This window comes from Haliotis cracherodii, unplaced genomic scaffold (assembly GCF_022045235.1).
Source record: "Haliotis cracherodii isolate W230 unplaced genomic scaffold, xgHalCrac1.p SCAF_47, whole genome shotgun sequence".
NCBI lineage: Eukaryota > Metazoa > Mollusca > Gastropoda > Lepetellida > Haliotidae > Haliotis > Haliotis cracherodii.
In genome coordinates this window covers 95,718-210,000 of record NW_027266305.1, presented here as the reverse complement: position 1 = coordinate 210,000, position 114,283 = coordinate 95,718, and the positions used below count along the sequence as shown (strand labels likewise).

The following is a 114,283-nucleotide window of genomic DNA, read 5'->3' as shown; positions in this document are numbered from 1 at the left end:
TTACAACTGAGGAAATCAAGACAATCCAGTCATTTTCAGGACTTTACCCATCACCAGTTAGTTTGCCATGCATTATGCGCTTTACAGCATTGAGAGCGATCCCATTTCCAGCCTTCTCGTTATTTGAAAACTCCCCATGCAAGCATAGCTATCTCTAAAAAAAAATCATACACGTCGTTAATCATGTTCATAAGACCCGTGAAGATCCGGGGTGGAATAGGTCTTCGGCAACCCATGCTTGCCGTAAAAGGCGAGTAACACAAGCAAACAAACAAAATGCAACAATAAATTAAATTTGAAACAATGTTCCAAAACATCTCGCGGAGAGGGGCGATATACATTCAGAACACACCAGGGAGGAGGACGACATATATCTCGGATATTTTGGATTGTTAAGTTCATTATGGAAACCGGGACTTCCTCTGCTCTGATAATCGAAGGTCTGATTCCCGTAGCATGCTTAGTTTTTGGGTGCCATTGTACCCATCTTACAAACTAAGTTCACCATGCTTTTTAGCTTGCTTAAACCATTACCTAACATTATTTCTTGGTGTGCTCGTAAAAATTTACTGCGGTCATCCCGAAATCCAAAATGGCGTCCAAGATGGCCGCCCAAGTGGGAAAATTTCTCAAAGCACTCATCAAAACAATAACAAGTCAGCTTTTTCAAAGTCAGAAATGCATATATAGGTGCACATATACATTTTTAATGCAAAATAATTCAGAATTCTGCAAAAATAGTACTTTCATAAATAATATATTTTGTAGAAAAAATGCAACATATTTACATATCTGAGATTAGACTCCAACTCAAAGGAAAATTGTTTTAAATCAAAGTCCATTTTCATGATGTCAAAATGTTTCTCACTAACCATTACTGTATTTGATTCAGTAAATGATGTTTGAAGAGCTTTAATGAATTCAGATGCATCATTTTCATTGGACAAAGTTGATTCAGATATCACTGTCTGTGTCTGAAGATGAGTTTGACTCCTTGTCTGAATCATGGATATCGCCATCAGGTATTTCAACTGAAGAATCTTCCGAAGGAAGTATGTTCACTACAGCACCACTGTTTCTTGACTTGTTCTGGCATCCTGAGACACAAGAACACACTCCTGTACATTTCAGACTGCTCTTCACCCATCCACACCTCTTTGTTCGGCAATCAGTTTTGCAGCTGCAGCAGGTCATTGCTAGGACTGATGACGGTGCTGGTTGTACATCCATTCATTCAATTTCCAACTTTTTATCTGCCACAAACCATCCATGTCCATTTGGAGAAGGTGGTTGCTGGTCCTGTTTCTGACAATTTCTGGAGAGGGATGCTTGGTAATAAGCACACTGTACTTTCTTTCTCAGAACATGCTGACATGGAGGCAGTTTCTCTGGATCTGATGTACCTGATCCAAACATGATTGTCCGCAGTGTATTTACACTGTATGACAAAACCGGATTCAGATTTTTGGTTCTGGAATTGAAGCTGTAGAAGATGCAAGTTGCTGCTTCACACGATTTCAATAGATCGTCAGTTACTTCTGAGCTTTTTCCGAGTGAAGCCATTGCATTGCAGAAGATTGCATCATTTTGAAGAAGCCAGAGTATGCCCATTTTTCCTCTCCCTTGAAGGCACTAGTACTGTCGCAACCAGTGAAAGGATGAGCTCCTATAAGACCTTCACATACATCTTCTCCAAGAGTCCTTCCAATTCTTTAAAGATCCAGATAACGTGATTTGGATCCAGAACCAGTGAAGAAAAGGCACTTCGTTTTGATCCATTCCAGTCCACATGCAGCTGTTGCTAACACCATGACATCTGTGTCCGGTGAGTGAATGATAACAACATCAGGTTCGGGAGTTTGATGTGATGCATAGTGTGCATGTGCTCGCACATGCCGCAAGAGTATCCCAACAGTTTCGAGATACATTGACCAGAACTTTCCATTTGGTCCAAGGGATTTGATGTATGAGTTGTAGAGTGACAACACAAATCTGAAGGTGTCTGAGGTTGTTAGAGTGGCAGGTCTCTCAGGTGACATATCATGACGAATACAATAAATTTCAGACTTCAAGATTCCAAGACATCTTCCATGATCAAGGTGGTTGACAAACGCTGCAAAACGAAGTCTCTCACAAGCTTCAGCAACAAGCGTGTGGGCATAGAACCCACGCTCCCAATGCTCTCCTTGAAGGACCTTGTCAACTGATCCTTCTGCCAAAATTCCTGCCTCTATGAAGACGTCACGCAGTCCAGCACTACCAAAGAGGAAACTAGCACATGCCTTGAACCGTGTACTGGTATGAATAGCCCCTGATGCAACACAATTCGGTTCATTTCAGGATCAGAATCCCGTTTGCTGAGGATAACTTCTATGGCTTTGGTCCATATTCCCACATCAACTACCACTTGGACAGAACAAGAACCTCTGCCTTGATCATCATTCATTGTTTTTTCAGTGAGCTCGTCAGAAATGTATAGATCACACTATGATCAGGGGCTTTGTGGATGGTTTGGCAGTATCCAATTCTGTGAGGCTCCATTGGTGTAGAGGGCTGGGTGGCGCTGTTAAATCCCTTCCATCCTGGGACATCTAGCTCTGATGGTTCCACGTTTTCGCCTAAGTTGGAATCCATTCGGGACAGCTGCCATACCAAATCGACCTCCTTAGCCTTTTTTGCACTTTTTGAATCCAGTGTAGTCAGCAGTTGAGCAGCATTATTACATCAAGGAGGTTCGGGTCTTTTGCTGATGATGCATGGTAGAAGATTATCTCCAGAGACAGATATGGATTTGCATCCAGTTCAGGGGTAACTCTCTGATTGACCTGTAGGAGGTTCTCGATTAACATCATGTCCAGGTAATTTTGCTTGAGCCATGTATCCAGTTGTATCATGGACCTGTATTGATCCTGAGAAATGACCTCTGTTTTTGTAGTCATTGTTGTCCCAACCAAACAAAGAAAGTACATTTGGAGCCATTCACTGTGGCATATGGTAGCCAAGATCGTTCTGAGATGTCAGAATATCTGCATTTGCAGTATCCATCTCTTGCAGAAGTGATTTATTTATGCAGTGCTGATGTTTGTTCAACCGAGTCACCAAAGACAAGCTTCCTGTTTTTTGTTGGATTGCTTTTGCAAGCAGCACATGCTTTACTGTGAGCACACGACTGTTTGTTGCTGCATGGACAATATCCTGACCGATCGAAAGGAATTTTCTATGAAGTTCTGGTCGTACTTTTTTTGGTTTGCTCATCCAGTGTACGTCACAGGAGCCATCAACAGAACCAACTTTTCCCTGAGACCTGTTTTTTGGAAAAGTTGATGACTGGGTTGTATGTTCCGCTTCATGGATATAGTTTTCATTGAAATAATCATCGCCTAGTATCCACGCAAGAGCATTATACAAACTATTTGGAAGCTTGATGTTGTCTTCAGTCATGTCTTCTGGACGTGGTGGCCATGGAAGTTGTGGTACAGTTTGGATATCATTGTAAATTATAAGGCAAGTAGTGAAGGCAGAGCATAGTTCTTTGGAACTATGACTGGATGCTCTGTCATCAAATTCAGCTTCGTGACTAGTTTCAAGCAATTCCTCATCTAACTGTACTACTTGCAAGACAACTGTTTATAGTAGTGATTATAAGCATAACCACTTTAAATGTTTTTGTGTTTTATATTTTTATTTTTTAACTGTTCAATGATGCTATCCATTGAATATACTGAATGCATGTATTGGTTTACAGTGCATATTTTATTTTTATGATGCTATGCTTTTTGATTTCTCATCCTTATTGACAGATGAATTACATATTTTTGGTCATTATTTGTAGTTTTATGAAACCTAATATACCTTTAATGAATATTTACTGAGCCAAAAGTGGTTAATTTGTATTATCCTATTCCAAAATGAAGTTCTGATTGGTTTATCCATACAAAAATACCCCGTTTTCAATTAAAGAATATCATTAATTTGAACTTGGCATCCATTTTGAACTAGTAATTCCGTTCTAAAATGTTAAATTTTGTGCCCAAACAAAATAGATATACATTACACATCAGCTATTGATGGTCAGTAGTGATTTATGAATAATATTTGATAAACAAATATGATATATAGTGAAGTTAATAGGTTAGGTAGAAAAGTGGCGGCCATATTGGCGGCCATCTTGGATTTCAGGGTGACCGCAGTGAAAAAAATTGAGCACACCAAAAAATTATTCTTTCTCATCACATAATCTATCAATCTAAATAGGTGAACTTATTTTGTAAAGCGGGTACAATGGGCATGTCAGATATGAGAAACAGACCTTCACTTATGACGTCAAATGTGCCGCGTCATCACATTGCCATGTCGATGAGAGAGCCTGTCAGGACAGCCGTCAGCTGTGCGAGGAACAGGTGCATACCTTTATTGCAATCACCCATACTTGTTGCCGGTAAGCGCTATTCACACAGCTGACCCTGGTTCAATTCACCACGCCGACATACACGTACAATTACTGACGCTTAGAGTTTTATTTTAATCCTGTATCAATGTATCTTAAAGGGCAGAGACCATATACCGTAAAGGGGTATTATATATCCTAAATGAAGTTGTTTTTGGGAGGTTTTTTTAACGCCGCACTTAGCAATATTCCACCTATCGTGACGGCAGTCTGTACCAGACACCATAAGCATCGACCCACGCAATTGGGATACGATGACATGCACCAACCAAGTAAGAGAGCCTTCTAAATGAAGGTTCTATAAAACTCACGTTGTGAGCGATGATGTATTGAAGCCGTCGTAAAATGCTCTAAGCGCTTGTTACAATATTCCAGCTGTATGACGGCGGTCTGTAAATAATCGAGTACGGTCCAGACAATACAGTGATTGACATCATGAGCATCGACCCCGATAGTCGCCTCTTACGACAAGCATAGTCGCCTCTTAAGACAAGCATGGGTTGCTGAAGACCAGTTCTAACCCCGTATCTTCATTGGTAGACCATCTGTGTCTAAATACCGCTGTTGTTACATACGTTTTATTCTAGTACCTGAAGACAGATCAGGTGAATACCGAATAAACGTATTGAGTTAATATGTATACATCCTGTTCACACACCTACAAGAATAGGATCCTGGCCCGGTTAGGGGACGCAACTCGCCACATCGAACTGCTACTGGCAAACTCTTGTTTGGTACCTCTGATAAAAACTGGAACACTATATAAAGAAAATAAACATATCCATGGAAGTGTTCTCTTTATTTGATTATTTTTTATTGTCAGTAAAATTTATTTTAATGCTTCACATCAAAACATGGTCTATAATATTGGTCATGCCTCACCTGATTCCACCCTTGAGATTTCGGGTAAGAATAGGACCCAGCAACCTTTGGTGGTCGTAATGGGTGACTAAACACATTGGGTGGTCTGGCTCATCTTCACAGGGCAAGGGAGTTAACTCTTATCGTCAGTTACCGCCCTTGCCTAGGGAAGATGGGCCTGACTGCATGAGTGGTTGATTTGCGTCTTGTCTTATCCCATTTCGTCGATCGATGTTGATAATGTCAGTCACTGGATTGTCTGGTCAGATGATTATTTACCAACCGCCGCCATATAGCTGCATTGACCTATGACCTGCATCTCTTGCACCATGCTGCAAGCATACATGAAGTCTAGGACCAACTAAGTGTCGTTAAACAAAACTCACTTTTTATCATCATCCATCTATGTTCGTACAGATTAAAAAAAACACATCTTTTTTATGATACTGTTTGCGTTGATTACAAACGTACAGTGAAATAAGTATACTTCTTATCGACAAAACGCTCCAAGTCAACTCAAAGTATGCATATTGCAGGATTATGCAGCACTTGTAATTAGGGCTGGTACCTGATATATATATATATATACACAGACTTTCATCATGACGTCAGACCGCCTCCGTGGACTAGTGGTAGAGCGTCCGCCCGGAGAGCGGAAGGCCGGCGGTTCGATTCGATGGTATTTGTTGTTACCCTGTCTGACGCTCGGCATTGAGGAGCTAAAACAAGAACTGGTCGCCTCGGAGTCAGTATACTGTGTCTGAGTAGGGTATTCATGTTAAAACTGCGGTATGGTATTTCAGTGAGCTTATTCTGTAAATCGGCATTAGTCCGGACACACACACGCACGCACGCACGCACGCACGCACGTACACACACACACACACACACACACACGTGCATGTACGTCGGTATGTAAGTGTAACAATCTTGAACGCGACGTTAAACCCCATTTCACCTCACCACCCCATAATGATGATGCGGCAAAACATCTGCTTGTAAACAAATAGTCAACACAAGTAACACTGTTATCATGGAAACATGCCTCGGGGTATTCGATGACATTTGCCAGCTGTCATGTATTGGCAGTCCAGAGTTACATAACGCTCTCCCGTGCATGGATGTGATAGCGAGGTATACCACAGCTGTGTGTCAGATAAGTCGCACCGACTGTAGATGTAGAGATGTAGAGATGCTTATATGCATGTATGGAAATATATGTGAATATAAAGCATGCACGCAGAAAGGGGATGGAATCGAAACTTCAAATGTGTAAACACAAGCACCTCTCCGGTGTAATGTGATGAAATTCTTTCCGCAACATGTTGAAATATGTCAGTTTGACTTGTGCTCTTCAGCGGTAGGGCCTCCGTAGTAATGTACCACCTCCGTAACTCATACTTGTATGCCTTACGGATCCTCGGTTATCCAGTGTATGGACATATAATATAAGAGAGCGGAAGGTCCGGGGTTCGATCCCCAGCCGCGTCATACCAAAAGACGTTAAAAGATGGTACTTGATGTTACCCTGTCTGGGCTAAAACAAGGACTGGTCGGCTCGGCGTCAGTATACTGTGTCTGAGTGGGGTATTCATGTTAAACTGCGGCATGGTATCTCAGTGAGCTAGCACTATAAATCGGCATCAGTCCGGACTAGTACAAGCACACACACACGTACATGCACGTCGCTATATAAGCGCAATAATCTTGGACGCGACGTTAAATCCATTTCACCTCACCTATTAACTATGATATTCCCAAAGCTGCTTTCTGCTTTGTTACCTAGTGGTAATTGCTTTCGTTTAGCAGCCGAGATCGATCGGTACGTTTTCCAGAGCACACTATTCTCGCTCACGGCAGATACATTGCTTCAAACCATCTTAAAGCGTAGTTTAGTCATTTTTTCTTCAACGAGACAATTCTGTTCAATACCATCATCGATTCTCGAGGACACAGAAGTTCGCTATTGAATTACAAAGAAAAAATCATAATGGAAATTCTACAATTGGATATAAAAGAGTCATGTCATGTCATGCTTGATACTGGATAGTCTGCTACGTGTCATGCTTGATACTAGATACCCTGCTACGTGTCATGCTTGATACTGGATAGTCTGCTACGTGTCATGCTTGATACTGGATAGTCTGCTACGTGTCATGCTGGATATTGGATGGTCTGCTATGTGTCATGCTTGATACTGGATGGTCTGCTATGTGTCGTGCTTAATACTGGATGGTCTGCTACGTGTCATGCTGGATACTGGATGGTCTGCTACGTGTCATGCTGGATACTGTATAGTCTGCTACGTGTCATGCTTGATACTGGATGGTCTGATACGTGTCATGCTTGATACTGGATGGTCTGCTACATGTCATGCTGGATGGTCTGCTACGTGTCATGCTGGATACTGGATGGTCTGCTACGTGTCATGCTGGATACTGGATGGTCTGCTAAGTGTCATGCTTAATACTGGATAGTCTGCTACGTGGCATGCTGGATATTGGATGATCTATGTGTCGTGCTTAATACTGGATGGTCTGCTACGTGTCATGCTGGATACTGGATGGTCTGCTACGTGTCATGCTGGATAATGTATAGTCTGCTACGTGTCATGCTTGATACTGGATGGTCTGATAGTGTCATGCTTGATACTGGATCGTCTGCAACATGCCATGCTGAATACTGGATAGTCTGCTACGTGTCATGCTTAATACTGGATAGTCTGCTACGTGTCATGCTGGATTTTGGATGGTCTGCTACGTTTCATGCTGGATACTGGATGGTCTGCTATGTGTCGTGCTTAATACTGGATGGGATGCTATGTGTCATGCTGGATACTGGATGGTCTGCTACGTGTCATGCTGGATACTGGATGGTCTGCTATGTGTGGTGCTTAATACTGGATGGGATGCTACGTGTCATGCTGGATATTGGATGGTCCGCTATGGGACTAGTAATTGTGATAAAGGGACCAGTATGAGTGATAAAGGGACTAGTATGAGCCATAAAAAGACTAGTATGAGCCATAAAGGGACGAGTGTGGGTGATAAAGGCACTAGTATTGGTAACAAAGGAACTAGTATGGTTGGTTGGTTGGTTTGTTGTTTAATGCCGCACTCAGCAATATTTCAACTATATGACGGCGGTCTGTAAATAATCCAGTGATTAATATCATGAGCATCGATCCACCAATTTGTATCGTTAACATGCATCAACCAAGTCAGCGAGCTTGACCATCTGATCAAGTTAGTCGCCTCTTACAAGCATAGTCGCCTTTTACAGAAAGCATGGGTTGCTGCAGACGTCTAGTAAGAGTGATTAAGGGACTAGTATGGGTGATAAAGGAGGTGATGTGAAATGGGGTTTAACGTCGCGTCCAAGATTATTGCACTTATATAGCAACGTGCCGGCCAATCCTTGTTTTAGCCCCTTAATGCCGAGCGCCAGACAGGGTAACAACAAGTACCATCTTTTAACGTCTTTTGGTATGACGCGGCCAGGGATCGAACCCCGGACCTTCCGCTCTCCAGGCGGATGCTCTATCACTAGAGCACAGAGGCGGTCGGGTGATAAAGGAACTTGTATGAGTGATAAAGGGACTAGTATGAGTGATTAAGGGACTAGTATTGGTTATAAATGGACTAGTATAGGTGATAAAGGGAATGGTGTGTGATACAGGGACCAGTAAGGGTGATAAAGGGACTACTATTGGTAATAAGTGGACTAGTATAGGTGACAAAGGGACTAGTATGAGTGATAAAGGGACTAGTATTGGTTGGTTGGTTTGTTTGTTTGTAGTTTTATGCCGCACTCAGCAATATTCAAGCTATATGACGGCGGTCTGTAAATAATCGAGTCTGGACCAGACAATCCAGTGATTTACATCATGAACATCGATCCACGCAATTGGGATTGATGGACTAGTATTGGTGATAAAGGGACTAGTATTGGTGATAGGTGGACTAGTATTGGTGATAAGTGGACTAGTATAGGTGATAAAGGGACTAGTATGAGTGATAAAGGGACTAGTAAGTGATAAAGTGTGATAAATGGACTAGTATGGATGATAAGTGGACTGGTATGAGTGATAAAGGGACTAGTATTGGTGATAAAGGGACTAGTGTGAGTGATAAAGGGACTAGAGTGAGTGATAAAGGGACTAGTAACGGTGATAAAGGGACTAGCATTGGTGATAAGTGGACTAATATAGGTTATAAAGGGACTAGTACGAGTGATAAAGGGACTAGTAAGGGTGATAAATGGACTAGTATGGATGATAAGTGGACTGGTATGAGTGATAAAGGGACTAGTATTGGTGATAAAGGGACTAGTGTGAGTGATAAAGGGACTAGTGTGAGTGATAAAGGGACTAGTATTGGTGATAAGTGGACTAGTATTGGTGATAAGTGGACTAGTATAGGTGATAAAGGGACTAGTATGAGTGATAAAGGGACTAGTATGAGTGATAAAGGGACTAGTATGGGTGATAAGTGGACTACTATAGGTGATAAAGGGACTAGAATTGGTGATAAGTGGACTAGTATTGGTGATAAGTGACTGGTATGAGTGATAAAGGGACTAGTATTGGTGAAAAGTGGACTAGTATTGGTGATAAGTGACTGTTATGAGTGATAAAGGGACTAGTATTGGTGATAAGTTCATGAAAATATACTTTGATGAATGCCAAGGAAAGTCTAATTTGTTGTAGTTCCTTGATATGTTATGTAATAGATAACGAGTCAGTCCATTCCCACACAGACAACAGCCCTGTGTAGTGGACCATTACTAGTGCCAGCTTAAGCTGCAGTTCTCATGTACTGGAGTTCTCAAGGGAGAACCCCTTGACAATCATAAAAATTTAAAAAATACTTGGACATGACTTGACAAGACAACATGCACAGCAAGCACATACAGCACATTCAACTTGAATAATTCAGGCACATAATGGCATAAAAACAACAAACTGATGGATCTTGCTAAAAATGTTTATTCTGGCACACAAATCCTTCCACACGACAAACTGATGACACACTACTGACACACATCACACAGCGCTGCAGTCAGTCAACCAGCGTCAGGCACACACATACTGGGTGGCCAGCGTACTCCACGAATACCTGCGGTCTACTCCACGAATAGCTGTAGTTTACTCCATGAATACCTGTGGTTTACTCCACAAATACCTGTGGTTTACTCCACAAATGACTGGGGTGTACTCCACAAATACCTGTGGTTTACACCACTGATACCTGTGGTGTACTCCACAAATACCTGTGGTCTACACCACTGATACCTGTGGTTTACTCCATGAATACCTGTGGTTAACTCCACAAAAACCTGTGGTTTACTCCACAAATACCTGTGGTTTACTCCACAAATACCTGGGGTGTACTCCATGATTACCTGTGGTTTACTCCACAAATACCTGTGGTTTACTCCACGAATACCTGGGGTTTACTCTACGAATACCTGGGGTGTACTCCACAAATACCTGGGGTGTACTCCACGAATACCTGTGGTCTACACCACTGATACCTGTAGTATACCATCTCTTTACGGTAGGTCTTAGCATTAATAATAGCAATGATTCACCGTGCCCTGCTTTCAACAAACTCAATACATAAGCAGGTAACCATGCTGTCATATCTTAGCCATAAAAGTCAGTAAGAGTGATTAATCATCCATTATGAAGCCATATCAGCTGTTGCAGCAAAAACTGTCTCACGACAAGCATTATCAACTTAATGGCCCAACTAACTGATGTTAATGTTATGAAAGCAATGTGGTCTGGAAAGTGTCACGGATTGGTACTGCAGCTACTTAATAGCCCAACTAACTGATGTTAATGTTATTAAAACAATGTGGTCTGGAAAGTGTCACGAAATGGTACTGCAGCTACTTAATAGCCCCACTAACTGATGTTAATGTTATTAAAGCAGTGTGGTCTGGAGAGTGTCACGGACTGGTACTGCAGCTACTGGTTGACACACAAGTTAATGACCAGCGCAGAAGTTGCAAATCTGACAATACGCCACGCCCTGATATTGTTAGTTGATGTGACAGTGCATGTAGACTGTAAATGAACGAGGTTGTTGCATCACACAGTGACACTAACATCACTGGCGTACACGTCGAGCTGCCGATTCATTTTCAAACAGCACGCCTATGAAATACTGGACTGTTCAACGCATTTATATTCTGAGGGGTCAACTGTGAGATCTGTGATTTCTTATCTGTGTCTACAAAAGGTGAAAAGAGAAAACAAATACCTTATTTGATCTAATAAGCGCCCTGCTCTAATAAGCGCCCACGGAGATATTTGCTAATATATTGGCTAGTGAACAATCCCAATTAGCACCCCTTCCGGTTGATCAATGTACACAAGACTTATTTATTTGTGTATAATATGCACCCCTAATTATGGACAATTAAATTCTGGAAAGATATATCTGTCGTGTATAAACATTTCAGGCTGTTAGCATAAACCACAAAGTTTCCAATCTTTCAACTCTGTTTTTCCCCACCAAAATAATGTTCAAATAAGAGCCCCCATTTCAAATATTTGAAAGCGCCCTAGGCGCTTATTACGTTGAATACTGTAGTTCTGTGCCACTATTCCTGGCATTAAAACATTGCTGGATCATGTACATGACTCTCTAAACTGGACCTCATTCCACAAGCGACTGTAGTGTGACTGTAGTGTGACTGTAGTGCGACTGTCGTGTGACTAGTGTGACTGTAGTGTGACTGTAGTGCAACTGTAGTGTGACTGTAGTGTGACTGTAGTAAGTCCATGTTAAATGATGAGAGTAACAACAGTCTCAGCACCAAGATCACTTTGTGGAGAAGGGCCCTGATAAATAGCCCATTTTCTTTCAAATTTTCTGAGAAACAATCATTTTCCTTTTCAACCTAACAAAGTGATATTAAGACTACAACATGTTATGACGAACAGTGCCAGCTGTTTGTTGTCCTGAGATCACAATGACATAACATGATCAGAAGCCAACACAGTACAACTCAAGTGGAGAGGTTCACGCAAACAAACTGCTGAGGTATGCAGTTCTGTGTCAGCCATGATGGGTATATGTTCACACACGCAAACACTCTAAAATACAACCTTCAAAAGACTGATTATCACAGACAAGGACTGGCTCATCTCCTAACATTCTACATGTTCCATGTACATGAAACAATATTGACCAGACAAATAAGTTACCATGTGGCACTACAACTGTCATGTATATACAAATGTCGCTAAAATTCCATATGATAAACTGAATATTCCATATGATAAACTGAATATTCCATGCAAGACAAAAACTGCAATTCATGCCTTTGATTCTCTTATTGGCACGATAAAGTACAAAGGCACAAAAAACCCTCTGATTGTCAAAAGCACATATTCGTTGTACCTGATCATGATGTGAGTGAATTTTTCATTTATATCATCGTGTGGGAGGAGAGATAAAGATGACGTCTTGGACGTCTACCACTTTGGTGAAGTCCAGGAGCATGGGGATGGTGCTGACAAACCCGGAAACACAATAGGGGCGAACTGGGATTTGAACCCACTTTAACACGTTGCTACGGGATGCAACTCTGCACAGCGAATAGTCGCACCATTGACGATTGGGCCATCTGTGATTCACGATTGAGTGAGTGAATTGGGTTTAATATTGGTTTGAAAAAGTATTTCAGATGTAGCATGGCCTGGTAGCCTTTTGTGCGAGGAAAGCTTTGGCTAAATCTAAAAGAGCAGCAACTGTTAGGGGTTTGTCAGACCAAGGGTCATAATGGATTCTTTGACTTGAACTATTGACCAACAGGTTCTGGCTGTAGGAGGTGGCATATTTAGGGCTGAGACTACTTATTACACTAAGAATAACGTTATAATCCTCACAGAGTGTATTGCAGATTGAAGGTTGGACAGTAAGTAACAAAAGTCTGCAACTACAGTCAAACCTTGTGTTGACCTTGTGGGGACCTGGAAAAATGTTTGAGTTATCTGAGATTCGGACAACAAATTATAGAATCATGAACATAATATTAATTTGTTTGACTCAATTCTCGATTTTCTCACCACATACTGGTACTGATGCAAGAACACTTCAGTGTCTTGGTGCTGATGTGTGTACAGTAATCAGCTTGCCCCGTTGATGTAAGGTGTGCTTGTTAATTGGGCTCGATTGGATGTTGTCCTCAGTTATTTAGAAAGCATCCTGCCTTTGATGTAGTTGCAGCAATTGTGCCGAGATCAGTCAACGTGTGGGAAGTTAGCTGAATGCTTGGCGAGTATGGGTGAGTGGACATTATGTTTTCATTTTGATCTGTTTGAGTCATCAGGGAACTTTTTCGGTTCATTTGGATACATTAGACTCCCTATTGAGTCCGAAATGACTGGGAATTTGACAAATCTAGTTAGACAGATCAGTGTATAAATGATGCTAAATATAGACGATATTTGAAGGGAGCGGAAGGTGACTTCGAGACAACCAGGAATTTGACACATCCGGGTTCGACTGTATATTTCGCAAGGTTTGACTGTATATTTCACAAAGAAAATATTCAGACAGTGCTAAATATGCCGTGTTGTGCATGTTGGGATTTCATGAAAATGCAATGACAATCATAAAATATGCACCTGAAAATACGTTTGGTCCGGCATGTGATTCAAAACTTGTCTTCCCAGCATGCATCACGCTCAGCTGTCCCAGCCAAGGAAGCAGCCATTGAAGGAGAATAAATGTGATAAACACAGAAGACAGCAATGATAATACTTGTCAGTATTGTACTAAGTACACAGGTTCAATACTGTAAAGATGTCATGATCAACACAAGCCACTAAGGCCCCATCCCACAAAGCACACACAGTATTATGACTAGCATAATTTGAGATGAACTTTATCCAAGAGCTGTGTCAGTGGCTCTAGCATTTGAAAACATGCTCCCCGAAAATAACACACACACAGCACAGGGGCCCAAAACAAAGTGATTGTAGAGCTACAACCATAGTAAAGCCTGCACTAACAGAGGCATACAACAGTCGCAGCGCTAAGACCATTGTGTGAATCAGGCCACGTTTGTTTTGTAATTCATGAAGTTTTTGTGGCAAGCATTTTAGCTTTGTGAGGTTGACATAAACATGAGAATAAATATTTGTTTGGCATTTGGTCGGTCAGTTTCAAAGGAGAAAAACAAGTTAAATGTTTATCATTAATGATCAAATGTCAACCAATTTACTTCAAGCAGAGAAGGTTTTGATCTCTCTACTTGGTGTTTGCAGTGGCCAGAGACTATATTTTAAGAATTTGATGAAATATTATTTGGAATGTTACCTACAATAGTTGTGAACAAATTTTAATTCAATTTCAAGATAGAGGCTTCTGTCTCCCTTCAGTCTCATATTTAAACCAAAACCATATAAAAAGTGTCGTCTTAACCATAACTTAAGCTTATAGTGGCAATGGCTTCAGACAAGTAGCTGAGAGACATATTGAAGTTCACTTTACAGCTACAATGTCTTGAACAATCAATTCATCAACCATGTTTAGTTTGGTCCTAGACTAATTATTTACAAGGTTCAATACCTTACAGACATATTTGTATTGATATTTCAAGTTATTGTGTTCAGTGTTGCATGACCGACCAATATAAACCAGATTCAGTATTTTTGCTGAAAATTCAGAATACAACCTTGCCCTGGACTATCAGAAAACATACTTGATACTGCCATTTTGTGTTTCAAGATGTTTTAGAACAAGTTTAGTACACATTTTGAGCACTGATACACTGGTACATAAACTATCAGACCTTCTACTCTGCTATGATACCTCTGTGTGCAGAGCTGACATACCCTCACTGCAGTCAGTGTTAGAAACTGGCACTAGTCCAGTAGTCCTTGCCAAACTGCCCAATAGTTAAGGACCATAATTTTATTATTATAAGAACAAGTGGACAAAAAATATTAGTTTCTACCTCTGTACAGATGAACCTACCGATACTGCCTGTCAATATGAAGGATGTGTTGTTTTTTAGCTAATTGAATGTCAGCTTTCTAAAACTATTCAGCTAAATTTCCTTACCACCTTGATACATCTTTTTTATCTTTTAAAAGAAAATCAATACAGAACACACATATTCCCTCTAAGACTACCGCTTAGTCTCTGGAAATATATGACTTTAAAAGGGACAGATAACTCAATTTACATTGAAAAGGAGCCCAATGAAATGGAAGTTTCAGAACTTGAGGAAAATCTAGCCTTGCTTCATTTAGGACTTTTGAACAACAGAAAGTGCTCTGTGGAAGGGAAATAATATGGTTCAGAGACTGTGAGACAGTCTAATTCCCTTGATTCGACCATGTGTATAAAATACCTACAACACATACTGTACTGTACGGCATCTAAAACATTGATTACTTTCCATTTGGAACTCGTATTTGTATGTTTATTTACAACCTACAGAAAAATGATATGCTGCACCAAATGTCTTGCTCACTTGGAAAACTTAGCAATCTGGATGCTGATTGATGCAAACTCTTATGAAAGTTTGTCAAACCTTTAGGCAGGAAGAGGTACTATATCAGAGTAGGGATCTGATTATATTTAGATTGACCCCTAATTCACAGGTCTGACGATGTCAGGGACAAAAAAAAATGTCCTACTTCTATGTACAATGTATATGTTTTCCTGATTACGATGTGACTGTGACCAATAAAGTCATAAAATGTTCAGTAAAACCCAGCTGTCGGAACCATCCTGCGAGGTAGACAATCAACACACATACACTCTCACACATGTGTCCGGTGACTGTCAGCTAGACACACATGTTGTTAACTGTAGTATTTGGCTATCTGGCGGTTAAATCCATCAATTATTGCTTTCCTGAAAAAAAAGAAAAAAGACATGACAGAACAAGTTACCTCATTCAATGACTAACAGCGAATGCAGTCTGCAATTCAGAAAGTGATATGACTGCCTTCCTGTAGCAGGCTGTGGTGTAATCAAGTCTGACTGTACAGACAAACAAGGGTTTCATAGTGTCAGGATGGTGATGTCACAGCTGAGAGTGAGTGACTTTTGTATTTTATGTCGCTTTGAACTTTATTTCAATTATATCATGGCTTTTCAAATTGATGAGGGGGAAATGCCCAAAGTGATGCTGGTCTTAGACGTTTATCACTCTGAATATTTTACTGGTAGGTCTGTGCTTCTATCATATTCCTTATGTATTCACTAAACAGAGTAACCATGGTAACATTTTGTTTTCTAATCAATGTTCTGAAAAGGATCACAAATTCAATTGCTACAAACAAAAAGAACTGTCATGAATTTGTGATAAATAAAGTTGTCCATTTGAAAATATTAGGCAAGTTTAACCCCTGCAACCTAAACACAGTGCCTACCTGAAGACAAACTGATTGAGGAGGAAGGCAGTGACATGACCTCTGTCCAGATACCGCACCTCCGAGCCGGGCCATAGCTGGTCCAGTCTCAGAACATCATCTCGGGGGATATATGCATCTTGCATGGCTGCGACGATGATGATAAGTTCGGGGTCCATGGGTACAGAGAAGTTCCCTAGATGCGTGCACTCATCCATCACTCCTACCATAAACTGTAGGGCCTCCTTCTTCAAGGTCTTAGGGTAGCTAGCCGTTTCCGACTTGCCATTAAAAGGCACACGAAATAGTTTTGATTTGGCACTAGCATGCTGTAATGTCAAAGGCTCTGTTCTCCAGTTAGCAACTTTCTGTCCAGCAGCTTGATTGGTCTTGACCGTGGCGCCGTCAGGTGGTAGACTGACCGCTGAGCTGAAGCCCCTTGCTCCAATGTCAACACTGGGAGTTCCGGGACTAGGGGACCGTATGTTGCCGGGTTTCATGTCCATGTTGACGTCTGGGTCAGGGTGCCGGGATGAGAAGGAAGACACAAACTTCTTCCCCATACCATAAGCTCCACGCAGTGCCTGTGGACAGAGACAGACTGACAGATGTCATTGTGAGTGACATTAGTGACAGAGATTATTATGACTGACATTATTGTTTCATTTTTTGTTGTTTAATGCCGCACGCAGCAATATTCCAGCTATATGATGGCGATCTGTAAATAATCGAGTCTGGACCAGACAATCCAGTGACTGAGATCATGTGCATCAATCCAAGCAATTGGGATACGATGACATGCATCAACCAAGTCAACGTGTCTGACCATCTGATCCTGGTTAGCCACCTTTTACGACAAGCAAAGGCACCTTTCAGGGCAAGCATGGGTTGCTGAAGACCTATTTTACCCAGGACATTGACAGAGGTCATTGTTACTGACAGATCTTGTGACTGAGAAGATCAGTGTGACTTACAGTCATTGTTACCGACAGATCTTGTGATTGAGAAGATCAGTGTGACTTACAGTGATTGTTACCGACAGATCTTGTGATTGAGAAGATCAGTGTGACTTACAGTCATTGTTACCGACAGATCTTGTGATTGAGAAGATCAGTGTGACTTACAGTCATTGTTACCGACAGATCTTGTGATTGAGAAGATCAGTGTGACTTACAGTCATTGTTACCGACAGATCTTGTGATTGAGAAGATTAGTGTGACTTACAGTGATTGTTACCGACAGATCTTGTGATTGAGAAGATCAGTGTGACTTACAGTGATTGTTACCGACAGATCTTGTGATTGAGAAGATCAGTGTGACTAACAGTGATTGTTACCGACAGATCTTGTGACTGAAGAAGATCAGTGTGACTTACAGTGATTGTTACCGACAGATCTTGTGACTGAGAAGATCAGTGTGACTTACAGTGATTGTTACCGACAGATCTTGTGATTGAGAAGATCAGTGTGACTTACAGTGATTGTTACCGACAGATCTTGTGACTGAGAAGATCAGTGTGACTTACAGTCATTGTTACCGACAGATCTTGTGATTGAGAAGATTAGTGTGACTTACAGTGATTGTTACCGACAGATCTTGTGACTGAGAAGATCAGTGAGACTTACAGTGATTGTTACCAACAGATCTTGTGATTGACAGATCACTGTGACTGACGATGTCAACTTATGTCAAGGAATGGATTGTCTGGTGCAGACCTTATTTTGTATATACCGCAATATTGTATTACAATATATTGTCATACTTTAACCTGTATTTGCGATACGTATTGCAATATATTGTGAATTTACATTTACAGCCTTGGCTCGCTTATTTGGGACGGTGTCGAAATCATCTGCCATTTTGTATCCCAGCAATGATCAAGGGATTGGTTTGGTTGGTTTGTTGTTTAACGTTGCACTCAGCAATATTCCAGCTGTATGACAGCGGTCTGTAAATAATCGAGTCTGGACCAGACAATCCAGTGATTGATATCATGAGCATCGATCCATGCAATTGGGATCGATGACATGTATCAACCAAGTTAGCGAGCCTGACCACCCGATCCCGTTAGTCGCCTTTTACGACAAGCATAGTCACCTTTTACAGCAAGCATGGGTTGCTGAAGACCTATTCTACCCTGGAATCTTCACGGGTCACGATCAAGGGAGATAATATGGTCACATGGTAATGCAAGCTCCTTCCTAGCACGTGGCACCTTCGTAATAATCTCGGTATAGAGAGCTCTGCCAATGGGCTATCGCTGTGAGGAGCTTGAAAGCAGTGATGCGTACACGCTAATTAATATAAAGATCCGTCAGGCAAGTTGTATCAGAAAGACACTATTTTCCATCTCCATATCGATTAGGAACACATAAATATACATATTTATTTTTGTCCCAATATATTGCTATATTTACAAGTGTATCGCAGTTTGTATTGCTGAAGATTTGTACCACAATATACTGGTGAACCCGTAATACCGCGCACCGTCAGTAAACTACATTTATAACGCACTGATGGATATAACAAACATTTTTTTGGGTCCTGTCCATTTGCTGTATAACTGCTCATAACAAAGTATGGTTTAAACAAACTAAAATTAGTCGTCCCAGTGTTCCTGCTGGCTTTTAAAGGGGTACAAGGGTGTCGACAATGCAGCGAAGTTGTGCATACCTCCTCCGGTGAGTGGATCAGCTTCTTGATCTCCTGTTCGTACACATGGTCCTCGAAATACTGAGACTCCAGCACCTGCCAGGGAATAGCTGCGCTCATGACGCCCTGCAACACACATCACAGTAAAAAAAAACGGCACACGCACGCACACACGCACGAACGAAGGCACTTAAGTCACTAAAATCAAAGAGGCTAGATTGTCCTCACGCCCTGCAAAACCTACTCCTGTACTACCCTTCTCACACAGAGGGCCATCTCTGAACAGGAAACACAAAAGCATTTAAGAAAGAAGAGTAATTTCATGACTTTGTTATTATTTGCAATGATTTAATTCCTGATAACACTGAAGTTTAAGTAGTGAGTGACTCTTGGCTCCACATTGTGTTCAGTGGTGTCCCAGTACATCACAGCGTGTCAGTGTACTCAGGGAGACATGCCCACGGGGAGACACGCCCACGGGAGACACGCCCACGGGGATACACGCCCACGGGAGACACACCGACGGGAGACACGCCCACAGGGAGACACGCACACGGGAGACACGCCCACGGGGAGACACGCCCACGGGGACACACGCCCACGGGGACACCAACACAGATGCTGAACACCTTGGTGAAACCCACAAGCACTGTTGTAGGGCCAACAGACCAAGCTTGAAGTGAAAGTGAGGGGGAATGGGGTTTAACATTGGGTCAAAGATTATTGCACTTATATAGCGGCGTGCATGCACGAGGGTCTGTGGCTGCTTGTACTAGTTGGACTGATGCCGATTTATAGTGCTAGCCCATAGAGATACCATGCTGCAGTTTAACATGAATACCCCAGTCAGACACAGGATACTGATTCAGAGCAGACCAGTCCTTGTTTTCTCCCCTGAATGCAGAGCGTCAGACAGGGTAACAACAAGTACCATCTTTTAACATATTTTGGTATGATGTGGCCAGGGATTGAACCCACGGCTCTCTGGGTGGATGCTCTACCACTGGACCACGGAGTGGACGCTCCACCACTGGACCACGGAGTGGACGCTCTACCATTGGACCACGGAGTGGACGCTCCGCCACTGGACCATGGAGTGGACGCTCTACCACTGGACCACGGAGCGGATGTTCCACCACTGGACCACAGAGCGGAAGCTCCACCACTGGACAACGGAGTGGACGCTCCACCACTGGACATCGGAGTGGACGCTCTACCACTGGACCACGGAGTGGACGCTCAGCCACTGGACATCGGAGTGGACGCTCTACCACTGGACCACGGAGTGGACGCTCAGCCACTGGATCACGGAGCGGACGCTCCACCACTGGACGGAGGTGGTCACCAAGATAGAAGCAGATCTCGTATTTGACGTAGGCCTGTCACTATTACTCAATTAACCAGTCACTGTATCATTAGAATCTTCATCAAGGTAAAAAATGTGCAAACTGGTAGGGTATTTGTTATCCTAGTTTAATATTATTAATAGTCATATGTAGCTTATCAATATTGATATTGCTACAGTCTGACTCTCATTAAACAGTGTGCAACAATCTATCGCTGACAATCTCTTCACTGTCAAACAGAGCGGTACGTACATAGCTAAGCATTACCATATATATTCTTATTTTTAATACAACTAGTTAATGTGACTTCTTTCAGTGGCATTTAGAAGTTGGAGTGATGAAGAAAGACAAGTTCTATGGATGAACAACTTCTTTATTACAATTAGTGAGAAAACGAAACGTCGCACTAATTGTAACAAGCGTATAGTTGACAAAGTCATCTATATCCCCCGCCCATTTTAACACGTTATGGTCCCAAACCAGGTAACTGACCCAACATTTCTCTTAGCCCATGTCAAAATAGCTGCAATGGAAATTCTAAAATAAACATTTCCAAAACTCCTTAATATCAAATGGCACTAGTTCAGTATGCGCTTTAAATATAGACATGCAATGTTTGGCAAGGAAATATTTAACAGTTTATTTGTTATACTACTTAAGTAAACCAATCCTATATTAAAACTTAAATCCAACTTGTTGTCACGGAAACATAAACAACAAAAATTTCTAAAACTGCTATATATCAAAAGCAACCAGTTCAGTATGTGCCTGGTAGACATGCAAAGTTTTGTAAGAAAGTATTTAACGTTTTTTGAGTTACACTCTGGAAACAAACACCACCCCTGTAGAACCTAAGTCCAACTTATTGCCATGGAAACGTAAAAAATAAAAATTTATAAAATTCCTAAATAGCAAGAGGCACCAGTTCAGTATGTGTCTGGTAAACATGCACAGTTTTTGTTGGAAAGTATTGAATGGGTTTTGAGTTATGCTCCGGAAACCTATAGAACCTAAGTCCAACTTGTTGCAATGGAAACGTAAAAAATAAAAATTTATAAAATTCCTAAATAGCAAAAGGCATCAGTTCAGTATGTGTCTGGTAAACATGCAAAGTTTTGTAAGAAAGTATTTAACATTTTTTGAGTTACGCTCTGGAAACGAACAGCACCCTTATTGAACCTAAGTCCAAATTGTTGCAATGGAAACGTAAAAAATAAAAATTTATAAAATTCCTAAATAGCAAAAGGCATCAGTTCAGTATGTGTCTGGTAAACATGCAAAGTTTTGTAAGAAAGTATTTAACATTTTTTGAGTTACGCTCTGGAAACGAACAGCACCCTTATTGAACCTAAGTCCAAATTGTTGCAATGGAAACGTAAAAAATAAAAATTTATAAAATTCCTAAATAGCAAAAGGCACCAGTTCAGTATGTGCCTAGTAGACATGCAAAGTTTCGTAGAGAAATATTTAACGTTTTTTGAGTTACGCTCCGGAAACGATTTCGGGACGCACACACGCACACGCACACACACACACGCACACACACACATGCACACACACACGCACACACACACACACACATGGACGGAACCCATTTCTATATCCCCTCCAACTTCGTTGGGGCGGGGGATAATAAAGAAGTTGTTCATCCATAGAACTTGTCTTTCTTCTTAAGTTAATGTGATAAGATTTATTGCAAAACACTGCTCACCCATGAACTGAAAATGCCTTCAATATTTTTCATAGGAATCAGGAACTTATTACAATATTCATAATGCATACAGGCATGTCTTGGACCTGTAACGAGTTTTAACACAATATAGCCAACCTGTTGAAATAATAATTGTCAAGCTCAAACACACAAAAAAACATGTTAACTCTCTAAAGAGGACACAATACTAAACAAGCAAACACGTTGTAAACACCATCACCAGTAGAAATTACACCTTTAATCACTGTGTTAATCCTATTACCAGCTGTCAAACCCAGTTGTAACTGAATACGTGCAGCCTGTACGGTGATATACTACTTGATTAAATATGTATTGCACTGAACCAACATATCACAACATCCCTACAAAAGTACTACATGTGGATCTGAATAGATTTCAACAGATGGCCTCTGAATCCCAGGAAAATGATATCTATCATATTGTCATTAACACTAACAGACATGAACTTTGGTACACCTTGAGTATAGTAGTGTACAGCACGAGTATACCGTGTGTATAGCAGGAGTATAGCAGTGTACAGCACGAGTATAGCAGTGTACAGCACGAGTATAGCAGTGTACAGCACGAGTATAGCAGCGTACAGCACGAGTATAGCAGCGTACAGCAGGAGTATACCGTTTGTATAGCAGGAGTATAGCAGTGTACAGCACGAGTATAGCAGTGTACAGCACGAGTATAGCAGTGTACAGCACGAGTATAGCAGCGTACAGCAGGAGTATACCGTGTGTACAGCAGGAGTATAGCAGTGTACAGCACGAGTATAGCAGTGTACAGCACGAGTATACCGTGTGTATAGCAGGAGTATACCGTGTGTATAGCAGGAGTATACAGTGTACAGCACGAGTATAGCAGTGTACAGCACGAGTATAGCAGTGTACAGCACGAGTATAGCAGTGTACAGCACGAGTATACCATGTGTACAGCAGGAGTATAGCAGTGTACAGCACGAGTATAGCAGTGTACAGCACGAGTATACCGTGTGTATAGCAGGAGTATACCGTGTGTATAGCAGGAGTATACAGTGTACAGCACGAGTATAGCAGTGTACAGCACGAGTATAGCAGTGTACAGCACGAGTATACCGTGTGTACAGCAGGAGTATAGCAGTGTACAGCACGAGTATAGCAGTGTACAGCACGAGTATACCGTGTGTACAGCAGGAGTATAGCAGTGTACAGCATGAGTATAGCAGTGTACAGCACGAGTATACCGTGTGTATAGCAGGAGTATAGCAGTGTACAGCACGAGTATAGCAGTGTACAGCACGAGTATAGCAGTGTACAGCACGAATATAGCAGTGTACAGCACGAGTATAGCAGTGTACAGCACGAGTATAGCAGCGTACAGCACAAGTATAGCAGTGTACAGCAGCGTACAGCAGGAGTATAGCAGTGTACAGCAGGAGTATAGCAGTGTACAGCACGAGTATAGCAGTGTACAGCATGAGTATAGCAGTGTACAGCACGAGTATAGCATGAGTATAGCAGTGTACAGCATGAGTATAGCAGTGTACAGCACGAGTATAGCAGTGTACAGCAGGAGTATAGCAGTGTACAGCACGAGTATAGCAGTGTACAGCACGAGTATAGCAGTGTACAGCACGAGTATACTGTGTGTATAGCAGTGTACAGCATGAGTATACTGTGTACAGCAGGAGTATAGCAGTGTACAGCATGAGTATAGCAGTGTACAGCAGGAGTATACCGTGTGTATAGCAGGAGTATACCGTGTGTATAGCAGGAGTATAGCAGTGTACAGCACGAGTATAGCAGTGTACAGCAGGAGTATAGCAGTGTACAGCACGAGTATAGCAGTGTACAGCACCAGTATAGCAGTGTACAGCACGAGTATAGCAGTGTACAGCATGAGTATACTGTGTACAGCAGGAGTATAGCAGTGTACAGCATGAGTATAGCAGTGTACAGCAGGAGTATACCGTGTGTATAGCAGGAGTATACCGTGTGTATAGCACGAGTATAGCAGTGTACAGCAGGAGTATAGCAGTGTACAGCACGAGTATAGCAGTGTACAGCACGAGTATACCGTGTGTACAGCAGGAGTATAGCAGTGTACAGCAGGAGTATAGCAGTGTACAGCACGAGTATACCGTGTGTATAGCAGGAGTATAGCAGTGTACAGCAGGAGTATAGCAGTGTTCAGCACGAGTATACCGTGTGTATAGCAGTGTACTGCACGAGTATAGCAGTGTACAGCAGGAGTATACCGTGTGTATAGCAGGAGTATACCGTGTGTATAGCAGGAGTATGACAGGGAATATTCAGTCAGTCGAGAATTGAGCAATACTTCGAAGGCCTTCTAATTTGTATTATTACAGTGACATATGTACTTCTATTAGAGAAGGCTTTGTTCTCTCAGTTAGGTTTTAGCAGTGGCTACAGACAACATGCAATTAATTTATTCAAGTATTATATAAAATGTGAACAGTTACTTATTGTAGTTATATTTTTTTTTATAGAAAAAAAGAGTGGAAATACAAATAAAAATAACTTTTTATTTTATTAAAAGAAAAAACACATAAAAGATTATTTTTATTTTATTTTCTAATTATATCAATTGCATTAAATTGCTGAGTCCATACATAGATTAACTAAATCCTTGGCATCCCAGCAACAGGAGAGGTCAGTGGACCGTGACAACGCCCATCATGGAACTAGTAGTAACAGGTGTTGTGGGGAGATCTCCGGCTCCGCTCGCTGATGTACAAGACAACATCTGCACACAGCTATCAGCTGATCGGTGACTGGCACATTATCACCAGCAATCATTCAGAGTTCTCTGTTCTGTGAAGTACTTTCATGTTACACAGGGACGTCAGCTGTCATTAAGCTGAGTGACATAGTGAACATAGTGAACATAGTGAACGGCATGTGACGCTGAGACAGCTACATCAGGACAGACAGACAGACTTGTGCCATTAGGCCAGGAACAGATGAACCGGTGTTTTACGCCACACTCGGCAATATTCCAGCTATATGACAGCGGTCTGTAAATAATCGAGTCTGGACCAGACAATCCTGTGATTGACAACATGAGCATCGATCCACGCAATTGGGACCGATGACATGTATCAACCAAGTCAGCGAGCCTGACCACCCGATCCCGTTTGTCGCCTTTTACGACAAGCATAGTCGCCTTTTACGGCAAGCATGGGTTGCTGAAGACCTATTCTACCCCAGATCTTCAAGCAAACAGTGTAACTCACCTGTGTGAAGACCACAGAAGCAGTGTAACTCACCTGTGTGCAGACCACGGAAGCAGTGTAACTCACCTGTGTGAAAACCACGGAAGCAGTGTAACTCACCTGTGTGCAGACCACGGAAGCAGTGTAACTCACCTGTGTGAAGACCACGGAAGCAGTGTAACTCACCTGTGTGAAGACCACGGAAGCAGTGTAACTCACCTGTGTGAAGACCACGGAAGCAGTGTAACTCACCTGTGTGAAGACCACGGAAGCAGTGTAACTCACCTGTGTGAAGACCACAGAAGCAGTACTCCAGGAAAGGCATGGTACCAGCGTCAGCGGCTTGCACCAGTTGGAGGCTGCCAGGGAGGCCATCTAGGAGAGCGTCAACAAGGTGTCTACATTTATCATCCAAAACTTGCTCCCACAGGAGATATCTCTTGGATGAGATCAAGCGATATCTACATTGTAGATATCGCTGCAATGAAATTGCATCACGATGCTTTGCAGACCATTGTGATGTCATTGGTTAACATGACATCACAATCAAATGACATCACTAATGGCTCTGCTACAGAAGCTGTTAGCAGTACTTTTTAAACTGAACATACTGCATATTTACTTTCTACAAACTGAAAGAGTTGGAAGAAGAATGATAAATAAAATCTCATCCTCGCGTCTTTTAATATAAAAAATATAACAACACTCATTGATAAAAGTGGAAATACTCCTCGGCCTTGTAGTTTTCCCACTTTTATCAACAAGTGTTGATATATTTGATATCAAAAGGCACTCGGGTGAGATTCTCTATATCTAAATACATCCACCTGCCCCTGGAGATTTACATACATCACCTTCCCACGGAGATTAACAAACATCACCTTCCCCTGGAGATTTACATACATCACCTTCCCCTGGAGATTTACATACAACCACCTTCCCCTGGTGATTTACATACATCCACCTTCCCCTGGAGATTTACATACAACCACCTTCCCCTGGTGATTTACATACATCCACCTTCCCCTGGATATTTACATACAACCACATGCCCCAGGAGATTTACATACATCATCTTCCCCTTGAGATTTACATACATCACCTTCCCTTCCCCAGGAGATTTACATACAACACCTTCCCCTTGAGATTTACATACATCACCTTCCCCTTGAGATTTACATACATCCACCTGCCCCTTGAAATTTACATACATCACCTTCCCCTGGAGATATAAATACATCCACCTTCCCCTGGAGATTTACATACATCACCTTCCCCTTGAGATTTACATACATCACCTTCCCCTTGAGATTTACATACATCGACCTTGACCTGGAGATTTACATACAACCACCTTCCCCTTGAGATTTACATACATCACCTTCCCCTTGAGATTTACATACAACCACCTTCCCCTTGAGATTTACATACATCCACCTTCCCCTGGAGATTTACATACATCACCTTCCCCAGGAGATTTACATACATCCACCTTCCCCAGGAGATTTACATACATCACCTTCCCCTTGAGATTTACATACATCACCTTCCCCTGGAGATTTACATACATCACCTTCCCCTTGAGATTTACATACATCCACCTTCCCCTGGAGATTTACATACATCACCTTCCCCAGGAGATTTACATACATCCACCTTCCACAGGAGATTAACATACAACCACCTTCCCCTGGAGATTTACATACAACCATCTGCCCCAGGAGATTTACATACATCCACCTTCCCCAGGAGATTTACATACAACCACCTTCCCCTGGAGATTTATGTACATCCACCTTCCCCTGGAGATTTACATACAACCACCTTCCCCTGGAGATTTACATACATCCACCTTCCCCTGGAGATATACATACATCCACCTCTCCCAGGAGATTTACATACATCCACCTTCCCCAGGAGATTTACATACAACCACCTTCCCCTGGAGATATACATACATCCACCTCTCCCAGGAGATTTACATACATCCACCTTCCCCTGGAGATTTACATACATCCACCTTCCCCTGGAGATTTACATACAACCACCTTCCACTGGAGATTTACATACATCACCTTCCCCTTGAGATTTACATACATCCACCTTCCCCTGGAGATTTACATACAACCACCTTCCCCTGGAGATTTACATACATCCACCTTCCCCTGGAGATTTACATACATCCACCTTCCCCAGGAGATTTACATACATCCACCTTCCCCAGGAGATTTACATACATCACCTTCCCCTTGAGATTTACATACAACCACCTGCCCCAGGAGATATACATACATCCACCTTCCACAGGAGATTAACATACAACCACCTTCCCCTGGAGATTTACATACAACCATCTGCCCCAGGAGATTTACATACATCCACCTTCCCCAGGAGATTTACATACAACCACCTTCCCCTGGAGATTTATGTACATCCACCTTCCCCTGGAGATTTACATACAACCACCTTCCCCTGGAGATTTACATACATCCACCTTCCCCTGGAGATTTACATACAACCACCTTCCACTGGAGATTTACATACATCACCTTCCCCTTGAGATTTACATACATCGACCTTGACCTGGAGATTTACATACAACCACCTTCCCCTGGAGATTTACATACATCACCTTCTCCTTGAGATTTACATACATCCACCTTGACCTGGAGATTTACATACAACCACCTTCCCCTGGAGATTTACATACATCACCTTCCCCTTGAGATTTACATACATCCACCTTGACCTGGAGATTTACATACAACAACCTTCCCCTGGAGATTTACATACATCCACCTTCCCCTGGAGATTTACATACATCCACCTTGACCTAGAGATATACATACATCCACCTCTCTCAGGAGATTTACATACATCCACCTTCCCCAGGAGATTTACATACAACCACCTTCCCCTGGTGATTAACATACATCCACCTTCCCCTGGAGATATACATACATCCACCTTCCCCAGAAGATTTACATACAACCACCTTCCCCTGGAGATATACATACATCCACCTCTCCCAGGAGATTTACATACATCCACCTTCCCCTGGAGATTTACATACATCCACCTTCCCCTGGAGATTTACATACAACCACCTTCCACTGGAGATTTACATACATCACCTTCCCCTTGAGATTTACATACATCGACCTTGACCTGGAGATTTACATACAACCACCTTCCCCTGGAGATTTACATACATCACCTTCCCCTTGAGATTTACATACATCCACCTTGACCTGGAGATTTACATACAACCACCTTCCCCAGGAGATTTACATACAACCACCTTCCCCTGGTGATTAACATACATCCACCTTCCCCTGGAGATAAACATACATCCACCTTCCCCTGGAGATTTACATACATCCACCTTCCCCAGGAGATTAACATACAACCACCTTCCCCTGGAGATATACACACATCCACCTTCCCTTGGAGATGTTGAGGCATCTCCAAGCCTGGCCAGCCCAATCCCAGCCTGTGTGAGTCTTGGTCAGTACTTACATGTCCCCCCATGGAGATGCCAGTGATCCCTAGGGGCCCCCAGCCCTGATTTTCACACCAGTGCAGGAGCACCTGGGACTCCAGTATCAGGGCAGCTCCCATCACAAACAAGTCACTCACGTTATGGAGGCTCGATCGTCTGTAACAAATCAAACTGCCCTCAATTCTGATCCCGCTAAGGGGCACACATGATATGTAAACCACATCAGTGGTGTATCAGTCATATATACATGGGAACAGTGTGACAGATTACTCTGGGAGAAAAGACCCGAGTAAGACTGGGAATGGCGTGGACTGAGCATGGATCATCATCCGCATGATCAGTATGATCAGTATGACCAGTGTCATCAGTATGATCAGTATGATCAGTGTCATCAGTATGATCAGTATGATCAGTGTCATCAGTATGATCAGTGTCATCAGTATGATCAGTGTCATCAGTGTCATCAGTGTCATCAGTATGATCAGTGTCATCAGTATGATCAGTGTCATCAGTATGATCAGTGTCATCAGTGTCATCAGTATGATCAGTGTCATCAGTATCATCAGTGTCATTAGTATGATCAGTGTCATCAGTATGATCAGTGTCATTAGTGTCATCAGTATCATCAGTGTCATTAGTATGATCAGTGTCATCAGTATGATCAGTGTCATCAGTATGATCAGTATCATCAGTGTCATCAGTATCATCAGTGTCATCAGTATCATAAGTGTCATCAGTATCATCAGTATGATCAGTGTCATCAGTATGATCAGTGTCATCAGTATGATCAGTGTCATCAGTATCATCAGTGTCATCAGTATGATCAGTATGATCAGTGTCATCAGTGTCATCAGTATCATCAGTGTCATCAGTTTCATCAGTATCATCAGTGTCATCAGTATCATCAGTATGATCAGTGTCATCAGTATCACCAGTGTCATCAGTATCATCAGTGTCATCAGTATCATCAGTGTCATCAGTATCATCAGTATGATCAGTGTCATCAGTATCATCAGTGTCATCAGTATCATCAGTGTCATCAGTATCATCAGTGTCATCAGTATGATCAGTGTCATCAGTATCATCAGTGTCATCAGTATGATCAGTATGATCAGTGTCATCAGTATGATCAGTGTCATCAGTATGATCAGTATGATCAGTGTCATCAGTATGATCAGTGTGATCAGTGTCATCAGTATCATCAGTGTCATCAGTATCATCAGTATCATCAGTATCATCAGTGTCATCAGTATCATCAGTATGATCAGTGTCATCAGTGTCATCAGTATGATCAGTGTCATCAGTATCATAAGTGTCATCAGTATGATCAGTGTCATCAGTGTCATCAGTATGATCAGTGTCATCAGTATGATCAGTATCATCAGTGTCATCAGTATGATCAGTGTCATCAGTATCATCAGTGTCATCAGTATCAGTATCATCAGTGTCATCAGTATCATCAGTGTCATCAGTATCATCAGTGTCATCAGTGTCATCATTATCATCAGTGTCATCAGTGTCATCAGTATCATCAGTATGATCAGTGTCATCAGTGTCACCAGTGTCATCAGTATCATCAGTGTCATCAGTATCATCAGTGTCATCAGTATCATCAGTATGATCAGTGTCATCAGTATCATCAGTGTCATCAGTATCATCAGTGTCATCAGTGTCATCATTATCATCAGTGTCATCAGTGTCATCAGTATCATCAGTATGATCAGTGTCATCAGTGTCACCAGTGTCATCAGTATCATCAGTGTCATCAGTATCATCAGTGTCATCAGTATCATCAGTATGATCAGTGTCATCAGTATCATCAGTGTCATCAGTATCATCAGTGTCATCAGTATCATCAGTGTCATCAGTATCATCAGTATGATCAGTGTCATCAGTATCATCAGTGTCATCAGTATCATCAGTGTCATCAGTATCATCAGTGTCATCAGTGTCATCAGTATCATCAGTGTCATCAGTATCATCAGTATGATCAGTGTCATCAGTGTCATTTGGCTTGTGCAGGATTAAAGCGTAAAATTTGGAAATCACATACAGCATATTGTGACAAGAATCAAGTCACTCTGTAATAACACTTGACTGATTGCTAGTGTTGTCATTAATTGGTACACATTTGAAACATCTCAAGTACCTGTGAGACCCTGTCTCTATTTGTGATCAAGTACCTGTGACCCTGTCTCTATTTGTGATCAAGTACCTGTGAGACCCTGTCTTTATTTGTGATCAAGTACCTGTGAGACTCTGTCTCTATTTGTGATCAAGTACCTGTGACCCCGTCTCTATTTGTGATCAAGTACCTGTGAGACCCTGTCTTTATTTGTGATCAAGTACCTGTGAGACCCTGTCTCTATTTGTGATCAAGTACCTGTGAGACTCTGTCTTTATTTGTGATCAAGTACCTGTGACCCCGTCTCTATTTGTGATCAAGTACCTGTGAGACCCTGTCTCTATTTGTGATCAAGTACATGCATAGTGTTCCGACTGGGTACTTACAACTGGTACTTTGGTTTCCTCTCCCCATCTGATGCTTCATAAGGAAAACACATGGCAACATTCACCATACGAAAACCCTACAATTCAAGGGAGATAAGTCAGGAGTGAATACGGACAATGCTTATAGTTTTAGATGGTAACCAACCACTAGGGTATCAAATCTCCCTTCTGTTGATGATGAACACCTTGGACCTTCTCACCAGCACTGCTTCGTTTCGAAAGTTTCTCTTATCACAAAAGTTCTCTGACGCATGAGCTTGAGATCAACAACCATGGTTCAACATGCCGCTTCTGACGGTGAGTGCACCATAGATCTATCTTCTCTCAAACTCTCCACCTTGTATGGGCAAGCCATTGACATATTTAATCAAATCAGAAGACTATTTTAAATGAACTTTTAGCAGTAGTTTTTACACTTAAGACACTGCTTATTACTGTCTACAAACTGAAAAATTTGGAAGAAATATGTTGGATGATAAATAAAATCTCACCCTCATGTCTTTTGATATCAAATATATCAACACTTGTTGATAAAAGTCGAAAAACTCCTCAGCAAGCCTTTGCCACTTTTATCAACACTGACATTAATCATGTTAATAGAATGACACAGTTCTGTGTTCCTATATTGGAGTTTATTGTCATGCAGGTTCACATGGGTAGAAACAATGACATACATAACACAGCTCACCATAAACGATGGAATCGAACGGAAGATTTAGTGCTTCTCATCAAGTGAGTGTGGAGCGTGGTTAGTTTGTATACACCAGTTCATCAAGGTGTGAAGGTGTGACGACAGTCGTCAACCGTGTATGACAGAGTCATTGTGCTTAGCAACCTGTCAAATATTCGTAAAATTATAAGCCAATCACTGCAAACCCACACAGTGAAAATGTACAGTACAGCAAATCACACAACACTGCTCATATACGTTCAAAGAAAAGCTCTTTCACGTCTAAACACTAACACAGTGACCTGATCCATCTCATTTGGAATTTCCTGCTTTTGACAAATTTCATGGAAGTTAGATCATGTATTTAATCGAACAGCTATCACCCCATAAGTCAACAGTCTTAATGTTAACGTTTTCTTATTAGTTTCTTAATTCAATCGTAGAGCTACTTGTATTAATTTCATGATATATTTTAGGCCAGGGGTCGACACTTGCATTAAATTGGTGATGCATTAATTTCCCCATTTTCAGTACGAAACCATGGAATGGAAATATGATACACTGCAAAACGAGGGATACCACTGATGCTGACGTCACATTATGACCCAGATGAGCACGAAAAGGGAAAAAGCAAAAGTAAATATATTTCTTTAGAAGTACCATCTTCCTGAGGCAAGGGAGTTAACTGACTATAAAAGTTCAGTTTCCACGCATGCTGAACAATGCTGAAATTTCTTGGCTCGTTCTTAGCGCCACCAGTGATTCTTATGGGTTATGTCCGTTCTATATCCCCACTACTGATCAATCAGATTCCACCTCTCATATCACTTTCATTTGCTTCAAACAAAATAAATGTAGGAATTGTTTGCTGGAGATCTATTCTAACACTGAATCCCCACAGGGCATGAGTGATATCTTCCTCCAGAACAACATATTTGTTGCCTGGCAACACAGACAAGGATACAGTAAGGGTTTTCCAGCAGTATGGATGCGATGCCGGCTTCCTTCAGGAGCGGCCGCGCCATCAAGGTTCTCCTCCGCCAGAAGAACTGTGGACATGAACAGTGAGAAGTGGAAGGTGACATCCTGATGTGACAAGCAATAAGGTGGTCAGAGAACAGTAATGGACATCTCTATCAGTGTGGCAATCAAACTATGACACCTGTCTGACAATCAACCCGAGTAATTCATGGCTACTTGCTGGAGATTCAATGTCCATTAACACCCAGATTTAAGAAAGAAAGGGGGTTGAGCTTTAATACTTTGTCCTGAGCGGAAACACCAGTGTCGTTCTACGCTGCAGTCAACAATATTCCAGCTATATGATGGCGGTCTGTAAATAATCGAGTCCAGTGATTGATATCATGAGTATCGATCCACACAATTGGGATCCATGACATGCATCAACCAAGTCAGCGAGTCTGACCACCCGATCCCGTTAGTCGCCTTTTACGACAAGCATAGTCGCCTTTTACGGCAAGCATGGATTGCTGAAGACCTATTCTACCCTGGAATCTTCACGGGTCTCCAGCTTGAGAGCTCAGTCCTGGACGAACAGATGTTTGTCATTTGGCTCACATACAGTCCTGTTCTGAGAATGTATGTATGTATTATACATGGTTCAGGAGTACTTGGCTATGCTCTAAGAGTAAGACACATAGGACTTGTGCATGTACTTTATTGGGACAAACCTGCACCTTGACGTTTATTCTTGCAAATGTACATTTTTATCCCCAAAAAGTCACTCATCCTGCATCAATGACAAGGCTAGATTGTAATTAATGGATCCACAGCTCGTCTATTAAAAAAAATATATTGTTTTGATTGTTTGTTGACACACTCTACAATACACCATGCACATGACAGTGGTCTGTAAACAATAGAAGGGAACAGACAATCCAGTAATTGACATGACCTTTGATCCAACCAATATGAACACGATTTCATGAAGTCAACCCAGTCACTGAGCCGGACCACCCGATCCACTGACTCGCCTCTTACGACAAACATGGGGTTACTTGGGAGCTATATCCTTACCCGGAATCTCTATGGGTATTGCTCTTATAACAATCATGGGATACAGGGTACCTATTCTACTGGAGATTGCAACACAATACCTGAGAGAGTATGGTACTACATTACCTCAAACACATAGCAACATTGTTACACACTTGTAAATTAAAACTGTCCCAATTGTTGTAGGTTAAACTCACATGGTCTCCGGTGCCAGCCAGATGAAGACAGACAGGTTTTAACTTGCCATGTTTCCAATTCTTTGGCAAAATAATCTGAAAACTGTTAAGGAAAAATAATAGAAGCAACATCTTTCCAAGTCTCATGTAACATACTGTGTAATATATTTTAACTTACTTAGCTTTCAAGTTCGGGTTGAAAGATGTATTGAATTATCAAAACATCGAAGTTGTCCATTGACTGAAGCAATCCACTGTTGACAAGCTCAAATGTCATCAGTAAACATCAATGCTGTGCCACACAATCCACTGATGACAGGATCAAATGTCATCAGTAAACATCAATGCTGTTACACACAATCCACTGATGACAGGATCAAATGTCATCAGTAAACATCAATGCTGTGCCACACAATCCACTGATGACAGGCTCAAATGTCATCAGTAAACATCAATGCTGTGCCACACAATCCACTGTTGACAGGCTCAAATGTCATCAGTAAACATCAATGCTGTGCCACACAATCCACTGATGACAGGATCAAATGTCATCAGTAAACATCAATGCTGTGCCACACAATCCACTGATGACAGGCTCAAATGTCATCAGTAAACATCAATGCTGTGCCACACAATCCACTGATGACAGGCTCAAATGTCATCAGTAAACATCAATGCTGTGACACACAATCCACTGATGACAGGCTCAAATGTCATCAGTAAACATCAATGCTGTGCCACACAATCCACTGATGACAGGCTCAAATGTCATCAGTAAACATCAATGCTGTGCCACACAATCCACTGATGACAAGCTCAAATGTCATCAGTAAACATCAATGCTGTGCCACACAATCCACTGTTGACAGGCTCAAATGTCATCAGTAAACATCAAGGTTGTGCCACACAATCCACTGATGACAGGCTCAAATATCATCAGTGAACATAAATCTTGTTTTAATCTTGTTAAATACACTTTTATCATTTTCATGATACATAATGTTGTAAATATATTACTTATTCTTCAAAGTCATGATACATTAGTGTGTATTGTGATCTTAAATGATTGCTAGAATAACCAATTAGAATATTATGTACTTAGTTTAGCGACCATATTGTTATAAGGTGCTTTCAGTAATTTATATAGTTTATAGCTTGTAGCTGTATCTGTTACACGACATTTATCGCTAGCAATAATTTACAGCTTACAGCCATAAATGTCGATAATATATTGTACAGTATTTTAGTACACTAAGTCTTGCATGAGTTAGTTGATTATTATGTACATAGTTCTATGATAGCGTTGGAACATATGCACTGGTGTAGTGCATACATATATATATTATTATTACTGTGAGTGTGAGTGTGAGAGAGACTGTAAATACATGTTACTTTATCATTAGGCATAGAGGCACATATAAAGCCATACTGTTGGCATTGACGTGATGAGCCTGCGTCCCTGAGACGAGGTTGGTACATGTATTTATGTGCTAATAGTTGTATGTATATATTGTTATATTTTGATGTGATTTGTATCAGATAAATGGTATTTGTAGTTGTAATAATATACTGATGGTTGTGCTTAAATATGTACTTAAATTCATGCTCATGGTAAACAGTAAATGTAATATGTTTGTTTAATTATAGATTGTTGTAATTGTATATTACTAATTCAACCTTATTATATTATGTTTGGGGGAATTATCCTCCATAGCCATGCACATTGTGGTGGGATCTCCATATCCCCATCCCAAACAGACGGAATAAATCCAATGAGCCCCCAAGTATTCATCCATCGTCATTCCCCATACATGTGATGCTGCTGTCACATCTGCATATGTTCAAACTGTTGACACTGTATGATACTCACGCAGTTCTTTGATGAATTAAATGTCAATGTATTGTATGTCTCATGGCCGTGGCTATGTAGGATATTTAATATAATGAATTTGAAGAGATGTGTCAGGGATAGAAACTAACAGTTTTAGTCCACTAGTCCTTATAATGATAGCATATAGCAAAACCCTTAAAAATGGCATATTTCTACTAGTCCTTACGATACCTTAACTATTGGGCTGTTTGGCAAGGACTATAGGACTAGTGCCAATTTCTAACGCTGTGTGTGTACTTAGACCTTTAATCAACAGAAGCCTGTACAAGTCTTGAAGATAAGTCCTTGTTCAGGAAGTGTGAAAAGAATGGAAGGATAACTCTTTACGTAACATTTTTTACCTAGAATATGGATTGAGAGAGGCGTCCGAAAACTATTGCCTCGTAGGTGCGTGACACAAATGTTTACATGTGTTTATACATCAATGTTAGGTGATTCACATGAAGATTCTTCACCTTCAGGGAGTGTGTTGAGGGGGTATTTTGTAATTGAAATAGACACAGAAACACAGCCATACCAGACTTTGGGATGCACAATGCTTGTTAGGATCAAATCTCTTTGCAACATTGAGATGATAGGCTTAAGAAGGAACACCTCCCTTACCAACAATTAAACATTCCTGCATCATTTCATCTTGTGAGTCTTACCGTCAACTTCAAAAAGAGTTGATGACAAATCAATGATAATCTAAAAAAACAAGCATGAAATACTCATATCCTCCACCACTATGACATGTCTGGTGGTATGCAAGGCAAGAAATAGTGTATGGTGTTCAAGATCTGCTCAAGAAATGAGCACTACTGCCATTTTCATTTTAAGTCATGGAAACTTGAAAATGAACATTTTTTAAATATCCAAAAACTATCAAAAGGCACCAGTTCACCACGAGACCTATCTATGTGCCAAGTTTGGTTAAAGTATCTCTCATGGTTTTTGTGTACTCCCGGAAATGAAACGTGAGGGATGGATAGAAGGACAGACGGACAGCACCCATTCATACATCCCCCTTCCACTTAATGGTGGGGGGTAATAAAATATTTGTCTATCATTCATCTTGTAAGTGAGTGAGTATGGTTTTATGCCGCTTTTAGCAATTTTCCAGCAATATCACATAAGGGGACACCAGAAATGGGCTTCACACATTGTACCCATGTCGGGAATCGAACCCGGGTCTTCGGCGTGATGAGAGAACGCTTTAACCACTAGGCTACCCGACCTCCCCCATTCATCTTGTGAGTATGGTCTTACTGTAAACTTCAAGAAGGATCGATGACATATCAATCTTAAAAAAGTGAACCAGCCAACATAAGCTCCACCTGTACACTGTACCTACTTGGCTTTCTCCGATTCCACCGGCATGATCCCTGGCAGGAACTTGGTGAAGGGGGACTGGAAGTAGCCCTCCATCACACGGCAGTCGTTCTGCACCTCGTCCTGCCAACATACAGCCTCAGTAACATTGTGTGTCAGTCCCCAAGGTATTCTGTGATTGCAGAATATTTTGCAGTAAATGCCCACTCTATGCAAAAGTATACCTACTTTGCAGAAAATCACATCTTGTATAGAACTCTTGCAGAATTTTGCATTTATCTGCCTCAGAATTTGAGAAAGACACAGAAGATTTTATCATGTGAGTCGAAAGCTGGTCTTAAACAGGCAAAGAGATAAGTCATTGAATGGAATTAGAAGAGGCCTTATGTAAACAGATCTTAATTTCATTTTGAAGTGAAGCTGACTTTTGTATTATTGCTTACCGAAAGTGCATGTCTGTATGTTTACACTAGTGACCTCTAGATTCACTTCAATAAGCTATTCTGGCCATGGATAAGTATATCATAAATATGACTGCCACAAGTCAAACAGATGCAAAACAACTAAATTTATGAAAGCTAAGCTTAAATGCTTGCAGAATTGTGTGCAGAATTATCAAAATTTGGTTGCAGAATTTACAAAATTGACTGTGAATTAATAAAAACATTTTGGCCACGTAATACATCAGTGACTGGCCTATTGCCAGTTTCCATCTTTTAAGCACCCTTCTTTTTGCACATCTGAAGCTTGGGTCAAACTCCAGTTTCCACCCTGTACCAAACTAGGCTGGATACTTCTGGGCTCGATCGTTGCGCCACCAGTGGTTATTATGAAAAGATTTGTATATTATCTTTCAGCCAAAACATAACGCCACAATTCCAGCCTAGTTTGGCAAGGGTGGAAAGGGTTTAATAATAGTCAGTTAACTCCCTTGTCTTGGGAAGATGATTGTGTAATGATCACTGGCTAACACCTCATCACCAATCTTGCAGTTAATCGTGGCGCTGAAGCTAAGATACAGATACCTCAACTGTAAGCATCCTCATGTAGTAACGATAACAGTTCAGGGCAAACTATACTTTATTACACAACAAATCAGGGTCCAGTGAACTTTATTTCTTAAAAAGTAAAAGTATTAAGTTGTGTCAGCCAGAAGTGTTCTGAATATCTAGAGGGCCAATGCGAACATTCTTTCTATTTTCTGCAAAAATGTAACTGTATGAGAGGTTGCTGAAAAGTTTTGAGCCTAACTATGATGGACTGTGTTGATGGAGTAAGTTGCTACTATTTTCAACATAATCCCTCCGAGGCACACCACTTCTGCCAACGATTTCTGCCGGCATGTCTGGATCCCACTGGTGCAGAAGGCTTCCTATGGTGCAAAACTTCCTCCACAGCAGATATCATGTCATCATAATGCTTTCCACTGAAATTCCAGACAATTTTTTTTTAAACTTTGGGGAGCGGTTCAACTGTCAGGCCTTGAAGCCATGACAACAACAAACTTGTGCACAGGTGCCTAGCCCTGGTCAACCTGTCACCTGAAGTAACCAAAACCAAATCACCTGGGTCTGCTTCAAATTCTCTCAAGATGAACGTTTCTGATCAGGAATAAGAAGCCTTGGACCCCACCATGCTGAAACCATTGGGTTTCCCTAATCTTGGATCATCTTTGAGGCTCTCTCTTCCATTCTTGATCTTCACTTCACACCTCTTACATAGTGGCAAAGGAAGGAGAATCATCCCCTCAAGTTGACACCCTGTTTGCATGGAGGGCTGTCGGCAGATAGCCCTTTCAGGTGGAGATACTTGAAGTTGTTTGTTTGTTGTTTAACACCTATTCCAGTTATATGACGGCACTCCGTAAATAATCGAGTCATTGATATCATGAGCATTGATCCACGCAATTGGGATATGATGACATGCAACAACCAAGTCTGCAAGTCTGACCACCTGATTGTGTTAGTTGCCTCTTAGGACGAGCACTGGTTGCTGAAGACCTATTCTAACCCTGATCTTCATGGGCTGGGATACTTGATGACTGCATGGTCGCCAATTTTGCCCATTTTCATCAATAGAGAAAGTCCTAAGTGCCTGCAGACATTTGCTACCTGGTTGTGTTTTTGGTTTGCAAGCATGGAAAGTATTCTACTTACTACATGCAAACTGTTGAGGGTGTACGTACATCCTTCGTAGTCATCATAGTATTAAAGACTCAGAACTTTCCAGCCACCCCTTGTAATTCTGCACACAAGGGATAACTAATTCTGCAAGGAAGTATTAACGTACTCTGCAATTGTGGATCAGATCCTTACAACCACAGAACCCTACCATTAATACTGGGACTGTTGGAATTCAGCAATACCAACCTTAGTAATATGAACTGGGTAGTCGTTTGGCACAAGATGCTTGCATGTTTCCCGATTTGATATGATTTTTCTGAACTCAAACAATCTGAAAAATAAATTCGAACAATTTACTAACATTTAAGATAAACATTTCTTGGTGTCAAAGGAACAAACTTTATTAACTTAACTAAAAACTTGATATGTCAGAATTTATGTTTATATTATAACATATTCAACAATACTTCATTAGCCATTGACTGCTTACATATTTCGTATCAAATAGCTGTAAGCAAGGACAGCAGGGATAGACATCGTTTTCTTCAACATTTTAGTTATTTCACATTAGTTTGTTTGTTTGTTGTTTAATGCCGCACTCAGCAATGTTTCAGCTATATGACGGCGGTCTGTAAATAATCGAGTCTGGACCAGTCAATCCAGTGATTGACATCATGAGCATCGCAATTGGGATCGATGACACGCATCAACCAAGTCAGCGAGCCAGACCACCCAATCCTGTTAGTCGCCTCTTACGACAAGCATAGTTGCCTTTTAAGGCATGCATGGGTTGCTGAAGATCCAATCCACCCCGTATCTTCACAGGTCTATTTCACTTTAAACACTTGTCCATGACTGGTTTGATATGGACAATCATGTCTACCCTGCTGTCATCAGTTTCCTACCTTTGCTATTTGTACATAGTAAAGTATGGTTGAACTGAAAAAATTCAATTGACCAAAACATAGTATACTTAAAGGGTGTGCATCAATTGACCAAAACATAGTATACTTAAAGGGTGTGCATCAGTTGACCAAAACATAGTATACTTAAAGGGTGTGCATCAATTGACCAAAACATAGTATACTTAAAGGGTGTGCATCAATTGACCAAAACATAGTATACTTAAAGGGTGTGCATCAATTGACCAAAACATAGTATACTTAAAGGGTGTGCATCAGTTGACCAAAACATAGTATACTTAAAGGGTGTGCATCAATTGACCAAAACATAGTATACTTAAAGGATGTGCATCAATTGACCAAAACATAGTATACTTAAAGGGTGTGCATCAATTGACCAAAACATAGTATACTTAAAGGGTGTGCATCAATTGACCAAAACATAGTATACTTAAAGGGTGTGAATCAATTGACCAAAACATAGTATACTTAAAGGGTGTGAATCAATTGACCAAAACATAGTATACTTAAAGGGTGTGAATCAATTGACCAAAACATAGTATACTTAAAGGGTGTGCATCAATTGACCAAAACATAGTATACTTAAAGGGTGTGCATCAATTGACCAAAACATAGTATACTTAAAGGGTGTGAATCAATTGACCAAAACATAGTATACTTAAAGGGTGTGCATCAGTTGACCAAAACATAGTATACTTAAAGGGTGTGAATCAGTTGACCAAAACATAGTATACTTAAAGGGTGTGCATCAATTGACCAAAACATAGTATACTTAAAGGGTGTGAATCAGTTGACCAAAACATAGTATACTTAAAGGGTGTGCATCAATTGACCAAAACATAGTATACTTAAAGGGTGTGCATCAATTGACCAAAACATAGTATACTTAAAGGGTGTGCATCATTGACCAAAACATAGTATACTTAAAGGGTGTGAATCAATTGACCAAAACATAGTATACGTAAAGGGTGTGAATCAATTGACCAAAACATGGTATACTTAAAGGGTGTGAATCAATTGACCAAAACATAGTATACTTAAAGGGTGTGCATCAATTGACCAAAACATGGTATACTTAAAGGGTGTGAATCAATTGACCAAAACATAGTATACTTAAAGGGTGTGAATCAATTGACCAAAACATGGTATACTTAAAGGGTGTGAATCAATTGACCAAAACATAGTATACTTAAAGGGTGTGCATCAATTGACCAAAACATAGTATACTTAAAGGGTGTGCATCAATTGACCAAAACATAGTATACTTAAAGGGTGTGAATCAATTGACCAAAACATGGTATACTTAAAGGGTGTGAATCAATTGACCAAAACATGGTATACTTAAAGGGTGTGAATCAATTGACCAAAACATAGTATACTTAAAGGGTGTGCATCAATTGACCAAAACATAGTATACTTAAAGGGTGTGCATCAATTGACCAAAACATGGTATACTTAAAGGGTGTGCATCAGTTGAACAAAACATAGTATACTTAAAGGGTGTGCATCAATTGACCAAAACATAGTATACTTAAAGGGTGTGCATCAATCGAACATGAAAACTCTCATATCATCTGACAAACTGACCAAATCATCACTGAAATTCAATCCTACAGTTATTCTATGAATTTAACTTTTCACACCTCAAATATGCCAAAAACAAGAGAAAGGTTTGTTTGTCCTTCAATCGATGTTGCATACAGCTTGATTCCAGCAATACCACAGTGGTCTGTAAATAATTGAAACTGGACAAGACAATCCAGTGATCGATATTGGGAACAATGATCCACATCGTCAGGGTCATGCTATCAATCAAGTCACTGAGTCTGACCACCTGATGCATTTGGTCACTTCTTACAGTTAGCAGAAGTTGCTTGGGCCAATTTGAACCCAGGGTCCTAACGAAGATGATGTTTTTGCATGTTTAGTAATGGAATATTTATCGTCCTCATTGATTGCCAATCACTTGCCAATCAGCCTTTAATGGCCGATGGGACCCTTGAGCCTTGGACAGGCAAGAGGGCTTAGTACATTGTCTGACATTGATTTCAACCAACCTTTTGAGATTTTCTGGTTTCCCCCAACCTTTTGTGAAGAACTTGGTGAGGAGGAGACGTCGATACATATAGTCAAACTTGCTCATGATTGTTCCTGCTTTCTCTTCTTGATGTCAGTGAAGGAGATTACTCAGACTGACACCAGAAGTGATGAATTAAACCTGAAAGACAGATCCTTTCTTATACTTCACAAGTAGGAATAGTGCACTTTACTGGGCGCACATTTTCAGATCCAATTAGTGCTGTGGGGGTTCGAACGCGCTTCCCCGGCTCACCAGCTTGGCTAATTAATGCATTAATTAGCTGACGCTCTACCACTGGACCAAGAGCGCTATCACATGTAATCAGTGCTTGTTTAACGAGTCATTAGCACCCCATTAACAAGCATGCGTAAATCAGTAAACAATGAATTGCGCACGCGTGTGATGTCACGGTCCGCTCTCCCATTCACCTTTTCTTGAAATCACACCCGCCATTGTTTATGTCAACATGACCGACCAATCGGATTAACCGGATTTACGCTTGAAAATGTAAGAATTTATGGCTAACCCTTGCCCAAAGCAAGCTAACCCTAAGGACCGAAAAGGGTGTTGGATGGTAAGACGTGTAAGTTTCCCTAAGACCGAAAATGGGACTTGGATCGTGAAGTGAGAGTCACCGGAGTGTGAAGCACGGTAGCGGTATAACTAGACGGCGGTGGCACTATAGCGCAGTAATTGAGTGGATGGTAGAGCTCGGGCTGTGCCCGGTAAACTGCACTGTTGCCTCATAAGTTACAGAGTTAGTAAATGTCTTGGCTTACGTTGAAATGTCAACACAACATGTAACATATTTGTGTTATCATTGATCAGGTGGGTAAATATATTCCAGTATTTCAAAACACGATAAGGATTACATGTTAATGTTATGAGCGTCAATGTTCATAATTCCATTTTATATTTGTGGCCGACTGCCAGCATATCGTGGACAATAATTGAGAATAAGTGTAAAATAAAAAAAGGGGGGCGGCAAAGTTCATTCTTCGCAAACAATTCTTTCACAAAATGCAGGTGTTACATAAACAAAATTATAAAAAATACCAACATAAACGAAGCTGTTACAAAATACTAAGTACGGGAGGTCATGACCGATATATGTGTCACGGGAACAGTTCGTCTGTCAGACGTGATACTGATAGCCAGCTAACAATACATTACAATCCAAGTCATCGGAAAACATTTAATAAATATAGGAATTGGACCATATATGTTCTTTGTAAGTGCATGTGCATTATGGGCTGGGACAATGCCCATATTTTTATAAGTACATTTACCGCAAGTGTTATGTCACAAGTTACCACGAACTTGACCAACCGCCATTTTGTAACGAAGAGCTGACGTCTCGTTTTTTCACGTCAGTTGGCACTTCATTTGGACTGTTCTGGATCAATGCAACGACCCCTAACATTCTCGAATACATGAAATATTAAACAGACTTGATGTGCAAATGTATACGTTTGTAACATAAACACTCTACAAGGTATACAACTGAGAAAATCATTAACCGGAAGTGAACATCACATGATACCAAACGAGAACTGAAATTAACGGAAGTTGCATGTGCTCCTGTCGGCTGCTAGAAGTGGCAGCGTCACGATGTTACAACCGATTATGCACGTTTTGAACGTTCAAAGAATTATTCTCGCATCAGGATCCCCTCGGAGGAAGCAAATCTTACAGAATATTGTAACATATAGTCATGTCAATGAAGTGTACTTTCATGAGCGACGAAAGATATTTGTCCTTTTGGTCACGATTTCAGAGGAATCTATTATTTCCAGTTTGTTTGTATCGGTCTATCTATTTAACAACAACAACAAAGTCATAGCCATGCTAATTTGGAGAAAACAGCAAAATGATGCAAAGAATCATAAATTGACATATATGAACTATTTTCCAAACAAGCATATACGTTCGAAACATTAGCTGTAAACAGTTGATATTGGGGCTTAATTGTTTTACTAGCCTAATACTGATTTCTAAAGTGGCTCTATTCTATGCTAACTATCTTCATTATAGTTATTAACAATACTTGATAATTATAATCTATTATAATTGACATGATAGATCTTTGGTATAGAGCTGTATATGGTAGATGACTGATAAGCCTCCCTGCTGCTGATAATAGTGACCTCAGAGACTGCACCACAATATATAGTTTACAAACATGTCACAATACCCTTTGACATAATTTGTGAAAATTTGTTGCAAAACACACAGGTGAAACAATGCCTTGTGACGTCAGCCTTTCAGCAGAGTTGCTGAGGTCATCAAGTGTGTATTAGCTCCCAGTGTCAAATTTTCATAGAAACTGATTGCTTGTCTTAGTGACAACTGACCTGTGGCAGAGATCGTCCTCACGAGTTGTGCTGCTGTATTCTAAAGGTCCTCAGATAATAATATCCTATACTGGCTGATTAAGGTGTATATTCTTGGGGCAGAAATCTATATTCTATGAATCTTACAATTTCTACGGCATAAACAGAAGTTCTACATTTCTTTTTCAGGGGTTACAATTTGAAGCTGTTCCCTCAACATTCGAAGAGAATCTGGATAAAAGTTTATTTCCACACCCAAGTGATTATGTCAAAGAGAATGCAAGACTTAAGGCATTGGAGGTTGCAAACAAGTTAGCTGGTGATCAGGTGAAGATTTAGAATAAGCAGTTGAATATGACAAAAATGTACAGCAGTACATCATGACAGTATTGGTGAGCAACTTACGATCTTGTTGAAATTTCACACATGTTTTTAGACATATGTATAGTTGGGATCTTTAAATCCCTTCAACATATCCCTTCAAATACATGTGAGGTGGTGGGGTAGCTTGTTGGTTAAAGTGTTCGCACATCAAGCTGAAGGCCCAGGTATGAATCCCACATGGGTAAAAAGTTATTATTGTTGTTGTTCTGGTTATTATCATTATTTACCGCAGGTATCCAGGAACTAGTATCTGTTCACATGCGGTTTTATTTGTTCCCTGACCAGTTGACCAGTTTGCATTCCATTTATCATTCTTACAACCTGGGCCCTGTTCCTCAAAGCAATCGTAGCTTTAAGGTGATCGTAAGTCCCATGCTTTAGCATAGGCTTACGATCACTGTAGCGCTAAGATCGCTTTGAGGAACGAGGCCCTGATCACTGGCGAGATATGACCTCAGCACCTGGTGCTTTTGACTGCTTGCTCACTCTTCCCGACATGGGTACAATGTGTGAAGCCCATTTCCAGTTTCCTCCACCATGATATTGCTGGAATATTACTAAAAAGTGGCATAAAACCATGCTCCCGGCCATGGAAGCTGTGCCAATTTACACTTATCAGAGGGGTGCACAATGTAGGTGGGTCTCTTTGTCGAACACGACGGCCTAAAATGGGACAGAATTCATCAGAATCAAATCCAGAGATTGATCCAACGAATGAGGAGGCGTCTTGAAGCAGTTGTTCGGGTTCAGGGAGGTTACACAAGATACTGATGGAAAGTCAATATTTGGACTTGTAGGACATTAGTCTTCAATTCCGTGAACCAGAAGTGTGCACTGTACTGACAGTTTAGTCTGTGCAACAAAAGTGACATTCGTAATGTTTTGGATGAAATAAAGTCTTTTTCCAAATCTGTAAAGTCTCCCCCCAAAAAACACATTATTTCATTGTAATCCTGGCTATGTTCCTCCTCAACCCTTTCTTTTCACTAAATAATTTATTTGGTATGGAAATCTTTTACACATTTCATGCACCAGGTCATTAAAGTTGCTCAATCTAAAAATATACAGGTATTGCTTAACTAATTTCTATGTGTATAGACTTCCAGTTGTTGGACTTTCATTTTGTGGAAGCCACGGTGGCTGAGTGGGTTAGATCGCTGACCTTGTGTACTGGCGATTAGGTGCCTTAGTGTGGCTGTGTGGTGTTCTAATTCCAGATGGGACTTAACCCCCAAATAGTATGAGAATCTGTACTTTCCTCAGAAAGTGTTTTCCCAAGTATAACATGTGTCTCTCGAACGAATTGATCATAGCGCCACCCACTGCCAAAAGAAAGATATGAATAGACATAGTGTGTGAAGTATTAATACACTGTAAGAGCGACCTGTGAAGATCAGGGATAGAACCCATGCTTGCCGTAAAAGGCGACTATGCTTGTCGTAAGAGGCGACTAACGGGATCTGGTGGTCAGACACGCTGACTTGGTTGATGCATGTCATGGATCCCAGTTGCGTGGATCGATGCTCATGATAGTACTGGATTGTCTGGTCCAGACTCGATTATTTACAGACCGCCGTCATATGGCTGGAAAATTGCTGAGTGCAGTGTTAAACAACAAACCAACCAACCTGAAGTGGTCACCTGTCCATACACTGTCTACTCTGCAGCCATTTGGTCCACCTGACCCCTGATGTGTTTGCCTTATGATACAAATAGTCGTTAAAGTTGGTTATTAATTTCTGTGGTGTCTTTCTGCAGATTGTTCCAGACCTGGTGATTGGGGCTGACACTGTTGTTGCCATGGACAACACAATCTATGAAAAGCCGAAAAGTCGAGATGATGCCATCAACATGTTAACTGGGTAGCGTGTTGAGAGTGAACTTTCTTAATCTGTCTCACTGGGATGACAAGCAACGAAAGTGAAATGCAAAACAGATTGAAAAAAATCAGTTTGCATCTTAAATGTAATTTTTTAGAGGCCTTCCAATTACAGCCTTCCAATTAATAAAAATATGAAACAATCCAATTAAGGCTAAAAAAATAGTAGTCTTGATTCTCAGGCACCGCCAGCATCATCATAAAGTCTGCCGCACGTTTCATTTTTATTTCCATTTAAAATAAAAAAAATGAAAAAAAATCCTAATACTGACAAAAAAACTCACTCCAATATAGCACACAGTTACTTAATTTTACATGCTCACTGCCTTACTGCACATCTTGTGTTATGGTCATGGCGGCAATAGGAGTTAGTATGCTTGTTTGTGTATGGTCATGGCCGCAATTGGAGTTAGTATGCTTGTTTATGTAGGAAGGCCTTTTCTCAGGTTGATGGTACACAACTGTTTATTAGTTATTTGCTTACATACTAGTTTGAACAAGCCACCAAAAAGCACACCACCAGCCCGCATTTTAACAATTCTTTTATGCTTTTAAGCCTAATGTAACTTTCTGTTCGATTACTTGTTTTTGTATTGCTTTGCAAAGTGTTTGAACATACAAAAGTCTGTGTTGTTATTGTCAGGTTCAGTGGGCGAAGTCACACGGTCTACACTGGCATGGCTCTCGTGTCGCCTTTACAGTCTTCAGGTAAAGTGGACTTATCAGTACTGCTGTGTACTCAGGGAGAAGGTAGGACTAAGTTTACCAGGGGTGGCTGAACAGTTCCAAGCCTAACAATGATGGACTGCAGTGATGGAGTTGGTTGCAAATTGGTATTTACCATAATCCCCTCCAAGGCCCACACGTCTGCCAATCTATGCTTGAGTGCATGGATCCCACTGGAGTAGAAGGATTCGTCCTCAGGGTGTAAAAAGTCCACAGCAGAAATGATGTCATCATCATTTGCATAACACATGCCACACGGGTCTTTCTTCAAGTTGGGGAAGAGGGAGAGATAGGATGGTGCCAAATATGGTTCATACAGAGAATGCTCACTGAGTTCAAAGCCTCACTCATGCATTGCAGCCATGGAGACAACAGACTTGTTCACAGGTGCATTGTCCTAGTGGGTCTTTCACGATGTTTAGCCTTGATATTCTCACACATTGCCTCAGCAGTTTAACATAATATTGGTCATTGATGATCTGACCTTTCATGAGGCAGTCCACCAGTAGGATTTGTTTGGAATCGTAGAAAACCGAAACCATCACCTTGTCAGTCGATGGAACCACCCTTTCTTCTGTCTCAGAGGAGACGTTAGATGATTCTACAACTTTGACTAATCAAGCTGACAGTGACTCACTCATGGTTACAAATCGCTTCAAAAACTCACCTGGGTCTGAAACAATGTAACTTCTCAAGGGAGATGATGAATCTGAAGAGTTTTTGAGATCCAGTGCCTGAAACCTTTGTCATACCAAATTCAATCCTCAGAATGTTCATAACTCTCTCATGAGAACTGCATACAGTATTGGTTCTATGACAGGTGGTGAGTCAACAATAATCCAGAATCATATCATGTGTTTTATCAACATTTTCCTTAATGTGGGCAGTTACAGGGATTCCCGTCTTGGATTTTATCATATAATGGGTGGGTTTTTCGGCAGGAAAAAGCCAATAGATAAAAACCATATGCGGATAGAGATGCAAATATTAAAGGTCAAGTAGGGACTATTTTTACTGTTTATAAACAAACATGGCGTCGCCCTCGTCATTCAGCGATCGAGTCAGAATTAACCATCGGGAATCTTGATAAACTACAGGGATAATTGCAATCATTATCAAAAGAACAGTCTAATATACTGAAAATCAGTGTCTAACTGTGATGTAGCCAAGGCATTTTATAAGTTTTGGCAACTTTGGAGATATAAATTTCGCGAACAATTTTGCGAGGGCACATCTGTGCTTGTAGACCTCTGCGGCTTGAAACCGTCTCCTCAAATTAAAATAGTTGGATTTGGCCAAAATGTTTGAATTGTTACCTTGTTTCGTTTTGTCGCTTTGTGTACATCTGACTACACTTCTTAACTATGACAGGACAGACCGACTGTCAACATCGTCAGACCGTGGCCGTGACGTCTCATAGACTAGGGTTAGAGTAGCTTCCCTTTGACAAAGGGCAGTTACTCTAGCAGACAGACCGATGGATTGCCGCGAAAGGCAATTAAAAACAATAGTTGTTTTGCGTACATGTTGCTTCGCCACTGTATAAGAAACAGATTTCAGTTGGAACTATATTGGCTACTGTCACTGTCCGACTGACACATCACTTATCCTGTGACGTAATAAATATTAATGCGCGCATTCAAGGAAAACTTGCAATGTCCGGTAATGTTTGTGAAAGAGGGAAAGTGATTTTGAAGCACAGAATTAAAGAATGACATTATATGATAAAGAGGTTATCACGCTTGTGTGTTTAGGGATGGTAAATATCATGTATTATAAATAAACACTATGTTTTTAGCTCGCCAAGGCTCGCTAAATACAATGTTTATTCCTAATACAGGATATTTACCATCCCCAAACACACTCGCGTGATAACCTCTATATCTTTGCGGTTCTTGCTTTCCCACATGAGTTGTTCTCCCAACCTCTTAACCTCTTATTCAATCTGTGAATGTTTCATAATTCAGCTGGGCTGCCGGGTAGCCTAGTGGTTAAAGCGTTCGCTCATCACGCCGAAGACCCGGGTTCTATTCCCGACATTGGTACAATGTGTGAAGCCCATTTTTGGTGTCCCCCGCCGTGATATTGCTGGAATATTGCGAAAAGCGGCGTAAAACCAAACTCACTCACTCACTCATAATTCAGCCATTGTTAGCAGCTTTTTTAATTCCACATTCCATAACCCCCGAAACATTTGACCTGGGACTAGCATGTGCTGTTGCCATGGATGCATAATCCAAATTCTTTTTAGATCAACCCGTCATGATCCGGGTTAGAATAGGTCTTCAGCAGCCCATGTTTGCCGTAAATGGTGAGTATGTTTTTCGTAAGAGGCGACTAACAGGATTGGGTGGTCAGGCTCACGGACTTGGTTGATGCATCCCAATTGCGTAGATCGATGCTCATGAAGTCAATCACTGGATTGTCTGGTTCAGACTCGATTATTTACAGATTGCCTTCATATACCTGGAATATTGATGAGTGCTGCATTAAGCAACAAACAAACAAACAAATCTCTTTAGACCACTGATAGTTCATTTAAAAGCGGCGTTAAACCCAACTCACTCACACTCATTTGTCAAGCTGATGCTGATGTGATGTTAAGTACAGCCCTCTTCAGATGAATAGCTCGAGAAAGTTGTTTGTTTTGTTCCAGTAATTACAAGTGGCGAAGTAACAGAGGATGGCAAGTTCCGACTGAACCTATTCCATGAAGCCACCGATGTGATGATGACTGACCTGACCGAAGAGGTTGTCAAGATGTACATAGACACCGGAGAACCAATGTGAGTTGACATGTCAGCCAGTGTTTAAAATTCCCCATACTTTCAGTCCAGGCAACCGGACCGGCAACATTGCAAAGTTACCAGAACAAACAGAATGTTGCTGGGCCAGAATCTTTTAGAGTATCCAACAAAAGTAACAAAAGGGTAAACCTAAGAATAGTTCTGTTTAGTGTTAGTTCTCAGAAAATAACCATAAACTAGTGGCTTGTCACCCTGGTAACGTTAACTCCTAACCATTGGGCGTGCAACAAAACTTACCGTCTGACAGCATAATAGCCTGTCTCAGACTGTTGGGCAGGTAGGTATTTTAAACACTCTGTCAGCCATATTAGTACTTAACTATTACTATTACTTTACTATTGTGGAACTTGATTTGTTGACACCGCCTCCGTGGTCTAGTGGTAGAGCGCCTGCCTAGAGAGCGGAAGGTCCAGGGTTGAATCTCCAGCCGTGTCATACCAAAAGACGTTAAAAGATGGTACTTGTTATTACCCTGTCTGGCGCTCGGCATTAAGGGTCTAAAACAAGGATTTGTCGGCTCAGAGTCAGTATACTGTGTCTGAGTGGGGTATTCATGTTAAACTGTGGCATGGTGTCTCAGCAGGCTTGCACTATAAATCAGCATTAGTCCGGACTAGAACAAGCAGACACACACACACGTGCATGCACATCGCTATTTTAGTGCAATAATCAACGTCAAACCCCATTTCATCTCACCTGATTTGTTGACAGTTCTTTCCAGTTCAACCAATTAATTGGTAAATGTAGTTTTCAAGTAAATTGATGCCCCTATTTATTGCAGTAATCATCAGGGTCAATAGATCAATAACAGTAGTGGGCAGGGCCAGCTTTGTCCTGTCGGCCAGCGTCATGCCTGTGTAGTTCTTCATCAAATTGTTGGTTATTCAACATAAACAAATAAGGAAGAGGATTTATGGATGTCAACTTCTTTAGGAACACAACATTTAGGAGTATATGCTTCATCAGGTGAATGGATGCTATGAGGCAGAGAGCATCGTGGAAACTTAACAAGGGAAACCAAGACTTTACAGTAATTAGCACTGATAGTTAACTATTGACCTGAAGCACAGAGCTATCTGTGCAAGTTATTGCGTAGTGTTGCTGAACACCTAAATATTTATAAGTAAGAACAATTTCTGTAATGTCAGTGCCAAACCGAAACTTTTCATATCTTCGAAGACGCCCACTACGTCTAAACACTATAACTTTATATTAATAGACAATTTCCATTTATGACAATAAATCTTCATTTTGTCGAGATGTCTTTGCAACCCCACGAGTGTACTGTTGAATAAGACCATATCATCTGCAAAAATTAGAATAAAAAGTTAAATAATTCCTAATTGGATATCACGTTGCCCATTTGAATTAAAAAAAAATCAACAATATCCTTTACAAAGAATGAAAACAGAAAGGGAGATAACTCACATCCCTGTCGTACACCTGGCTGGCAAGGGAAAAAGTCTGTGTAGCCACCATTGACAAATATAGAAGATATAACATTTCCATACATATTTTTAAGTATTCTAAATATTTTACCATTAACATTACCTATCCAAAGTTTGTAAAATAAACTTGTCCTACACACTGAATCGAACGCTGACTTAAGATCTTTGAACGCACAATAGAATCTTCTTTTATGTAACAATAAGTATTTTTCAATCAAAGCATTGATAACATACACATTATCAGATGTTCTAAATAGGTTTCTAAACCTAGCCTTCTCAGGTACTAAAAAACTATCTTGATTGCCCAATCGTTTAAAAGTTTACAAATTATCTTAGCAAATATTTTCCCTGAACACTCAAGTAAAGAGATGGGTCTATAATCAGAAGAGTTGTTTCTACTGCCTTTTTTGTATAGAGGTATAATTACACCTAGTAACCAGGCTCTAGGATAAACACCAGTATTTAAAATGAGATTAAATAGTGAAAGAAACATTTCAATACATTGGGAGGGGCATTTTTAAAAAATTCTATCAGTACTCCATTATAACCAGGGGATTTACTATATTTCGTATCGTTTATAGCATCAACTATTTCACTGTGAGTTATATCAATATTATCTTCAATAGTAGAATCAGTCAAGGATAACACAAAATGGTTTATGTAATTATTAAAGTCTTGCTGTTCTTCGTATAGGAAGTTATTGTTAAACACAATCTTTAAATGATCAGTCAGATGGTTTTGTTATCAAAACAAAGGTTTTTTTGTCCTTTCAATAATTTCCAAAAGTCCGAATTTTTTAGTTTTTAATGCTGTTTTTAAACTGTCACAATATGTATTAAAAGCGTGTTTTGACTTCTAGTTGCAGAGGTGTTTATAGTAGTTCCATGACTCGATGTATTCATGCCGTGCACGAGCGTTGTTGGCAGCATGAAATGCACACAGCTTGTATTTTACATGTGACCTAGTGTCTCGGCATTCGTCGTCATACTAGTTGCTTCCCTTTGCAGAATTTGACGTTTTCAATGTTTTCTTACAGTCTCTCTATCTTTATCTCTCTCTTTGTCTGTCAGATAAAGATATTAGTGAGGAATAGTGTCTCAATCATTGTTGATGTGACTTATAACTTATGATGCTTTTTCAAATACTATTGTTGGAATTATCCAGAGGTCCTGCAGGAATAAATAAAATTCTAAATTTATCCGAAAGTAGACGAGTTGACTCAGACGTGCAAGACTTTCCATTAATACATATGACTCATCTTCTGAACAGGGTCTGCATGTAATAAACTACACCAGGCTGTAATGTTATTTGATTAAATATCTGGCAGTATAGGCCTGGTTGTGTATGGTCCTGCAGTTCCATCTGCAGAGTTGCATCCCTATGTAGTGTCAGGATCTGCTGATCATGAGTTCAAATCCCAGATTAGCTCTTATCCCTGGTCTGTCGGCATCAAACTGTGATCGTGGAAGTCTGTCTTGACCTGCCATTTTAACCCATGTTATGCTGACATGCAATGACACTAAAATACGGTTGCCAGGGGCCTCACCACACCTTGTTCAGTCCTCTATGGAATGTGTATTTTCAGGGACAAGGCCGGAGGGTATGGGATCCAGGCTATAGGAGGAACACTGGTGAAGGGCATCAGGGGAGACTACTTCAATGTCATGGGCTTCCCCCTCCACAGCTTCTCTCGGACTCTCGCAAGTCTCTACCAGCCTCAACACTCACAGACATGACAGTGGAGGATTATGGGCTTCCCCCTCCACAGCTTCTCTCGGACTCTCGCAAGTCTCTACCAGTCTCAACACTCACAGACATGACAGTGGAGGATTATGGGCTTCCCCCTCCACAGCTTTCTCGGACTCTCGCAAGTCTCTACCAGTCTCAACACTCACAGACATGACAGCTTCTCTCGGACTCTCTCAAGTCTCTACCAGTCTCAACACTCACAGACATGACAGCTTCTCTCGGACTCTCGCAAGTCTCTACCAGTCTCAACACTCACAGACATGACAACTTCTCTCGGACTCTCGCAAGTCTCTACCAGTCTCAACACTCACAGACATGACACTGGAGGATTATGGGCTTCCCCCTCCACAGCTTCTCTCGGACTCTCGCAAGTCTCTACCAGTCTCAACACTCACAGACATGACAGCTTCTCTCGGACTCTCTCAAGTCTCTACCAGTCTCAACACTCACAGACATGACACTGGAGGATTATGGGCTTCCCCCTCCACAGCTTCTCTCGGACTCTCGCAAGTCTCTACCTGTCTCAACACTCACAGACATGACAGCTTCTCTCGGACTCTCTCAAGTCTCTACCAGTCTCAACACTCACAGACATGACAGTGGAGGATTATGGGCTTCCCCCTCCACAGCTTCTCTCGGACTCTCGCAAGTCTCTACCTGTCTCAACACTCACAGACATGACAGCTTCTCTCGGACTCTCGCAAGTCTCTACCAGTCTCAACACTCACAGACATGACAGCTTCTCTCGGACTCTCGCAAGTCTCTACCAGTCTCAACACTCACAGACATGACAGCTTCTCTCGGACTCTCGCAAGTCTCTACCAGTCTCAACACTCACAGACATGACACTGGAGGATTATGGGCTTCCCCCTCCACAACTTCTCTCGGACTCTCGCAAGTCTCTACCAGTCTCAACACTCACAGACATGACACTGGAGGATTATGGGCTTCCCCCTCCACAACTTCTCTCGGACTCTCGCAAGTCTCTACCAGTCTCAACACTCACAGACATGACAGCTTCTCTCGGACTCTCGCAAGTCTCTACCAGTCTCAACACTCACAGACATGACACTGGAGGATTATGGGCTTCCCCCTCCACAGCTTCTCTCGGACTCTCGCAAGTCTCTACCAGTCTCAACACTCACAGACATGACACTGGAGGATTATGGGCTTCCCCCTCCACAGCTTCTCTCAGACTCTCGCAAGTCTCTACCAGTCTCAACACTCACAGACATGACAGTGGAGGATTATGGGCTTCCCCCTCCACAGCTTCTCTCGGACTCTCGCAAGTCTCTACCAGTCTCAACACTTGCAGACATGACACTGGAGGATTATGGGCGTTAACAATCATTTCGTGTACACTACTAGGGGTATAATGACACCGACGTGACAGATCTAGAACTGCGACAAGTGTTTATCCAGGACATTATGGGAGGAATATGCATTACCCCCAAATGAAGAAGTTTTAACCACAAGTTTGGATAAGTGATTATTTATAAAAATTTACTACCGATTGTGATCAGAAAGTAAAGCTGAGACAGTTTGTGAATGTGAAAAATATGTATCATTGTATAGGGATGCGTCATTTTATAATGAACAAACATTCGAGGTTTGCTTGTAACGCATGCATGCACACACACCAAGGCACACACACATTTTACTCTGAGTCAGTCACACACAAACACACACACACACACACACTTGTCTCTGAGTCACACACACACATATTTGTCTCTGCGTCACACACACATATTTGTCTCTGAGTCACACACACATATTTGTCTCCGAGTCAGTCACACACACACACACACTTGTCTCTGAATCACACACACACATATTTGTCTCTGAGTCACACACACACATATTTGTCTCTGATTCACACACACATATTTGTCTCTGAGTCACACACACATATTTGTCTCCGAGTCAGTCACACACACACATTTGTCTCTGAGTCACACACACATATTTGTCTCCGAGTCAGTCACACACACACATTTGTCTCTGAGTCATACACACACACACTTGTCTCTGAATCAGTCACACACACACACACAGACAAACTTGTCTCTGAGTCACACACACACATATTTGTCTCCGAGTCAGTCACACACACACACATATTTGTCTCCGAGTCAGTCACACACACACACACACTTGTCTCTGAGTCACACACACACATATTTGTCTCTGAGTCACACACACACACACTTGTCTCTGAGTCACACACACACATATTTGTCCCTGAGTCACACACACATATTTGTCTCCGAGTCAGTCACACACACACATATTTGTCTCCGAGTCAGTCACACACACACATATTTGTCTCCGAGTCGGTCACACACACACATATTTGTCTCACACACAAATTTGTCTCTGAGTCACACACACACACATTTGTCTCTGAATCAGTCACACACACACACACACACACACATTTGTCTCTGAATCAGACAGAACCATACACAGTTTTAGAGGAGGTGCTTTGCTCTGTTTACAAGCTAGCAAGATTCAAGTGGATTGTATGATTTTACACACTGTACACATGTCTTTACTTATTAAATGTTGGTATATCACTTACTGTACCAGTAAATAAAGTGTCCTGCACAGGTTGTTTGTATGTTCATTGTGTGTATAGATGTAGGTATATCTGGGATGTCTGATGCTGGAAATGATGGATTAACCATGAGCGATGTGACTCAGCCTGAGTGTCCATTCTGTTGACCACACTACCTACTGGGGCACCTCTCTGACAAGCTGTTGGGTGGATTGACCATGAGCGATGTGACTCAACCTGAGTGTCCATTCTGTTGACCACACTACCCTTAGTCTCTCTGCCCCTGGCTTGGATGCATGGAACTGCCTTTACAACTGGAGCTATGTTTCATGCTTTTAACACACCTGACCATGTTCATTGCCGTGAACCACCAGGGTCATTGGTAGCAGAGTTTCCCCAGTGTCACTGGCCGTGTCTCTGTTACATGTGCATGTAATCAATGCCTGTGTTTATACAGGATGGGGGACATCACCAACAGCAGAGTGTTAACTCATGGTACTGTGTCATAAGACGTGTTGATATTGTTTGTTTGTTGTTTAACTCCGCTCCTAGCAATATTCCAGCTATATGACCACACGATCCCGTTAGTTGCCTCTTATCAGGGCTGACAGCACAGCCACGGTGATTGAATTAATTAGTATCAAGCGCTCCACTGAGTACTGCTGACCGCACCCTGTCTCGCGTACACGTTACGTCTGCGACTGTATATTGAAGCCCTTGTGGACCCTGATATTGAAGCCCATGTGGACCCTGATATTGAAGCCCATGTGGACCCTGATATTGAAGCCTATGTGGATCCTGATATTGAAGCCCATGTGGGTCCAACCTTCATTTTTAGGTAGGGTCAGTAAGTTTATGTCACGACCTGCTTGTCCGTCAGTGTCGGTGTGGTATGTAAGCATCTCAGAAACCAGTGGACCAATGAAACTGAATCTTCACATACTTAATCCCACAATGGTGGAACATTTTGTTCACGAGGTTCGAATCTGATTCTCATAGCAGCTATATTGAAAAGGCTGTTCATGGCCACAGCTCCACCATATCTGCTCTGGCTGTGACTGCCTCCCATGGACTTGCCAGACAGGAGGCTGAAACCTACCATGTGTTTTACTCCTTATGAGGACATGTTTAGTTCATGAGTATGTGAAGTCTGTTTTGCAGTAAAAGAATTTAATTTTTTTATGGTATTTGAAACCTTCTCCTTAGAATGTTGTTGAAATTTTTTGTGAAGTTAATTTAACTGCTGTCATGCAACGATGTTATACAATAAATTGTACATTGTTTCGAAATCTAAAAAATCATTTGTGGAAATTTATTAACTTTTAGGTATTGTTGTAGAAACCATTTCAACAGCACTAATGATCACAGCGGCCTGTTACATGGGCTTTTAAGGCAGACGTTTGGAACTGTTGTCTACATATACAAGTGAGCAAAAGTCCTGTGGCACTATTTGTTAATAAATCTATAAGGCTGCAGCTATTGCATCTGTACATACTGATAGCTCACAATGGAAACAAGAACTGTTACACGAGCTAGCTAAAGCACATAGCCAGAAACTCGACATTACAGTAAACTATGGTTATTACGAACTCAAAGGGATCACTAATTCTAGTTTTTGTTAACCGTAGTTCGTTATAAGCATATATACAGCATTTACACAACAAATAGTCAGGACTAAAAAAAAGTTTGTTAAATCAGTCAGTTTGTTATAAGCGAATTCGTTATAAGCGAGTTCATTATAAACGTAGTTTACTGTATGTGACCAAATGAGCTGCTGCTTTGAGAAACTGTCTTGTGTGCATGAACTGCACGTGTCATGTGGTAACTCCGCCTCTTAAACAGAACATCGGAGGCTCCACCCCCTTCATAGGGTACGGAGGAAACGCTGCATCCATGCTACAAGTGAAAGATGACAGTCCTAATTCCTTCTGTTCAACAGAGTTATCTTGATCGTATTGTTCAAAATACAATAACACCTCTCTGAAGCAACAAAATACTTTATTGAATACCATTCAGTTACACTCTTAACAAACGTAGGAGAATGACGACAATAGTAATGCTTTGTTATGATATGAAGTCTCATCGCATGAGATCCATGGGCGTAACACACACTTAACCCCTGCAGTGCTAACACACCTTCCAATTGCGTTCTCCAGTTTGTGTTCCAAATAAAGCTGGACACATCAAAGGTGAAAATACTTTTCCGAGATGTTCCCAAACCCCGTTACCATTTAATTTGAAATAAGGGTTGTATATGGAAGGTTCCGTGTTAAAAGTACAAAGGTTAATTTTCAAGGTGAATTTTTACTATGTGGGGAAAAATAAAGTAACTACTACCTCGGCATGTTAAACCTTTATTTATGAAATGACAAAACACAAACTGGTAAAAATAATGCATATCAATGATTGGTATTACAGCCGGCAATGGCCACACCCACACATGCTTGTACATGGGGTTACTGACTTTAGCATACAACAATATGGCTGACATCGCCACGCCGATACAATACCAAATGGTCATAGCCATTTGACAGCAGTACAATATTAATTTCAAAATCTAACCTAATTAACATATGAATAAATTCGCCAAAAATCAAACATTAAAGTCAATTTGCACAGATTTTTGTATTAGATTAAGCACCTGTTTTATAACAATGAACTCCTGATGTTACTGTTCTGGAGTAGTTAAGGCTTCAGGTTGCAATAATACCACAGATAATTTCAAACATTTACCAATTTCCTCTTGGCTCCAAATAAAAGAAAACTCAATCCACTTACAGGAACAATGTAGTGTACACTGGAAAGAAAATAGTTAATTACAGAGATTTTTTGGTTTTGAAACTTGAGAAAATTGCAAAATGCTGGAAATTGTTCTGTCATGTGTTCACCTTTGTGTTGGCTAATAGACAAATGCTAGAGAACAAATGGAAGCGGGTTACCATGGTAACACAATGTCTGAAAATGGCCATGATGTGGAATAATGGTGGTTTATCTGCAACTCTGTGACCTTAAGACGTAAAGCTGTGAAAATGATTTTTAAAAAGAGATCTTTATCTCAAAATGTTGCAAATCACAATATATACTTTGAAAAACGCAAAGTTAAAACTATTTACACATTTGAAGTGTTCATGTCAATTTGAAAGAAATTTCTAAATTTTTTTATGCAAAGTTTTTGCAAAATAGTTCCATATTCCTCTGCACTAACCACTTCTGTTGTCATGGCAACTTACAACTCTAGGAAGTGAATTTGGCAGGAGTTGGCTACCGGTGGTGGGACTGTAGCAGTTTGTTCATAGCCTACACTGGTGTTGTGGAATGTGATCGCAAGAGTCACCTGAAATGGCCGACAGTAAACTGGTCCAAACAATGGAAAACTTTCACAGTGTATTATGCTGAAAACTTGGAAAACAGTCATCTTTCTGGCTAAATGGCACAACATGGATACTGGCATACTATGGTGGGAATAACTTAAGTAAATTACTTGGAATAATATGTATACATTGCTTCTAAGAGAAGCAGGGACAAAAAAAACATTTTGAATACCGAGAAAAGTCAAGATGGCTGCCATGTGGTACGTTGACACTTTGATGATGTTGGCACTCTCGTAACATGCCTGCCCTTTTCTGAGGAGGCAGGTGAGCAGTTGCCATGGGGACTTGTCTAAGAGGAGAACCATTCGTGGGACTTTGGCTGGTCTAGACCAATGGGCAGGCAAGAGGCATAATTAGTACTGAGATTGGGTCTGACATGATGCAAGTACATCTTAAGTCACAGAATCAGTTATCGAGTTCTACTTCACTAACCTTGACCTTTGTCCTCAACATGAGGAAGCACCCAATAAGAAGGCACAATGCTGTTGACCTGATCACATGTCACAGGCATGGCAGCCATCTTGAAAATGCTGACGTGAAGGATAGTTAATGTATTCAAAATGAAACTGAAGATTTACCCCCTGGTTAAAGCTTGTGACCTTAAAGAGGGTAAATTTTCATCAATAAACTGAGTATCACTAATATTGAGGATGTAGAGTGCCATATAACGAGAAAGACATACCATCTACAGAAGCGATATACATGTAGAAAACGACAAAAATTAACATAAATTATAGAATTTGTTAACTTCAAAAAATACATGGTAGAAATCCAGTGCAGTTATGTTGAGACCTGTCATAAATCAGGCCTGTGTCCCCATTGGTTGTCGAAGTACTTGAGTATTGGTAAAAATATTTTCAAAATATAACAAGAACAAGATGTGGAAAGATCCTTCAAACACTACTTAGAGTTTGAATCTACATAAACCCTGTTACATACAGTTGACGCGAGAGTTAGCTCCCGTCTGTCAAGTGGATTACAATGGCAAGAAATAGGAGACGAAGCATCACAGGAAGAACAGATCTTGTTTAACAGCAGTGACAGAAATGCAGAGAATGGAATGGTTTAGTCAACAGAGAGACTAGCATCACTCTCAGAATTATCACCATGGAATAGAAATAATAAAAAAAATCTTCAAGAGGAAACAGTGGAAGTGTCTTCAGCGAAGCACCTACCAGAAAGTTCAGTTAAGACTTAATGATAATATGTATCATATAACAACTGAAAATGTGTCAAGGAAGCATGAAATAATAATTGGTAGCATGTGAACTTAATCAAGGGGAGGTAATACCGTGGGGTTACAGAGATACAACCGAAGGAAATGCATGTTACCCTGGGAGACTTCAGTTATTGCACGGGGGTTGAGCAAGAACGTAACAAACAACACTCAATAGAACCTACAACATAGGTCTACCGCAAACTTATCCTTAAATCAGTGACTAGATTTTAAACCTGTATACTTTACACATTTAACAATCAACTTGCGAGATTTTGATTTGCTTTGCTTGAAATGCGGAAAGAGGATATGGAATCAAACATGTTCGGTTTTCGACACCCCATCTTGTGATGGAGGCTGGAGATGACAGTTATTAGAAGTCACGTGTAACGTCTTCCAAACAACTGTTGATTAGCCCTCCCCCAAAACTGCACTGGACTTGCTACCACTAAATGGAGAACATGAATTACACTAAGGATATTGAAAACACTATGGCCACCACATTGGGAATAGGTGTAACTAACTTTATATAAACTATAGCTGACAAAAACATACCAATAATTTTAACTTATTTACAGGTAAAAGACAACAAAACACACACACACACACTAATTCTAATAACAAAATATGAAAATTCAAACTTTTGAAGGTTACAAGTAAAAACTCAACGTCAAGGCCTGCAGCTAAGATCAACTGATGTAAAGAACATTAGTAAAAGGCTTTATGCATTTGAGGACATAGAAATAGGACAAAATCAGATCCACTTCACTCCTGGTAATTACAAGCTAACGATACACGTTTCAAGGTCACCCCATACCCACAATTCTCTCCCATATAACTGAGCATCATACAAAATTGCATATGTTGAAAGTATGGCTGGTGTAACGAAACCCACTCCACACTGCTTAAGAGTAAAAACACTGGGACTCTACGTGTCGCTCCTCGGTTAATTAGTGTTGTCAAAATAGCTTACAGGGATGTAAACGCTGTCAAAAATATCTGCAAAAAACCTAGACTGAAACGGTAGAAAATTCATTCCGTTTGTTTTTTTAACAATTTACAAAGTGGTAAAATTTTGTACAAGTTAATGCTACCAAAGGGCAGACAACTCTAAACAAGGTTCAAAACCAATCACAAATAGTGAGCCACGACACTCCATCCTCTGGGTATATGTAAGTATATATACGTGGTAAAAATGGCGTCTGACTATATGGCAGCTTTTAAACAGGCCAGTGTAATACTTCCCACATTGATGCTAGAAACAGGCTAATGTATATAACAGTGTCAACAGGAAATGGAAACGGCACAACATTGAAAGCATTCAAAGCATAGCAGATTCAGGGGGTCCGACCCACTCCTTCCAATAGTGGCATTTGGAAGAGAGGCGGGTTATCTCCCTTGGAATGAAGCTGTGAAATAACAATTGCAACATTTAACATGATAAATTTCAAATATTCCAATATGTTCAAACTTATAACAGATACATATTCAACTAGTGATCCTAAACTAGATATATATAATATATAATATAGAATTTGCGACGGCTACCTAACATTAAGCACACACAAATAAACATTTTGGCAGGTATTTTTTTGATTTCCTGTGAAACAAAGGCCCCTCGATTGCTGGTTAATGTAATATCTGACAAGAAATCGAAATATCAAAACGACACCTCACTACATGGAAAACAGGTGGTCTGTCAACAATAAACAGTCTTAGTGAGTGTGAAAATAAAGCTCTTCATAACTGGCATGTTATTTATTGTAATATTTAATAACAGCATATTGATGCACCAATCATTCTAGAATTTGACGTTTCATTAACCATAACTCACAGAAAATATAAAAAAATCATCTGTTGAAAAAAAGGTGACTGATGATGTACTCTATTTCGAGGTCATGAACTCTGACCCATGTCATTTGCATATTTGTAAAAAATTATAACAAACCCCAGATGATCTATGATGGCAACGCCTCCACTGTAAGTTATTTCATTTGTTTTAAATTTATTGCTGATTTTGACAATAAGCTGTTATTTTGACTAATGGCACTCAACAACGTCACGTAGCACTGGGTGCCAGAAAAAACAAACAAAAGCAACGTAACAACTGATATGTAGCAACGTTCATCTTGTCATGGTCGTAGTTTGAAACTATGGTAATGAGAATAAAAAAATCAAGCAAAAAATGTAAGCAAATTAATAAATCTCTTGACATAGAATGAGCATTTTATTCAATACTATCAGGAAAATTTGGAAAAAGTAACATTGGACTTGTGTCTGTATATAGTGGTTTTGAAATCTTGGCAAAAAGGATACACAGATTTGACATCAAATTCTGCTGTTCTACCCTGTTAAAATCATGGACGAATCAAAATGGCCAATTAATATGAAAAGTGAGATATTGGTACTTAAATAACAGTAAAAAACAACTTAGAAATGAGTCAAACCATAATGCCTTTTCAAGATGATATTCTGATCATCAAATTCATATAACACGACAAGATTTTTTACCCAAAGATATGGAATTAAGAATCTGTAATTTCTATATCAAGGTGATATAAGAATACTTAAAAGTTCGATGTTGTAAACAAACAGCATAGAATTCAGGGCTGTCTCATAACTTTCAAGTGTTCACAAGTCAAATTATGGCTCAACACAAAAGAACGAGTCCACCAAGAGCAGAATGTTAGCAATAATTGTTTTCTTCTAAAAGTTCCAGTAAGCACGTGGCTGCTGCTAGACGGCTTGTAACCTGGAAATAACCAGGAGAGGAAGCGAAGCTCCGTTTGAAAAAGGATGTGAACGTTTTGGGACAGCCCCTCAGGGGAATGTACAGACGATTGCCAATGACCAGAGACTATGATAGCACTGGGTAAGATGACAAAATCAACAGAGCGATAACAAGAAATAACTACATATTTAAATCCATGATGATCATGAGAGGATGTAGCATTAGTTTCTTTTCCATAAACATTTTCAACATTCAGCACTGACTGATGAACTCGAGAGTGAGATCTACAAAACATGGTATTACTACTAGTAATAGTTCCTTACCATGAATCATGTGTATGACATTGGGGATATTGCATTTGGAGAATAAATATGAAGCAGATTTGATTAATTTACCAGGTATTAAATAAGTACAAATATGAGATCGATTAATCAAATTTGATAACAATAGGTCAATGACAAGAGTACTGAGGTGAACCTAGCCATAAATTTGACAATGAGGGTCAACATATCTTAAATAATAATCTTTAAGTAAATAACATTTCCATAGATAGAACATCCTATGAAACAGAGAAAGTAACTACCACCTGACAAAATAATAAGTAATAATTAACAGAAAATAATGATTAATGAGCTGGATGAGTGTCATGATCTTAGTATGTTTAGATCTGTGTTGGGATATGTAATGTTCCACTATGCTAACTTGACAATATAATCAACAATGTATCTGATGCTTAACCCTTGGGAGGTCAACAAGGGGTAAGGATATGTTGTGTTAATGGAAAATGAAACAGCATGGGTTAATGATGAACTAGTATCAATAAATTAACCCCATAAGTGCTATGTTAACAGTTACCGGATCCAAAAGGGAGCTCCATAGCGTTTTAGCACTTAGGGGTTAATATAAAAAAAAACAACATTGCCTCTATACGAACTGTACATTACATTGACTCAGACACCACAGTCATTCATGAGACGTATATGAAAAATAGTTGATCAGAGTTCTGATGGGTTAGGGGGATTTGTAACAATACTTTTTACCTGTATGATCAGAAATGCATCTTTATAAATTTGACGGACAGAAAAAAACAAGATTAATACAGTGTTTCAACACACAAACATCAGTATTTGTTCAATGAACAATATTAACGATAAATCAAACGATGCCGTTACTTTTTGGCAACATGAAAAAAAATAACTACCGTTTGAACCACTGGCTCCCAACAATTTGGTTTCGGGCTTAGAGTATTCTAGGATGTCCAATCAAACCATCTTGGACCATAGGTGGTTAACAAAGAAAGGAGCGAGCTGGTTTGGGGAGGGGCAAAACCCATCAGCACCCTAGCACTGGTGACAATACAGACTTAACTGTAGCCATATAACAAAAATGGTTCCATCAGAGTATCCGTTGACGGCACCACCACGATAGTGAACTTCATTCGCTACAAGAAGCCCGGTCAGTCCCTCTTCAACATGGTAAGCTCATGTGACACAACCGCTGATATAAACCATATAACAGTGATGGCTTGCACGATTCGTCGTCTCACACACACACTGTAGCTATCAAACCTAAACTAACAGTTGTACAAGAGACTGCATAAAAATTGCATAATATGGTGTTATTGAGGCAAAGACATTTTGGAAACAGCTGATCACTCACAAGCACCATTACTATATATTTTTTTTTGTATTTTTTAAATATCTTCTTGAAAATAATTTCATCAATGCTCAATTTTTCGTGACACGAAAATCTGTAAAAATACATATTTAGCAGATTATCAAACATTCATCTTTGAAAAAACATATTGAACAATAGTATATATATGGCCAACTGCAATGGTGCATATCTCAACTCTAACAACAAGTACGACTACATAGAAAAGTTTGTGCACAAGGCTGAAAATATAGGAAGACTGTCAACCATTGCTCTAGGAACACAACCATATATGTATGCTAAACACTCAACAGCAAATTAGAAAAATAAGTCTTTCCTCAAACTGTAAGGAAATGGAATTTCAAACGGTGAGCAATCAGTATACTGTGGGGAATACACGGATTATGGAGTCATTAGCTTTAAGGCTGGTCTCTGTAACAAAATGATGCATCATGCATGGATTTTTTTTTTTTTTTTTTAATTTTTACATATAGAAAACTTTTAAGGCTGTTAAAATGATTAAGCAATGCCCTTTCTCTGAAGAGCATGTGACTGGGAACAACCAACCAATAAAAACCTGGACAGAAACAACTTCTAAGCCAATCACCTTTCAGGCAACAGTTGATTGGCTGATTGCACTCACCATGGAGACAAATGACTTTTGGCCAATCATTTCTGGGGGAAAATCTCAGCAGTGTTGCAACCTTTCATCTCACTACAGAGTTGCCTCCCTTTACATCATCTTCAAATACTGCTGTCGTACAAAATAAACGAAACAGCGACAATATCACACGTTTCAAAAATGCCACTACAAAACATTTCTACAGCCAGAAAATTACTGGCTTGAATAAAGAGAACTTGTCACTAGACGCCCTCGTCCGTGATCTGAGAAACATTATGGTCAACAAGCGCTGGAATGTCGGACATCTTAGCATGTTGTGCAATGGCTTTGGTTAGTTGCTCAAATAACTAAATTTTACGATACTATGATGGGAACATGTGTGACGACTGAAATAACAGTTCAGAATTTGTCAGAGTTAGCAGCGGCAGCTGAGATCCAACAATAACGAAATAAAACGACATATTTCCCACCTCTGTGGAGGAGGGGGCAGAGGGCAGGGGCGTCTAGTGAATGTGCGACCGCTGTACGCGGCCATATCCGACATTACAAACAACACATTCATTTGCATATACCACAATTCCACTTTGTAACAAGCTATATTGCAACTTAGTGAGGTAGCACAGACAATAGAGTCAAGACGATTCTTGCAGCATCAACTGTTTCATTGTATTCAATCAAAGAAACAGCATCTGGCCAAATCTATAGTTTCAACAGTACCCACAGCATCAGACAACCCTGAGATCCGTGGCTATACCCAACACCAGGTGACAAAGACGTTGCCAGAAACTCCTATTTGTATAGGATACTAGGACACTGTCTACTGAAATTAAATAAAATGATGCATTGATGCATTTGTGAATCGTCGCACCTCTATACAATAAACAGTGAATAAGCCTTGCCCCTTTGGAAAGCTGTTAGGACCGACCCACTGCAGAACGTTTGTCAATAGGGCACTGTCTCCAACCAGGAAACTTGGTCCAACTATGCAGATGCCGATTTCCCCTCCTTACCCCCAAGCCACCATGTTTACAAACTCCCTCTTCGTCCTAGAGATTCATTAAGGCGAGAAATCCTGGGCTGATCTATGAAATCCTACGGGCAAACATTGAGAATAAACAAGTTTTGATTGCAGTGGAGATGTCAGGTGTGATACTTTTTGAATTTCCAAATTTCTCCAATTTCAACTTTACAAAGAGGTAGGTCTAATCACTGTATAAATATCAATTGTTACTTTGAACAATGGTGGGAGTAAAGTACAAAATTGTCAACAATGCAAATAAACAAAAGAAAATATTGATAAATAACTAAAGCATGACCTTGCGGCCTAACACCATGCAAAACTACAATCAAATAACTTAGTTTTAAAAAAAACACAGCTGATTTTAAATAATCTGCAGAAAAACGACAATATGCTTCTAAGCCACAACGATCGGCTAACTATATCACATTTTGTATATTAAAGACGAGGCTTTTGATGCTGACAAGGATTGTGGATTTTTTTTATCAACGAAAATTAAATTAAGCATATGAATAACAGTGGAGAACAACGAAGTTTAAATACTGACAAGGAGTTATATTGTTAAATTAAACGAAAATGTGAACCTTCGTATGTACCGAGTGCTTCTCGATTCGGAAACAAAATATCTAAGTGTGAGTTGACTAGTCTTCGGAAGCGTAACAGTCAGTAATTTCTGGTACACTGGCACAGCCATTTGACAGACTGCCATTAATCCAATTACAATGTGATTATGAGACAATTCCAGGCAACTGACAGTAACATACAAAACACAAATCCATGCACAGTGTAAAAAATTGCAGATCACAAAGATTTTTCCCCTTACTATTGTAACAGCTTGTAATTACATATAAAATAGAGCCTGCAATTGATTACAGTGTACACCTAGGAATATGCAGGTGGTAACCACGGTAACATTACATGTATTTGTAGATGTATAGCTTGTAATCTTTACTGGCAAGAACGACTGAACCGTCGTCCATCAGAGCAACGTCAAAGCACTGAGCATGTTTGACCTTGGATTCAAGGGCATTGATGAGTTGGCCTTCCTGCGTGAAGATGGTCAAGTTGAAATTATTGTGATTGTCAGCCACGAGAACCTCTCCTGCAGAGTTAATGCCCACGCCGATGGGGTAGTTGGTGACACCCTCTCCGCCGATCTGACGCAGAAATACACCCTGGTAGTTGAAGACCTTGACACAGTGGGCGCGGTTGTCGCTGATGAAGATTTCTTCCTTGTCGTTGACGACAACGCTGTTGGGGAACTGAAGGTGCTTGGAGCAACCGAATTTGTTGAGGACATTACCGAACTGGTCAAAGATAATGACCCTCATCACCTTGCACTCTACGATGATGATCCTGCCTTTGTTGTCGACGGTAACCCCTCGTGGGTGCTGCAGCACGTTGGCACCGAACTTGCGCACAAACTGACCATACTGGTTGTAGATCTGGATTTGGTGTGTAGGACTGCGCTCTGTGACAATGATGTCCCCAGATGATCGGACGACTGACACTCGATTTGGGTAAAGCAGTTGCCCATCACGCTTTCCACACTCTCCAAACTGGAACTTAAACCTGCCTTCCTTGTCAAAGATTTGGATTCGGTGATTATTGGTGTCAGCAACGATGATGTCATTCTGGGCGTTGACAGCAACCCCACTTGGTTCGGTGAACTGGCCCTCCAGGACTCCAAACTCCCCGAACCTACAGTGATAGATCATCTTCTGTCGTCTGATCTGGGACTTTGGTGGGTAGATGCTTGAACTGATGAGTTTCGATGTGAGGTCATTTATTGGGTCGGCAGAAGGTGAGAACACATCAATGCCATTCGAGAGAATGTCAAGGCCACTGGACCACTTCTCGTACTGGTTGCTGTCATTGGGAGGAAAGATAAGACCTGGGCTCCCAAAGTCTTTGGCAAGGTTAACAGTGTCCACTTGATCAAATATATGACCATTGCTCAGACTGGACGTTGTCGGAATGAAACCGTTGGTAGTCGGGCGAGCAATTGGCTGAGGTTTCTGTGTTTGTAATGCCTCGTTTCCCTGTCTCACATATCCAAATGTATTGCGCACGCCTGCCTGAATTGCCTGGAAGTTGGAGACGAACTCGATCTCAAAATAACCCTGGTTGTTGAGGTCTGGAAGGAAGTTAAACATGTTCTGGAACCTCTGTTCTACAAAGTTTTTCAGCAGCAAAGCCTCGGTGATGGAGGCGTGTTTCAGGAGCTTGTCAATGAACTCTACGCCTTGGTACAGCTTCTCCACACTTTCTTGAATCTTCTGTGCCAGGGTGCTGATTCCAACCTGCTTGGTGTTGAAGGCCTGGTCCAGCTCCTTCAGCGCCTCAGTCTTTCGCTCCTCCAGCATTGCCCGGTAAAAGTTGTACGTGTCATTGATGTCGTTCTGGGCCTTGTGGTACTGGGACTGTAGAGTTGCTGAGATGTGCTCGATTCCTTTGGCCGAAAGTCGCAGATCTCCCACTTTGCTTCTGGCATCGCCCTCTAGGTGGCGCAACATGTCTATTTGTTTGTCTGCTACATCCATAAGGAACTGACATTCGTGGCCCCGGCCGTGGTCAAATACTGTGCATTCCTTGCAGATTGGCTGGGCACATGTCTTGCAGTAGAACTTGAGCACATCATTCTTGTGTTTGGGACAGCTGACTGGCTTGTCAGACTTGGACCCCTCCTCCTTATTCATTTGTAGGTCTCCCAAGCTCACAACTCGATGTCCTTCAAAACAGTGCATGAACTGGTGAGCCATCACGCAGTTTGCACATAGGAAGTTAGCACAGTCAAAACAGCGTGCAACAGCATTTGTTTCTTTGCTTTTGCATCCTGTGCAATGCAAGGCACTTGGGTCTAGGGCCGAAGTCTCCAGAATGTTGCTTACTGCGTAATCCTGCTTGAGTCCTGTGAGTCCCTCGGCCCCGAGATATGTATCGAAGTGACACTCGGGACATGTGACTTTGTCCGTTTCGTCTTGAATCTTTTCTAGACATGGCTGACAAAAGGTATGGAAGCAGCTGAGCACCTTGGGCATGGAGAACGTGTCGTTACAGAGGCTGCAGCGCGTGTTGAGTCCAGCTGACTCCATCTCACTGTCCGAGGAGTTGGAGGCTGTTGTGAGCGTGTCGCTCTGAGATGGGGTTGGGGATGCCATTGTGAGGGGCGGAGATTGTCGCGGGTCAGTCACACTTTAGAAATTGCACCTGGAACAGAGGAAAACATAGTAAGTATACAACAACAACAATAATGTAGGCTGATAATAACAATAATAATATTAGTTCTCCACCTGCACTGTATTATAATCAGGATGCCTCATGTACTGACAAGTCTTTTAGTTAGCCATCTTTTATGTGAGCCATTGTCATAAGAAGAGCAACAAAAAATGCATGTCTTTATTTCAATTTCTTCCAAATATGCTACATAAAATCTGGAAGTATGTATAAAAGCTGCACATGAGTGAATCAAAATGACATTCCTAATGCTATGTGTTGTAAAAGATTTTAGACGGCTGGCAATGTATGGAAACATGACACAATTTCAACTCAACCATAGCCTATGATTAACTTGTTCAAGGTTTTGGAAATTGTATGGCAACACTCAAGACAGGAAATCAGTGCTTTCCACAAGTGGAAAGTTTCCACTGTTAACATGGAAAAAGAATATTAAAATACAAAAGTATATGAAATATTCTATAAGAGGGACAGTTGAGAGATATGAAGTTTTACTTTTTTCATCAATCTTTTGACAGGCCCCTCAAAACCCAAATACTGAATTGTTCCTGTTTGCTAAGGCTTGTCCAATCTGAACCGCTTGTTCACACCCTAGGTCAAAGGTCAGTCGGCTCACACACTGTCAACTGAGGCACTGGCCTCTCGTCAAGTGCCGTGTCAGTGTCAACAACATATTGTCTTCAATCTTAATCAGTTGCATAACAATAACTGTTCTTTTCAGGTAGTTGTCAAAATAAAACAGTTGTGTTCACAGATCACAGGAACACCCTTTTCTAAAGACAGGTGAAATAATATTCCTGTATTTCATGACTTCTCCAAACTAACTGGGTGGGAAGGAGTAGTAAGTTTTTGGGGTGTTTTTCTAGGTAACAAACTATATGACAGTATCCATGGTTCGACTGTGCGGTACATCTACACATGATAAATGCTCCTATTCCTATTGTATGTATTATATGGGAGGTTCATTAATGTAATTGGGATACACAATAAATAATTGTTTTGAGTGAGTGAAAGTGGAATCAGAACTTGAGTTGAATTCCTGACTGTGTGTGTGTGTGAGTGTGTGTGTTGTGTGTTTTGTTTACAGGGATGTGTGTGTGATGTGTGTGTTTTGTTTACAGGGATGTGTGTGTGTGATGTGTGTTTTGTTTACAGGGATGTGTGTGTGTGATGTGTGTTTTGTTTACAGGGATGTGTGTGTGTGATGTGTGTTTTGTTTACAGGGATGTGTGTGTGTGATGTGTGTTTTGTTTACAGGGATGTGTGTGTGATGTGTGTTTTGTTTACAGGGATGTGTGTGTGTGATGTGTGTTTTGTTTACAGGGATGTGTGTGTGATGTGTGTGTTTTGTTTACAGGGATGTGTGTGTGTGATGTGTGTGTGTGTTTGGTTTACAGGGATGTGTGTGTGTGATGTGTGTTTTGTTTACAGGGATGTGTGTGTGATGTGTGTGTTTTGTTTACAGGGATGTGTGTGTGTGATGTGTGTTTTGTTTACAGGGATGTGTGTGTGTGATGTGTGTTTTGTTTACAGGGATGTGTGTGTGTGATGTGTGTTTTGTTTACAGGGATGTGTGTGTGTGATGTGTGTTTTGTTTACAGGGATGTGTGTGTGATGTGTGTTTTGTTTACAGGGATGTGTGTGTGTGATGTGTGTTTTGTTTACAGGGATGTGTGTGTGATGTGTGTGTTTTGTTTACAGGGATGTGTGTGTGTGATGTGTGTGTGTGTTTGGTTTACAGGGATGTGTGTGTGTGATGTGTGTTTTGTTTACAGGGATGTGTGTGTGTGATGTGTGTGTGTGTTTTGTTTACAGGGATGTGTGTGTGCGATGTGTGTTTTGTTTACAGGGATGTGTGTGATGTGTGTGTTTGTTTACAGGGATGTGTGGGTATTGTTTACAGGGATGTGTGGGTATTGTTTACAGGAATGTGTGTTTTGTTTACAGGGATGTGTGTGTGTGTGTGTGTTTGGTTTCAGGGATGTCTGTGTGTGATGTGTGTGTTTTGTTTACAGGGATGTGTGTGTGTGCGTGTGTGCGTACATGTATGTGTGTGTGTGTGTGTGTGTGTGTGTGTGTGTGTGTGTGTGTGAGAGAGAGAGAGAGAGGGAGGGGGGAAAGAAATTGGTAGTATCAGGCTTGGGCAGATCAAAGAAGAGAAACAAGAAATTTGTTGTAACAATCCTAATAAATGCAATAGCAACAAAATATGTACCAAGGCATGATCCTAATTCCTATTTAATACATTGCAGTGTTTAACTCCACAAGGAGGCCTTCCTCCCTGCCTCATGACATGATCCGTCAATGTCAGCAGTATTAATAGAAGAGGAGCTGGGATATATCTAACAGTCTATTATTAGACTCATATTAAACATCGAAAATAACTTGGCAAACCAGCAGAGCAAACAAAAGCCTTGATATCACAAGTTGGCTCACATGTTTAGGAGAGCGAACAGGGGGATATCTGTCACATATTTATCTCAAAATAAATCCCTAAAGCATACAAAGAGTTATAGTGAGTATCGAAAAGGATGTAAGTTTCTTTCCAAGTGTTGAAACCACATCTTGCACATGGGTAATCAGTTAGAACTTGGCAAATAAAATTTGATAATATATACACATGAAAAGCTTTCATCTACCAAACCTGACACAGGACACACGCGTGACATGGAAGTTGACAGTATTTAAAATGCTCAGAAAGAACAGCCAACTAACCTCCAAGTCCAAGCTACGTAGGAAGATTTTGATTTGGGTAAAGTTATATCAATATATTCAACCTGCAACCATGACTACAGCACTAGCTTCAAACAAGGTGAACAAACCCATCCCTCTGTTAGTGTGCTCGCACTAGTTGAAACAAAACCCTGTAGTTCCACCTAAGATCATTCAAGCACAGGGAGACATCGACTGGCTTGCAGCAAAGACACAGCAGACTCCTGCTGAATAAGCACATCAATCAACCATGTCAATCATTAACCATGACAACAAACACGTCAATGAATGAGTCAATCAAGACCAAGTAGAGCAGCTTTCACAAACAAGCAATGAGCACCCACTGTATGAAACAGGACACAAAGAGCACCCACTGTATGAAACATGACAAAAAAAAAGCACCCACTGTATGAAACAGGACACAAAGAGAACCCACTGTATGAAACAGGACACACAGAGAACCCACTGTATGAAACAGGACACAAAGAGCACCCACTGTATGAAACAGGACACAAAGAGCACCCACTGTATGAAACAGGACACAAAGAGCACCCACTGAATGAAACAGGACACACAGAGAACCCACTGTATGAAACAGGACACACAGAGAACCCACTGTATGAAACAGGACACAAAGAGCACCCACTGTATGAAACAGGACACAAAGAGCACCCACTGTATGAAACATGACACAAAGAGCACCCACTGAATGAAACAGGACACACAGAGAACCCACTGTATGAAACAGGACACAAAGAGCACCCACTGTATGAAACCAGGATCTCACTTCATGACCTTTTAGTGAATCAGGATGCAGGAGAAATGACCTATCAAATTATACAACACATCAACTACCGTTAACATTCCCCACCAAGGATAAGATAAATATTTATGATAGCAAGACTAATGATTTTCATCATGAAAGGTTTGAAAATAATATTTACTTCTCAAGAAGGTGTGAAATTATTAAACTTACCGTTCGATATTGATTGGTGACACATACTAAGACCCCGATCGAGAGTTACTGTTCATAATGAAGTATTAGGGCTTCCTCTGACAAGTAGGGCACACAAGGTTCATCCGATAAACTAGCAGTAATGCAATACCAACGCAATTCCCCGACAAGCGGAAGTAGGTCAAGCACACAAGTAGCCTTATTCCAGGGTATATATCACTGCCACTCGCCCTACCAGTTACTGCCAACTTTCACACAAACTTATTGACCTCACTGAATAACTTAAATGTCACTTGAACACAGTGGTAAAACGTGAAAGTTCTACTTACATAAACAAACGTCAGGTACGGATATCCATTTGAATGGCCTGTTATCAGTCACCACTTATCTAACTAATATCACACTAGGGTAATTAACCATATCAATTAGTTGTACACAGAAACAATAAACAGTCCGGGAATGGACAATCAAGCTTCCGTCTTCAGCCATGTACGTGTACAATCCAATGCTAACTGACTGAGTGTGCTAGCGTCCACACCACTTCCCTTGTGTATTGATGACTAACCATGTGTTCACAGGTCCGACAGACAGTCCCGAACAGCAAATACTTGGTCACCACGCAAACCGGGGATGGTCTCATAATCACCGAGCGTGAAATCTCACAGTTCAAGGCAACAAAGCTTTGAGCTGCACGGTTGAAACAGTCAGTGTTCCAGGGTGAAATGGCTTGCTTTCTCTTGGACAATCCAATAACTTCGGCAGCTGGTCGTCTGAGTCAGGTTCAGGGATCGTTAGAAAAACGCATGACTTGATATGCCTCATTCTCTTCATCTTTAGTCATGAGGTGAATCTTTCCTTCATCTCATGTAAAAAACTAAACTGATCTAAATGTTAATGTTTGTGATGTCATAAATCTACCAGGCAGATGATTCTGGCGGCCATACTCTACATCACTGGTTTTTAATGATACTTTAAATGTAGAATGTTGAGTGATCCATTGAAAACAAGAAATTCAAGGCCCAAATGTCCGTAATTTACAAGATCAATGTCGGAAAATCTACAGACCTTGCATGGCATCTTTTTTTTTTCCTTCTTTTTTTCCCCTCTAATTTCCGTGAAAATATTTAATTAGCTACTGACTTCATAAACAAAATCAAATTGAAACAAAGATCTTCTTAAGTAACACTTATCTGTAACACCAAAGAACAAAGGAAATAATTATAATAATAACAACTCCATGGAGTCATCTGAGAAGAAAATGCAACGAATAGATAAACCATCATTACTGCCATATTGTATAGTTGTTAAAACAACCACATTACTTTTGAGATGGACCCTGAAGGTCAATCTCCTGGCTGGGTGACCACTGTCCACAGCACCTGTTGTGACCAGAGGTGATGCAATACCTGAGATCTGTGATCAGCCTTGACAGGTAGCTGGCTAAGCTGTCTCTGTGGACTTCAGCCTGTGACATGTTGTGTCAGTCCTGCACCACACAGGTTATGTAGCACTATACTTACAAAACGTAACACAGTCTTAGGTCATACTGGACACAAATTCCCTACACAATGCAATTACCTAACAACTCACCACTTCAGTCTTTTGGCTTAATGGAGATCTGATGACAATGAAGAACATTGGCATTGGGACAAAAATACACCCCTGTATTCCTTATTATTATCAGTTTTTTTGTATGTTGATCATAAATAAGCTCTCACAATACAGATCAGTGTTATTAACTATGTGGGGTAGATTACTGTCATGAATCACTGTCAAGGAAGCATCATTAATCAACATACCGCATTTAACACAATTTACACTTAAAGAGTTCAGGGATGTTGTGAAAAGGGATGCTTATCCCTACATCTGGATACCAATATTATTGGATTTGTGGGTGATCATCCAGATATCAAAAACTATCAGCGTATTTTGTCCCAAACAGTTAAGGCAATTGATTCTGGAAGTTTCCCGGTACTATCTGATTATCATTTCAGCATTGCAGTAAAACATGGAAGCTTAAAAAAGAATTTTCTGTCATAGTTTCTCCGACTTCCGAAATTCGTCAATCCATTTCTTATTTCCAAACTTGGAAATGATCATTGTCCATTTATTATTACCTACTCTAATTGTCATGAAAATGACATTCTGAATATGTTTGACTTATGAATTGTGATAACCTATCCCACATACCCTTCAAAAACACATGTAAGGAAGCGAAGACCATGTGTAAATGTGAAGAGGGCTAGTTGCCTGTCCAGAAGCTGTCGACAGCGTTACATGCTTTGTGGCAGGCATATGTACAAGGCTTGTACCGATCACCTGCCTGTCATTGGTGATTGAATCAAGTGGAGGGTCACAGCAAGGTGGGCTCCCATGATGCATTGGTTACTGAGGAGGGAGTGGCCAATCTTAGTCCCAGTGGCCACAGTTTCTCTGTGCCAGAGGCCTTGACCTGTTTGGGCAACTTAACACTTCCTCGCTTCGTTAAATATCAAACTCTTACATTTAATGTTGCTAATTTATTCTTATCACACCGACACTGAAGTAGCCTTATACTTGACCAATCAGGTCATTGGTTCTTAGGAGTCTTGGAAAGCCTAATATAATGGATTACTTTTTATGTTTGTTGTGTAATCATGCACTGATGGATTTCTGTAAATAACTTGGCGAGGTAAACCAGTGATGCATACTGGGAGTAACGATTCAAGCTGCCGGGGCATGGCGACACGCAATCCAAAACGTCACAGAGTCAGATCACACGATGCATGAAGTCCTATGACAAGCATAGCTGCATAGGCCCCATGCTAATCTGAAACCCCCAGGGGGTAAAATAATTTAAACAAACACTTTAACATTTGATGGAATAAATAGATCTCCAGAAGTTAAGAATTATAATAAAATAACAGTATGTGACTTTAAAAATCAATTCCCATAGCTTATGGGGCGATGGTTATCTAAGTCATAAGAAACCTACTTGAAAATAGACCCACAACAACCCCACTTGATAATAGAACCACAACAACCCCACTTGATAATAGAACCACAACAACCCCACTTGACAATAGACCCAAAACAACCCCACTTGATAACAGACCCACAACACCACTTGATAACAGACCCACAACAACCCCACTTGACAATAGACCCACAACCCCACTTGACAATAGACCCACAACCCCACTTGATAACAGACCCACAACCACACTTGATAACAGACCCACAACAACCCCACTTGACAATAGACCCACAACCCCACTTGACAATAGACCCACAACCCCACTTGATAACAGACCCACAACCACACTTGATAACAGACCCACAACCACACTTGATAACAGACCCACAACCCCACTTGATAACAGATCCACAACAACCCCACTTGATAACAGACCCACAACCCCACTTGATAACAGACCCACAACAACCACACTTGATAACACACCCACTTGACAATAGACCCACAACCCCACTTGATAACAGACCCACAACAACCCCACTTGACAATAGACCCACAACCCCACTTGACAATAGACCCACAACCCCACTTGATAACAGACCCACAACCACACTTGATAACAGACCCACAACCACACTTGATAACAGACCCACAACCCCACTTGATAACAGATCCACAACAACCCCACTTGATAACAGACCCACAACCCCACTTGATAACAGACCCACAACAACCACACTTGATAACACACCCACTTGACAATAGACCCACAACCCCACTTGATAACAGACCCACAACAACCCCACTTGATAACAGATCCACAACAACCCCACTTGATAACAGACCCACAACAACCACACTTGATAACACACCCACAACAACCCCACTTGACAATAGACCCACAACCCCACTTGATAACAGACCCACAACCCCACTTGATAACACACCCACAACCCCACTTGATAACAGACCCACAACCCCATTTGATCACAGACACACTATCATTAACCATGTTAACTGTCCATCTTTGTCATAATGTGATGTAGGCTTCAGGCTATTCGCCTCAGCCCCAGTGTTAAGGTTTTCAGATTAACATGAAAAACGCTACAGACAACTGGTCTGGCAGATTGTAAAATATATTGGAGAAAGACTGAAATTACCAATTCTAGATATTGGTCTAGCACTAATGTCAGGCGCTGTCATTAAAGTCAGCTCTAGTGATAAGCACAGGTTAAACAACAGCCTCCCAGACATCACACACAGCAGGAATGAGGAAGTTCAGAGTCCAAGTAACTTCACATCCAAATCAATATCAACAGCAGCAGGTGAAAGTATTTCTTCACGGCATGTTCACTGGGTTGGTACTCACGGCAGAGACTGAAATCCCCATTGTAAGTAATCATTAGTCTACATAAAACATTCTTGCATCTCTTCACTGACCAACCCCAGAATTCGTCCCGACCCGATTTAAAAAAAAAAATCAAATCTGAAGTTTCCCTTTTTATAAGTAACCTGTTGTGATGATCAGTTTTGTTGTTTGTGATCATGATTTTGAAAAATGTAAAAGCATTCAATTATTTAAAGCCTTAGTACAATTATGATTTTTTTTTCAGAAGTGATGAAATACAAATTAATCTGGTAGGTAAATGTTTCATTCTAAATTCTAAAACTCAATCCCTCCTGATGGATTAAGGAAATCCATGTTCTGACATCACAACCTCATGTTGTTCTCGGAGGAAACTAGCCACCCAACACACACTTTACGGTAGAGCAATCTGCAGTCAAGGTGAAGGTGAAAGGTCCTGCTATCAAGGCCTGTGTGTAAGGTCCATGTTGGATTTAGTCAATGTAAACGTGGAATGTTGATGTTAGTGAGAGGTCGCCACACATTCCCACCCAGCTGACATTCTCAGAATGTCCATCACATAATACACAGCTTTGTGGTAACCATTTGCCTCAGAACAAGCACCTGTTAACGTGTCTTGCCTAAACCAACATCTTTCCACACTGAAGATGTATTACAAAGTGGTCAGTTTTGTTACTCCATTCTCACATATGTTAATGATTTTTCAATTGGGAGCAAAACTCACAAGTGATAATTTCTTCAAAATCATTCATTGCGAATCACCACTGATAAGACCCATTATGATCAACTGATTAAATGAACGTCTAGTCCACACACAAGATTTATCAATCAGGATTTCATATATATCTGACATGTCATAACAGGAGGTATGGCATATGAACTATTCCTTCATTTGGGTACAATTTGATATTATTCTACAACATTATACAAGACGAAGACTGCAATCTTAGACAAATCATTAGTGAACATCGAAACTGATGACCAGATGACCAGATGACCTGACACTCATACACAATAACTTACAATTTGGTCATGAAAGGTTTCCAGATTCGTTTTTTGTTTATCCACAAACTTACAAATAATTAATGCAACTAGTTCAATGATCTAAACCCTTTCGTGCCAGGAATATGTTTTCTAAACCCTTTCCATGTCAGTAAAACGTTGCAAACATAAAATTATCTGTAAATTATTTAAGACGAATGAGCTAACTATTTAAAAAACATCCAAAAACCTACTTCCCACCAATCAAAACACTTGAAATATGGGAGGTATTCTCCAGAGTATCTGTGGGCATAATAAATGTGTTTTGTGTATAAGATAGGGAGACTGTTAGCGATGGGTTATTCATGGGCCAGTGGTGTGATACAAGCGTATTGACCAGACTGTGGTATACAGCTCACATCAACACCTCGATCACCAGCCTGCCGACTCATGCGGTAGACTGTCAATAATATCTCTCATATCTACCCATGCAACATTTACACCTATACGTGATCACACCTCAGTAAAGCTGTGGGTCGGAATGATATAACTGTAGTGTTTTTGTACAGAAACAAGTTTCTTAACAGACACTACTTTAGATAGAATTTGCTTTATATGTCAGATGAACACTTTTTTGGACACTTCTTTGTTAGATCTCTCGGGAAAGAATATTCTACAATTTATTTGAGACCGGTTACATTACACTTTGGTAGAAAACATTTTTGAAACTTTCCCTTTTTATAAAAAATCAATTTCAATCGTCTACTTGGAAACCAATTGACAGTCTTGGTCTATTGAAGACATCAAACCCTCCTGTCATCCGTATGAACATCTTGTCAGTTGTCACCCTGAGGGATTTTTTGTCCCTGATTCCAAATGTTTTACGCAGGTTAAAAATAACAAAGTGTCATGTTTCTAAAATGGAGGGGTCTTTTGGAAAGAAGGGGAACATTTTAGTTTGAAAAATTCATTTTTCTTTCAGAAATACTGAAGTAGTCCTTATTATAAATTAAGATTTGAGAATAATTCAAATAAAATCTCCCATATATTATTCCTATTGAATCATACCGCTATGGAATTAACTTAACGACACTAGCTTTGTTTGAATATGAAAACAGTATCTCTGATGCAAATAGCTGTCAGAAAGTAGTATTTCATCCAAGTGACATGTTTCTGAAAAAAAAAGCATTCCACCACGAAATAATTAAAAAAATGAACTTTCTTAAAAAATAATTTAAAAAATGAACTTTCTTAAAGATACTTCTAATTTCAGTGGCAGCCCCACAACACAAAGGACCTATTTATAGCCCTTAAAGACAAAAACCCAATGCATTATTAATATCTGCCAGTCTTGTCATGCTGTGATATCATTCTCTCCCTCAAACAAAGACCACAGGAATAGGTATGACTGAACGAGGGAGCAGTGACTGTACCAGTCATGGTGACTAACAGAATAATGACCCTATAGACCAATAGCAACTGACTAAAGAACCATCCTTAAAAAAAGGTTTGGTTGTCTAAACTCTGACATTTCACAAGTTAGTAGGCAGGGATGTAAATCTTTTGGTGCTGATCAAGTCATGCTTAGATGATTAGGTAATCAGTGTTCCCACTGGACTTTGAGCTGCCAGTCCTGGTGGACTGTCAACTCCAAAAATTACCAGCCCCTCTAATTTTTGTCAGTCCCAACTTTCAATAAATAAAAAAGTATGAAAATTACCTGGTTTTAATTCCTTCAACATCATGTTCAATGCATTGACGTCATCTCTGCAGCAACATAGCTAGATCTACACATCATTCACACAAAGTTCAGTCACAATTTTCTCTCTGTTTATTGAATATTTCGATGCTAAGTCACTACAAATATATATTTAACCTCGAAGTAAGGCAATACGTTTTTTCCTTCCACTAAAAATAGACACGGGGTTACCCTGATGGTAACAGACAAGTTTACTTTGGTCGAAATGTAGGCTTATATGAATATTGCCGATGTTTAGTTCAACAACAAAGATTTTTAGAAGGTACTATATTCTCCTGTCCACAGGGACTGGCAGTCACCTGAAATACAGGTTCCAGCCTAATTTGACGGGTTAATGGGACAGTGAACCACCATGACTGAGATGAGGATGGTGCTACGGAAGATGCCTCAGGAGTCGTGTATACAGAAGAGTACCCAGGTTATACAGCTACCTGTGTTCAATATAGGGCAGGAAAACCCTAACAGTAAGTAGGGGTGAAACGATACAGCAAGGTCATGATACGTTACGTATCACAATACAAAGGTCACAATATGATACGTATCGCTATATGCATATTTACGTCAAATCATGTGGAAACGTCTTGGCTATTATTATTTCAGAGCAGGTTCGAAAGGAAAAGCTACCTGTGGACACATGTTCGTTGTGTTTCTTTTGAGTAGCAAACTTAATTACAACACATTTTTGGATTTTTGACTGACAAAAACACCAGGGGGTCATTAAACGATCATTTTAGCAAGTGTATCGTCTTGTATCGATACAGTAAAAAATTAATCATGTATCGCATCGGTGCACGAAAACGCACGGTGCACCTATGTTTTGTTTCACCTCTTATGGTAGGAGACTTCAGGATCCCCACATTCAAACACCATATAAAACCCCAAGGAGCCCATGACCCTTCTTAATTTCAAACACTGAACACAAGGAGGCAACCTTTACACAACATAAATGTAAAAGTTTGGTGCTGTCAGTGCAATTTCAAAAAGGCTGGGACTGAAGTAACAAGGGAAAAGACAAAGAAAGGGGCTCCCCCACAAAATACGGGGACTCAAACCGGGGCCAGCCTGACAATCAAATGCTGTAACCACACACTGGGCCACACTGCCCCTATTTTATCATTTTTTGGTAATTTAAAAAAAAAATATAACAGATCAAAGCTAGCTATTCCTTTATCATAAAGTTCAGTCATGACTATGACATTGGGGTTGAACCTTGGCCAATTCTCTGCATGCTCAAGCTTTGTGTAATTTTGTTATCATTATGCACACAGAAACTGTGTGACAGCGTTGGCGATAAGTCAGTCAGACATAATCTCCAGGCGTTATCAAGTGTAACAGTCAATATGTATAATTTATTTGGAAGAGAATCAAAATAATCTGAATCTCCTAGTTCTGTAATAATAACATCAAGCATAACATAACGACTAAATCAGAACTAAGTGAGTTTATCAACTGTTTTCAAGGTCTCGTATCCACAAGCCATTATGGTTAAAGATTAACGACAGGTAATTTCAGCATTGTCGCGACGCGACTTGACTCGACTCGCCATGTGCTGTTCCAGTGACATGGTTGTCATGAGATACGCACTGGTGATTTGACTAGCAGGCCCTACTATGCCTGACCCAAGACAATTGGGTTGAGAAATAAATGTAGTCGAACTGGCATTGTTGCATTAGTTCTGCCTATTATAATTTGCCTGTGTCATACTATTTCACCAGCTCCATATCTAGACAGGGTTGCCAAATGACACTAGCTCTCCAGCTTCAGTCATTTCTTTTCTAGTAGTAGGTATCCTGAGGGCTAGTAGAATTTCAGGCTTTTGAGGCATCTTGGGGTGGGTGGGGGTGTGGGGTGGGGGGAGTGGGGTGTGGTGCAACCTTCAGGTAAATATTTTAGGTTAAGTTTCACTCCTGGAGACATCATAAATTTTGATTGACTTGATTGGCAAGTTGGTAGCCTATAAGGATAATTGTTTTTCAGGAATATCAAATAAACTTTTTTTCAGTAAATATTTCTTCTTTTTACTTCATTGTTTTAATAATTCAATTTTACAACTGTACAGGACACATTTGGGCATCAACTACATCAATGACAAAGGTGAGGTTCAAAATTCAAATACTGCAAAATATTATTTATGTATGAAGAAAATGATTATTTTTTCAGAATTAATAACCAGAATCAACATAGCAACATTGATCTCATAAATAACATGCACGTCAAAAATCAAAAGGAAAATCGCAGCTATTCAACTACAGCAGCACATGGTCAATGATACATGATAGCTGCGTAACCTGCCTGAGCTACACATGCAAGTTAAACAATACATTGTGTCTGCCCATCAGACAGATCCCAGAAAAGCTGGCAATCGTAGCAACATCAACTCACAATATAAAAAATACCAGATTATTACCGAAGCAGGAACACGAATGCCCATACTCACACCTATATACGTTAATAAATCCTATTTCACCGCCTCCCAACCAGCATGCTACCATTTTCCCATTCCCAAGCGTTGTCTACGGCGATGAGTCAAGGCTCGAGGATGACTCACCTCCGAGCTCACAGACACTGTGGCCAAAGACGCTGCTGCCTCTCGCAGTGAGCAGGAGCTCTGCCAGGCCTCACTGGCTATACATACAGCACTTATAAATTCCTCCAAACGACAGCATGTTACTCCACCAGTTTCTCCATGTCTGATTCTGTCAGCAGCTGTTTCCACGAGATTTTCTTATTGAACACTGGCAGATGGGAGCTTTAGGCTGGCTTTGGTCTAACATTGCATGGTATTATGTAGAAAAGCTGGTGTAAACCTTGGTATGCCTGACATATTACGACACGGGGTGTGTGATACAACTACCGTCTGTTGCCACCTGTCCAGGAGGACCTCCACATAACCAACAGTCCCAGGGTTTAGCCAGCAAATAAATTCTGTTTACAAGAAAAGGGGAATTCAAAGATTCACTGTACAAAATGAATTGAGTTCCCTCACCTCCTTACCTGTAGTCCAAAACACTAATTTGATCTGACACTGGTGATTAGGATAAAACCCTTTCAAAACCTGCATCTAATAAAGTCAATCCAGATACTTAGTAACAAAATGGCCAGATTGTTTTCTGCAACATTCAAGCAGCCAGCTAGAGGCCATCTTCATTCCACTGGCACCCTGAACATTCTGCCAGCCACAAGCCATTAGGCTACTATTAACTTGTATCACTTGTAAAAAACTTCAACATTTTTAAAGAGGTAGTGTTATAAGTAACATGACTGTGGAAGCAGACATATATTCAGTACTTTATCAGCTTTAATCAGACAACATGTTGTTTAATGCCGCACTCAGCAATATATTCCAGCCATATGACAGCGGTCTGTAAATAATCCAGCCTGGACTAGACAATCCAGTGATTGACATCATGAGCATCGATACACACAATTGGGATACGATGACACGCATCAACAAAGTCAGTGAGCCTGACCACCCAATCCCGCTAGTCCTCTCTTACGACAAGCATAATCGCCTTTTACAGCAAGCATGGGCTGCTGAAGGCCTGTTCTACCCCGGATCTTCACAGGGGGGACAAGCATGGGCTGCTGAAGACCTATTCTACCCCGGATCTTCGCGGGGGGACAAGCATGGGCTGCTGAAGACCTATTCTACCACGGATCCTGGCGGGGAGACAAGCATGGGCGGCTGAAGACCTATTCTACCACGGATCTTCACAGGGGGACAAGCATGGGCTGCTGAAGACCTATTCTACCCCGGATCTTCACAGGGGGACAAGCATGGGCTGCTGAAGACCTATTCTACCCCGGATCTTCGCGGGGGGACAAGCATGGGCTGCTGAAGACCTATTCTACCACGGATCCTGGCGGGGAGACAAGCATGGGCGGCTGAAGACCTATTCTACCACGGATCCTGGCGGGGAGACAAGCATGGGCTGCAGAAGGCCTATTCTACCCCGGATCTTCACAGGGGGACAAGCATGGGCTGCTGAAGACCTATTCTACCCCGGATCTTCACAGGGGGACAGGCATGGGCTGCAGAAGGCCTATTCTACCCCGGATCTTCACGGGGAGACAAGCATCGGCTGCAGAAGACCTATTCTACCTCAGATCCTGGCGGGGAGACAAGCATGGGCTACTGAAGACCTTTTCTACCCCGGATCTTCGTGGGGAGACAAGCATGGGCTACTGAATACCTATTCTACCTCAGATCTTCACAGGGGGACAACCTGGGAGGAAATGTCAGTTTTCACCGTCCTAACCTGGACAAGCACGACTGGGAAGAGCTCCTGCCAAGGGCTAATGGAGGAAGTGGGGAATTGGTCCTCTGACCTTTCCATGGATATCATAGTGAATGTTTTTGACCATGGCACATTCCATAACTATCACGGAGAGCAATCACTTGACTTCCTGCTATATTTTCATACATTATGTATCCTTCATGTATTTAACCAACCTAAAATTAATGTTTTCCATTCAGTGTCAAGAGTGAAATTAAAAAATCTTTTTACAATAAGTAAATAAACATTAATTTTTGAAATCTGTTTCAACTATTTGATTTTGAATAAAATGAAGGATCTTATCCCATACAGTGCATTCATAAAACCTTTATTCAGTGTTCTCACATTTTGTTTAAAGTAAAGGATTTTTCTTAAGAAATATTCATTACACTTGCTCAGATACAGTGCATTTATCATACCTTTATTCAGTGTTCTCACATTAAAACACCACCAATGATTTATTCATAACTGACAATATCTGCATAATCCTATACAATGACACCAAAGTATATTTAAAATTACTAAATAGCACACAATAATCACATGGGTCGATTCTAACATGTCTAATGCTCACCGATAAAGTAATACAAAACTAAACTGAACAGATACACAAGGCTGGATGTAGGATTTGAAAGCAAGTGCCCTGGCTTAAACATGCTAATGGTCCTATTTTCCACATATGCTGATATATTTCAACATGACATTGAATGACATAATGCCAAAGTAAGTATTAAGGCCCCTTTCTTTTGACTGCATCTGTTTTTCATGAAATACATTTAAACCGAAAGTTATATTCCTAATAACCCAAATCAAAAACTGTTTAATTCCAATGTGGAATTTTTATTAACATTTGCAACCTGTGAAGATCCTGGGTAGAACAGGTCTTCAGCAACCCATGCTTGCCGTAAAAGGCGACTATGCTTGTCGTAAGAGGCGACTAACGGGATCAGGTGGTCAGGCTTCCTGACATGATTGATGCATGCCACATATCCCAGTTGCGTGGATTGATGTTCATGATGGCAATCACTGGATTGTCTGGTCCAGACTTGATTATTTACAGACTGCCGTCATATAGCTTGAATATTGCTGAGTGCGGCATTAAACAACAAACAAACAAACAAACAAATATCAACATTTGCTGTAGACTTAGGGAATGTCCAGATCAATCCCTTATACATAATGCAAAAAGGTAGAGAGGTTTCAAAATACAGCAATAAAACAACCGTACCTTATTAAGAATCATTAATGAATTAGATTCCAGCTGCTAGGGGTAGTCCTACAAATGCAGTGAGATGTTTCGCCACATTTAGCAGTAATCTGTTCTGGCACAGCTGCGGGGATGCCCGAGCACCCCATTTAACCATTCCATGTGAAAATGTTTTCACCTGATCAAAGGGCTGTGTTTGGAGCATGGTGAAGCCATGTACACGGAACCCACGGAGAGGTGATGGGCTTCACCCAGGCAAGGCCCACCCAGGAAGGATCACCAGCTAAACAACTCAGCTCACTTCCCATTTGATAATCACACCGGGGAAATAAGCATGATCGAGTTAGAAAGTGTAAGGCCCAAAGCAACACACATGGTGAGAGGTTACAATCACTAATGCCCGAGCCCAGATTAAGGTCAAACAAGTTAGTTCATCTGGTTCTCGATCATAGTTTTGTGGTCCATGCATCCATGAAAAGAAAATGAAAACCAACTGCATGTAAAACAAATTCAAACTTGTGTCTCACTTACCCCGATTTTTAACCCTACACCAAATATGAAACTCTCTCAATACCTTTAAGCTCAAAGTACCATTCAGGACTAACCTGTGTAAAAGCTGCAACTAAGGTAACACGATATTGGAATAAATTATTCCTGATAAAACAATAATTTCAGATACAATTTCTTTGACCATTGCATCAAAATTCTTTGAAGTTGTATCACTGGTGGAGTACATTAATTATTTCTGGTGTTATAAACTGGTGTTTTGAAGGACAGTTGAACAACTTCAGTAGTCTTGTTGTTATAAAATAATTTTGACTGTTCCAAAATCATGAAAGGTTCAATCTTGACATGCTTTAAGTTTTTTTTTATCATTGCGTATCGAGATACTTATCGTATCGTGACCAGAATATCTAGATACGTATCGTATTGTGACCTTCCTGTATCGTTGCAGCCCTAGTATTGACAGACCAACAATAATAAGCTGAAGGAATCTGGGATTCAAACCAATGATCATCAGATCCTGGTACAACTGACAAGAGGCACCTCCACACAACTAATGATCTCTCGTGCTACTGGGCCACCCCTGAGTTTGAATTTAAAATGAGAGTTCTGATTTATGTTAACTTGTTCACATGATGATAACCTATCATAGGCAAAAACATCCTTTGAATTAAATTAGTAGGCAAACTAATTTATGCATGCTGCCTTACTGTCCCTGTGCAGTGGGGCGATGAGGTCAAAGGATGCATCATGTCTCTGAACCAGCAGCCTTGAATTAAACATTGAAATATAAGACCTTATCTTGCTAATGTTGAAGATAGCAACTGTATAATTTACAGAAATTAACTATGAAAGCCAACACACTTGATGAATCATAAGCAAGTGAGGTTTTAATAAACTCAAGAGGATTCTCAGAGCACACAAAGTGCAGACTCTTTATGATAATGGTTTAATTCTTGATTTTAAGAAAAATCTTGAGTAAGATAGCTTATTGCTGTTCACATCTAATGTACGTAACTTAAATAAAGGTGGGTCAGCAAGACCTAAAGAAAGTACAATAAGTTTGAAGTTAACGGAGAGCAATAAATGTCAATGCACATCACATATCCTGCAAGGATCACTGTTCCCGTGGCAAAGGATCACTGTTGTCCTGGCAAAGGATCACTGTTGTCTTGGCAAAGGATCACTGTTGTCGTGGCAAAGGATCACTGTTGTCGTGGCGAAGGATCACTGTTCCCGTGGCAAAGGATCACTGTTGTCGTAGCAAAGGATCACTGTTGTCCTGGCAAAGGATCACTGTTCCCGTGGCAAAGGATCACTGTTGTCCTGGCAAAGGATCACTGTTGTCCTGGCAAAGGATCACTGTTGTCTTGGCAAAGGATCACTGTTGTCTTGACAAAGGATCACTGTTGTCTTGGCAAAGGATCACTGTTGTCGTGGCAAAGGATCACTGTTGTCGTGGCGAAGGATCACTGTTCCCGTGGCAAAGGATCACTGTTGTCCTGGCAAAGGATCACTGTTGTCGTAGCAAAGGATCACTGTTGTCTTGGCAAAGGATCACTGTTGTCCTGGCAAAGGATCATGGGAGTGGCAAAGGATCACTGTTGTCTTGGCAAAGGATCACTGTTGTCTTGGCAAAGGATCACTGTTGTCCTGGCAAAGGATCACTGTTGTCCTGGCAAAGGATCATGGGAGTGTCAAAGGATCATAGGAGTGGCAAAGGATCACTGTTGTCTTGGCAAAGGATCACTTGTCCTGGCAAAGGCTCATGGGAGTAGCAAAGGATCATAGGAGTGGCAAAGGCTCATAGCTCTAACATCAATTTGTCTTGCCTGGATCCGATGACGTAACCCTGATGTGACTCATATTTGTTCACCGATGGAGCAAGTTGCACTGGACACCACTCTTCAAACTTAATGTCACAGCATCATATCAAAGCAAAAACATTTGCAATGCTAGCAATACTACACCCTTTAATTAAACATTAAAAGTTCAAACATTCAAATTTTGCTTGATATGTTGATATTTTCCCGGCAGGTTTCTTGAATAGATCATTTCATCAACATGTAATCCTAATAAACAACAGTCCATGGCTTCCTTCGAAATCAACCCTTCACGTACATAAATCCACCTAGCGAACGTCCACATCACTTTTGCAAACCACTTAATGCAAAACGAATCCTGATGGATGTGTTTGGGTGAACGAGTTGAGATGCCAGGGCAGGCAATCTTTAAACCAACACCAAACAACCTTCCATGGATGGACAGAACGCACAAGATGGTCTTGTACAGGTCAACCATCCACAGCTGGAAACATCAGACCATACAGTAGGTGATCGAGTGATTCATTGAAAAACATCCACAATCAGTCCATACCGATGACCATGTTGAAAGGTATTATCATGATTATCATTCATCTCGTATGTCTAACACATGTAGAACAAAATGCATAAACATTAACAAATCTAGAGCATCAGTAAACAGTTTTATGTTTTTTCTCATGAGAAAGCTGACATATCCAATGCACATCATGTGTTTGAATGTCATGATAAATACATATTTAAGGGGCCCTAGAATCAAATATAGGACCTCTTCCTTTCGTCGACGTGGAGAATTGACTGTTGAAGTCCATGCACATTAAGATTCATGGATATTTTGACAGGGTGCTTCAAGATTTGGACCTTAATAGGACTACTGATATTATTCCGATAGGAACATTGCTACGTGTGGAATATACTACCACATAACTGCCAGTGATATTTAGGGTCTGCAATATGTTCAAGCTGACTTGTGAGAGATACAACATCTGACAGTTGCAGCATGGTCGCCTTTTACGCCAAGCAGTAGGTTGCTGAAGACCTGTTCTACCCCGGATCATCATGTAGGATTGAACATGTCTGGCAAGCAGTTCTGATTGTCTAGGTATAAGATACGAATCATGTTTGATTCAACTAAATGAGTGAGCAAGACAACAGGGCACAGTGAACAAATAATCCACAAATAAAACTTTTTACAGCCAATATTTTAAAAACCAGTAATGTCTTGGTGACATTGGAACCGATCAGAATCAAATGCACCATCTTCTAGGAATGTATACAAGTGGGTTAGTGAACGGTGTGAAGCCAACAGGAGCAGAACAGGTACAGATGAAGCTGACAAACCAGTGATAATGGATGCACATGTGCCGACATCATCAGAGAGAATGACTGCACGTCATTATTTACTTAACAAAACAATTAGGGATCACAAGTATTTTAGTGAACATTTTTTTGTCGTGACGATTGAGCACACAATTTCATAACAATATCCCCCAAAATAGTCACAATCCCAAACTTATTTTCCTCAATATACCAACAAAAGACAAGACAGCTGAGACGGCTTTCCCTTATTACAAATTGGCATTTTACTAAACTCATGTCTGATCAAAACATTTAAATTCTAAGTCAGGATGAGATATGTAGATATGAGATATATTATTATAATAAGAGTGACGTTTCAGTGCACGTTCTAACACCGTTATCAAGCAAGTGAATTAACTTTATCATTGCAATAAAATTATAATGTAAAACAAGTGCTATTTCTCTTTCTGTGAAAAACATTTCCCTTTTACCATGTTTACCAAATTAAAAATTGATTTTCATGATTTAACAATAAACAGAATTCTAAAATGAGGTAAGCCCTAGCTGACATCTGCTGTAGATCTGGGACCGAATATCGGCCTCCAAGAATACCAAGAAAGACCCAGAGGGACCTACTTTGAATGTACCTTGCTGTGGGGACGACTGAGCATTAGCAAATCCTTAAACAACATTAACAGATTCAAACCCTGATTTTAATGAAGACAATGCGACACACTACCCTCTGGGCCACTGATTTATCTAGTTGAAGCTATCTGCATGATCAGTGAATGTGTTATTCAAGCACAAATTGTGTTGTGGGGAATTATGAAGCTACCATGTCTGTATCAATCTAACCATCTCAGACAGCAAAGGATTATTTATTATTGCTATCAGATGAAAATACATAAACACAAAAAAGACAAATCAATAATATTGTTTCATAAATCTGTCACCGGCTTCTGATTGATTGCTCACAAACATATAGAACATGAGGCTTTGTCTGCTCATTAGTTCAAAGGTTTTAAACGAATACGGTGGACTCTGTGGAGTCGAAACCGGCATCTGACTACCCCCGTACTCTCCCTAAACCGGCATCTGACTACTCCCGTACTCTCTAAACCGGCATCTGACTACCCCTGTACTCTCCCTAAACCGGCATCTGACTACCTCCGTACTCTCTAAACCGGCATCTGACTACCTCGTACTCTCTCTAAACCGGCATCTGACTACCCCTGTACTCTCCCTAAACCGGCATCTGACTACCCCCGTACTCTCCCTAAACCGGCATCTGACTACCTCCGTACTCTCTCTAAACCGGCATCTGACTACTCTCGTATTCTCTAAACCGGCATCTGACTACTCCTGTATTCTCTAAACCGGCATCTGACTACTCCTGTATTCTCTAAACCGGCATCTGACTATTCCTGTATTCTCTAAACCGGCATCTGACTACTCCTGTATTCTCTAAACCGGCATCTGACTATTCCTGTATTCTCCAAACCGGCATCTGAACACTCCCTTATTCTCTAAACCGGCATCTGACTATTCCTGTATTCTCTAAACCGGCATCTGATTACTCCCTTATTCTCTAAACCGGCATCTGAATACTCCTGTGTCGTGTACTGTAAGAGTTGAGAATCAAAGGATCAAGAATCAAGAAAAAATTTCTTATCAAGAATTTGGTACAATGAATATATTTGTGTATTCCCTGTGATGTAATATTATGTCTGTGCCCATTCTGTACATGTATGTGTACCGGACATACATTTCAGTGCCGTGTTAAAGGTTGCACATTGTAGTTACGTAGAGTTATACCAACTGACTACTGGGTCGAAATTGACCCTTGGCATCATTTGAAGTAGACTTTAGTAATAGTGAGTGAGTGAGTATGGTTTTACGATGCTTTTAGCAATATTCCAGCTATTTCACGGCGGTGGACACCAGAAATGGGCCTCACAAATTGTACCCATGTCGGGAATCGAACCCGGGTCTACGGCGTGACGAGCAAACGCTTTAACCACTGGGCTACCCGACCGCCCCGACTTTAGTAATAACAGACTTTCTTAGGAGAACGAACAAGACCAAGCACGAACACAGACTGTTCAAACAGGCTCAAATAATACAAGTGAACATGGTGATGTCAATGGGACTTAAATCCCATTGCCATATAACATACAGATTTTACACCGGACTCCATGCGCCACTGTAGATCCGTGTCCTTGATACGAGGCACCAGATGTGTGTAACCATAACGATAAGGTTTCCTAATTGTCATTCAACTATTCTAACATATTGCTTACAACTACATTTCAGCATCCATGACAACTGATATGTATTGTATGTCCGTATGGCCATGAATCGTCACTGCATTGTATCATGAGAGATGTAACAGTACACTTAACAGTCTCAAGGCCGGAGATTCATACAATAGTCAGTCAGTCAGATCAACACAGCAGTGACCATAACATTTTTCATGTAAACCAGTGAATGTGATTTTACACTGCTTTTAAAAGTAGCAATGAAAAGATTCGAAAGGTTTATAATTGCTCCAACTTAAAAATTGTTTTCCCCATATCTTTACTCATCTGCTTGAGGCTTAATGTTGTTTTATGCTACATATTGACTCAGCGTTCACATCTCAGCAGACCCGTGAAGATTCCGGGGTAGAATAGGTCTTCAGCAACCCATGCTTGTCGTAAAAGGTGACTATGCTTGTCGTAAAAGGCAACTAACGGGACCGGGTGGTCAGACTCGTTGACTTGGTTGATGCATGTCAACCATCTCAATTGCGTGGATCGATGCTCATGTCATTAATCACTGGATTGTCTGGTCCAGACTTGATTATTTACAGACCGCCGTCATATAGCTGGAATTTTGCTGAGTGCGGCGTTAAACAACAAACCAACCAACCAAATCACATCTCAGCAAGAACCAGAAATCTGCAGACACTTCATTTGTTGTACCATGTTACCACAAAACACTAATAGCTACAACCTTAAACATAACAGAGAAGTTAGATCTCTTTTTTATTTAACTTCTGTGACTTTAGGCGTGTTTTAACTGGCGTACATGCACTGGTTACATGAATATTATGATAAACCAATATCTACTTAACAAGCCTACCATCATGATCATAATTGATTCAATAGTTCAATAATTCAAACAGTGCCTCATAACATAACTAATTACCACAGATGAGTCTCACAACCCCACTTGTTTGTCAGAAATGTCAAAAAATGAATCATTGAAATTTAGCGTTGCATAGCCTACTAATACTCAGCGCACTTAACTACCAATAAAATACAGAATTATATGACAAGAGGTATGGTAGCTTAACCAGATAGCAATACCACCTACCTATGTATGTATGACATTCACTAAGACACATGAATGCTGGCAGAATGGATAAGTGAGGCTGTCAAGTCTAAGGGAGGTAACTCATGTCCAACCAGCTGAAGCCACAACAAAGAAAAGTCTGCCGTTCACGAGGCCCACATTCTCCCTGTCAGCTGGACGAGTGCCTCAGCACAATAAATGAGTGTTGACAGCAACAAAATTGGAAAAGTTTTCAGAACAAGGAACACAAACCAAAAGCCACATGCTGACATACATTTTTTGGGGAACATGACACAAATTTGCTGGGATATCAACTGACTAGTTTTAAAACTGAAGTATGAGAAGAATTTATCGGTTCAACCACCCCTTTGTCATTGGTCATAATATGACCATGTTCAATAACTGCCAAATAATAATAAATCAGGCAACAATGTCAGTTATTCAGTGTAATTTTCCCTCACTTTTTACAAAAATACTTTGGTCACAACAAATTAATTCAAGACATTTGCACTTAGGTAACGCTGTAAACATGTTAAATGCAGTCAATGAAGTATCCTAAAATTCATACTCCACAGTTTTAGGAAAAAATCAGCTAAAAAGGGCACACCACAAAATGTTTGAGATTTTTACATAATTTTGAAGGGCATTCAAAAATCACATGCCCTGTTTGTACATTGTAGAGCTGAAGATATAAATCAAGTATGAAAAACAGATCTTCCATTGGTTGTAGGACTTATTGCCTTGTACTTTTTAAATAACATTTTTTGTTTAAAATAAGGGTTCTGACATTAAAATAATTAATTGAAGATGCAGAAAGTCCACATGTATCCTGAAAGTCACTTGTAAACTTGCAGCAGGCTCAATTAGGGCTGGGACGAGTCCGAATTTACTACCCCAGTACCCACCTCTCTATTACCCGACCCTACCCGGGTAACCACTCTAGGTCTCAAGAGATAGGTACAAAATGTCCGATTGGGGCATTTTGTTATCCTAGCACTGACAAAACGTATTTAGATACATGTAATAAACAATCTGGTCATGCATACACTGAAGTTGACTCAAGTTATATCTTAATTCAAAGATATGAAAAGTCAGAAGGAATGCGAACATTTGTGATTTGTAGTGTAACTATAGTTCTTGATACTCTTTTGTCATTAAACAATATATGATGTGACAAACTACGGGTCCTACTCAGTACCCGGGTTAGCCGTCGCAGCCCTAGTCTCAATTTTAAACTAAATGTAGGGAAATTTGCAGAAATGTGTTCATGATATTCTAGGCTGCCATTATCAGTGTCAACGGGTGTGTGTGTGTGTGTGTGTGGGGGGGGGGGGGGGTCAAGACCGTCCTGGGGCCCTGACTTTAGCTCCATCGGTACGTGAATCTAGGGACCACTAACCTTTACATCTCAACATAGAGGCAATGACAAGGTCCCTAAGAATGTAAGATTAATTGTTTTCACTGAATCATGTCACAGAAAGTTTGATTTAATCAGCGTAGCTGTAAAATTTGTTTGATATTTAACAAAGCATTCAGCATTATTCCTAGGTTTGTACCAATCCAGTGATTGATATGAACTGCATCGAGCCATGCAATTGGGAAATGATGACATCACATAGATTGCTGCATGAAGATGCCCTAACTGTGAAATTGAATACAAATAACATTTGCTTGAAGAAGATATGGAGAAACACAACCCCCTTAACTTACATTAATCAATTCAAATGATCAACTGACAGAATATTTCAAAGACAGAAATCAGTTTTTCACTTGAAACAAATGCAAGCCAATTTGGCAATGTGTTCAGATATCACCTGACTTAGGTGCCACAATGGAGGACAACAATTTATCCTACTTACAAACAAACATATACTGCCATGACAAGCAACTTCATCTTTTCCGATCTTAATCACTCTACCAGAAATGAAAATCCCACGTTTTCAAACCACAATTTGCCACAAAGGACTTCATTTTCAGCTTTAAACTCCATCAATTCTGACCTGACATTATTTTAACAAAGATGCCCGAAGGTCTGTCTCTTTCAAATACCAAACAATAATGTGGTTATATTTGACAAAGGCACTTTGAATTTGCACCAGCAGAACTGATCAAGTTACAACCTTTCGCGATGTTCTTTGTTTACCAGTGGCTGTGAGGCTCCGAGGTCCAGTAGACTGTGACCCGCGCCTTTATTGGCGGCCGGGCCGTCGAACACACCTAAAGCTCGAAGGGAATTTAGTACGTTTTGGGGTGACAACGGCACCTGCACATCCCAGGCAAATTATTTCGGAGTTCCAGCTGCGACTGAAAGGTCAAACGAAATCACTCTTGTCTTGAACATAGAGACGTGACGACGAACGGGTTCATAATCTATTTTTGGATCAGCTGTTTTCCCTGTTGTGTCAACATGTGCGAAGTAGCCCAAATATTCTCTCCGACGATAAGATACATTGTTCCCGGTTCATTCATATAAAAGCTCGTGCGTAATCAACATGTGCGCGCAATTATAACAATGTGACAAAAAGTTACACATTAGAAATAGGCACGACCGTCTAAGCCAATCAGATTTCTTGTAAGAAGATGCCTTGTCTGAACTGAACTTAGGAAAATCAAAACAATGACACTTTCCCTACGTTTACAACACACGAAAAGTCAGTACAGTAACAATCAACACCTTCCGAATACAATCTATGTAATAACAGACAACGTTAACAACGTAAACACGACGATCGGGAAAAATTCATCCACTGACTCATTGTCTAGAAACAGTGCAAAACAAATACGCCATGTTCTGGCACATAAAGAAAGAGCGACAGCGAAAACCGCCCGCCTGAATCTACGTATGTCAGTCAACATCTACACATACAATCTCCACATATACACAAAATAGCTCACAAAGTTTCCGATCGTAAAAAGAACTTACTTAATCATGGGTTACGTCAAAAATTCTTCGGAAGACATGTGCGCCTCACTGTCCCGCCATGACAATAGATTTCTGCCTCGGTATGGTTGTGAATTTCAGACTGAGCTAATTAGCGCTGTAGCGCCCTCTAGACGAGTCTGGGCTTCGCGAGGAGAACGCTGAACGCGGCTAGCGTTGGTTTAGCCTGTGACGACGAGGAAGTGAGGGAGCTCGCAGGCTCGCACTGCGATGTATCATCGATACCGTGAGTCACTCACGGTCTGGGGCCATCTGTCGCATTCATCAGCTCATCGAAGAAAATACAAAAAGTCAACCGTCTTTGTAGACAAATAATATGATGAAGATTTTATTCAATCTATAACCTGACCCAGACTGCACTAAATCCCACAAAATTATCTTTCTAGCCAAAATCGTGAAGTAGTGTCACGATTGTTTGAGCATTTGAGCATTTTCCTTTGTCCGATTCTGAACTCTGTTGAGATTTGTGTCAGCTCTAGTGACACAGAGGTATGCGCATTAATCAATACTAGTTTGATTTGAAGCCTGGCATTAAACTAAATTAACATTTCAGGCATTTGTATTTTTGCAATGGTTGGGAATACTTTCTGTTTTCTAAATAACACGTAATTTATTATCTGCACCAACTGCCCAAACTAAACAGCATATATATACATAACAACGCACAAACACCCCTGCTGCAATAACAGTTGTGTGTTATAACGTTAGCGCATGCCTACATGGACTACCAGTAGTTATACCCATATTGGACCAGTGATTTGTTATTTACTGACAAAATGGACGTTCCACAGTGAATGCAGTTTTTTGTTACCCTTCCGAAATGACATCTAAAATGATTATCATCAACTGAACATAACGCCTAATAAAAATGTTAAAAAAATGCCTTATTGAAAATATCTTGTATAATTGTTTCATTAGAATTTTTTTGATGTCCAAATCTACACATAAGCCCCGTTCAGTGAAACTCTTTTGAACGGACAAGCGTTAACAAGACTATACTTGTGGGGGGGGGGGGGGGGGGGGGGGGGGGGGGAGAGAGAGAGAGGAGGGGGGGGGGGGGGGAGGTTCACGAGTGCGAGTTATTTAACCCTGCTGAATTGCGTGTGTTTTCACGTCTTTTCTTCTTCATGTTTACCCCCGGAGATGTCATGAAAGTTAATGTGGCAATCATTCGTCTTCACGCTACCTCCAAAGTTGTCTCCCTTGAAAATCACTTGGAGCCTATGAAATGTCAAACCCGTACGTGCTTCAAATTTGAATATCTTTATGTCAAAGGTGAAACACTTTTCTACAAAACATGCCTCAAACACATGTTGTTATCAAATTTAATTATGTTTATTTTGTTTTCGTATTCGAAGCATGTTTTTCGTAAATGCAAATACAGGTTAAACAACCGCGAACTTTATATGACAGCGAATAATTTTGCAGACAGTTCACACGGACATTCACCATTACATATGTTAAAATTCAGGTTTCGATCCCGTGTTTAATCCGTCATGAACGAACACATAACCCACTTGGCTACCTTACTCAACCTGAGCAATAGGCGAAGATGCAGACGTACAACACAAATTCAGATACTATTAGATCTGACCATGTTGATAGTACACTGAGAACTTCCAGAAATTATATTATGTTTACTCTTTTACAACCTGATCGAGGATACATTGTTTATAAAAAACAGAAAGTTATAATATGATGATGTCTACATTGGAGACTTATATAGCGACGTGCATACACGTGTGTGCGTGTGTGCGTGTGTGTGGCTGCTTGTACTAACTAGTCCGGACTGATGTGCCGATTTATAGTGTGAGCCCACAGAGATACCATGTCGCAGTTTAACATGAATACCCCATTCAGACACTCCGTGTCGACCAGTCCTTGTTAGCCCATGAATAAGGGTGGTAAGTGCCATCTTTCAATGTCTTTTGGTATGACGCGGCCGGGGATCGAAAACCGGACCGGACGCTCTACCACTAGACCACGGGGGCGGTCTTGTCTATATTGTAAATGGGTTGGATATAATACACTTGCAGATCTCCGTCGAGGGTCCTAGGTTAGACTATGGGCCTCTAGCAACCTGTCCTGCAATAGTTCTAAGAAGTTACTTAATAGAACGGATGTTGAAGCGCGGCGACTTGGTTGATTGCGTGTCGTCGTACGCCGACACCGCGAGACGTTGTTCATAATACCGACCCAGACTCGATTATTTACAGGCCTCCGTCATTTAAACCTGGAACATTTCTGAGTGCGGTGTTAAAAAAACAAACAAACAAATTATAATCGAGTGTGATTTGGAATCTTTTCACACTTTTTTTTTTTTTTTTTAATGTTTCGAAAAACAATATTCATACTTTGTTTTCTAATGTTTATAATAAAATGAATTATTGAAAGTCCTGTGTACGTAAGTGAAAGCGTACATATGTTTTATAGAGTTTTTGTTAGGAACAAATATACATGATACTGATATATCTTGTGTGTTGAAGCTTGTCCGATTAAAATAAATATACCGTTTTGATGTTTTACAAATACATGTATGTGTTCATGCTGAAATCATCTGTGAACACCTTGTCAAATTCTCTGGTTTAAATTAGTACTTAATAAGTCATATTGTCATAATATCCTAATCACGCAACTGGATGAAAGCACACGTCCGGTGCACGCCTGTCAATATTTGTTTTTGAATATTCCTTAAAATAAGTATCGAAGTGAAGCTTAGGCCGTGTTGCCCAGGGACGAACGTAGAGACACGGACGCCATGACCACAGCATGTGATTACAACACATCTCCCTCGTCGCGCCTCTCTGCGTCAAGGCAAACGTTAAGCTGTATCACAGAAGCTTGTGGTTAGTTGTCTCACAATCACTATTAGGCCGCAGCAAGGTGATTGTTTGTTATATTCACAAATCGGAGGATATCTACACCACAGGGCGTTTAGCGAAATTCATGCATAATCATGGTCCTAGCCATCTACGAGGTAGTCTGGGCCATGAATATGCATGATGTCGCTGAAAAGTCCTGTGCTCACACTCATATGGCATCTTTATCATCGCATCTCTCCGTGCTAAGGCAAACGTTAAAATATCTCTCTCCGTGCTAAGGCAAACGTTAAAATATCTCTCTCCGTGCTAAGGCAAACATTAAAATATCTCTCTCCGTGCTAAGGACAATGTTAAATTACATGTCTCTCCGTGCTAAGGCAAACGTTAAAATACATGTCTCTCCGTGCTAAGGCAAACGTTAAAGTATATGTCTTGAAAGGGATTCCCGTAGGGTGTACGTTTTTTCACAGTATATGCTTAGGTCATTACAAGGCGATTATTCGTTGCACGCATCATTATACTCAAACATGTGAATAAGAGGATGAATTTTAAATATTTTGGTTTTATTTCTTTAAAATTTACTCAAGGGCTGATGATTTATGAATGATTGTGTGTTATTGATGCAAGATTGTAGGAGGGAGACGAGACACAAATCAATGCTTTTCTTGTTAAACTTTACTGTTACATGTTGTAACATGTAGGTAATCGATACACATGGTACCACGTGACAGTGTACGTTCAACGGTTATTGTGGTCAATGGCAAATTACAGTTATTATCATTCAAAATATACATGATGTCATAATGAGTTGTTTGAATGGCGACTCCACCGCTGTGATACCATGCTGGCACGGTGGCGCTGTGACAGTTACCTCCCTTGGGTGCCAGCTCCTCCACACGAACTTTTGACATTTCAAGTGTATGTAAATGTCATGCTATGACATTCGAATTTGAATAGGTTTACATGTAATATTATCTTTCCCCCTTTCTCCATCATTTTCTAGAGCGTACGTGCTACTCTCATTTAGTGTATGCATTTATGCGAAATGTTAGAATGGTTCATTCAGGAAATATCAATGATGTAGCGGTTAATGTTGTTACCGTTATTATTAAGTGAACTAACATCCGCGTGCATGTATACCCCCGTCCTATAGGTGCTATTGTATGTAGTATGTATGTTTATGATAGAAATAGATGAAATAACGGGATTTACGTCCCACGTGAACCCTCCCGACAGTATAGTCTTGTTTGTTGGCTAACGCTTGTCTGTTCAAAGGGGTTTCATTGAACGGGGCTTAAGTGTAGATTTGGACATAATTTTTTTTTAATGAAACAATTATACAAGATATTTTCACTAATGCATTATTTTACATTTTTATTAGGCGCTATGTTCAGTTGATGATAATTATTTTAGATATCATTTCGGAAGGGTAACACAAAACTGCATTCTTTGTGGACTGTCCATTTTGTCAGTAGATTCCCAGCTGTAAATAAATAACCAGCCCGTCGCCATAACAAATCACTGGTCCAATATGGGTATAACTACTAGTAGTCCATGTAGGCACGCGCTAACGTTATAACACACAACTGTTATTGCAGCAGGGGTGTTTGTGCGTTGTTTTGTATATATATGCTGTTTAGTTTGGGCAGTTGGTGCAGATAATAAATTACGTGTTATTTAGAAAACGCGAGGTGAACGTATGTTTTCAAAATTCAATATTTGTGTTTCCATGCGTTTGTAAGTGTCTTGTAGCGATTTACTCAAGTGTTTAATGTTTACTAAGATGCTAATAACACCTGATGCCCCGAGATGACTGTCTTGGTTGTATAGATTGGGAGGTTCTGTGATTTAGTCGTGTGTGTTACAGTGTTTGTCTGTGTGCACGTGTGTTAGTGTCATTGTCTGTGTGTATGTTGATGTATGTTTGCATGTGGGTGTTTGCGTGTGTGTGTTTGCATGTGTGTGTGTGTTTGCGTGCGTGTGTGTGTGTTTGTCTGTGTGTATGCATGTGCGTGTGTGTGTGTGTTTGTTTGTGTGTGCGTGTTGGTGTATGTGTTTGTGTGTATGCATGTGTTTATGTCTGTTTGCCTGTGTTTGTTTTTCAGTGGTTGTTGCAAGTCAAAAGTCAAGACTGATTTATGTGTGTATAGGCCTTTGGCCCATATACAAGAAATGCAATGCCAATAGTACAATCTGTGTGGTAATGTCTATGTGTGTTCGTGTCTCCGTGCATGTGTGTGTAGTAGTGTCTTTGTGTGGTAATGTCTCTGAGTGTTCGTGTCTTCGTGCATGTGTGTGGTAGGGTCTCTGTGTGTTCGTGTCTTCGTGTGTGTGTGTGTGTGTGTGTGTGTGTGTGTGTGTGTATTGTGCACGTTAGAGTTTGTTTAAGTGTCCGCGTGTGTTACTGTATGTTTGCGTGTGTGTGTGTGTGTGCGCGTGCGTGCGTGCGTGCGTGTGTGTGTGTGTGTGTGTGTGCTAGTGCCTGTGTGTGTTGATGTCTGGTGCAAGTTTGTGTGCATGTGTCTGTTTGCATGTGTGTATGTAAATGTCTGTGGACGCACTTGTGTGTGTTAGTGTGTGTGTGTGTGTGTGTGTTAGTGTGTGTGTGTGTGTGTAAGTGTTAGTGTGTTAGTGTGTGTGTGTGTGTGTGTGTGTGTGCGTGTGCGTGTATCTTTGCACTTGTGTGTTGCTGTATGTATTGGTGTGTGGATGTGTGTGCATATGGTAGTGTCTAGATTTCTGTTTGCATGTGTGTACGTTAGTGCATGTGTGTGTACGTTAGTGCCTGTGTGTGTACGTTAGTGCCTCTGTGTGTACGTTAGTGCATGTGTGTGTACGTTAGTGCATGCGTGTGTACGTTAGTGCCTGTGTGTGTATCTGTTAGTGCATGTGTGTTTACGTTAGTGCATGCGTGTGTACGTTAGTGCCTGTGTGTGTATACGTTAGTGCATGTGTGTGTGTACGTTAGTGCATGTGTGTGTGTGTACGTTAGTGCCTGTGTGTATACGTTAGTGCATGTGTATGTGTATGTGTATGTGTGTACGTTAGATCCTATGTTTGTGCGTTAGTGCATGTGTGTGTATGTTAGTGCATGTATGTGTGAACGTTAGTGCATGTGTGTGTATGTTAGTGCATGTGTGTTCGTGTGTATGTTAGTGCATGTGTGTGTACGTTAGTGCATGTGTGTATATGTTAGTGCATGTGTGTATATGTTAGTGCATGTGTGCGTGCGTTAGTGAATGTGTGTATATGTTAGTGCATATGTGTGTACGTTAGTGCATATGTGTGTACGTTAGTGCATGTGTGTATATGTTAGTGCATGTGTGTATATGTTAGTGCATGTGTGTGTGTGCGTTAGTGAATGTTTGTATATGTTAGTGCATATGTGTGTACGTTAGTGCATATGTGTGTACGTTAGTGCATGTGTGTATATGTTAGTGCATGTGTGTGTATGTTAGTGCATGTGTGTACGTTAGTGCATGTGTGTATATGTTAGTGCATGTGTGTGTACGTTTGTGCATGTGTGTATATGTTAGTGCATGTGTGTGTATGTTAGTGCATGTGTCTGACGTTAGTGCCTGTGTGTGTACGTTAGCGCATGTGTGTATATGTTAGTGCATGTGTGTGTACGTTTGTGCATGTGTGTATATGTTAGTGCATGTGTGTGTATGTTAGTGCATGTGTCTGACGTTAGTGCCTGTGTATGTACGTTAGTGCATGTGTGTATATGTTAGTGCATGTGTGTGTACGTTAGTGCATGTGTGTGTATGTTAGTGCATGTGTGTGTACGTTAGTGCATGTGTGTATATGTTAGTGCATGTGTGTGTATGTTAGTGCCTGTGTGTGTACGTTAGCGCATGTGTGTATATGTTAGTGCATGTGTGTGTACGTTTGTGCATGTGTGTATATGTTAGTCCATGTGTGTGTATGTTAGTGCATGTGTCTGACGTTAGTGCCTGTGTATGTACGTTAGTGCATGTGTGTGTATGTTAGTGCATGTGTGTGTACGTTAGTGCATGTGTGTGTACGTTAGTGCATGTGTGTGTACGTTAGTGCATGTGTGTGTACGTTAGTGCATGTGTGTGTATGTTAGTGCCTGTGTGTGTACGTTAGTGCATGTGTGTGTACGTGGGTGCATGGGGGTGTAGCTTATTGCCTGTGTGTATATGGTGTGCCTGTGTGTGTTAGTGCATGTGTGTGTGTGAATGTTTGTGTCTGTTATCGTAATGCCTGCTTGCATGTGTTTAATGGTGCCTGTATGTTATTGTCTGCGTGCAAGTGTGTTTGCGTGCAAGTGTGTTTGCGTGTTAATGTCTGTTAGCACATGCATGTGTTAGTATATATGTGTGCATGTGCTTCAATGTCTGCGTGCATGTGTGTTAGTGTATGCATGTATATGTTACTGTCTGTGTGCATGTGTATATTCATGCCTGCGTTCACGTGTGTCAGTGCCTGGTGCATGTGTATGTCACGTGTGTAAATGTCTGTGTGTGACGTGTGTTGGAGGCAGTGTGTATGCTTGCTAGTGTCTGTGTGTTAATGTGTGCCTGTGTGTTAATGTGTGCCTGTGTGTTAGCGTCTGTGTGTGTTAATGTGTGCCTGTGTGTTAATGTGTGTCTGTGTGTTAATGTGTGTCTGTGTGTTAATGTGTGCCTGTGTGTTAATGTGTACCTGTGTGTTTATGTGTGCCTGTGTGTTAATGTGTGTCTGTGTGTTAACGTGTGCCTGTGTGTTAATGTGTGCCTGTGTGTTAGCGTCTGTGTGTGTTAATGTGTGCCTGTGTGTTAATGTGTGTCTGTGTGTTAATGTGTGTCTGTGTGTTAATGTGTGCCTGTGTGTTAATGTGTACCTGTGTGTTTATGTGTGCCTGTGTGTTAATGTGTGTCTGTGTGTTAATGTGTGCCTGTGTGTCTGTGTGTTAATGTGTGCCTGTGTGTTAATGTGTGCCTGTGTGTTAATGTGTGCCTGTGTGTTAATGTGTGCCTGTGTGTTAATGTGTGCCTGTGTGTCTGTGTGTTAATGTGTGCCTGTGTGTTAATGTGTGCTTGTGTGTCTGTGTGTTAATGTGTGCCTGTATGTTAATGTGTGTCTGTGTGTTAATGTGTGCCTGTGTGTTAATGTGTGTCTGTGTGTTAATGTGTGCCTGTGTGTTAATGTGTGTCTGTGTGTCTGTGTGTTAATGTGTGTCTGTGTATTAATGTGTGTCTGTGTGTTAGCGTCTGCAGGATTTTCAGGCGTACATGTATGCAGCTGTCAGTGTGGGTGCCAAGACGTCAGTGTGTTGTGCGAGTTTCTGCCTGATGTGCGAGTTTGTGCCTGATGTACGAGTGTCTGTGATGTACGAGTGTCTGTGATGTACGAGTGTCTGTGATGTACGTTTGTCTGTGATGTACATGTGTCTGTGATTTGCGAGTGTCTGTGATGTACGTGTGTCTGTGTTGTGCGGGGGCGGTCGGATAGCCTAGTGGTTAAAGCGTTCGCTCGTCACGCCGAAGACCCGGGTTCGATTCCCGACATGGGTACAATGTGTAAAGCCCATTTCTGGTGTCCCCCGCCTTGTTGTTGCTGGAATATTGCTAAAAGCGGCGTAAAACCATACTCACTCACTCACTGTGTTGTGCGAGTTTCTGCCTGATGTGCGAGTGTCTGTGATGTGCGAGTGTCTGTGATGTGCGAGTGTCTGTGATGTACGAGTGTCTGTGATGTACGAGTGTCTGTGATGTACGAGTGTCTGTAATGTACGAGTGTCTGTGATGTACGTGTGTCTGTGATGTGCGATTATCTGTAATGTACGAGTGTCTGTGATGTACGAGTGTCTGTGATGTACGAGTGTCTGTGATGTGCGAGTGTCTGTGATGTACGAGTGTCTGTGATGTACGAGTGTCTGTGATGTACGTGTGTCTGTGATGTACGAGTGTCTGTGATGTGCGAGTGTCTGTGATGTACGAGTGTCTGTGATGTACGAGTGTCTGTGATGTACGAGTGTCTGTGATGTTCGTGTGTCTGTGATGTACATGTGTCTGTGATGTGCGTGTGTCTGTGATGTACGAGTGTCTGTGATGTACGTGTGTCTGTGATGTACGAGTGTCTGTGATGTGCGAGTGTCTGTGATGTGCGAGTGTCTGTGATGTACGTACGACTATCTGTGATGAAAGAGTGTCTGTGATGTACGAGTGTCTGTGATGTGTGAGTGTCTGTGATGTACGAGTGTCTGTGATGTACGAGTGTCTGTGATGTACGAGTGTCTGTGATGTACGAGTGTCTGTGATGTTCGTGTGTCTGTGATGTACATGTGTCTGTGATGTGCGTGTGTCTGTGATGTACGAGTGTCTGTGATGTACTAGTGTCTGTGATGTACGAGTGTCTGTGATGTGCGAGTGTCTGTGATGTGCGAGTGTCTGTGATGTACGTACGACTATCTGTGATGTGTGAGTGTCTGTGATGTACGAGTGTCTGTGATGTACGAGTGTCTGTGATGTACATGTGTCTTTGATGTACATGTGTCTGTGATGTGCGAGTGTCTGTGATGTACGTGTGTCTGTGATGTGCGAGTGTCTGTAATGTACGAGCGTCTGTGATGTACGAGTGTGTGTGATGTACGAGTGTCTGTGATGTACGAGTGTCTGTAATGTACGTGTGTCTGTGATGTACATGTGTCTGTAATGTACGAGTGTCTGTGATGTACGAGTGTCTGTGATGTACGTGTGTCTGTGATGTACGAGTGTCTGTGATGTACGAGTGTATATGTACGTGTGTAATTTAGTGTCTGTGGATTGGATTGGATTGTTGTTTAACGCCGAACTCGGCAATATTCCAGCTATTTGACGGCGGTCTGTAAATAATCGAGTCTGGACCAGACAATCTAGTGATTAATATCATGAGCATCGATCCACGCAATTGGGATCGATGACATGCATCAACCAAGTCAGCGAGCCTGACCACCCGATCCCGTTAGTTGCCTTTTAGTTTAGTGTCTTTAGTTTTAGTATAGTGTCTGTGTGTTGCCCAAGGGTGTTGCCGTGCAGGCGTGTGCGTACATATATTTGTCCATAACATTGCAATAACCTCCCTTGACCCATGTATTGTTATATACCAATATATTGTACATGCTCACACGCCTTGAAATCTTCACTGTTCATTTCGCGTGAGGTACCATGGGATGCTTTGACCGAATAGGACTTCTGTCTAATCCGGACTGCAGCCTAAGCCGGACTTAAATCACAGTCTCACAGAGTCCGGTTCGGACAGATTCCACTGGAGACTTGGTTTCGTGATACCGCGTCCAATGAAGTGCAACACACATGCACGCGAGAGAAGTCTGTCGGAAGTTACCGAGACGGGAGTGGGAGATACTGGCGTCACCGCCCAGGCCGAATGTTTGGTAGGAATAGTTCCAGGTATCTATCATAGTTTGTCTTTTGTTTCCTGTTGTTTAACGCCGCACTCAACAATATTCTAGCTATATGACGGCGGTGTGTAAATAATCGAGTCTGGACCAGACGTGCATCAACCAAGTCAGCGAGCCTGACCACCCGATCCCGTTAGTCGCCTTTTCCTGCAAGCATGGGTTGCTGAAGACCTATTCTACCCCGGGTCTTTACGGGTCGTATCTATCATAACAGAGTGGAGGGTAATACCCTAGATAATCGATGCTTGGGTCTAAGTGACTTCATCTGCCTGTTTCCTGTGCAGCAGCTTTGGACAGAGAGGGACTTTTCATGAAGAGGGTACGTTGCGGTTGCCACGCAGCGAACAAGGTTTTGATACTAATCTATACATGCAATAATTTGTTCAGATTTAAGATGGGCATAGTTAACAGCGAACGTTATGTCTCACATTATCTCTGCACGTGTAATGATCTGATGCCTAGACGTATTGTGGGATGACTCAATCACACTACCACATGAAGGATGTCTCCATGCATAATGGTGGCGTGAGATTCTTCTGAATCAGTTGAACAAACATGAAATTCGAAATAGTAAACCAATGGCATATTACTGATTAAATTGTGACTTCTGAATCTCCAACCGCGGAGGGCATGAATCACGATTGCTGGATGAGTGGACGGCGGGAACTGTCGTCTGGTGAATCAGCGAGCAAACGATTCAAAACTCGCGTCCACTACCATTTAATACTCCAGCAGTAGAGGAGTCAAATTTGATCATTTTTGATGATCACCCGTACAGTACATAATATATATGTATGTGGATGCTCGGAATATCTGATATTGAAGAAATGGCCAGGTAATCAATGAGTAAAGTATATTTTGCATGGATCTGTCCGATCATGCAGAGACCAGATGTTTTTTTCAGTGAATGTATACACTTAACGGAGACGGTAATAAGGTTTTAATCTCAGACCATGTACTACCTGGGCGTGGATCACTTAGAAACCTTCACTACATCAAAAACGTCTTCCAGCGGACATGGCTCAAGATCCGCACTGTATATGTATTTATATAGAAAAACTACAAAAGTCTAAAGATGAGCTGTATTATATACAAATTGAGATTTCAGTCGACTCTTAATCGCATATGTGATCGATGTGATGCGCTCACAGCCTGGCTCCGTCGTCTCATGCTCCGAATACGTGTCTGGCAAGGGAAGTTTGCCCCACTCTTCAGTAAGAGCATTGCCGAGTTCCCGTCGAGTTTCCGGAAAGATAGAACATCGTGAGAAGGTGATCTGCAGCTCGTTCCACATGTGTTCGATAGCTCGAGGTTCGATTTTTCAAGGTCTGGTGACTGGGTTGGCCTCCTGCTCTGAGTAGGCATTAACGACCCTGGCACGACGAGGCCGTGCGTTATCGTCCATGAGAAGTCCGGTCAGACTGCATCCGCATACGGCCTCACGTAAATAACCAGAATATCACCCCCTTAGAGCACACCCGTCATCGTACCCACGCTGTAGGACATGGAGATCGGTTCTTCCAGCTCTACTGATCCAACCCCAAATTATGATTGAGTCCCCTTCATGTCTGGCTACGTTAGAATCCTGACCATTTTCTCCTTGTCTACACCACACTCGGGCAGGACGATCTGGGAAATGGTGACATTGTTTCGATTCATCAGTGAAAAGTACTGGAGCCCAGTCGTGGTCTGTCCAACTGACGTGATCTTCAACCCAATCCAAACGTGCCTGCCTGTGATGTCGGATCAGTGGGATTTGAATGCATGCCCTCCGTGAGACGATTACGCACAATCCGAGTAGAAACGTAAACGCCACTGACGTTACGCAGGTCATTTCTGAGTATGATGGCAGTCACAAAGTTTCTTCCCGCTGTGTGATGGAACGCAGTCGACCAGCTGCATGTCGCTGTGTAGTTGATCCAAACGCCTGGTATCGATTCCATGCCCTGTTGATCGAACTTTGTCCGACATCAAAGACGTTTGCAAAGGCAACGTTGTGTCGACCCAGTTTCAAGCATGCCTATGCCTAAATCTTCGGTCGTTAAACGACGTCATTGACGCTGAAAGGGCATAAATGCATTCAGTTGTGGCAATTCTCAGTAGCAAACGTTTTTGTGTTCTCGGATAATGATGTGCAACGATTCTGTCACGATACAGGTTGTCAAGCACTTCGTACACAGCGAGCCTAAGACTGCATGCCTCTGTCCGTTCATCCGCACACTGCGATTCTATAGGGGTTACCCAACTATTGTGTATCGGGATATTTCAATCTTTATTTGTTGGATGATTTATTGATATCTTCAAGACTTGATCCTTAGCAAACGTTGAGTTGTATCGGAAGCTATACTTTTACAACACGGCAGCTGATTATATGTTATATTATGAGTGAGTGAATAGAGTTACACCTGCTTTTAGCAATGTTATATCGTCGCTATATGGCTGAAGTATTGCCGATGAGAAATGATATTTGATCTAATTCTTTAGAAATGGTACAGTCATGCTACGACTAGGGACACCAAAACGCGCTTTAAACATTGTACCCATGTGAGGAATCGCACTCGGGTCTTCGGAGTGACGAGCCAGCACTTTAACCACTTGGTCGCACCCTTTCAAAGTTAAAGAGGAACCGTCTCTATAATGTTAGGGCGTATTTAGCCCTTTTAACATATCCGTGTATGGACACAATTGCTGACCTGGGAGTAATGTATTTCGCGATCGATACGTTACGAAATCGTTTGGTTTATGACCAAGTATGTAATTGCACACCTTTAAGATACATCCTGAAATTGAACTTACACTGACGAGCTGCTTCGGTGTTGATCGGATGGTCACAATGGCTACTATCGTACTTGGATTGCTGAACACCCGGCCAGGCCATGCTCAACATTGGGACAAATGGCCTCAATAAAAGGTCTTGCCGTAAAGATAGTCCGCAAGTTCGGATCCTATTTCACATTGTACATTGATTTGTTTTGACGAACCCCCGCGCCCCACCCAAAAACAACATCAAAAACAATACAAAACACAAACAACTCAATAATCCAATTGTGGATCGAAGTGGTGTGGAAAAGAATAATACGCTAGTGTTGATGATTGTGCGGAAAATCAGCGATGATAATGACGGCGATGAAACGAGCAAGTCCACGAAGACGATGATATATAAGATGATAGCGTATGTATCCCCCCAAAGTAACATTAGCATTGAACAAAAATGAGACAAGATTATTACACCTGCACAGACAGCAGTTCTTAAATCCCGTAGTGGTTCACGGAACACGCGACTTCCGCCAAACCCCGCCAAGAGTCAAGTCTGGGACCGTACAATAAAAGAGTAAGCGAGCATTTAACACCAGACGCTTCTCCTGTCGGGGTTGCCGGTTTCTCTATCGATCTGGGCAGTAAGCCTTAGTCAATAGGTGTACTGTCTTCCATGCTGCGTACATTACCCATGGAACATGGCGGAGTCTACACTCAGATCACTGAATATGTCTCAAGGGTCCATGACGTCATCGGTTGAGTCATTCAATGGAGTCGACCATAATAAACTGTGTTTTTTTTATCAAGTTCATTCTTTCTATAGAAACGTATCAATTTTAAGGAATATTTGGGCCGTATCTTAATATAATCTGTATGCATTTATGCATGCCATTTTTCTCTGACTTCTAACACTCTTCCGAAACATTCCTTATTAAAAAGTGATTTTTGTTGGCAATGGTGTGTACCCTTCATCCGTTCACCGGCTCTGTCCATGTTGATTATGTGGTAATGTCGGGTAGGATAATTGGGACTATAACACATACCATTTCATACCTCAATCTTTTGCACGTGCTACGCCATCGATTGCCCAAGCAGGGGCTGATCGATCGCGCTCATGTGCACGCACGGGTTTTGTAAGGAGGTGTGTGGTTGGGGTGTGTGGGTCTGGGGTTGGCTGTGCGGGTCTTGGGTTGGGTGTGTGTGTGATGTTGGTGTGTTGGTGGGATGTTGGTGTGTTGGTGGGACGTTGGTGTGTTGGTGTGATGTTGGTGTGTTGGTGTGATGTTGGTGTGGTGGTGGGATGTTGGTGTGTTGGTGTGATGTTGGTGTGTTGGTGTGATGTTGGTGTGATGTTGGTGTGATGTTGGTGTGTTGGTGTGATGTTGGTGTGTTGGTGTGATGTTGGTGTGATGTTGGTGTGATGTTGGTGTGTTGGTGTGTTGGTGGAATGTTGGTGGGATGTTGGTGTGATGTTGGTGTGTTGGTGTGATGTTGGTGTGTTGGTGGGATGTTGGTGTGATGTTGGTGTGTTGGTGGGATGTTGGTGTATTGGTGTGTTGTTGGTGTGATGTTGGTGTGGTGGTGTGATGTTGGTGTGGTGGTGTGTTGGTGTGATGTTGGTGTGTTGGTGTGTTGGTGGGATGTTGGTGGGATGTTGGTGTGTTGGTGGGATGTTGGTGTGTTGGTGTGTTGTTGGTGTGATGTTGGTGGGTTGGTGTGATGTTGGTGTGTTGGTGTGTTGGTGTGATGTTGGTGTGATGTTGGTGTGATGTTGGTGTGTTGGTGTGTTGGTGGAATGTTGGTGGGATGTTGGTGTGATGTTGGTGTGTTGGTGTGATGTTGGTGTGTTGGTGGGATGTTGGTGTGATGTTGGTGTGTTGGTGGGATGTTGGTGTATTGGTGTGTTGTTGGTGTGATGTTGGTGTGGTGGTGTGATGTTGGTGTGGTGGTGTGTTGGTGTGATGTTGGTGTGTTGGTGTGTTGGTGGGATGTTGGTGGGATGTTGGTGTGTTGGTGTGTTGTTGGTGTGATGTTGGTGGGTTGGTGTGATGTTGGTGGGTTGGTGGGACGTTGTTGTGTTGGTGTGTTGGTGGGATGTTGGTATGTTGGTGTGATGTTGGTGTGTTGGTGTGATGTTGGTGTGTTGGTGGGATGTTGGTGTGTTGGTGTGTTGTTGGTGTGTTGGTGGGATGTTGGTGTGTTGGTGTGTTGTTGGTGTGATGTTGGTGGGTTGGTGTGATGTTGGTGGGTTGGTGGGACGTTGTTGTGTTGGTGTGTTGGTGGGATGTTGGTATGTTGGTGTGATGTTGGTGTGTTGGTGTGATGTTGGTGTGTTGGTGGGATGTTGGTATGATGTTGGTGTGGTGGTGTGGTGGTGTGATATTGGTGTGTTGGTGTGATGTTGGTATGTTGGTGTGTTGGTGTGTTGGTGTGATGTTGGTGTGATGTTGGTGTGATGTTGGTGTGTTGGTATGTTGGTGTGTTGGTGTGTTGGTGGGATGTTGGTGTGGTGGTCGGGGTTGGTGTGGTGGTCGGGGCTGGTGTGGTGGTCGGGGCTGGTGTGGTGGTCGGGGTTGGTGTGTTGGTGTGTTGGTGTGATGTTGGTGTGTTGGTGTGATGTTGGTATGTTGGTGTGATGTTGGTGTGATGTTGGTGGGATGTTGGTGTGTTGGTGTGTTGGTGGGATGTTGGTGTGTTGGTGTGATGTTGGGTGTGGGGGATGTTGGTGTGTTGGTGTGATGTTGGTATGTTGGTGTGATGTTGGTGTGGTGGTCGGGGTTGGTGTGTTGGTGTGATGTTGGTGTGGTGGTGTGACGTTGGTGTGGTGGTGTGATGTTGGTGTGGGGGATGTTGGTGTGTTGTTGGGACGTTGGTGTGGTGGTCGGGGTTGGTGTGATGTTGGTGTGGTGGTGTGACGTTGGTGTGGTGGTGTGATGTTGGTGTGACGTTGGTATGTTGGTGTGGTGGTGTGATGTTGGTGGGATGTTGGTATGTTGGTGTGGTGGTCGGGGTTGGTGTGGTGGTGTGATGTTGGTGTGGTGGTCGGGGTTGGTGGCTGTGGCCATGGCTGTAATCAAACTCGTCTCACAAGCGTTGAGGCCAACGTACCATCAAATAGACTATCCCACTGTCGTCTGTGAAAAGAGGGGCGGTCGGGTAGCCTAGTGGTTAAAGCGTCTGCTCGTCACGCCGAAGACCCGGGTACAATTCCCAACATGGGTACAATGTGTGATGCCCATTTCTGGTGTCCCCCGCCGTGATATTGCCGCAATATTGCTAAAAGCGGCGTAAAACCAAACTCACTCACTCACTCTGTGTATTGGAGTCACACCTCTGTCAACAAATGAGGGTTAAACTCATTGTCTCGGAATATGAAATTTCGCAACACATTTATACACAGACAGAGAATGAGAGAGAATTATGATTATTTAAGTGCCACGTGTTATACACAGCAAACACGTATAAATGAGCACTTACTAGAACATTCGGACAACACGTGGCCTGTGAGGCACTAACATGGACATATAAAACATAATTACGACAATGCACACTTGTATGCGCGCATAACAAACAACACATCCATAACACAAAATACACACACACATAATAACAAACACAACACACACACACGCATAACAAACAACACACACGATTAATAACAAACATAACACAGGTATAATAACAAACATAACATAAACATTCACATGAATAATAAAACGCATAACACACACACACGCATAATAACAAACATAACACACCCGTATAACAAACATAACACACATACGCATAATAACAAACATCACACACACACACACACACGGCAAACAGAGACACTAACAGTCGGCTGACAGAAATTTACAGAATTAGGATTAAATAAGCGACAAGCTACGGTGAAACATTTCGTCAACCATCAGTACAAAGGCTATGACACTTTGCCTCTCATAACTCCGAGGCAGATATCTTAACTCAGATACAAAAATAATTGCGTTCTGTCGATTAATGAGGAAAAATGACCCCGTTGTTGTTGTCGCAATCACGTGACTAAATAACACCACATCATCCTCACAAATCAAAATAGCCTAACACCAGCTATATTTAGCCTAATAAGGCGTAGAACTGACGAGGCATCAGAGGTTTCTTCTGTCGAACAGCCATCGCAGCATGTGTTCAGGTGAACAAAGCGCCGGTATGTCGTCACGGCTATTTCCATCCAAGCTCCCCGCAGCGTGTGCACCGCCGGAGAGGGAGGCAAATGACGGCGACAAGGTTATGAAACACTGTAGGGAGCTGGCAGCCTCCTTTAGGCCCCAACAAGGAGCTGCTCGTAATCCCAGTGCTTAGTCACCACCGAAGTCTTAGCACGCCCATCGCAAATAACATCATACAACCGTTTCAGCAACACAGATCAATGGTGATTATTTTATCTTACGAACGTATCATCTTTAACTATCGATTTAAGTCGAACATATTAGAGGAGAAGAGTATGTTCGTTTAATATTCATGGTCGTATAGATAGATAAACAACAGACAAATAACTTGTCAATATCCAGACAATGTAGTTTCTATCTCGTCGCCCTTTTTGGAGAAATCGACGGCACTACACAATAGGACATGTAGCTG

General features: G+C 41.2%; 3 protein-coding genes across 6 annotated transcripts; 1 reads left to right on the top strand and 2 right to left on the bottom strand.

The window, feature by feature from the left end:
• Nucleotides 1-10,305: 10,305 nt before the first annotated feature.
• Nucleotides 10,306-44,162, bottom strand: LOC139441881 (protein ABHD18-like). Its single transcript, XM_071222631.1, has 12 exons — nt 44,119-44,162; nt 42,807-42,967; nt 40,073-40,157; nt 37,726-37,826; nt 34,523-34,604; nt 33,274-33,358; nt 31,640-31,667; nt 29,146-29,284; nt 25,912-26,001; nt 19,368-19,472; nt 16,716-17,278; nt 10,306-16,194 (listed from the first exon to the last, which is right to left on the bottom strand). Exons 2-12 carry the CDS (start codon nt 42,890-42,892, stop codon nt 16,143-16,145), a joined length of 1,416 nt encoding a protein of 471 aa, XP_071078732.1. The 5' UTR covers nt 42,893-42,967; nt 44,119-44,162; the 3' UTR covers nt 10,306-16,142.
• Nucleotides 44,163-44,410: 248 nt separating this feature from the next.
• Nucleotides 44,411-56,755, top strand: LOC139441883 (probable bifunctional dTTP/UTP pyrophosphatase/methyltransferase protein). The gene is made up of 6 exons (XM_071222632.1): nt 44,411-44,530; nt 45,352-45,489; nt 47,305-47,408; nt 48,069-48,133; nt 50,808-50,937; nt 53,992-56,755. Exons 1-6 carry the CDS (start codon nt 44,441-44,443, stop codon nt 54,140-54,142), a joined length of 678 nt encoding a protein of 225 aa, XP_071078733.1. The 5' UTR covers nt 44,411-44,440; the 3' UTR covers nt 54,143-56,755.
• Nucleotides 56,756-58,696: 1,941 nt separating this feature from the next.
• Nucleotides 58,697-96,775, bottom strand: LOC139441880 (protein brain tumor-like). 4 transcript variants are annotated; one of them, XM_071222627.1, is made up of 2 exons: nt 96,659-96,775; nt 58,697-70,536 (listed from the first exon to the last, which is right to left on the bottom strand). In XM_071222627.1, the coding sequence occupies exon 2, from the start codon at nt 70,485-70,487 to the stop codon at nt 68,241-68,243; it is 2,247 nt and encodes a 748-aa protein (XP_071078728.1). In that variant the 5' UTR covers nt 70,488-70,536; nt 96,659-96,775; the 3' UTR covers nt 58,697-68,240. The 4 variants fall into 4 exon arrangements, with proteins under 4 accessions (XP_071078728.1, XP_071078731.1, XP_071078729.1 ...); XM_071222630.1 differs by lacking the exon at nt 96,659-96,775 and adding an exon at nt 83,730-83,806; XM_071222628.1 differs by lacking the exon at nt 96,659-96,775 and adding an exon at nt 74,560-74,793.
• Nucleotides 96,776-114,283: the final 17,508 nt, after the last annotated feature.

Bases quoted from the DNA above. Each gene is read 5' to 3' on its own strand.
- LOC139441881 (XM_071222631.1), bottom strand. From the start codon at position 42,892: ATGAGCAAGTTTGACTATATGTATCGACGTCTCCTCCTCACCAAGTTC. The intron at 33,359-34,522 runs GTGAGTTTAACC...TCATGTCCACAG, and splicing joins TGGCTGGCACCGGAGACCAT to TTCTTCTGGCGGAGGAGAAC. The intron at 19,473-25,911 runs GTGAGTTACACT...TGTGTGTTGCAG, and splicing joins CTTCTGTGGTCTTCACACAG to GGCGTCATGAGCGCAGCTAT.
- LOC139441880 (XM_071222627.1), bottom strand. From the start codon at position 70,487: ATGGCATCCCCAACCCCATCTCAGAGCGACACGCTCACAACAGCCTCC.
- LOC139441883 (XM_071222632.1), top strand. From the start codon at position 44,441: ATGTTACAACCGATTATGCACGTTTTGAACGTTCAAAGAATTATTCTC. The intron at 45,490-47,304 runs GTGAAGATTTAG...GTCTTTCTGCAG, and splicing joins ACAAGTTAGCTGGTGATCAG to ATTGTTCCAGACCTGGTGAT. The intron at 47,409-48,068 runs GTAGCGTGTTGA...TGTTATTGTCAG, and splicing joins GCCATCAACATGTTAACTGG to GTTCAGTGGGCGAAGTCACA.